This window comes from Eubalaena glacialis, chromosome 20, assembly GCF_028564815.1.
Source record: "Eubalaena glacialis isolate mEubGla1 chromosome 20, mEubGla1.1.hap2.+ XY, whole genome shotgun sequence".
NCBI classification, from domain to species: Eukaryota; Metazoa; Chordata; class Mammalia; order Artiodactyla; family Balaenidae; genus Eubalaena; species Eubalaena glacialis.
The window spans coordinates 30137141-30281319 of NC_083735.1; positions in this window are offsets into that span (position 1 = coordinate 30137141).

The window sequence follows — 144179 nt, forward strand, 5'->3', positions numbered from 1 at the left end:
AGGGCAAATACCAAAACCTAGAGTTTTAGAGATTCATGTGGCCTTGATGTGAATGGGAAATGGGAGGCCAGGCCTTGGCCTCCTGCAAGGTTGAGTAGCTAAACTCCATATAAAGCTACATTCTCATTTAAAGGGAAAACTGAAGAAAAATACAGCTTTCTTAGCAAAGGAAATCTACCTCTGTGGTGGCTTTATATATATTTCATATATAAAAATTACTCTTCCTTTAGAATTCATAACCTAGATCTGTTCTCACTGGAAGTCAGGAGCTGAATTCATACTACCCACATGTAAGGGAAACCTCAAGCTGAGAAACTGAGTTAAAGTGATCCTAGTTTGGTAGTGCCCTCAATCCAAACAGAAGCAAATACACACAGTCTGGAATAAAATTCCTCAATCTGGACCCCACAGATTATGTCCAAGTAAACAAGAGCTCAAGTAAAAAGTTATCAAACACAAGGAGAAACGAGCTGCCGTAAGGCAGCCTCAGCAGAAATGACAGATAACAAATGTATGCCCCCCCAACGAGTTTGATTATTGAGTTATCAGGGAGTAAATGTAATATAACTAATGATGCAATTTTTGAAGAAAAGAGAGACAATTGGGAAAATGAACAAAGTGAAAGAGTAGAATCAAAAATAACAAGGAGAATTTTTTAAATTAAAATTAAAAATGCAATCACTGAAATTAAAAGCTCAAAGGAAAGTTTTAACATCATGTTAGGCGCCTCTGAAGAATAAATTAATGAAATGAAAGAGAGCTGATGAATTATGCAGAACCTAGCACAGAGAGATAGGAGATGGAAAATATGAATGAAAGAGAGGTCAACAAACATGAAGGATGAAATTAGAAAGCATAGAGCATGTGTAATTAATGTTATAGAAACAGAAAATGGAAGAGAGACAATATTCAAAGAGATAATAACTAAGAATTTTCCAGAATTTGTGAAAGATATAAATCTGTACATAAAGGAAGTACAACTTTACAAAGCAGTATAAATAAAATAAAATGCATGCCTATACACCTTGTAGTGAAACTGCAGAACAGCAAAGACGATGAAAACATCTTTTTAAATATCCAAAAGAAAAGACTAATCACCAAAAATGGAAAGAAAGAAAAGAAAGAAAGAAAGAAAGGAAGGAAGGGAGGGAGGGAGGGAGGGAGGGAGGGAGAGAGGGAGAGAGAGAGAGAGGGAGAGAGAGAGAGAGAGAGAGAAAGAAAGAGAGAAAGAAAGAAAGAAAGAAAGAAAGAAAGAAAGAAAGAAAGAAAGAAAGAAAGAAAGAAAGAAAGAAAGAAAGAAAGAAAGAAAGAAAGAAAGAAAGAATTAGACCAGCAGCAGACTCCTCACTTGTGACAATGGAGGTCAGCATATAATGGAATAATATCTTCACTATGCTGGGAGAAAATAACTGTTAACCTTGGACAGTGTATCCAGAAAATTTGTATCTCAAGTTGCTTTCAGATAAAAAAAAAAAAAAAAAGAAGTATTTTTACTGCCAAGATATCCTCACTAAAGGACTTACTTTAAGAAGTAAAATAATCCTAGGGGAAAAGCCTGCAATGCAAAAAGGAATTGTGAGTAATGAAAATGATAGCATGTATATAAAGCTATACAAATAAAATAAAAGTAATAATTTTGTGTGCTTAAAAACAAGAACTAAAATATGTGGGCAATCCTGAAGAGGGTGGGTTTGATGGGAGATAAAGCATTCCAAGATTTTCGTTCTTGAGGGAAGTGGGGTTAAGATGCTAATATATTTTTGATTGTTAAGTGCACAAAATAAAATTTAAAGGCTAATCTTTAAATGAATATAGAGTGAGTAATTTCCAAAACTAGTAGAGGGAAAACAAAGTTAAGAACAAACAATCCAAAAGAAGGCAAGGAATAAAGAGGCGGTGGGGGAGGAAAATAGAAAAAGCGAAATTAATAGCACAAAATGACAAAGTAGAAGTTTAGATAGATAGATAAGTTAAAAATCAAATGAAGCTTAATATATATGCAATAAAATTAAACCCAAAGGCAAGGAGAATAATTAATATAAAATTCCAAATAATGATCACTCTTGGGGAATACCGAACATAACTACAGGAAAAGAGAACACAGAAGGGATTCAAGGGTATTGGTTGTGTTCTAATTCTTAAGTGGAATAAAGGGTATACAGATTTTGTTTCATTCTTTATACCTTATATAATATAACACCTTTATACCATGTGTGTGTGTTTATATAAATGAAGAACTTCATTAAAAGTTTTTAAAAAATGTAAAGGATCTACAGTGGCTCTGTATTGCTCCATTAAGAGTAAACTGATCAGCCTGGCATTTTTAAGCCCTTCCTCAGCTGGCTACAACCTCTCTCTCACTCCTGCCCAAAGTGGGTTTTTTCCTCTAGTGAGAGTTCCTCATTGCCCTCCTTCTATTCTTTACTGCCACTACCAGATAATTTACGTCTCCAAGACTTTGTTCATTCTGTCCTCCTCATCTTTCCTTCTATCTATGATGCAAACTCTACACTTCCTGGAAGAAAAAAAAAGAAATAAAGCATTTTCCCCTATATGAAGCCTTCTTAAGTTTATCCCAGGACACAGGGATCTCTCAATCATGTGAAATGGTTCCAGGATCAGTGAACTCCGTCTGCCACACGTTCTTGGTGTTCAGTGTGAGGGGAAGTCTTGTCTCTTAACTAGCCAGAGAACTCCTTGAGAGCAAAGACAGAGTCTGATGTTTCCTTTTATAACTCACTACCTCTTAGGGAGCACTGAACTCATAAAATGCACTCAGTCAACCTGCACTGAAGAAAGGATAGCATGGGATCAATTCTTAATTCTCATGGAACAGATTTTGTTTGAGAACCTGGAAAACTTTTCTGTCCTTGGTTCACTAGTCTTCCTGAGATCCAGTTGTAACCTGTCACACACCCCTTTTCTCCTTAAACCACTTTTATATTTAAACCTGTTCCATTTGGTTCCTGTTAGTTTTTAGCCTAACAGCCCTCATTCAGAAATGTGTGTCCAAGACTCAGGAAAACTCAGGTTCATCCCTCAACAAAAATTTCAAATTACCACACACCATCGACCTTCAAGATTGCCCATGAACAATAAATCTGTGAATGCCAAGGGAACACTGAATTAAATTAGGCACTCAAGGTCCTCAACTAGTTCTCTACATGATCAGAACACAAACCTAAGTCTCTTGACACTGATTCCAGGCTCTTCTCACTCTCCAACATGCTCATTGATGTTCTTGTAGAATTCACAAGTTCTTTTCTCTTCTGAAGCCTCATAAAGAGGTTCCTGATAAAATAGCAATTAACTAATACCTCTCCCAATAGATAGCTGAGAACTATCTATTGGGATGTTCATTCATTCATCCATTTATTCATTCCACAAACGTTTATTGAGTGCCTACTATGTGACAGGCATTGTCCTCAGCTGTAGGAACATTTGAGTTAAGGGAATCTTGACAATAAAGTAAGTACGTCCCATATGTTTATGTCAAATGTTGACACATGCTACGGAGAAGAATATAGACGGAAGGGTGTTAGCAGTGTCAGGAGGTCAGGGTGGAAATCTCAGGGCGGACAAAGAAAGTTTCCCTGAGAAGGGGACATTTAAACACCAGCACCCTGAGAATGGAAGCAGGAATAATGAAAGAATGAATGCAAAGTGAGTTGCCAGTAGCTCTTGGATAGCCTTCCAGATCTGATTCCTTGGTCTTTTCCTTGAACCAGGAAGATAATGAGGACAGAGTGCTGGCAAGGCTCTCCTCCAAGGCAAAGAAGTCACAGGGCTGGTGGGACCCGACATTAGCAAGCCGGGGTGGCAGCCAGCAAATCCTGCCTCTAAAGAAGTAAACTACAGACCAGGGCTTCCCATTTTCATAGCAGACCTTTAAATCCCTTTGATTCTTTCTCCCTCATATAGATATCACACACTGATACACACACATACGAGCACATGCCCACACATCAGTTCCTAACAATTCTAACAAGACACTTTTTACTGCTTTTGGAAGCTATGAGGAAAACTCTTAGGACTTCTGTGATCCCACCAGATTACTTAGGGGTCAATCTATCAAGGCCAAAGAACTTCATTGGGAGGTTGAGGGAAGAGCTATTTGAACACAACCAGTGTGAAATCCTACCACTAAAACACACAAACAAAAGCCATGCAGGATAGACCTATGCAATGAGCTCACAATTCCCAGAGATTAATCAGTTTCTGAAACTTAGCCAGGTCCCTCTGATGCCATTTAGGAAGACTTGAGACACTGATGTGACTGTGATATCCCACCTCTCACCCATCCTCCAAAGCAATGTGGGCTTCCTCCAGTATCTTCTATGGAAAGCATGGGTTTTGGAGTCAGATCTGTGTTCAAATCTCAGCTCTGTGTTTTATAGGAACTTGCTTTTTGGCTTAGTTTTCTTAACTTTTTTTTCTTCACTGTACAATCTTCTCTACCTACTCCATATTCCCAGGGAAAGATCTGGTTTTCTTGAGTATTTTATTCTGTTAGTCACTTCAGGAGACCTCCTAGGGGAATTCTGGAGTAACAGTGGATGGTCCCAAACTGTTTTCTAAGGGCTTTCTGTTTCTCTGTATCATACAGCCTTTTAAAACCCTGTTATCCCAAGAAATTCAGCTCTGGCTCAATGCATACCATGTTCAGCAAAACAGAAGTTTCAATCTTTCTGCTTCACTATCCTAGCTAATGACTTCCATCCTCAAGGCCATCCCAGGGTCTCAGATGGCTTTGGGGTTCTAGACATCACATCTGTGTCACAGGCCAGAAGGAGGAAAGGCAGAAGGACAAAAAGGGGACCCTCCAAGTGAGTCAGCTCTTTTCAAGGTGCCTTCTCAGAAGTCCCACAAATACCTCTGCTTACACCCCACTGACTAACACTTAGTCACAAGCCCACACATCACTGCAGGAGAGACAGCAATGTGCCTGGTTCAACATGAGAACCCCTTATTAAGGAGGAAGTGGAAAATAGATGCTTGGGTGGGCCACCAATGGTCTCTGCCGAAGTGCAGGATGCTACCATACTGGGGACATGGATGTGAGAGGTCACCCACATGTGGATCCCAGATTAAATGAGGATCTCATGCCTTTGCACTTTTGCACCTTTGCACCTGCCTGGAGGCTCTTCTGCCCTTTTTACATGACTCTCCCTTTCTTTGAGACCCAACTGATATGACACTTCGAGAAAAATCTTCCTTACCCACCAGCCACTGCCCCACCCCTCACTTTCTGTTTTTCCTATTGCAGTGCTTTTCACATCCCTTGTAATTCTGTCTTTACGGAGCTTGTCAGAGTAAGAACCAGAATAAGAACACATCCCTGTGCTATACTAAGTGCTAGTCATTTATTTATTCCTATTATTTCTCTCTTTTTTTCCCTTCATCTTTCTCACAGTCCATTTTCCGTATTTTTCTTTTTCCCATTCCCTTGCCTGTTCCTTGGCGCTGCCGGGGGCATTGAAGGAAGGTCATCACTGAGTTCCACTGATGTTCTATAAGGTCAAAGAGTATCCTGACTTTGAATCTATTATATTAAAGCTTCAAAGCCAGAAATGGATTGCTAATGGGCCTCAAAAGTCAATACAGCTCCCAAGCTGTCTTAGGAAATAGTTTATGCTCTAGAAGAATCTGGTCAAACTATGCCATTTCAATGCTCTTGATCCTAAGAAATGACAGAGTTCCCCTTATACAATACCAGGACGAAGAGTGCGGCAAAGTACCAAAAAAAAAAAAAAAAAAAGCTGCATCCTTTGCAGAGTGCATGTAGATTTCACATGAGTTGTGGGACTTCTCATGTCATATTGAGATAGTTTTTCTGAATGGGGCCTTCAAGGTCACACCCCCGAGAGATCATCAAGGAATGGGGAAGACTTCAGTCAGGAAACAGCAGCTGGGACACAGGCCTTCTGGGCTTCCATAAGCCCTTCTGGACCCAAAAGTCCCTGATTGTTTTCCTGGCTTTGCGTCTTGGAGGTGGCCTATGGCAGGGTGGGGGCAGGGCGGTAAGTTTGTGGATGAGCTTCCCAGGTGATGAGAGCGGGCTGCCAGCATCTCATGAAGAAAGGCCAAAAGGCATGAAGGAAAAATTCTAAGAGCAAAGCCTGAATCAACAAATGGCAAACCACTTCCTGCAAGGCAGATTACCAAATTTCCTATCAATTTCTACGTTTATCTTCCTTTTATTATACTCACTCCTTTCATAAGTCCTGCTTAAATGTTCCTTACTTATCTTTGTGGGCTTTACAGTATAAAGGGAGTGGTTTCAGGTCAATACTTGGCCCAGGGTGTAAAGTAACAGTAGTTGCTTCTTCCTCCTTCCCATCCCCCCAGGTCCAGGTAGTTGTTGAAATTATTATTGCTGAGGAGACAAGAAGTATTTACTTTTCCTAAGAAAGGTGATACTCTGTAGTATAAGAAAAATAAGACAAAATTGCCTGCCAAAGAAACAACTGGGGTACAATGGAAAACACCTAATATTTCGAGTCAGAAAACCTGGGTTTGGACCCCTGTCCTGCCACTTCTGGAGTGACCCAGAACCAGCTACTTAACCTTCCTGAGGCTCAGTTTCCTCAACTCTAAAAAAGGGAGATAATAAAATCCACTTCACAGTGATGTCATAAAGATTAAATGAGATTTTAAACTGTAAATACAAACAGCATGTCTTGTATTAGAGCAGGTGTCTACAAATGGTTTTTTTGAACCTGGCTCAGACCCTGGAAGAGCAAATATCAGAACAAAAACTCTTACCTTCCTTTCCTAAAGCTAATATTTCCCCCTCCTTCTAGAATATTCTCTTCTATCCACCCCACAAGTTAACCATATACCTCCTAAATACTTCAAGATGTTGACTGGATTTCACAAAACTACCATCAATGCAGTCATATTGAGTACCTGATACTAAAGCACTCTCCCAAGTATCTGGGGGGTACAGAGCCAACCAAATGAGATTTACTATATTCAAAAGCTACAATTTATTTGGGGAGACAAGACTAAACCACTGGGAAAGAGTCAGCAAACAATAACCCTCATTCCAAGGGTCGGGGAGCCGATGCGGGATTTCAGCCAAATTCCTGAGTATGTCTCTTCCATGTATATATTCAGGAACAGAGAGGAAAACTACAGGGGGTCCATGGGCCCTCTGAGCCCTCTGTAAGATGGATTTATGCGAAAACTTCCTTTATCACCTGATCACCAGAAGTTCCCACTTTGACAAATGGATCACAGTAGCATTCGGGGACCCAGTTACTAGTGTCAATTCAGAGCCAATTCAGTTTCTAGTAAGTCCCTGAAATGTCTGAAGATTTTCTTTCCCCGCAGTGCACAGTAAACTTAGTAAGTGGCCAAAGGCCCCTTTGGGGAAGGCTTGGAGGAATATTTACAGAATGTGGTTGCAGCAGGGTTGCACATAGCTGAGTATGTGTGCAGCCAGGTTGCACATCTTCAAGGGGGCCAGCCTCCCCATCAACCAAGGGGCTCGGGCTCTGTGATCTGGCTCATGTCTCAACACTAGGTAAGACACTAAGACTGTCCACTGTGTCCAGTCAAATTAAGTTCCTGGACATCAGATCTAGAGCGTTTTTGTTACATTGAGACAGTCGTATTTTAGTAGGCTTCCCATCTACTTCATTCCTAAGAACACAGTAATCAATTAGGCATGGCCGAAGAGCCCAGAAGGTCATTCTGTTTACCTCTTTGTCCCTCCTGCCCATTACAGTGGTTGTGTCTACCTTGTCTCTAGCAGTTAAAAGCTACTCCTTGGCCACTCGTTTTCCAGGATCTCCATGGAAACCAGACAGCACATCTAGTAGCTGCATCTCCTCATGTGTATAGAGGAAGCCATCATGATACTTTTCAAATATGTTGGTGCTCAAACCACTAATACGTTTCCCAACTTCTCTCCTTAATAAAGGGAAGAAATAAAGACAACGTCTAGGGTCTCTTGGGGGACAGAGTGGGAGTGGGGAGGAAGGGTCTGCAGTTCACATCTGATAAATCCATTCCCATATTCCTATCTCATCAAATACTTGGAGTCAATCTTCCACATGATGCTTCAACATCTCTGAATATAGGCCATTCAAAATTTCAGCCACCAATCAAGTAAACTGATTTTCAGAGCCACTTCTAACATTAGATCCATCATCTCTGGTAAGTGCACCTATATAATGAATTTGATTTGATCCAGTTTTATATTCCATTCTCCTTGTCCATCACATACATGTTCCACCCAGATTTATGCTGATATAAATTAGCAACATCTTGCATTTATTTTGGAGTATGAACTATTTTTTTCAGGTCAGACAGAGACAACAGAGATGGGGGCTGGGAGACTTGAGAAGAATAAGCATCTTTTGCAAGGCACCCGCTCTAGGTGAGGTTATGACCCAGTCTTAGAAATAAAGGGAAAGCTGATCTTGTTGGCCCTAGAAGAGCAGGCTGCTTCCTCTAACAAGGGAGGCTTAAAGAGACTTGGAAATTCAAATCTCAGTTTCAAACAAGTCAACCCAGGTAGAAACTTGGTGGATCCATGACTTCATCTTACATTATAATTCTACAGCCCACACAACTAAATTCCGAGTCTAATTTTCATCAAGATTCACCCTGTACACGGTAAGAGATTCTTCTAGGGTGTTTGTAAAAGCATGCTAGTTTTCTGAACATTTGAGCTGAGAGTTTAACTTTGTCACTGTCTATGTGTGAGTTCTCCAGTGCTCTTGGAAGCAGCTATTCCACATCCGGGTTCTTGTAGTTACCATTATCACCATATTAATCAAGCCTAGTAGCTACTTAATCCCCAAGGCACTGGTGCAGTAAGCGCTTTATCACAACCAGCCATAGGTGACAATTTTATCATATTACCACTGCATGCTATGGATGAGTAGTAACCCGTCTGCCATTGGCAAGGACTTCAGCATTGTGTTCAAGGCTAGGAAGAAAAACCAACCAGGCCCAGACATTTTTAAGGGTCCTGTGACCACTTCCATTACCAAATATCATACCAGCCAGTGTCCAATCAGGAAAATAGCCTACAGTAGTTATATCAACAGAAAGAAATTAATTGATCATGCAAGTACTGGAGGGCTGATAAAGGAAAAAGAAAACATTGATAATAACTGGAGGAAGCAGCTAACACAGCTAAGGCTGGAGAAGAGGAAAGAGGCTGAGGTTTTCAGAACTAGAAGCTTAAAGTAGGACCCCCAGGAAGCTGGGGCTCATGCTACTGAGAAGAGGGCATACTTGGATGCTGCTGGTTCCTCCTGCATTCGTAAGAGGAACTCAGACAGCTGGGACTTAGACCTCAGGTGAGGTTGGCTGCTGACCTTGCTCAGCTGCTGGTGGTACCTCTGCAGGGTCACAGTGAGGCTGCCTTCAAGGTAAGATGACCTTGCTGAGCTCTGCTGATAGTACAGAAGTAAATAAGAAAGTGGAAGTCCCTTCTTTCCTCCTGTCTCCCAATCTCCTTCCAGAATTCCCTACTGCGGAACTTAACAGGAACCCAGATGACAAAGGGGGAAGGTTGTTTGCAGAATCAAGTCCTAGCACTGGCATCACAGAGCAGAAACTACAACGGTGTCTTGGAAAGAAAAGGCAGCAGCTTAATAACCAGTACAAAAAGAGCTTACTAAAATGGAAGCAAGAAAAATAGAAAACCTGTATGTTCTGACAATTAAATAAATTTAAGCAGAAATCAAAAATCTTTCTACAAAGTAGCCTAAAAACCCAGATGGTCTCATCAGCAGGTTTAACCAATTAGTCAAGGAAAAAATAATTCCAATCATACACAACCTCTTCCTAACTCATTATATGAAGCTAGCATAACCTTTATATCAAACTCAACAAGATAACACACAAGAAAAATTATCCTTCTATTGCATTCATGCACATAGACGCAAACATTCTAAACAAAATACTAGTATAATGAATCAAGCAATATATTAAAAAGGATAACAAATCTTACCAAACTGGATTTATTCCAAGGATGCAAAGTTGATTAAATGTTAGAAAACCAATTAGTGTAATTCAACACATTAACATATTAAAGAAAACAACATTCAAACATCTCAATAGAGAAAAAAAGTACTTGATAAAATTTAATGTCCATTCATAAGGAATAGAAGTAATTTATTTAAAGAGTTTATCTATTTAAAAATATAAATAATATAATATAGTACTTAAGGGTTGGACTTTGAAAACTTTCCCTTTGAGATATGAACCAAATAAAAGATTCTTCCATAACCATTTTTTTTCAACATTGTACTAGAGGTGCCAGCCAATACAGTAAGGCAAAACATGGAAATAAAAGGGATATTGAATGGAAAAGAAGAAACTGTAGTGTCACTATATGCAGCTAATAATTGTGAACATAAAAAATCTAGAAGAATCTACAGATGAATTCTTAGAATTAATTTTAAAAAATTTTAATCCCTCTCTATATGATCAACATACAAAAATCAATCGTAGAAACCACTCTGAGATTAGACAGCCATTTGTATTGGACTAACACTCTCACAGATAATATTTATACAATATTTTTTTAAACCAACTACTTGAGGGTACTAGAGGGCAACCAAAAACAATCAGAAACTGATAGTCAAATTTTTTATATATATGTATGATTTTTTAAAGTTACTTTCCATTTACAGTTATTACAAAATATTGGCTCTATTCCCCATGTTGTACAGCACATCGCTGAGCCTATCTTATACCCAATAGTCTGTACCTCCCACTCCCCCACTCCTATCTTGCCCCTCCCTGCCTCCACTGGTAACCACTAGTTTGTTCTCTAAATCTGTGAGTCTGCTTAAAAGAGTCAAATCTTTTTTTTAATAAATTTACTTTATTTCATTTATTTTTGGCTGCATTGGGTCTTCGCTGCTGTGTGTGGGTTTTTCTCTATTTGCGGTGAGCGGTGGCTACTCTTCGTTGTGGTGCGCGGGCTTCTCATTGCGGTGGCTTCTCTTGTTGCACAGCACAGGCTCTAGGTGCACAGTAGTTGTGGCACCTGGGCTCAGTAGTTGTGGCTCGCGGGCTCTAGAGTGCAGGCTCAGTAGTTGTGGTGCACGGGCTTAGTTGCCCCGCGGTATGTGTGATCTTCCTGGACCAGGGCTCGAAACCCTGTCCCCTGCATTGGCAGGCGGATTCTTAACCACTGCGCCACCAGGAAAGCCCCAAAAGAGTCAAATCTTGAAGGAAGGGAACTCCCTTGGGTCTGTTTTTGCCCAAGGATACTCTATTGTCCACAATGCATGAGACATCTAGATGTCAAACAGAAAGCTTCTGACTTACTGGCTTCAGGAGTCAGGAAATGGACTTTCAGAGGAGCTGAATAGTAAGAGGAGAAATCTTGAAAAAGAAAAAGTAAGGTATAAGGAGATCCTACAAATCTACATATAATTCCACCCAAATCCTTGACCAACCCTTGAATGGCACATGTATGGGAGCAATTCTAAGGAAACCAATGGGAAACAATAGCTGTCAGGCTGAAAGAATGAGACAAGATTTCAACTCTTGCCTGCTCTGGGGGAAACAGTCTGGATTTTGAGCCCAGCCCAAGTAAACTACTTGCTAGGACAAAAATAAACATTCTTCAAAGGAAGATAACAGAATCCAAAGTCTTTACAATGTATCATCAACAAAGCCTAGTTTACAATTTTTTTTAAATTATTAGACAGGGTGGGGGTGGGGTGAGAATAAACAAACGAACAAAAAAATGTGACCTAGAGTCAAGGAAGAAAAATACTGTCTATATAAACCAATGTCTAGATGACCCAGATGTTAGCATTAGCAGACAAGAACTTAAAGGAACCATTATAAATATGTTCAAAGTCTTTAAGCAGCTAATGCCATAATGAAAAAAACCAGATAGAAATCTCAGTAGAGAAATAAAAACTATAGAAAAGAACCAAATGGAAAATTTTTAATTAAAAATTACAATATCAGAAATGAAAAGATGACTAGATAGCCTTAACAGCATACTGGAGACAGGAGAAGATAGGGTCAGTGAGCTTAGTGATAAATCGTTAGAAAGCATCCAATCTGAAGGGAAAAAAAGAAAATGTTTTTGAGAAAGGAACAGAACCTCAGTAACCTTCAGGACAATATCAAGACGTCTAATATACAAGTAATTAGTGTCCCAGAAGGCAAAGAGAGAAAGACTGGGGAAGAATAAATATTTAGAGATATACAGTCAAAAAATTTCCAAATTCACGTGAAAAACAAACCTGTACATCTAAAGAGGTCAGCAAATCCTAGGAAGGATAAATAGAGTGAAAAATTACACAGAGGTAAATTATAGTAAAAATGTTGAAAACTGGTGATAAATAGATAATCTTGAAAGTAATCAAAAGAAAATAATATATTACATACAGAGGGACTTCCCTGGTGGTCCAGTGGTAAACAATCCGCCTTACAATGCAGGAGACACAGGTTCGATCCTTGGTCGGGGAACTAAGATCCCACATGCCGCAGGGCAACTAAGCCTGCGCACCACAACTACTGAGCTCTCAGGCCTCAGCTAGAGAGGCTGCGTGCCATAAACTACAGAGCCCACGTGCTCTGTAGCCTGCACACCACAACTAGAGAGAAGCCCGCGTGCCACAATAAAGAGTCCGCGCACCGCAATGAAAGATCCCTCATGCCTCAGCAAAGATCCTGTGTGCTGCAACTAAGACCAGATGCAGCCAAAAAATAAAATAATAAAATAAATTTCATATATATGTGAGTGTGTATATATATATATATATATATATATATATATATATATATATATATATATGACATACAGAGAACTAACAATAGGACTTATGGCTGAGTTTCAAATAAAAAACACTGAAAGCCAGAAGACCATGGAAAGACATCTTTAAAGGGTCAAAATGAAAAAAAATTATCCCAGAATTCTATAACAAATGAAAATATATTTTTGAAAGTGATGATGATATACAGACATTTTTAGAACAACAACAACAAAAAACTGAAAAAGAATTAATCAGCAATGAACCTGAATTACAAAAATGCAAAAAGAAGTTCTTCAGATTGGAGGGAAATGATAACAGATGGAAATTTGGATTTACTGGAAAGAAAGAATAAAAAGCACCGAGTGGTTTACTGTGGGCAAATATAAAAGACCATATTTTGTTTCTCTCTTTCAATTTCTTTTGAAGGCATATAATTGTTTCAGAAAAATTATGACACTCTATTGTAAAATTCTTAACATATATAGATGTAATATATAAAACATCAAGAGCACAAAGGATTCAGGAGAGAGAGTTAGTAGACCTGTATTCTTGCAAGATCCTTAAATTTTATGTGAAGTGATAAAATATTAATTCTAAAGATACTCTGATAAGTTGAGGAGGCATTTTGTAATCCTTAGAGAAACCTCTAAAAAATAATGCAAATAGTATCTCTTAAGAATCCAAAAGAAATAAAGCTGGGGGAGGGAGTCAGGAAGAAAGGGAAGGAGGAAGGGAATAAGGGAGGGAGAGAGGGAGGGAAGAAGGAAGGAAGGAAGGAAGGGAAGAAGGGAGGAAGGAAGGGAGATTTGACTGATTTTCACAAAGGAAAGCAAAAAAGGAGAAAAAAAGGAAAGAAAAAGCAGAAGGGGTAAATAGAAAACAAGTGTCAAAATGGTAGATCTAAATCAAACTATATCAATAATTACATTACATGTTAATTGACTAAACACTCCAATTAAACAGCAGAGATTGTCAGACTGGATTTTAAAAGCAAGATCCTACTATCTACTGTGCATAAGAGATGTATTTTAAATCAAAAGACACAGATAGGTTGAAAGTAAGATGACAGAAAAAGATATACCATTGCAAACACTAATCATAAGGAAGCTGAAAAGGCTATATTAATAACAAACGAATGGATTTCAAGAGAAGAAGCATTACCAGAAATAGAGTGATTTTTCACAATGATTAAAAGATAAATTATCAGGAAGACATGACAATCATAAATCCCTATGCACTTAATACAGAATTTCAAGCTACATGAAGTGAAAACTGACAAAATAAAGAAAGAAGTAGACATAGTCATGATAATTGAAGGTTAATACCATTCCCTTACTGTAGAACAACTAAACAAAATAATAAAAATATGGAAAATCTGAACGACACTATCAACCATCTTCACCTAATTTTCATTTATAGAACACTCCACTCAATGACAGCATAATATTTCAAAGGCCACACAAAACATTCACCAAGATAGACTATATACAGGACCAAAAATCAAGGCTCAATACACTTCAAAAAATGATAGGGGTATCTATGCAGCATACTTTCATGTCTACCACAAGAATGTGAATACACTATCATTGGATTGTAACTTAATGCAATAATTTTTGACTATATGTATATGTATATATATACATACACACATACATATTTTAAAATATGTGTGTATTTTTTTAATTTATTTTTTATTTATGGCTGTGTTGGGTCTTCGTTTCTGTGCAAGGGCTTTCTCTAGTTGTGGCAAGCGGGGGCCACTCTTCATCGTGGTGCACGGGCCTCTCACCATCGCGGTTTCTCTTGTTGCGGAGCACAGGCTCCAGACGCACAGGCTCAGTAATTGTGGCTCACAGGCCCAGTTGCTCCACGGCATGTGGGATCTTCCCAGACCAGGGCTCGAACCCGTGTCCCCTGCATTGGCAGGCAGATTCTCAACCACTGCCCCACCAGGGAAGCACCAAAATGTGTGTATTTTATTTGATAAAGCAAACAGGGCAAAATGTAAACAATGGGGAATCTGGTTTAAAGATATATGGGAGTTCTTACAACTTGTCTGTAAGTTTGAAATTATAAAAACAATTTTTTGATACCATATATAAAATAGATAAACAACAAGGATTTACTGTATAGCACAGGGAACTATATTCAATATCTTGTAATAACTATAATGGAAAAGAATCAAAAAGAATAGAGATAGAGAACAAACATATGGACACCAAGGGGGAGGGTGGGATGAATTGGGAGACTGGGATTGACACATATACACTACTATGTATAAAATACATAACTAGTGAGAACCTGCTGTATAGCACAGGGAACTCTACTCAGTGCTCTGTGGTGACCTAAATGGGAAGGAAATCCAAAAAAGAGGGGGTATGTGTATACATATAGCTGATTCACTTTGCTATATAGCAGAAACTAACACAACATTGTAAAGCAACTACACCCCAATTTAAAAAAAAAAAACAGCTCAAACTATAACAAGCGGTGAATACAGGTGCATCATACATTGTTAGTGAATGTAGGTATGGACTCAATGGAGGGCAATCTGGCATTACCCATCAATAGCTGAAATCCCATTTCTAAGAATTTGTCCTAAATATACACATTTGTGTGATGCAAATGTTTGTGAACAAGAATGTGTTTTGAAACATGGCTCCTTAATGGTAAATACAACAAACAAAAAATTTTAAAAAAAACTGGAAATAACCTAAATGTTAGCCAAGAAAAGAGAAGTTAATATATAACTTTGATGATAGGTATAATGCAATCATTAAAAAGAATGAGAGTTTATACGCTTCCAAGAAATACTAATTGAAAAACATAATCAAGAAGAAAAAGAATATGAAAAAGAATATATATACATGTATAACTGAATCACTTTGCTGTACAGCAGAAATTAATACAACACTGTAAATCAACTATACTTCAACAAAAGATAAAAAAGAAAAAGAAAAAAGGAATATAGGTATATACATATATATGTATAACCAAATCACTTTGTTTTACACCTGAAACTAACATAATATCGTAAATCAACTATACCTCAATAAAAGTATTAATTAAAAATTAAGAAAAAATTTAGAAAGACCAAAATATTTGGGGGTATCCCTATGTTCCAGCAAACAGGAAATGAAATATTTTAAAAGATACAATTTACAACAAAATACCTAAAAATAAGTCTTTATGGGGAGAATTATAAAACTTTGTTAAAAGACATCAAAGAAGACCTAAATAAACAGAGTTATACAATATTCATTAACTATAAGACTCAATATTGTGAAGTTTTAAATACTCCCCAAAGTTTTTTGTGGATTTTTTGTTTGTTTGTTTGTGTGTGGGGGGGGGTGTTTTTGTTTTTGCTTTTTGTAGATTTGGTGCTATTGAAATAAAACCTCCAAGAGGATTTTTTTTTGAACTTGATAAGTTGATTCTAAAATTCATATGGAGATACAAAAGGCCAAGATTAAGCAAAATACTCTAGTAGAGGAATAAAAGGTAGGAGAACCAGCTCTACCAGACAGCAAGACATTATAAATCTATAGTAATTAAGATAATATAATAATGCTACAGAAGCGACCTCCATGTATATGGATGCTTGACCTAAGACAGAGGTGCCACTGCAGATCATTGGGCAGGATTTGTCAACAGATGATGTGACGTAAGTGCGTATCCATTTGGAAAAAGTTGAATTGGATCTCTAACTCACACCATACACGAAAACCAAATCAGGAGGGACTAAAGACCTAACTATGAAAAGCAAAACAAAAGAGATTTTCAAACAAGATATGGAACCATGGGTCCCAAACTATTCACAAAGGTGCCCTAGGACACTGCATCAAACTCACAGTGGTGCCATGGGATATTTACATTTTTGAGGGAAACACAGGTATACTTGACACTGTACAAATGACCAGCTCTGGACGGTTTCAACATTAGATCAAGCTACAGTCCCTTCAATGGCATCATATCTTTGCCAATCTGGGTTGTCAGCAGTTGCCGTAATTAAAAGCAAATGCTCCCTAAAAATCAATATGAAACAGGAAACCTTATTCCGAGGTTTGAGAAGTTGTGCAATGCCCAACAGGCTCACATATCCCCTTAGTAAGTGATTGCAATTATTTAAAAATGAAAAATACATTATTTTTTCTTTATATGTGTATTATCTTTTCAATTGACTACGAAGTAGCTAGAATATGAATGCTTGGTAAGTTGTTTGGACCTAACTACCTAATAAACGGAAGTGTTGGGTATTCTTTTGACTTAAGCATACCATGAGAAAATAACTGAGACATTAAAATGAACCATGAACTGAGAAAGTTCAGAACTTCTGATATAGAATAAAATGTGACCTCAGAGTAGAAAAGAATTTCTTAAGTGGGAGCCATAAAGCACTAATCATAAAGGAAATAAAACATAAATTCAAATTCCTTAATATTAAGGACTTCTATTCATCAAATGACACCATAAAGATACTGAAAAGGCAGGTCGCAGAGTGGGGGGAGATATAAATAATGAATAAACCTAACAAAAGACACTCTCCAGAATATATAAAAATTCCTACAAACCAATAAGATAAAGACAACTTTATAGAAAAATAGGCAAAAGGCTATTCACAAAATAGGAAATTCATATGGCAAACAAACTTATGAAAAAGTGTTCATTCTCACTACAAATCAGCAAAATACAAACTAATGCACAATGAGAAGTTAAAACTATAAAACCTCGAGAAGAAAACATAAGAAAAATCTTTGTGATTTCGGGTAGGCAAAAAAATATTTTAGATAGGGTACAAAAAGCTCAAACTATTAAAAAATTGATAAACTGGACTTCATCAAAATTAAAAGCTTCTCTCCAAAAGATACTCTTACGAAAATAAAATATTAGCCACGGACTGGGAGAAAGTATTTGCAAAACACATATCTGTTAAGAATCTGTCCAGAATATACAAAAAACACTTAACAACTCCTTTGTAAGAAAACAACTAAATTTTTTTAATAGGTAAAAGATTTAAACAGAAGCTTTACCAAAGTCAACATAGAAATGACCAATAAGCATGTTAAAAGATGCTCAACATCATTGACCACCATGGAAATATAAATTAAAATACAGTATCATCACACACACTAGAATAGCTCAGATTAAAAGGACAGAATATACCAAGTGTTGGCGAGGGTGGGAAGCAACCAGAACTCTCACAGACCCCCGGTATGTAAAGTGTATAATGGAAAAACCACTTTGCAAAACTCCTTGGTGGTTTCTTCTAAAGTCAAAATTACACCTACCCTACGACCCAGCAGTGCCACTCCTACATATTTGTCCAAGAGAAATAAAAGCCTACATCCACAAAAAGACTTGTACTAATACATCTCAAGAGCTTTATTCGTAATTGCCCAAAACCGGAAACATTCCAAATGCCCTTCAACAGGAGAATGGATCATTTGGGTTATATTCATACAACAGAATACTATGCAGCAGTAAAAAGGAACAAACTACTGATACATCCAACAGCACGATGCATCTCAAAAGCATTCTGCTAAGTAAAAGAAGCCAGACACAAAAAGAGTCTTTTCCGGATGATTCCATGTACTGAATATCTGGAAAAGGCAAACCTATAATGACAGAAACAGATGAGTGATGGGGTGGGTGATGGGGTAAAGAACTGACCACAGAGGTGCCTGAGGGAACTTTGGAGTGGTGGAAACGCTCTACGTCTTGGTTGTGAATACATGACGGTATACAGTTGTCAACAGTCATCCAACTGTACACTTCACAAGGAGGAACTTTATTGTATGTAGATTACACCTCAATAAATCTGATTTCTGAAATTTTAACAGAGGAAACGCACACCGCAAGCACAATGATCGATCCTTAAGCGACCAGATTGGCAAAATTTTAAGTCTGTCGATAGGAAATGCTGGCAAGGAGGAAGAGCTGTAGGCGCACGCACAGACGGGGTGCTCCGGAAGCTGCTCTGAGCTGGAGGCTGGTGTGGCAGGAGTTTATGAGGGACCAGCCTCTAACACAGGGCTGTGGAGCCCATCAGCCTGGCCACGCCTTTGGTCCCCACCCAATGGTCATCAGATCCGGGTGGTCCCGGGAGGGTGTGTTCTAGGGCAAGAACAGCTCTGTGTGGGGCTGACCCCAAAGTGGCCGAGCTGGGCAGAAAGAATTTCTGGAAGGGGGATGCCTGCAACCCACCTTTGAGTCCCCCACAGGAACAAGCATACCTCTTGATTGTGTTGTGACCTAAGATGATCATTTTGGACACTAGTTGGGTAAAGTTGGAGATGTGCCCGCCCTGTGATGCAGCATTCCACTTCTAGGTCAGTATCCCAGTGACACACATACCCGTGTGTCCTGAGATAAATGCCCATTGCTGCCCTGTTTGTTTGTCATGGCCCCAAACCAGACACAACTCAAAAGTCTGTCCTTGACAGAACAAACAAGTAAATTACAGCATATCCATATACTGGCATCATCAGTAAATGATTGTAGATCAATAAAACTATATCCATAGATACATATAAAATGTATATAACCTACATATCAAGAAAAATGAACAAGCTATGGCAACAAGATTCACATGGGTGAATCTCATCAACATAATGAAGGCGCAAAAGAGTACATACAGTCTGATTTCCTCCACGTCAAGATTTGAAGTTGGCAAAACTAAACCCTAGGGTTTGGGAATAAATGAATGAATGAATTATAATTCTATGACGAAAAGGGAGGAGATGGCTTTCACAGAAGTCAGGGTAGTTACTCCAGAGGGAGAGCGAGTTCTGATTAGGGCGGTAGCACCAGAGACAGTAACCCAAGTTTCAGCCATCTGGGGGTGTTCGCTTGATAATTATTACTCAAGCTGCATGTATGTGCGGGGTACTTCTCTGTTTACTTGCTCTATTTTGCAATAAAAACAAGGGGAAATGGCATACACATAATGGTCCACAGAACTGGGCAAGTTTGGCCTGAAAAAAAGAGAAGGCTTAAGGGTCATATAAAGGTCACCAAGGATCTAAAATGCTGTCCCACTGAGCCCAGAAATAAGTTCAGCCATTCCCTGGGCCCGTGCAATCCCGGACTGGGCATGAGTAATCTGGAACAGAGGGTGGACCAGGTGACATCAACTTCTCTTCCAGCTCTGAGGTCAAAGGTACGAAGAGCTAGGCCTTGGTAGGGAACTGGGAGGAGCCCAGGCTGCCCGAAGCCAGGAAGCCATTCCACATAAAGGAACAGAGGATGAATGAGCACATGTTTATTTTTAAAATAAATGTCAGTTAATGGACTCTCGCCATGTGAGCTGACTTAGTCTGCCATTTCTACTTGGGGAAACGCCTGCTTTTACACAGAGTGCAGTTTCCAGCTGAACCTGTTCTGCCTGTGTCCCCTCCAAGCTCTAGGTCCTGGGAGAGGCCCAACGCCTCCCTCCGAAGGTGAACAGCACTGGGGTTGCCCAAGGTGGTTCCAGCTGCCCTGAGCCCATCAGGGACCATGCAAGGCCTTGTCTTCTGAGCACTTCCCCATGCTGACCACCATCCAGGAAGATGCAGTGCAGGGAGACCCAGGCAAGGGATACCAATACCACTGCTGTAACAGGGAAGAACAAAGCTGACTCCATACTGGGTCTGTTTCTTTTACTTTAACCTTTGTGTTCTATTGCTTTTGCTACAAGAATGTTGCTAATAACCTGAAATATACAAGATAGCCCATTCTCAAGGCTCTGACCTTTAAAGGTGTAACACTTTTCCATTCATATAGAGATAAAAAGTTGCAGAACAGAGAATAACATTTGTCTTGCTGGAGGTTTACAGGAACTTCAGTGACCCAACCTACTCAGACAGCTGCAAGAACAAAGGATTCTGACCCCAAGAAGTCTGCAACAACCAACCACACCCCCTTCCCTTTTTGCATAAAAGAAGCCTGAATTCTAACTCGAGTAGGATGGTTCTTTGGGACACTAGTCCACCATCTTCTTGGTCTGCTGGCTTTCTGAATAAAGCCACTATTCCTTGCCCTAACGACTCATCTCTCCATTTATTGTCCTGTCGTGCAGCCAGCAGTACAAGCTTGGACTCGATAACACCACCACTCATCATGATGACCAGCACACTGTGTGTTTTGCCTGCATTTTCTCATTTAAATAATCAAGCTCTGTTATGCCTTCAACCCACACTGCCATATTCACCATGACTCAGAAGATGGACCCACCCACATTTCCCATAGCAATCAGGAGTGGTCTGGCAGAAAGTGAGCACACACCAGTTTGGACCATCCTTAGGGTGGGGGTGATATGGTCCTTATTCTGGACCAAGAGGAGCAGCCCACTGTCTCCCACTGCCACCTCCTCTCATTTCCTTGGCTGCCATCTGCTTCACTTGTCAATAATAACCTTCCCCGCTGCCCACCATATCATAACCAACGTTAAGGCAGCACCTCCTGGGGGTGAGATACAGAACTAGAAGCTTCTCATGCATAGTTCACTTATTCATCCTACCACTGTTTTACTGGTGAGCAAACCAAAGCTCAGAGTAGTGAAGTAACCTAGACAAGGTCACACAGCTAGTAAACAGCAGGCGAGAGTTCAAATGACCTTATAGCCCCAGTGCTTCACTATATACTGAGTTCCCCTCCAACCACCCACTCCTACTCCATACCCTTCCTATATGGGGAAACTGACTTCCCATGGCCTCCAGCAAAGGCCCACCCAACCTTCCAAGTCTAAGTTCTTATCTTGGCTATTAATTGTCATCACCCTCCCTGACTTCCTTAATAAAACCAAGAGCTGTTCTCCATCGTACCCTGGAAGAAATATTTCCTACCCATTAAAAAATGGAATTCACGCCTTCTCTCCCTACTCTTTTTCCTTCTTAGTTTTTGTGAAACCCTTGTTTGTGACAGAGTGTGGGTCTCTTTCCCACAAAGGTTCATTCTGTATCTGCACACTTGCTGAGGGAGTAACTGATGGAGCCGGTGGCTACGGGTGTTCTGTGGTCATCCTGGTCAAGAGTGGGCAAAACCCATGAAAACTCAACGAGTCCAGTGACTCATGGGCGAAAACTATTCAAGAGCTCAAAAGTACATGAGTTGACAGCTTCCTAGGAACCCACCAGGAGTGCCAAGAAAGGGTCATAGGTCAGTGGGCATGCTCACAGCACTACACGTCAAGCTCTCTTGGGTCTGGAACATAACCCCGCCCCTTCCCCGCCCCCCCAAGCCCAGGTTCACTTTCACAGAGATTGCCACCACCCCAGTCCGGCGTGACTCACTTGTCAGCGGATTTCTCTGCAGAAAGCTCTTAGCAGTTAATTTCTGGCTAATATATTATCCTTCAGCTGAGCCCTACAGAGCCATTAGCTAGGAGCCTGACACGACTGAGTGAAATATTGTCTAATTTATTATCTTATTACTCCTCTGGAACAGGATCAATTAATTACCCATTAAAGTATTTCAGCTGTGGAGATTTATGAGGGGCCCTCTGCATTTTAACAAATGATTAGTTATACATGTTTGTTTGCTTGAAGAGCAGAGACCAGCAAATGAATAGAGGCGATGGAAAAGGAGAGAGGAGGCGAGGGAGAGGGTGTAGCAAAGGCAGCTAATGGATCGCCCCTGACTCGGAGAAAATGGAGCAGTCAATGACAAGAGTTATCGACTCGTTCACTTGCGGTTTTGAGATAACCATATGTACAGGGGAAGGGGGGGGGCGCCGAAAAACCCTCACTCAACTGCTTTTTCCATTCAATAAATTCACTTCGGAATATATTGGATTGGGGTTTGATGGCTATTTCGTGTTTTGCAGAGTGCTGACACTGGTATGATTCAGTAATTATTGTTTCTTTTAAGTTATTGCTGTAATTTTGCTCTCTAAGATTCCAATCAATTTCTGCCTCTCAAGGGCACGCTTGAAGAGCGATATTTGAAAACAGCCCTCTGATAGATTGTGCGGCTAGACAGTGGCTGAGACAAATAGCCTAATCTGGCACAAATTAGCTTGGCTTCCACAGATAGTTTTATACAGCGATGTAAATTACATTGTCAAGCCAAGTCACTTTCCTGCTTAGAGTACAGCTAACAAGGAACCATGGAGACATTATCAGTGCTGCCGTGCACTCCCAGGGCTGCTGCAAAGCCATTTGTAAGGGGAAATAGAGAGAGAGAGAGAGAGAGAGAGAGGCTTTGGGTAACAAAAGCAAGGTGGTGGAGCAGAAGTGAGCCGGAACAAGGAGGCGTGGATGAAGCTCTGAGTTCTCTTGGTCAGGACTGAACTAATGGGACCACTGGAACGGGAGACTACCGAGTGTGCGATGGGCTGGTCCAATCATGGGAGAGATGCGGGAGGCTGGACAGGCTCTCTTCCGAGGACTGGAAGCAGGAGAGGCAGTGCTCTGCTGGGAAACAGGGGCAGAGAGGAGGCCACCTGAACCCCAGCCTCCTTCCTGCCTGGGGAGAGGGTCTATGCTGGCCTGTAAGCAGAGGAGGGGCTGGGAGACCGGCTGAGCTGAACTGAAGGGGAAGATGAGCTGAGTGAAGCTGGAGGAAAGTGTGCCGCGCTGACTAGAAGGCCAGGCTGCACTGGCCATCCTTGGGAAGTGTTGACCTGCTGGACCAGGCTCCGGGAAGGGGGGCTGGAGCCAGGGACCACTCAGTGGGCTCCACCCCCAGCATCCCATGGCCGGGGTGGGAGGGCTGGAGCCAGGGACCACTCAGCGGGGCTCCACCCCCAGCATCCCTCGGGAGGTGGGAGTTGGTCCAGCTGGGAAAGAAGCTCAGAGGTGCTCTTCCCGGGCCGGGCGTGGGAAGCGTCCCCATCCCTTGTCTGATGTGGAACTTCTCTGCCAGGCCCTCCGGACTGGCTCCCCGCGCCTTGGCCATCACAGGCCCCATGTTCCTCATCCCTACCCTTCACCCCAGATAGATTTGTCCCCTGCACCATCCTCAGCAGTCCATTCCTCCTTCCCCTTCTTTCTCTCATGCCTAGCGCCTGGATCTTCTTGTACCAGAGAGATCTCCACTTCTCTGTTCCTCTTCGCAACCTGCACCCACTCCAGGATCCACTCAGAGCCTGGCCGTCATTTGGCTTCTGCCAAGTTGGATTCCAAGTTCTCAGAGGCCTGGACCTGAGCACCTTGTGTGCTGGGATAGGAGCAGGTCTAGTCCCAGGGACCATAGAACCCAGTCTGGTATGTCCAGGGGAGAGAGGGTCAGTAGGGGGCTGGCCAGGGTCACGCCAGCGTCCAGAAAGACAGCGGTGAGTGTGGAAACATCCCATCCACACACCACGCTTGAGCCTCGGCCTGGATGGGCTGCAGAGGCCGCTGTTTCTTCCTGGCCCGAGTCCCCACACCAAAGGGATTGCTGGGTTTGGGTTTTGAGACTGTGCCATGTGGTCCTCCACCCCCAGTTCTAAGCCTGCACTGACATCACGGCCAAAGGCCAAAGACCATCCTTCCTTGTCAAATGACTGACAGACCTCTCTCATAGACAGTGATGAGGACACTTACCTGGAAGACTTCTCAGGGAAAAGAGCATCTTCACAACATGCTGGGCTCTTTGTCTGATCATGGCCCAAGAACATTTGCTGCTTTAAGGAAAGATTTGGCTTTGAGTTTAATTTAGTTTCACCTACCTATCCGGTTATCATCTAATATTTCTGCACTGCCCTTAGCCAGATGCTTTCCCATTACTGCTTAGAACTTACTTATTCCTCAGTGACTGCAGAGGGGGAGGTTAGTATTACTAACAGCTTGGTTTCTGTAGAAAAGGAGAGTCACATGCATAGGTGACAAATATACAGCCTAAGCAAGAATGATGTTGACTCGTCTCATCCAACTTGATAAAAATATTTTTGTCAAGCAGAAGGGCACATTTATTTATTTAACACTACCGTATGACAGATAACATAGATGAGATGCTTTGTGTAACCTGAGCTTTCTAAATGAATTAAGGTAATGTTGTAAAACTAAACCCCAAAATGTATGATAGCCCCAACACAATAGAAGTCTGTTTCTCACTTAGACTAAGTCTAGGATGGCCTCCCTATTGTGTGGGGTCCTGCTCCTCCAAGCAGTGATTGAGGGGCCCAGCATCCTTCCGTCTTGTGGCTCCACCACCTTCAATACATGGCTTCTAACTCCCTGTGCTCTTCTGCATCAGGTCTGAAAGGGAAAAAACATGGAAGTTTATCCATGGGAGGTCTTCTTATGGGCCAGTTCTGGAAGCATATTGCAGGGCTTCTGCACACATCGAATGGATGAGAACCAATCAGAGATGCACTCCAGATGCAACCGCTTGGTCCTAGCTGGACAGCTATTTACCATTTTATGCCCTTCATTCCTTCCTGAAGATTCACTTTTCCATCTGGTCTTATTTCCTTTCAATCTAAAGAACTTCCTTAAGCATTTGGTATAGTGTGGGTCGGCAGGTGATGAACTCACCTAATTCTCATTTAGCTAAAAATGCCTTTGTTTTGCTTTCATTCTTGGAAGGTATTTCCACTGAATATAAATTTGTGTGGACAGGATTTTGTTGGGTTTTTTAACCACTCTAAAGATGATCTTCCATTATTTTCTTGCCTTCACCAAGTCACTGTCTCCCTGTATATAATGAGTCCTCTTTCTCTATCTGCTTTCAAGATTTTCTCTTAATCCTTTGGTTTTTCATAATTTGACTATGATGGGCCAAGTCATGGTTTTCTTCATATTTATCCTGTTTGGGGTTTGCTGAGATTCTTGAATGTATCAATGTGCCTTTCATTGAATTTGGAATATATTTGCTCATTATTGTTTCAAATATTTCTTCTGCACTGTTCTCTCTCTTCTTTTGAAACTCTAATCAAAAATATATTAGATATTTTGATGTCTCACAGGTACCTGAAGTTCCACTCTTTTGGTTTGTTTTTTCCTCTCTGTTCTTAAGATTGAATAATTTATATTGATCTGTCTTCAAATTCACTGACTCTCTCTCGATCTCCATTCTGTTTTTAAGTCTATTCCATGAATTTGACTTCAGATATTTTACTTTTTACTTCTATTTGTTCCTTTTTAAATTTTCTAAATTTTTCCACTGATATTTTATATTTTTTCATTTATTTCAAGCATATTTTCTCTCAGGTAATGAGTATAGTTATAATAACTACTTTAAAATCTTTATCTACTAATTCCAACATTTGGGTCAAGTAGATGTCTGTCTTCATTGATGGCATTTTTCTCTTGAAAATAGGCCACATTTTTATAGCTCTTTCTGTGCTTAGTAGTTTCAGATTATATTCTGGATATTGTGAATGTCCTGTTGTGGGTACTCTGAATTTTGTTACACTCTGCTGAAGAGTGGTAAGTTGCTATTATTGTTGTTGCTATAATAACGATTAAGGCAATAAAATTGCTTGGACTCAAATCGCAAATTCTATCTCTTGGGTGGCAGCTCAAATCTCAGTTCAGTTCTGCTATTTTTAGCTGAGCTGCTTGGATTCTACCCCATGCATGCTTGACCCAGAGATCTGAGTGGAGTTTATATTTAGCAGCTGTGGTTGCCCAAAACTCTGTCATCTAGTTCTTTAGGCCATAAAGACTTCAGGTTTTCTGTAGGTGCTTTAGTTGCGCCCTGTGACGCTGACTGCAACCAACGGCCATAATAAATGGGAGGCTTATCCCATACTATTCCCTCCTTCCAAGTGTCAATTGTGCCTTCAGGAGGCTGGTTTCATTGTTGTTGTTTTGTTTTGTTTTGTTTTTTGTCCAGGGTTTATGGCTATTGTCCGTTTGTAGAAGGTTAGTCTGATAGAAGCCTACTTGGCCATACCAGAGGTAGAACTCTCCCAATGTATTTTGAGAGGAAAAAAAAGCCAGCTGTTTCAATAAAGCCATCCCTCATAGTTCCTTGTACTGCATTTCACAGAACTTCCCCAAACTTTCAAAGGTGAAACAGGAGTGTTTGTGGTGGGGATGAGGAAGGAACAGAATTCAACTATAAATGCAGACATTACTGGATCTTTAATATGTCAACAAGCATTTATTGGGCATCCACCATCTGCCAAACAGGGAATTTCAACCAGGGCTCTTAATGGTTAGTATATGTCAAAGTTCTTCCAACTCTGATTAATGTGAACATATTATAGGGTTATTCTGATCACCTGAGGTGTAATTAATAATAATAGACACTATTTTGAGTACCAAATTTATGCCACGCACTGGCTCTAATTTTACAAGGATTCATGGTTTTGGCATCTCTATTTTACATGAGCAGTGCTACGAAGTGGAAAAATAATCAGGTGTTAGATAGGCCTGGGTTTGAATGTTCACTTTGACACTGGCTAAATGACCACATCCCAGTGCAAACTGCCTAATGTCTATGAGCCTCAGTTAACTTACCCTTAAACTGAGCATTCAAAGTTTTCATAATGATAAGAAATACCTGGCTCATAGTAGCTACTATTCTTTTTACAGAGGAGAAACTTAAGATCAGAAAGTTTCAATAACTTGCTCACCATCAGAAAGTTATTTTGCCACCTAATAAGTGTCATCACTGGGTTTTAACATCATGTCTCTTTACTTTCTTTGAAGTTGGCTGCTTTATCTCCACAATAACCACCAATTATTGAGTACCTATTATGTCCAAGAACTATCCTAGGTATTTTACATACCTAGAGATAACCCTAAAACTAATCAAACGATAATAAAAGACCCTCAGATCAGGCAAATGCTTCCCCTTATGGAATCATCAGAATTATAGGTCTTGAAGATAGTTCTTACTAGCCAAGAGTTAAGGTCTTCCCTTGGGAAAAGCACCTCCCCCTGATGGAGCTGCTGTCCATCCCAAAATGTCAGAGAAAGACACACCAGCTGTTCTCCTAGAGCACAGGTTCTGTAAATAGCTACCTGGTACCCACTTGATCGAAGAATACATTTTTTTAATTGAAGTATAGTTGATTTACAATGTCCTGTGAGTTCCTGGTGTACAGCAAAGTGACTCAATTATACATACATATACAATTCTTTTTTTATATTCTTTTCCATTATGATTTATCAATCCAAGAATACATTTAGATGGCTCAGAGGGGTGGGGGAGAGAATGGAACCTGGACAGAGGAATATTTAAAGCTCCCTCAAGCCAATGACAGAGCCAACAGCCCTCTGGTCCCTCTTGTGCCTAGGAGAGTCAAGCTGGGTATTATTCATACATTTTATATCTTGCATTTCAATCAAATTCTGAGCTACAATAAAATTTCCTTTTTCAAGCCTGTCATTAGTGGGTTTAAGATTAGTGAGGAGTATATACAGACCTCCCACACCCACATAGTTATTCAAAGTGATCGTTGAATTCACTTAAAAGCAATTATCTAGTCTCTCAGCCAGACTCCACTTTTCTCCTGTACAGCATAACATGTTCTATTGTTCCTATTTATTACCCCATAATTTTTGACCTACATGTTGGTGTTAAATCTTAGCCACATTGCCAGACCTACTGGTATATCTACTCATGCATTTGTCTGTTCAACAAATAATTACCAAATGCCTGCTTATGTCAGACAAAGAAATTAGAGATATGCATAGCTGTGTTTCATGATCTCCATCACAGCCTGATACAGCAGACAGGGCCCCGGCTCTGCAGTCAGGTATCTGGACTCAAGCTCTGCCTCCTTTATTTTCTAAATGGAAGACCCTAGTTAAATCATTTAACTTCACAGAATCTCAGTTTGCACACCTGTAAAGTGGGGACAATTTACCTGACATCTCTAACTAACAGGGTCTTGCAAGGTTCAAATGAAGTTACGTAAACAAAAGCATTAAAATTATAAAATAGTATCTAAATGTAAGCTAATACTATTATAATTAAATATTCTGTATCATTTATATTTATTGCTATTTGTTTCCTTCACTTTACATTCCTAATAATTTTCATAGGCAGAAGCTGCTGTTGCCATTATTGCAATAGGTAAGCAGGACATCCTTACACAAAGGCTTTGCATAGAGGAGTAGTGGGTGAAGGGGTAAAGGAATTATTTGAAGATAGCATGTTTTTGACGAATACTTTCATTAGTTTTACTCATCCAATAAAGGTAGCCCAGCCTTCTTGGAGCTTACAACATAATCACAAACCCAGATACTAGCCATTTAATTATTGGTTTGGTTAGTGTTAGGAAAGAAGAATTACAAGGTGCCATAGGAGCCCAGAACAAGGAGAGGGCCCGAGCAGAAAGGAGGAAGGCCCCACTGAGAAAATCATCCCCAAACTGAGCTCCATGGAGAAATTGTTAGCCAAGCATGGAAGGAAGCAGGAGGAGTGCTCCAACAAAGAGAGTAGTACGTTAGAAAGACCAGAATCAAGGGATAGCATAGCTAATTTCAGGAACTGAAATAAATCCCATATTTCAGAACTGGAGAGAACCAAGACCAGAGAAGCATGAGATCAGCCTGGTGACACTGGCAGAGGTCATATCACGCTTGATCTCTTAGAGCACATTACAAATTAGGGTTCATGAAAAGCTACTGAAGGATTTTCAGCGGGAGTAATATTATCATATTTCCATTTTCATATGTAACGTTGACATGGAATGGGAAATAGATCTGAAGACCAGCTAAGAGCCTATCGCAATGGTCCAAGAAAGAGATCATGGTCTGTTGCATTAAGCCGGTGGCAATGGGATAAACAGAAGTGTCTGGATCTAAAATATTTAAGAGACAGAAAGGACTAGAGTTAAAGATTAGATGTGTGGCAACGAGAGAAGGGGGAAGTCAAGAATGATTCCTGGTTTCTGGTTGGAGCAACTGGGTCGGACAATGATACCTTCCGAGAGAGGAAATTGCAGAAGGAGCAGGTGTGAGGGGAAGATGACAAGGTGACTTTTGGGGATGTTAGGTTTGAGGTCTCTGTGGCAGACATTGCTATTTGTCCTCCCAATAGTTACTCGGGTGGTTGGGGGTGAGGGAGGTGAAGGTGCAAAGAAGCTTGATCATGCCTCGGGTCATGTTAATTGATTTGCTTCATTTCTTATCATTCTATGGTGGGTGGATGTAGCACCACATTCCTTAGCTTAGCTTGCGAGGAGGCATGGCCACGTGGGTTGGGTGTGTCAGTGCCATGTACAATCACTGTCTCACTTTCTGAAAAGGAAGCTGGTTGCCCTCTGCTTCCTTTTCCCCCTTCCTGCCTGCTGGGTCACAGTGCTTTTGAGACATTGTCACCCTGTGGAAGAGGACAGTTACCCTAGACGGTGAAGTCACAGGATAGAAAGACAACTAAGTCAACATCATGGAACCACCTGCCCTCCCTGGAATGGCCGGAAACTCTGGATTATGATGTGAAAGAGAAATAAATTTCAGTCTTACTTGAGCCACTGGATTGTGTATTCTGTTTGTTACAGCCGTGTAGCCGAGTGGAGCTGTCTGGTAGAAAGTTGGATAGAGTCTCAGAAGAGCTGGAGAGTCCTCAGAACATAAAAGTCTATTGAAGCTGTGGCAAAGAGAGAAAACAGGGTGAGAAAGCAGAGACTTGGTCAAAACTCTAAGGACCCCAACAGGAGGGTCAGGTACCAAAACCCAAGCTGATAAAGCAACCAGAAAGGTGAGCAGCCCCCAGGAGATTGTGATGTTCCAGAGGGAGTGTGGGCAATGCTGGGGCGGGTGGGGGGAAGCACTCAAGGTAAGCATCTGTTTGACTTAGTGTCTTGGAGCTCAATGGTGACCTTGGGAAGAAGCTTCAAGGGCATGGAGGAGCGCAGAAGCCATGCCCAAGCGGACTGAAAGGCAACGGAAATGATGAGTATACATACCATGGACATTCAGAAAGTTGTGGCTAGAAAGAGAAAGAAAGAGGTAGCCAATCTAGAGATGATGGCAGAGGCAGCATTTTTTAAGATGGAAGAGATTTGGACATGCGTAAATGCTAAAGGTAAAGGAAAGCATGAATGTAAGTCATGGTTCTACATCACAAGAAAGTGAGAAATGATGGGATGAGCTGGAGAATGTGGCAGAACTGAAGGCAGAGAAAAGGACAAAAATGTGGCTTCTATTTTAACAGAAGGGAAAGATTTGATGCGACCACACAGGTGTTCCACTAATCTGAGTCCAGGTTCACAATCCCTTTTTATCATCCCATTAGACAAGCCAGTCACCAGATCAGTCAAGTGTGACTAATAAGAGTTTTTGAAGAAACTTTTATAATAATGATCTAAATTTTGCAGAGTTTTGAAGCCACCCTAATTAGTGGATGCTGGATGTTGAAAGTGTCTACATTTTATTATACGTATTAGTATGCATATACAAAAGATAGGCAAATCCCTATTAGAAAGTTAGAATAAAAGCCCCTTGAAGGCAGGTAGTTTATACAATTTTTGTTTGAATCCTCAGTCCTTAATGGGTGTTCAGTGACTGTTTCAGGATTCAGTTAAGTTCAAATTAGACTTTACAAAAGAATTATTTTTCTTTACCAAAGGATTCACCACTAGGTACCTGCAAATAGCCAGTAAGTCTGGTGTATTCAAATTTTGAATAGAAACTTGCATGGAAATGTTGCCTCTAAATACCTTTATCATTTTGAGTTATTATTACTGCAGACTCTAGCCACTCCAGTATTTTAGGGACATATCTATTAAGCAAAATCAAGAACCCAAATGCTCACAAATCAGTGAGAAGAGGTATAGCCAATGGAGTGAGGGAGGAAATACCAAGGACCCTAACCTGACTGACCAGTTGGATAAACTTTGTCCCTGGGCCTCAGGTCATATTAATAGACTTAATTTCTTATGATTCTATCGTGGGTTGACAAAGTCCAGGGCCTACCTATTTATCTTGCCCCCGAGGTCAGTTTCTCTTTGAGGCCAAGAAGTGATTACGGGAAGGAAATATGCAGCTCGACACCCTCTGGCGCCAGTTTTTACTAGAGCTCTCAAACTCCCCCTACCATGTCCTTGGTTTCTGAATTGTTAGTCTATTCACCCTGTCTGCCCCCTGTCAGAAGATGTAAGTGGGACACATTGACAGTTCCTGGCGAGCTGTGTTTCCCTCTTCTGGGTCACTGCAGGTAACCCTCGAGAACATAGTTTGGATGATTTGGTTGATGAGAACCCCAGCCTTGGCTTTATCTGCCTTCAGGAACAGACTAGACAAGTGATGGGGAACCTAGAAACATCGAACTCTAGAGAGAGATGATCCAGTCCAATCTCTTCAATTTGTAGAGGAGGCTGTGACCTAAGTTGGGAAAGCAATTTGCCTGAGGTCATGGTTAGCAGCGGGGCAGACACTGGGGTAACTTCTCCTGGCTCCTGGTCCCAGGTTCCCCTGAGCAACCTCCAAGTTGACACATTTGGTCTTCAAACATTTGGTCCCAGCCATTTCTCTCTTTTTGACACAGGTCAGAGAGGAAAAGAAGGTACACATCTCTGCCCACATGCTTTAATTTTTCCTAAGGTAAAAATTCGTTTGGGAGAGGACCTGCCCCTGAATGACATATACTTTGCATTTTTCCATCCTGTTGTTTTATACAAAAGCCTCCAGGAGGTCATGAAGACTTGAAAACTCACCCTAATTTAGCATCTTTATACCATCCGGAAAAAAAATCATTCCCTGGGGACCTCCCTGGCGGTCAAAGTGGTTAAGACTCTGCGCTTCCAATGCAGGGGGCATGGGTTCGAGCCCTGGTCGGGGAACTAAGATCCCACATGCCATGTGGTACAGCCAAAAAATAAATAAATTTAAAAAATAAAAACAATCGTTCCCCAGTAGCTAATCTTGCCTGGGCCCTCTATTCCATTTTGCAAATTCGTCTTCTCATAGCAAGGCATCTAGGCCTTCCTTCAATGTCTGCTCAGTCCACCGACCTTGAAGACAGCCAGGGAGCCAAGTTAATCCTTCAAGAAAGAATCACACCTGAGGGACCCCTTTAATGTCTTCCAGGCATTTGCACACCTATATTTATATGTGCATACATACGCACACACAGGAAAACACACACACACACGTGGCAGCCAAGCGAGCCAAAAAGAAAATTTAAGAAAAGGGCCACGCAGGAGAGAAGAAAATGCCCCTTTATAGCTGCAGGCCGCCTCCAGCAAAAGCATTCCTAAAGACGATCGGTTAAATATATTGCTGCCATTACACTCTACAAGAAACACATTCCATAAAAACGAAGGTGCTGTAAATTATACAAATATGATGCTAACAAGCCAGGAAACGCGCCGCTAATGAGGTCAGCGACAGAACTCCCGCAGCGCCGCAAATCACGTGCCAATCCTGCACGGGAGGCCCTAGAACCGCATCGGGTCAGCATTTTCTGAGCGCATTTGTAACCTGCTGTTTGGTATATGGTTACACAGGTAGATAAGAAGCCTCCACTTCTCCCCCCTACATTCTCCCCACCAAGTCACCAGACAGGCGCGCTCTGCGTTAATGTACCTGACTATTACAGCCTATTGTTCCCCTGCTCAGAGGAGAGAATTAGTCACTCAGATGTGTAAATATTGGTTGCCATTTTGAAGCACTGCAAGCTCTGTGTTTCTATCAGGCCTGTTCCTGGAGGAATTATGCATGCTGTTGGCACCGGGTTTTGTACACACTGTATTTGTTAAAGCTCTAAAAATCAAATAAACATGTTCTCGGCTCCTGAATTATTAGTTCATTCACCATCTTTCCCCGTTGTGGGGGGAAGCAATAAACACGCCGAAATGTGGCATTTAGGAACTGCGACACGATTTCTGCTTGGCATTTACAAGTTGGAGAACAACCCGTAACAGCCATCCCCGTGCCTTTGTCACACGGCCTTCAGCTCAGAGAGCCCAGGTGTCTTTGTGATGGATCCTGACCTCTGGGCGATCCAGACCTTCCCCTGGGGTCGGTGGGCAGCCTCCACTTCTGGACACATGTCAGACGCGGGGCCTGGTGCCCTCAGAGTTCCAGAGCTGAGGGCAGAGTCGAGGGAAACCCACACTACACAAATTCGGAGGCCAGAGCCACATCTGGTAAGAGCAATCCAACTTCCCCCTCTGAACGTTCCCAACTCTCTGTCTAGTTCCTGCTCTGCACCAGGATTACTACAACCGACCCCAAGATGGAGTTTGGGAGCATTGCTCAGAACGGTTCACCCCGTATGATCCCGCAACCCAGCAGCCATTTGGAAGAGGAGAGAGGGCCGCCAATTTTATGGACCAAGCCCATAGTTTCTTTTTTTTTTTTTTTTTAATGTCTAAACAATAGTGCTTTATTGGTAAAAGGTTAGTTTCAATGGATACAACATTGCTGTGTAAAATAAGTTTTCAAAATACATTTTTATAGGTAAAGCTTATCTCTTAGTAAAAGAGCAATTATCTATTAGCAAAAGTATTTAGATTTGGGCGGCAAAACAAAAGGGAATTTAAAAGTTTAACAGTGTAGGTCCAGCCCCCCGGCCCCCCAACCATAATCATTAGGTGGCAGCTAGCACTAAGTAGTAGTTTTACTATATAGAAGCCCATAGTTTCTGGACACATTTTTTTCCATTCCAGAATCCAGGGCAATTAAGGTTTAAAACCATTGAGGGTGGGTGAAGAGAAAAGTGAGAAGTTCAATGTGAGATGCATGAAAGAATGTAAGTGAACATTTAGCGGATAAATATGATCACAAAAATATCTCCTACATCCCCCAGCGTTAAGCAAAGTATTTATGGTTCAGATTCCGCTCAGAGCCAACAGCGGGGGTGGAAGGTAGTTTTGTTCTGAACCGCCTGGCCTAGCCCTAGTCTCAGACACCTGTTTATACTCCATCGCGAAGGTTTTATTGAGCCTGTTCTCCCCGGTCTAGGGGCCCTGCTGTGGATCTATTTGTATACACATATCATAGGTTTTGGAAATAACTTCAGCACATAAATGCCATTATTTCCAACAGAGTTGGTGTAAACCATATTTACTACTCAAACGCTCGGCTCAAAATCGAGCTGCAAGGAAACAGTAGCAGCAGCGGTAACGACAACAACAAAGAAATCCGTGACAGCTACAAACCACAACCACAAATCAAACAAATTCACAAAGAGGCCTTGAGGTGAGAAGCACAAAGCAGAGGCAAGATGGCAGGCTGGGCAGCGCTCAGCGCATTCAGAAGAAAATGGAATTAAAATCAAAGTAACTCTCTGCTCTAAATTAAATACAGAATACATGTGGGGTGCATACAGGGATGTAAAGAGAGGGGAAGGTACAGAGGGAGAGGACACAGTCAGAAGCACTAGTTTTTCTCACTACCATAAAAATCTCAATAGTCTGTGTGATCATAGACATGGGAATCTCAGGGTCTGTACAGGGAGCTCCAGAGCTGTTACTGACACTCAACAGTCACCTAATATCCAGCATTGTCCAAACAAGAGGAAACATCTTATGGGCAGCATCGCCACAAGTCAAGACTCTCCCTTCCCTTGGAGGTGGGAATGGTCTTGCAATCAAGAGAGAGAAAGCCAGCAAACTATTATATATAAGAGGGATAAACAACAAGGTCCTACTGTAGAGCACAGGGAACTATATTCAATATCCTGTGATAAACCGGAATGGGAAAGAATATAAAAAAGAATGTACATATGTATGTATAACCGAGTCACTTTGCTGTACAGCAGAAATTAACACAACACTGTAAATCAACTGTACTTCAATTTAAAAAAAAAGAAAAAGCCATCACACCAGAGCCACACCCACACCCCATGTGGGAACTTTCATTCATTCTTTTTCTGGTTTTTTGGGATTTTTTTTGTATTTAGTATATTTGATTTACAATATTATATTAGTTTCACTGTACAACACAGAGGTTCAATCTTTTTATAGATTACACTCCACTGAAAGTTATTACAATAAAATGGCTATATTTCCCTGTGCTGTACAATATATCCTTATTGTTTATTTTAGTCATAGTAGTTTGTATCTCTTAACTCCATACTCCTAGTAACACAACATTGTAAATCAACTAAACTTCAATTAAAAAAAAAAAGAAAGATCACACCAGAGCCACACCCACACCCCATGTGGGAACTTGGATTCATTCTTTTTTTTTTTTGACAAGCATTTACTAAGCACCTACTATGTGTCTGGCTCTGGAAAAGATAGAAATATAGGTAAGACATTATCATCTAATTGGGGAATAAAAATGTTAAATAAGAAAATGATGGTTATACAGGAAAATGACAATAGCTTTTCAGAAAAAAAAAAAGTCTAAAAAGAGAAGCATATGATTGATGACCAAGGGAGAGGGTAATAAGAGCTTTAGGTACAGACCAAGTCCCAAATGAAGACAGAGCACTACAGGCTGGGGTGCTCCAGGAAGGGCTTCAAGGAGGAGGTGGGCTTTGAAGGCAGACAGGACAGAGCTGGGCAGAGCAGAGAGAAGCAGAATCGATGCAGAACAATTGTGTGTGGTAAAGACCAGGAGGTGGGAACAAACTGGGCGTGTCTGGGGAGCCTAAAGTGACCATTCTGATCACTATGCAGATTTGTACAGGAGACTAGAGGCGGGTAATGTTGGAAAGGTTGATTGTTTCTGTTGAGTGGCAACCGCACTAATGTTAAAGATTTGGTCATGGTTGAAAATGATCTGTAATGGACACAAGGCAGCCTTCAATAGAAGGAAAACCCATGTTCATACATTCTACATAAATTTGCATCTCGGGAGAGTGAGGCGATGCAGGAGTAGATGCATAGCTGTGTGGGGAAGAGGGGGATGCAGCCCGTGTGTGTGCTCTCCAACCCATGTGCACTGGGGTCTTTTACGCCCCCTCCCTCCTGGAAAGCCCTGGACCAGCGTAGTGTACTTACAAACAGCCCTGCCACCTCTAAGGCAAATGTTCCTGTTTGGGGCAGGTGGGGGGAGAGTGGGCGAGAGAGACAGGGATATGATTTCTCCAGACCAGCAGAAGGTACTTGAACTCTGTGGGAAGGTCAGTTGTTTGGAATGGGGATGAGTTCAGAATTGCCATAACCCAAAGCAGACAAAGTGTGAAATATGCATTTTTCTCTTTCATTTTACACCATTTTTACCAGACCTCTGTGTCGATGCAGCTAGCAAGAGCCCTTGGCTGGAGCCCTGCAGGGTTGGCAGATTTATTACGGAATTCGAAAAAAAAATGAAAACAGTTCAGCTGTCTGACCAGGTAGAAAGGATTATCTCTACTTGAAAGAAACCACACCAAAAAAAAAAAAAAAAAAAAAGACTTGCGCTGACGGAGAGAAGAATTCTGCCCAAAGCGGTGTGCCCTGCTGCAGCCCAAATTGCTGCTAATTCTTAAAATGGTTCTTAATCCTGTCTCCAGCTGGGCTACGAGAGCCCAGCTGTCTCTCTCATGAGCATCAGGCCAGCTCTCTTTGTGGCAAACCCTCTCAAGTCCTGTCCCATCATCTCGAAATTGCCAGCCCGAAGCAGACTGGTGATTCTTGCCCCGGCCAAGGAGGGCCTGGGCCCGGGCCTGGAAAGCAGCCCCCCGCCCACAGGGGGCACCTGTAGGACCTGGGTCTCCAGCAGCCAATCGCCACCAGAGCTCCAGGCTCCCAGAGAAGCACCCCGTGGAGAACACTTGTACTTGGACCTTCCCCACCCAGGGCCCAGCCCAGGACTAGCCCAGCCTGGAGTCAAATACTTAACCCCATCTTCACAAATAATAAGGCCGTCAGGGAACCGAAAATGGGGCGTCGGGATTTACAAAACGCTCACACCATCTCGTTTGGCCGATTTTCCATTGTAACAGATTTTACTGGCCTCTTACCACATGCCAGGCACCGTGCAGGGCGCTGCGTATACGAAGATGGGGCCCTCGGGATGACCCTCACACCCCAACAGGCTGCCTCCTCTGGCCCCCACTCAGGGAAGTATTCATCTGCCCATTGGAAAGTTGAGGAAACTGGGACTCAAGGAAATTAAGCCCAAGGCCACAGAGCCAGCAAAGGAAAAATCCATACCTGGGAACTGTTCATCAGAAGCCGCAGCCTGCAGGCTCCATACCCCCTTGGGGGGTCTCTGGGAGCCTGTGTCTCCTATAAACACACGTGCCTATCAGTTATCTTCTCCAGTAAGCTGTGTTGCTTTTTTGCCTTTATCAAAGGCCATAAAAATGGCCTGAAGATCTCCTTCAGGTCAACCAGCCCCCTGCTCCCCAATACCTGGACCTTCAGTCTTATTCCCAGCTCCTTGACACGCGCCTTGGCCATGGAGAGCTGGTTGGCTCTTCCTACCTCTTTCTACCCCCAACCCTTGCCTGCGCCTAGAAACCGAGATCCGCAAGTCCGGGGCTGGAGCTTCTTGGCCAGGCCCACTGGAATGCAGGAGGCACACCCTCCCCTGGTCTCCCATCAGTGCAGCCCCCAGCCTCACCTCTCCTGCAGGGTCCTGCCCTCCGGCCTGACCTCCCCTCTGGGCCTCGTCCTACCCGCCCCCTCCCCTCACTCCAGCCCACATAGAAGTGCGGGATTAGTGTTTGCAAAGTGCCGTGATGGGGAGAAGAGCCAAACGCTTCCCATCCAGAGGAAGAAAACAATTTTAATTGAAAAATGAAATCACAGATTACATGCAAATCTTTGTTGGCAAACTTCAATTACCGCCAAATTAAATGCATAGCTAAGCTAAGCATCTTTGGGACACTCCATTTAATGTTTTCCCGGGGTATGTCCGCAGTGTTCAGAGGCAGCCTGATAGGTGTCCTGCAGAAGGAGCCCCCGGGAAGGATTCAGGGGATTTGGGCTCTAGCTGCCTGGGGCCCCCATCTACCGGCCTTACTTGTTTGGGAAGCAGTCAGGTAGGGCAGGAAGAGAGAGGCGTTCTGACCGGTTTTACCATTCAGCTTCCTGCCTTTCAAAAAATCAGGCAAAGGAAATATTAGAAAATATTCTAGTAGCAACGATATTAAAAATTACCCCCCCCCAAATTACCTCATCTTTCCCTATTAATTTATAAATGAGGACACTGAGACTCAGAGCATCCCTTGATCAAGCTGACACTGGACACAGGTTACTTCAGGCCCAGGACAGGATTTTGGTCCCAGATGGCCTAGCTAACCCTAAGGAGCAGAGTCCCCTCTGCTGGGGGCGGGGGATGAGAGGCCCGCTTCCACGCTGCTGTGTATTGTTTCATTCTCATCGTCTACTTCGTGTTGGTGGCTGTGTCGGGGACTTTGCCTGCTGCCACATTCCATCTTGTACACTCAATACGCATGTGCCAGGCACCGTGCTAGGCACTGGACTCCAAAACCAGAAAGCCAAACTCTCCCGCGTTCCTCACCCGCAGGATCACATTCTGTCTCCCAGTGAGAGCGGGCCCTGCCACCACCGTGCCTGAGATGGGTTATAAAGCAGTCTCTGCAACAGGACTGTAAGCGCCTAAAGGAAAGAACGGCGATCATTAATCTGTGCATCTACCTCCAGGTCACCTGGCTTGAGAAACTCCCTTATTGTATATTAATGGAAGGAATCCATATTTGAAAGAAGCCACTAATATCACAGCAGTTTTGCTCAGAGAAACTGGGGATAGCCATGGGATGTTTACCCTGAATTAGGAGGAGATGCTTCTAGGTGTCTTTCACCCAAGCGACATTGTGTTTCTTATCACAAAGAGATGTCAGTTAAGCCAGAGTCACACCCATTGCAGCACCTGCCTGGCCCTGGGGCACCCCTGCTCTTGCCTGGGCTCAGACGCCAGGGCCTTCTGAACACGTGGTCGGGGGGACAGGTAGAGAGCCCCGGGAGGAGGTGACTCTGGGGCCTGTCCCCAGAGTGGGGACGGTTCTGTGAGTTGCAACCGCCAGCGTAACCAGGGCCGCCAATCTGAGTCTGATGAGAAAAGCCAGGAAGAGTGTGACAGGCCCAGGCTTGGTGGGGAGGAAGTCCCCCCTCCACAGGGCCTGGGGCCCCAGCGAGGGGGGCTCTCTCTCCGACTCCGCCTCTGCAGAGCATGTGGGTTCTGGCCTTATCTGCCAGATGGCTCCCGGAGGGGATGATTTATTAGGTGCAGAAAGCTCGCTGATAAATTTTACTGCAAGTCCCCGGCAGAAGAGTGGGGGTACAACAGCCCAGCGCAGGCAGCTCTAATGGAAAGTGCCGTCACCAAAGAGCAAAGCATTATTTATGACTGTCTGTAATGCCGTTTGGGGGAAATTCATCATCGCCTCCCTGCTCCGTGCACACGGGGCCAGCAGCTGGGGGAGGGGGAGCGCAGGACAGGTGGGGAGCAGCTAGAGCTTCCCTGGGAATCTGCCAGTGGAAAGCAAGGCCATATTTCCCCTGGGTGACCCAGCTCCCCTCGCCAAGCACTGACCTACCAGTCCCCTCACTGTCCCTCCCCTCCTCTAGCCCCACCCCCTCCCCCCCTCCTCCCCCCACCAAAGCAGAGAGGAGAGAAGAAGAAGAGCATTTTCTTGTTCTCCGTGTGGACGGCAGATCCTTACCCGTCTGCACGGTTGAGGGCAGTCCCTTCCAGAAGCAGAGGTCTAGACCAAATGAGCACTCTGGTCCCCATCAAGCTCAGAGCAAGAAAAGAGATATTCTCCCATTTTGCAAAACTGCTCGAGAAATCAGGCTTAGACAGGACGGTGACCCAGCTGTGGTCCCTCGGCAGTCAGGGTCAAGGAGCTCAGAGGCTGGAGTCTCTGGCGACCCCCATGTACTTTCCTCATGACACGCAGCATGGCCCTGTGGTCGAGTCTCTCTGCCCAGCTGTCCTGTGCACGCAGCTGGATGGAGACATTTGGAGTCACCCTCTCCGAGCCCGGCCCCCTCCCACCATGTCAACAAGGGAGGCCCCCATCACTGTCTTTCCTTTCAGTATATATAGAACATGGTACCCATGGATTACTAGCTGCCTTATATTTGAATTCTTTATGTCTAAGTCTGTCTCTGTGATCGAATCAAATGCTCCTTGAGGGCAGGGCCTGTATCCTATCCATTTTTATATTCAGCTCAGCCGTAAGCAGAGCCCCTGGCACATAGTAGCTTTGATAAATGCTTGATAAAAAAAATGACCCTGGCAGACTTCAGATCTACTGGGGTCTCATGTATTCTTACATGTCTGTCACCAGGCTGGTATTCATAGCATTTCAACTTAGCTGGTCCCCGCCTGCGCGTCCGTCAGGGAGGCATCATGGAAAGAGCACTGGATTAGGAGTCAGGAGGGATGGGTTCTAGCGGGCAGCGATCCCAAACATTCTTTGCGTATGTAACATGGGCCAAGTCAGATTTCACCATTAGTGCAACGATGAAACCGGGCAGCTCAGCTTCCTTCTGTACGCCTTGGTGTGCTGGGGAAGAAAGGGACAATAAAGTCTAACACACAGGACATCTATGAGAACGTGAGAATGATGAGCAGCGGGAGATCTGAGTTCTAGGAAGGGAGGAAACATCTTGTATCAGATGGTTCTCTCTGCCAAGAACTATGCTCAGGTGCTTTGCATGTGTTATCTCGTTTACATACCTTCACACAAGCTCTGTGGGGTCAGTTTTATTATGACACTCACAGTATAAATTTGAAAACATGGTGCCAAGTCCTTCACTACCTGGCTAGGTGTGCTTGAGTGGAGTCATTTTTCCTCCTGGGGCCCTTGATCTCATCCAGGAAATAAAAGAGTTGGACTAGAAATTCAATAGGGTCCCATCAGCTTCATATCCCTGTGAATAACATAGGCACACTGTCACCCTAGCAGCCGAGGTGGTTCTAAGCCCATTGGAGGGGCGGGATGTGAATGGGTGATCAGTATTTTCAGGAACAAGAAATTACGCATGAAGGGGGCTACTTAAGTTTTTGCTTGAAGATCTGGGATTTCAATTCACCCCCAACAGGAAATATTGAAGAATATGGCACTGGAACCCACTTGGACTGTCTCAAGAGGAGAGAAGAGTCTGGCAACTTCAGGCCCAGGAAGGAGCAGGCCAAAGAGGTCAGGGGGCCAGGAGAAGACCCCAAAGACTGGTCCCCAGCATTGTGCACCCTCTGCCCATCCTGGACCGGTGAGGACAGTCTTGATGACACCCCTGTCAAGGCCCCATCCATCTCTTTGTCAGCTACATGGCTGACACTTTCTCCAGAATCATGACGTTTTAGATGGAGAAGAGAGCTTTATGGGCTGTAGTCCAACAGATTTGCATGGAAACTGAGGACCACTGGGGGAAAAAAATGACCTGCCCAAGGTAACAGAGCCACCTGGAAAGAAAATCTCTTGACCACTGATCCATGCCCTGGATGATGGGTCAGTCTACTTAGCATCGGGCGTGTCCTCTCCACGTGCACTTCCCAGAATACACCCTACATAAGGTGCACCCACTGGTGGTCCTTTTATTTTTTTAAAATAACAATGGTAAAGAATAGCCTTTTAACTTTTCATAAATATGAATTTGGAGCATAAGAACAATCCTAATACAGTTCAACAAATTTTATTCATACTAAAAGAGGTAAATTAAAGAACTAGAACTCAACTTGATGACTTCTGATCAAACCAATGAGAATACCAGTGTTTAACAGACCACTATTACTGGGTTTAGTAAGAAGGGCCCTTCTCAGTTCCGACCTGAGGTTTGGGCTCTTGGTTTGTGTTTCAGCATCGCACAGAACAGGATATTTCTTGGAAACAGCAGGTGGAGTGTCGTAAATAAGAATAAAAAACTTGGAGTTAGACAGCCTTAGGGTCAAGACTCACATCCAAATCCTGCGTTACTCAAGGCAAGTTGTTTAACTTTTCTGAGCCTCAGATTTCTCTTTTGGGGACAATAATAACTTCCTCATAGGATTATTTTAAGGACTACATTCAAAAATGTGTGTATAGTCCTAATGAAGAGTCCAGTACAGAATAGATGGACAATATATGACATCTGTTATTTTGATGCTAACGTTCAGAAAGTCAAGTAGAATCAAACACTGACCCCTTAACTAGAAATTTCAAGGTGATCTGTCTTCTTGGTCAATATAAACTACTTTCTTCTCTCCCAATTTCTCTTAAAACCAAGCCTGAATGATAATATGGATGCATGATAATTCAAATATATCTCAAAAATTGATCTCCATAAAGCATGACCCATGCTCATCCAAATGACCAACCCCTTTGGAAACTGAGACTTCATTTCCATTTTCCAAATGACTATTGTTTTCAGCACCTGGGATGCCATGGAATTTAAGGTAGCTCAGCCATGGAAAATGAATATGGTATTTTTTGTCAACCACCTAATGACATAGACAAGGGCAAAAATTCCTATCATTTAAGTCTCCAGCTCTCAAACATAGCTTTGTGGGATGGTCTCAGGTGTCCTGCAGAAGAATTATTTAAAGTGTTTGGTAGACAAGCTGATTTCCAGGCTCCAAGACCAGAAATTCTAATTTAGTCTGAAAGGAGGCCCAGGAATCTGCATTATAAATAAGCAAGAGATTCAGATATACATCCAGGTTGAGAACCATTGACCTCAGTCAAGGGTTATTTTTCTATGTATATCTTACTATACTTTCTCACCTATCTTCTGTCTCTTTGAATTTAATATTTACACCATTACATTACAGGGAAATTGGGAGAAAAGACAGAAAATATCTTTATCCTGATCTCATAGCCCCATCAGCAACTTCCATTTATATTTTGGGATTCTTACTACACTAGATGCTGTAAAAATTTCTCCCTGCTTTCAGACAGTTCTTGGGTTCCATAAAAATGCACTTAGAATTTAAGGTAACAGTAAAGTTTTAATACTTTAAAACAGAAAAAGGCAAATAAGATTCATCTGGTGCAGTACAACCAGCTGATTGGCAGGGGTGGCCTGGAACACCAGGGCACTCTTAGGAGAAGCCCTGCTCAGGGAGAAGGTGTGCCGGGTTTGATTAGTGATGTCTGGCATGGGTACAGCCATCGAAAAGTCAGAAAGAGCTACTTCCTCCAGCTCCACTTCAAAGTATATTACTGCCAGAGGAGGAAGAGTATTCAAAATTGATTAAAGGGTGATGTTTACATTTAAAGTTTCCATTCATACTTCAGTTGAGAGCTTGTTTTCCATTCTTGTTTTTTTGGGTTTTTTTCCCTAACTAAATTAAAGGTGCATCCAGGAATCTGTGTGCTCATGGTCCAGATAAAGTAGGAAGCCATCTGAATTAAGAACAGAAAATTCTAAGAGGCACTAGACCCCGTGGAAGCATATACACCAAGCAGCAGTTCCTTTCCCCCACTCCCAAATGGGGACGCTGGTTTTGTAGCGTCTCCCTGTGTGTGTGTCCTCAAGGATGGACTGCAAAGTGAATAAAAGAATCGCTCCTGGCATTCCCTTTCCCATCACCCTGCCTTCCCTAGAACTATTCCTTCTATCCTAAATGCCCTTCCCCACCCTCTACTGGGTTTTTACTGTAACCCGACCAATCATTTAAGGTCCAAATCAAGACCTACCTCCCAACAAAAGACTTGACACTCCCAGTTGTAATTATTTTTCCATAATATTTGGTGACTTTACGAAAGCACTTCTGGCCAGCTGTTTGTTATCCTCGATAATCGTGCAGTTTGTATACCCCTCACCCAAGCAGTGAGCCTCTGGGGAGTAGAGACAGAATCATATTCACCGAGAGAGCCTCACAGCACCCAGTGTCATGAGCTGCCCTTGTAAGTATCATTGAATTAAACAGAAAAGGCAGCTGGGCTTTGTTTTGTTTTATAAACCCAAGAAAGAAAATAAGGTATGGGGTGAGTCATGCCAGGGAAAGTCTCCTGTGTGTTTCACACTCTTCCCCGGTGCATTTGTGTGCAGGGAAGCTTGCGTGAGAAAATGCCCTACCTGTTCCTCCTCTAAGATTCTTCCCTGCTTCTTCAGATGATGCCGAAGGAGCGCTAGCCTTGGGCAGCCCCTAAGTGAGGTTCTGTTGAGAGACAGGACCAGCAGGGATTAGCACAGCAGCTAATGACAGACTTTCAGGGGACATTGCCTGCCTGGAGGTGTGGCCAACAGAGTGGCAGGGGCGCTGCGCCGTGCATCCACCCTCAGCAGCCCTCCCAAGCCCCGAGGACCCCCCGCGGCTGGGCCTCTGTGCGTGGGGACGCTTGCTGCCTCAGTCCCGGCCCAGCACTCCTCTCTTCCCCCCACTACCAAGCCGGCAGATGGGGAGGAGGGAGGCCAGGCTTTACCAACAAGCCGGGGCTGAGTCTGAGGCAGCAGCAGCCTTCTTAGAGCCCGAGCTTGCTAACCAGCCTTCCAAAGGTCATTAGTTTCCTCCTGGCCTATGTGCCCACAGCAAATCACCCGGGTTCCTTGACAACGACCCTGGGGCGAACCAGTGGGGCTTCCCATGGCACAGACGATGGAAGGGACAAAGCTCACACTCATCATTTGGCTCCTTCCCTAAAAATCACTTCTTGTAAAATTCTAGAATTATGACCCTCATCAGTGACTTCATGATCCTGTTATTCCAAGCTCTTCATTTTACAGATCAGGACACTGAGACCCAGCAATGCCAAGAGATCTGCTCAAGGGCCTCCATCTGGTCAGCGGCGGAGGGGGATGAAGCCCAGGCTGGCTGCCCTCCATTCCAGCTCTTTCCTAACACAGCCTCAAAATACACTAATTACTGATTACTAGCTTTCACTCAACGTAGGTAAGAAAACACATGATTTCTGACAAGGCACTGATTCAAATGATAAACCTATCCAAATGTTGTTCTCTATTTTTCCCTTTTAATTCTCAAAATCATACTGAGCAGTTTAGATTTTTCCAGGAGAGAAAATTAAACGAAGAAGTGGAATCGACATCTCTCTCACCCCTGTGCCCCCTCCATCATGCTAAGCACGTCTGTATAGGTTATCCTATAGAATCCTCACAAAAATCCAGAAAGGAGACATTAATACCCCTTCATTTATAAATGAGGACGTGAAGTTAAGGGATTGGCCCAAGAAGCAAAGCTCATCAATCAATGGCAGAACCAGGATGAATCAGGTCTCCTGGTCCCCACACCAGTGTCTTTCCACTGTTCCACGGTGTCACTCTCAGGATGTGGGGCTCTTGGGGACCTCCATAGACACTGTCCCATATACCAAAGGAGGGCTAAGGCAAGTCAGGGCCAGGCGGTCATGGCCATTCCCAAGAGTCCTGCCCCCACTCCTCCAGAGCCCCCCGCAATGAGTACCCTCTGTCCCACCCTGAGCCGGGTCCTCCGAGCTATCCGGTCTTCTCAGGTCTACATCCAGGTGGCTGTAACCTGTCCTGGAGCAATCTCCCTCTGCTCCAGGTTGAAGCACAGGACACAGTCAGCCCTCCGCGGTTGGTTGAATCCATGGAACCGTGGCTATGGAGGGCCGACTGTGCTCCTCCACTTTACATGAGGGACTTGAGCGTCCACGGATTTTGGTATCTGCGGAGGGTCCTGGAACCAATCCCCCGTTGTTACCGGGACAACTGTATACAGAAGATGGGGCAGAGCGCTTCCTCCTGGCCACACCCCAAAGAGGGGTTTCCACACAGAGAGGTTTGTGCTCAGTGTTTAGCTCTCATGTGGTCCCCTCCCTTCCCGACAAGGATGCTATGAGGACAAATGAGGTAATATACCTGAAGTGTTTTGAGAGCTCTCTAAATGCGACATAAATATTACAAAGGAGCCGCTGATGCTGATAACAGTAATAACAGTGGTGATGACGGGACTACATCCACGGTCATAATTTAAGGGAATGTTTAAAATGAGAAAACCCAACCAAAATCAATCCACTGAACTTTATTTAGAAGAGAGGCTGCTAATAAAAATATTATGGGAATGTGAACTCTTGGGAAATAATGATGATTCTCTCCTATTACAAGGCTCATCAGATCCACTTCCAAAGTACAGCTCAGTTATTTGTGGGCTCTTTGCCACTTGGGATAATGAGACAGAGGGAGAGAGAGAGGAAGGAGAGGAGGAGGAGGAGGAGGAAGAGGAAAAAGAAGATGAAGAAGAAGAAGAAGAAGAAGAAGAGGGACTTCCCTGGTGGCGCAGTGGTTAAGAATCCGCCTGTCAATGCAGGGGACACAGGTTTGAGCCCTGGTCGGGGAACTAAGATCCCACATGCTGCAGAGCAACTAAGCCCATGAGCCGCAGCTACTGCGCCCATGTGGCACAACTACTGAAGCCCGCACACCTAGAGCCTGTGCTCGGCAACAAGAGAAGCCACCGCAGTGAGAAGCCCGTACACGGCAACAAAGAGTAGCCCCCACTCGGTGCAACTAGAGAAAGCCTGCGCACAGCAACGAAGACCCAACACAGCCTAATTAATTAATTAATTAATTTTTTAAAAAAGAAGATGAAGAAGAGAAGAGGAGGAGGAGGAGGGAGGGAAGGGAAGGAAGAAGGGAAGGGGAGGGGGAGGGGAGGGGAGGGGGAGGGGAGGGGAGGGGAGGGGGAGGGGGAGGGGAGGGGAGGGGAGGGGGAGGGGAGGGGAGGGGAGGGGGAGGGGAGGGGAGGGGAGGGGAGGGGAGGGGGAGGGGAGAAGAAAAACAGAAGAAAAGAAGAAGCTATCTGCACTGTATGCCGGAGCCCTGGGTCTGGGAGATACAACCAGCCTGTATTTCTAGACCCATCGCCAGCTCTTTCCCTGTACCAAGGGCGTTGGCACTGGTGAAGCATATGTCTGTGATTTTCTTCCTTCTTGTCTTCATCCCTCGCTCCTCTCAGTAGCTGCTGCAGAGCTTGCACTTAGAGTCTTTCATAGTGGGGCAGTAATGGGCTGCCGTCTTTCTCAAAGCTGGGTAAGGTCATTCTCCAAAGATAAATCCACCCAAGGGTGAGAGCCCAACACGGACTATCCGCGGAGCCCCCACTGCGGCGGCTCACAGAGGGCTTCCCTTACGGTAGGGAGTCTGAGCCCTATTTGCTCTGATGACCCTGGTTAGGGAAGTAGGGGTGGGGAGAGTAAAACCTCAGACTAGGGGAAACAACGGAGCTAGGAAGACGCGTATTAAGTGAACCAAGCTCCAAGGAATATGGGGCAATGCGGACCTGTCGAAGGTAGGACAGAATCCCACTGCAGAGCCGAGCAGGGATCGGATCCCCATCATTCCGTTCTTCAGCTCTGTCAATGCAGTAGTAGAGCAGCCGCGGCTACTCTTGTGCCATTTCACGGGTGGAATGTTCAAAGCCCCCTAACCACGAGCATCATCGAGGAAAAAATGCTAATAGCATTTTGAAACTCACTGAGACTCCTTAATTCTGAGTTTTTTGGAAACTACTTTTATCGATTCTCAGAAAGCAAAATGATCTGGCCACTGACAGTGACAGGCCGCCACCCACCCTTCTAATTCAGTGTCCAAAACACAGGATTTAGCATGGACGTGTTGCTGCCTTTAATTGAAATAGCTAAGAGGGACTTCCCTGGTGGTCCAGTGGTTAAGAATCTGTCTTGCAATGCAGGGGACGCTGGTTTGATCCCCGGTCAGGGAACTAGATCCCACACACATGCCGCAACTAAGAGTTCACATGCCACAACTAAGGAGCCCGCTGACACAACTAAGGCCCGGCTCAACTTAATAAATAAATATTTTTTTTAAAAAAAGAAAGAAAGAAACAATTTGGACTTTCCTGGACTCACCACGCCCACTGACTTGAGAATTCGACACCCACCTGAGACATGACCCCATCATATCTCTGGATTTCATTGTCATTTATAAACCACCTCGTACTGAAAACCTAAGTGTGGGACCCCTCCTTCCCCACCACTGCCCGATACCCTCCCCTCCAAAATGGAGCTAAGAAAATCACGTGGGGGCCTCTCAACTCATCTTCTGAAACAGAAGCAGTAGAAGTCATTTAAAATATTTATCATCTAATCTACAGTCATACCTGCAGATCGGATAATTACAGCCTTGAGATACAAACGCTCTCTCTGCAAGGCAGGTTTGCAACATTGCTGTCTGGCCCCTTTCTCACTGAAAGAATTTTTCACCCCTTCTGACTGAAGTGACCCAGATTCATGCTTTTTAACCCTCTCCCCCAAATGCCATCACCCACAGGTCCAGGAGACATTTCAGGGCTCCAGAAGCTTTGATTTCTAGGTGGCAAATCTATCAGTTTTCAGACAAAAGGCAAGTCAATCCCACATCCTCCATTATCCTCTGTTGGGACTGTCTATCCCTCAGTCTTCCCCTCTGCCAAATGGGTCACCTGGCAGGAATGGCCTCCACGATGAGAGCCAGGGAAGAAATCAAAGAAATGACCGAATGCCAAAGGTGAAGATGTATGCTGGTGATGGTTAAACAGAGGGGACAGACTGAGACTCAGAGACGGGGAAGGCACTCAGCCAAGTCACAGAGCTGTTGGGAAAGAATGCGGACCCCACCCCCTCACCCCATCTTCTGAGGCTCAGGGAATGCCGTTCTCCCGTCTACTCATCGCGCCCCAACCTGGGGCTGAGATTCCAGAGCAGGTGAAGCATTATCCCTGGTGGGGAGAGGGGTGGCCTCCTTGCTCCATGGCCAGGGGACCTCCAGCCACCTGAAATCCCTGCCCCCCGTGTCCTCCCCCCAGGCCCCCTGTGTAGGTAACGGCTTCCATTCAGCATGTGTGTAACTCAGAGCCACATGACACTGAAATGCTAAGTGAAGAGCAATTAACTTTTGCTTCTGAAAACCCACTTTAGCTTTCCATAACTCTTTGGGGGCCATTTCAACTAAGCCAAACCTCCCACACATTCTCCCTCAGCAATAAATTACCTTCCTGGCTTTAATTAGCTGCCGAAGTACAAAACGGGGCTGGGTGCTGACGTGGCTGCTTTCCCCACGGGTCCCATTCTGTCACACAGACTCCAGAAGACAGCAGCTGCCGGGAGGGCTGGGCTGCCTTGGTGGGGACGTGGCCGGCAGTGGACGCCTCACCTGCCCACAGGGCGCGAGAAGGTGGCGCAGAAGCTGGGCTGGGGCTGAATACCACAGGAGATAAAACTAGGTGGAAGGGCCGCTTGGCTCCTTGGTGATGTGCCCCCTCTTCTTCCTCTCATCAGTCTTTTCCTCCTCCAAGCTGCCCCCAGAGCTCGCGTATACACACACACACACACACACACACACACACACTAGCCCCCAGGTATCCAGTATCTTTATCACTCTTATCATTCTTATCATTCTAAGGGAGAAATTACTGACAGAGCTTAATATATAAGCCCTCCCTGGAGAATCTGCTGCATAATTGTGAGCTAAGCTTGAGTCTGAATGAATAAATCTCTAAGGATGTGATTTTAGTCACATCTGTGGGCTGGAAACGGTATTGGCTGGGAAAGAAAGAAGTCAAAATCACCCTCAGCATCCCCGCCATCATTCTGAGCCTGAGATTAAGATCTGAGGTCCTGCTTCTAACTAGAGGTGTGACCCTCAGCAAGTCCCTTCCTTCTCTGGTCCAGTTGCCCTGGAGAGCTGTGATGGGTGAACCTGGGACCCCTTAGACCCTGCCGTACTATGATTCTGACACTCATATGGCGGGGGCGGGGAGTAAGTGGAGAAGACACATTCTATCCCAGACCTCAGTACATGCTTGCTTTTGCTCACCCCTCCTGCTTTTTCTAGAGTCTACCATCTGGACCAGAGGGAAGCTTCTGCCGGGGCCTGATTGCCCCCGACCCCGGGCGGAGCCAGGGCCCCCAGGCTGCACCCACACACTCCATCCCTGGGAGCTGTCCCCCTGCCCAGGGAGGGCCCTGGGAAAGGACTAAAGCCCCTTTCCTCGCTCCGTGGAACACACTTGTGCTAATGGCTGCTTCTCCCCTAGGCCTCCACCCCACCTCCTCTGACAAGCATCACTTTCCCAAGCCCAATTACGGGCTGCCTTCTTCTGCCCTTCCTTTCTTGGGGGAAAAAATTTGAAATAAGAAGTCCAAACACAAAGCCCACAGCCAGGCCCCCGCTTGTCGGAGGAGGTGACAGGCGGCCGGCCACAACCTGACTCTGATGAAGGGTGTGAGCTCAGAGCCCAGCCAGGGACTCTCAGCCTGGTTTCCCTCGCGCACCCCCAATTAACAGGCAGCCCATCGGACGCGGGAGGAGGCCGGCAGGCAGGTACCCGGCCTGTCACAGCCTCCAGACAGGCTACCCCAGCCCTGCCTGCTGGCCTGTCACACACCCCAGGAGCTGGGAGGTGAGCAGTGCCCGCAGCCCAGCGAGAGCACAGCCCCCCTGCATCCCGCCACGGGGGTGGCCTGGGGCCAGAGGTGAACCTAAGTCCACCTTCCTCATCCCTGATCACCTACGTCAGTGATGCCCGGAAGGGATTAGTAACGGAGGAAGCACCCCCCCCAAGTTGGCCCAGGAGACACCTGAGTGTTGGTCATTTGGGAATCATAGGAAATGGGCACAGTGAAGACTGACCATCCTCTCGGAGCCAAACCACCACTGAGTTCCCTGGCCTGACCAACTACACACCCACGGCCTCGCCTTTGCCTCTGTGAAAAGAGCTCTAGGCTGACATTCCCAGCGTGCCTCACAGTTTCAGCCCCTGCCCCAAGCGATCCCGGATAAGGAGATGTCCGGTTTCAGCTCCCACAGGTAAGGCCCCGGACCTCCTCCTGCTGGCTTGGCCTCACTCGGGCACAGGCACCAAACTCGCATGGCCAGGCCACCTGCAGACACCCGAGCCCTCTGGGACTGAGAGCATCTTCATAACTACTACCTGTTCCATGATCTGAGTTAGAAATCCTTGCTCTGGTCAGTTACCCTGGCGAACCCCCAGCCCCTCTGAGCTTAACTTTACCTGCCTGAACAGCTGAGTGGTGCTGGCTTTCAGACCTCCCATGGGTGGAGGAAACCACCCATCCATGTCCTTCCTAAAGCAAGGGTGCCTTCTGCACAGACAGTGATGTGAATCGTGGCCCTGGAGTGGGGCAGCGTGGCGGCCCTGACTCTTCCCTGCCCCCCACGCCCGGGCAGGAAGTCAGTACTCCTGCGCGGCCACTGTTGACTTGGTACCCGCAGGAGCCATCTCTGCCCTTTATCTTCTCCTTACTTGTGTGTCTTAGTCCTTTCAGGCAGCTATGACAGAGTACCACAGACTGGGTGGTACTCTCTAACAGAAACTTTTCACCGTCTTGGAGTCTGGGAAGTCCAAGGTCAAGGTGCTGGCAGATTCGGTGTCTGGTGAGGGCCCGCTTCCTGGTTCATAGACCACTGTCATCTCACTGTATCCTCACATGGCAGAAGGGGTCTCTTTTTTTTTTTTTTTTTTGTAAATAAACATTTTATTTTTGAATCATTTTAGATTTACAGAAAAGTTGAAAGATAGTACAGATAGTGTCTGCACCCAGTTTCCCCGACTGTTAACATCTTACCTTACCATGCTACATTTGTCAAAATGAAGAAACCAATGTTGGTACTTTACTGTTAACTAAGCCCAGATATTATTCATCAGTTTTTCCATTAATGTCCATTTTCTGTTCCAGGATTCCATCCAGGACTCCACATTGCATACGGTCGTCATGGCTCCTCAGTCTCATCTTTTTCTTTTTTGAGCATTTCCTTACTTCTGCTACAAGGTGCTGCAGGCTTATCTTGTAGTTTTCCTGCCCCAGCCCTAGAATCAGTCTGTCAACAGTATTTAGTGCTCTCTTTTAGGCTATCATGGGATGAGGCAAAAATTCTTACTATATGTCATCTTAGTTTCATATGGAAACTCGGAAAAATAAAAGATAAACCTCAAATTTATTTAGTTCCCAAAAGATGTGTTGTTGTTTTTTTAAGTTTAGATTTTGAGATTTTTTTCATTCCAACTCAAGTTCCCGAAGATAAAAAGCTCCTAGGATACATAGTATAGCAAACCAGTCCCCAGAAGGGATCTCTTTTATAAGGGCACTAATCTTAATCATGAGGGTTCTGCCCTCATGTCCTAATCACCTCCCAAAGGCCCCACCTCCTAATCCCATCATCCTGGGGGTTAAGATTTCAACATATGAATTTTGAGGGGACACAAACATTTGGTCCAGAGGCATCTGTCTAGAGAGAAGCCTACTCTCCCTGGCACAGATTTGTGACTTTGGCCATATCCAAAGGAGGCTGAGAGGAGCACGTGTGCCCATCCCGCAAATGAGCAAATCATTTGGGAGGCCTCAAAGTCAATGTGAGGTGGGGAGGAGAGAAAGCGGACCCCACTGGTGAAGGATGGGGTAAGGATACAGAATGATAAATGAGGCTAGGTGCAAAGACTCCTAAAGGGCCAGGACTATATCTTATTGGTCTTCCTAGTCCTAGTGTTGAGGGTAGTGACCAGCCATGGTGAGCACTCAGTAAACATTCGCTAAATGAAGGAGAGACAGGAATCAAGTTCTACAGTGGCTCTCCCAGCTTCTCACCACTGGAAAGACTAAGTCTATATTCATAATGCCCTTTTTAGGCATCCGTTCAACGACCAGAACCCCTATGGGACCCCGTGAGGAAAGAAGAAAACAGAGAAGAAAGATGCTACAGAAGGAGAGAACAAGAATAAAGAATGGCGGGAACACACTTGGACAAGGCAAGTCTCCTCTCCACCTCATACCAGGGACTCTCACATTTAAGCAATGTTAAGCAGCTCTAGGACACCATCATATATTTCCAATTTTGCAAATGGTACTAGAAGGGAGGAAGAGAAGGAAGAAGAGAGAAATAAACTGTTCCAAACTGGTCGCTAAGCTAGAGAAGAACTTACCATTATATAAACTTTTATTTGAATGTGGCAACATCCCCCCTTGTAGAGGGGAATATAAAGTGATGGAGATGGAGATAAATAGGAACGAAATGCCAGCTCCTATCCATGGCAAGGAGGAACATATATCAAATTCATTCATTATGATCCAATTTGTGCTTGCACTGTGAAGGATAACCACTTGCCATCAAAGAGATGCCCTTCCCTTATTAAAGCCATTGAGACTCTCAGGAAGTGCTCAAGGGTTTGAAATTCTGTATTTGAATTTCACACATGCTTTTTACTACTGGGACCAAAACTCAATCAACACTTGATAGCGCTCACACCGGCATTCAAGCCACAGGGGTCTTCACTGCTTCACGACAGACCTACAGATAGGACCTGGTTAGGAAATTTGCTAATTTGTTCTCCTCTGGATCGGTGTGTGTGTGTGTGTGTAACACATACATAATCCTATATCTTTTTTTTAATAGTGTTGAGGTAGGAATAAAAGTACCCTAGCCAATTTAAAGAAGGGAACAATTAACCTCATCTCTCTCCAATGTTCTGGGCCCAGCTGCCCAGGAGTGGAAATCATGTCCTCACTTTCATCTCAAAGCCAAACCAACATAAACATGTTGCTAAGAGACCAGGCTTCTCTTTCAACTCTGGACCCAGGCCTGTGGGCCATGCCCAGACATGGGCTGGGTTAGAAGCCAGAGCTCAGAGGTTATTACTCTTTTCTTTAGAAGCTCTTCAGCAGGACTTTGATTCTGATTTGCCCTTTCTGTTACTGTCCCTTGCCCTCGGATCCAGGCTGAATCAGAGAAAGTCACTGGATTTCCTCACTCGGCACACTAAGTGCTGAGTAAAAGCGCATTGAATGGTGTTGACGCCGTAGGATGGAACACAATAGACTGGAACAGATGGAATATAGTTTGGAAAACCCTCCTGCCATCCAAAGAAACCTTTCCTTTCCTGAAGCTCCCCCACTGCCCGCAAAGGGGTTTCCACAATGTATAGCATGCTGTAGCGTAGTTTATTGTTTGTAGCATATATAGCATAACATACTATAGCATATAGCATGGTCTATAGCATACTAATCTATAGCCTACTTGACTGAAGGCCAAGAAATATCTATCTCCCTGAAATGGAAATTTTCACGTGCAGCCAATGATAATAATAGCGAATCCTCTCACAACCTAAGGGGGTGCTAATGTTATGTCCATTTTATATACGAGGAAATCTGGCCCAAAGAATTGAAGTAAGTTGCTCAAGACCATACAGCTAGTAGAGGCAAGGAAGGAACTAGGACTCAGCCCTCTGTGATTAAACTAGGCACAGGCAGGCAGGAGGCTCCAACCTCTGCATGGAAGATGATAAGTTTGGCACGTCTTCTCAATCCCCGAGGACCCAGGAGCGACATGAATGCAACCCCACTTTCCTGAATTACTGACAGAGGAATTTCCTCCCTGTGATTTCTCTTGCTCTGGTGTCAAGCATCTGAGCTGCCCTTGTAACTCCCTCACAATGAGGCAAGGGCAACTTTAACCGCATTTAACAGAAGGGAAGGCTGAGGCACGGAGAGATGTGATGCAGTGAGATCACAACTCCAGTCATCCGACTCCACACCCCAGGGCACAGCCCTGCTGCCTCCCCTCCCCAACCGGGGCCAGCCAGTTCTGGGGCATGATTGACAGCCCTCCACTTCACGGATCCAGCTTTTCAGATAGAGTTCTTGACACCAGATGCCTTTGGAGTGGCCAGGCAGTGTGGGGAGGGAATAAAGCACAAGGCCCTTTCCAAAAATAGAGAGAGGAAAGTCCAAAACAGTAGGTGGAAAGTCACAGGGAGAGCAAAGTAGTGGCCCTCCCAGTACCAGCCCAATGGGAGGAGGGGTCTGCCCACTGCACATCCAGGGAGGCCACTTGGGGGCCACAGCATCCGCTCCTGAGTGCAAATTACCAACACATCTTCCCAAACAGCATCCAGATCCCTTCCTACCAGCTTCACAAGCATGTCCCAAAGACAATGTCTAAAAGGGCTTTCTGGGCCCAGACTGGTTTTTGGTTTGTTTTTTCTCCCTTCCTCCAATTTCCACTGATGCTCCTTTCTGAAATTCACTAAATAGGAAAAAGTAGAAGCATCATTTGGGTCTCCTAATGGATGTGGATTCTAAAAAGTGTTCTGCCTCCACAGGGTCTCTTCCTGGTATACATCGTCCCCGGTCACAACTGTCGCTCACCTCCACCCCAAATGTCTAACTCCACTGGGCTCAGGGCTTGTGAGAGTACAAAGAAGGAGAAAACAAAGGCTCTGCCCTGCAGAGACCTGTAGTCTACCAGGTAAGCGTGTTAATGCCGCCACTACAGAGAGACAATTAACAACCGTGCCTTGGTTTCCCCCTGAGTCCTTTGGCAAATCACTCCACCTCTCTCATTAGGGCGGGATGGCAGGTGTTGACCACGCTTGTGGGGGACAATGACAGCATGCTTTGAACACCTCTTCTGTGCCAGACCTCGGACAAGAAGCTCAACAAATCCTCATGATGTCGGGACTTCCCTGGCGGTCCAGTGGTTAAGACCTTGCCTTTCAGGGCAGAGAGTGTGGGTTCCATCCCCGGTTGGGGAGTTCAGATGTCACATGCCTCACGGCCAAAAACCATAAAAAACAGGAGCAATATTGTAACAAATTCAATAAAGACTTTAAAATCAAAAAAAAAATTCTTAAAAAAAAATACTTATGACGTCCCTAACTCCATTCTTCAAGAGAGGTCATGTTATCTCCAAGAGGAAATCATGGCTCAGATCATGTCAAGCAAACTTGCCACAATCCCCCAGCCAGTGAAAGCAGAAATGGAATTCCAATCAAACACCCCAGAATGGGATGGACTCACCCCTGAGTAGTAGAGAGGAGAGTTGAATCACAATAATAATTGACTAAACCGTCAGGACCAATTTCCACAGTATTTACTGAACACATGAAAAAAAAAAAAAAAGCAATGTTTAGATTGATGTTGTGAATGGGACAACCACTTCGGAGAGCAATGTGTCAATATCGATCAAAACTGTAAATGCATGAATCCTGCAGGCCAGAAATTTCATTTATATATAAATTTCATTTATATGAATTTATATGAATTTCTCCAACTACACAAGGATGCTCACAAAAGCACTGTTTGTAATAGGAAAAAGCTGGAATCAACCTAAGTGTCCATCCATTGGTAATAGGTTAAATAAACTGGTTCATCCATAAAATGAAATATTAATACCAAGCATGCATTAAAAAGAATGAGGCAGGACTGTGGATACTAACATGAAGGCATGTCCATAAAACGTTCTTCAGTGTAAAAGCAAGTTGCAGAATTATATGTATAGTATGATCTTGCTTATGCTTAAAAGCATTTTACATATAACACACGCATACATATGAGCATATCCATGCTTAGAACGTCTGGAAGACACACACAGAACTATTAACAGTAGCTCCTGGTAAAGAGGGGGTGGGGAAAGGGAGACTTCTGAATTATTTGGTTTGCTTTTACAGACCCTGTCTTAGAGTTTTTAATAACACTTATGCAGGTGACTGAGTTACACCTGTTGGAGAGAAATCCTCCAGAGGAAGTACTGAGAACAGGAAACCAAAATCTTCAACATAGACCTGCCTTCCAGGAGCCAAGGGTCTCAGGATTTGAGGTCCTCTGTAGGAGCCTGTGACTGCCTGGGTAACTCACATTGCTCCCTTACCTGGTCCTTTCTCTAAGAGCTGAGGCACCTGAGGAAAAGTCGATGATGGTGGACTCTGAAATCAGCACACTTAGATCCAAATCTGGCTTCAGGACATTGTAGAGAGGAGGGGGGGTGTCCCAGTCTCTCTTTGAGCCCAAGTTTCCTCATCTATAAAATGGGGGCAGGGCTAAAAACAAACCCCCGCCCCACCACATAGGCTTATTCATTAGAGCAAAGAATGTCATATCACGTTTTAAAGACCAGGTTGGAAACTGAAAAAAGGAAAAGAAGTCATTGACTGGTACATTCCATGGAGGAGGCTGAGTCATCAGAGAAGATGGCCCCATCCCAACACTGACCCCACCCACTCCCCTTCTGCATTGATGTGACAATGAGATGAAAACCACCCCGGGCTCACGGACTCTGCAGAGAGCATCACCCAGCCCTCTGATTCCAAACGCAAGGGCTGGCGGCCTGGGGCTGTGCAGACGTGGAAAATGACCTCAGTGCAAAGTGCTCGCCAGCAATGAGTCTTCTGCGTCAGCCTCGAAATCCCCAAGTAAATGTCGGTTCATTGGTTTGTTGATTAAAATCACTGATGGCGTATCTGATGGCTGCTGCCCAGGGACCCAGGGAGCTGAAACAGCAGTGAAACGACCCAGGAAGCCTTCAACCGTGAGCCTCCTGTGATTCCTAAACTTGGTTCTTCACTCACACCCTCTGCCTTCCTTTCCTCTCCCTCCTCTGACCACTGCTTCCCTGTCCCCACCACGAGTCAACCCTCCCTCCATCGACAGAAGTTCACTCCTTTAAGAGCGCCGCTGGGCCGGAGGAAATAAGCATTAACTTAATGGGCTGATATAATTACATTAAATCATGAGGATAAGAATATAAACTTTGGAAAGAGAAAACTTGAGTTTGAATTCTAACTCCACTGCTTATTAGCTGAGTCATCTTGGATAACCCAACATCAGCTCCCCAGTCAGTTGGGTGGGTCATAAAACAATTCACACAGTTCAAAGATGGGCAGGGGAAGCTGCTATGCAAACGAAGGTCACAAATGCAGGTGGGTATCATTCAACTGCCAAACAGGTAAAGTTGCCACGTGTTAGGTAGTGTGGTCCTCTCAACAAGCAAGAGGATGTCAAGGGAAGAGAAATGAAGTACCAGGAGGCTAAGCCATTGCCCCAACGTCACTCACCTGGCTAAGGGGACTCCTGACGTGAAGTTTCCTGGCACTGAGGCCAGTGTCCTCCCCGCGCTGTGGGTGACGTGAGCGGGTTATGTTGGGGGGGGGGGTTCTGCTGTCTGGCTCAGGGAACAGGCCAGCCAGAGTGCGTGGGTCTCATCAACCCCGCCACCATCCCATTTAGCTTCTCTCAGGAAAAAGCAATGGGGTAGGAGCCCCAGAAGTACCTGAGGCTGGAAAGCAAAGCTGAGTCAGAGGAAAAACATGATAAGAGGGAGAACAGCTGAGAAGGAGGGGCGTTCCAAGAGCCTGCAAGGGGAACCGTCAAATGCCTGCCCCACCAAGAGGCCTTTTAAACCAGTAAAGCTGAAGTCACGTTCAACTCCTTAGAAAATTTCCAAATCCTCCTGAGATACTCAACCAATTTCTCAATTTCTTAACACTTGCTGAACGCCTGCTATAGAAAAGGCACAGGGCTGGGCTTCGCAGGAGCTGGGGCAATGGGCTGAGGAGTCCTTACCACCTGCTGTGTGTCGTTCATTCTCTAGGACGGTGTTTGCTTGTGAGGAAGGTGTACTTCCTCATACTGGGAAGAGAAAATGCAATTGCATAAAAATATAATTAAACCCAAGGTAGGAGGGTCTGAGATCCTGGCAGGGGGTGGGCGGTGGAAGGGCAGAATGCCAGCAGGATGAGCTTTAGGCATCCAAAGAGAGAGAGAGAAAGTTCCACAGGCTCTCAGAGCTGAAGACATAGCCCTTCCTTCTGTGCGGGCTTTGAGGGAAGAAGAATTCTCCATCTAGTAGTTATGGCAGCTTGGAGTCAAAGTCCAACTGGGGTAGTGCCTCAATTTGGTGTGCCATCATCTGGATTTTAATTACATAACAGAATATAATAGAAAACATCCGCTTGCATGAGAAGTCATAAAGGTAAGTAAACACACAGAAGCACGTGCACACACACACATACACATGTGTGTGTACTGGGCCACACCTGAAAATTTCTTACTGAGGGTTGTGGTCCAAAAAGCTTGCAAAACACTGAACTGGGATTAAGAGAGAGATGGCCCCAGAGAACTGGTACCTCATTTGGAAGGAAAGGAGTGAGCAAAGAGGGCCCCCTGACCTCGCAGCCCCCCTCGATGGAGCCAGACCCACCTCCCTGACGGCAGAACGCCCCCCCCCACCACTGCATCCTCCTCCCAACCTAAACGCTTCCTCCTCTCCAAGTCGGCCCTGACTAGCCCATGACACTGACCGGTCACCCCTGCTTCCCTGACCTCACACAGCTCCTAGGACTCTGCACCAAGTGGACCAATTCTTTAAGTGTTTCGTGGGTGAGGCTACACAGAAAGTACTGGAGCCCTGAAGTAGCTGTGTGACTTTGGCAAACCAATTAGCCTCTCTGAGCCTGCGATTCTTCATCCGATGGAGATAAATGGGAACGGAATGCATATATCTCTTGTCTCTTTGATAATACTGTAAACATCTCTCATCTTCTACTGATTTTGTGAATCCCCCCCTTCATGGTGTTGTAAACACTGCTGGTCATGTGGTAGATACTTAGTATTATTATCTAACTTGGAAATTGCTGAGTAAAAAGAAGAAGAAATTAACACACACCAACACCACCACCGCCTGCACCTGTGACAGCAGCACCAGCCAACACACCAGGCACAGAAGCCAGCAGAGCCGGTTCATGGGCATCAACTTGCATGTCCGCACAACCCCCAACCTCTCCCGAGTCAGAAAGGCCCGTGTAGGTTTGATGCTCTGCTCATCGCCATCTTGAAATTCTTCATGATTGTTGAACAAGGAGCCACAGTTTTCATTTGGCTCCGGGCCGCCTACATTATGCAGCCAGTCTTGACCACCCCTACAAAGACACACTGACAAAGGCATTTTTGGAATGAGTTGACGTCTTTCAAATTCTCTCTTCTGGGAGTTATCACAAGTGGTGTTGGCCTGTATAGCAGGTATGGAGAGATCTCTCATCTGGCCGAGGCCAGACTCCCTGACCAGGGAGTTGGGGACACTAGTTGGAGTTAACAGGGCTTTGGTGCCACTGCAAACACTCCCCGGGGCTGCAAGCACAGAACCCTTTCTAACCCCAGAGTCAGGCCATCCTGGGAGATGAACACTTAACCAGTCTGCCCACAAAACAAATCGAGGAGGAAGGCCAAGGTTGTCCACATTGTTCCTCTTTCTCCCTACAAAGAGGGGCTCGCGCAACCCACTATGAGCAAAATTTCAACTGCAAAGCTTAAGGGTGTTTTTTTAAAAAAGGCTGAATCTCCTTCCGTCCCTTGCCCTCCAGAAGAGCCACACACAGATGGCCAACTAAGACTGATGGAGATAAAGGGCTCTAAGAGCTCACATTTGGCAGAAAGGCCTGCAGCAAAGGCCTTGAAAGGAGGTGGAACTTCAGCTGTCATTGGGGGTGAGTGGGGAGAAACCAGTATTTCAGGAAAGGGACAGCGTCAGTCAAGACACCAAAGGGACAACTGTGCCTAGTCTACGGGGAACACCAAGGAGAGTGGCCACTGGGGCAGAAGGAGGTGTCTGGTGGTGAGCTGCAGGAAATGGGGCCAGATTCCTGGGGCAGGGCCAGCTGGGGAGGGCTTTCGTGCCAGCCAAGGTGGCTAGACTTGACCTCTTGGGTAATGAGAAAGCAGAATGACCCCGTGCCTGGTTCTGAAAGGAAAGAAGCCAGGAAGAATCAAAGGGCAAGACGGAGCTCCTGGGAGGAAGGCCACCTGCCCGAGGAAGCATCCTCCTGCCCGATGTATGCGTTGCGCCTGGTTCACCCTTGCTGCCTGGAGCCTGGCCGAGAGCCAGCCACACACACCCCAGGAGGAGGGAGCCTCAGGCAGAGAGGCCCCAGCTCCGCCCGCAAGACATCCTCTCCCCACCCTGGCCTCAGCGTCTCTGCCTTTCTCTGGGATTCCAGCCGTCCTGCTGGGGAGGCTTGGCCCACTGTGGCCAGATTAGTCCCATCTGCCCTGGCACTGGTTCTCGTCGGTTTCTGTCTGCATGCGTATGGTACATCACAGTCTGCAAAGTACTTGTCACAAAGATTGTCTCATTGAATCCTCAAGAGCCCTGGGTGGCTGGCCAGGGACATGAGACTCAGGAATGCAGGGATCGAACCCACAAGAATCCTATTCTGAATGTATGTGCCTTCCTCAAGCCCAGCACAAAAGGAGTCATGGTGACAACTTCCCTGGGTGTGTATGCCCTCATCTGTGAAATGGGCATAATAATGATACCCACCCCATAGGATGAAATACACACAAAGCTCTTAGACTGATGTCTGACCCACAGAGGCACGCACTCAGTAGATGCTAGTTCCCATCATCCTCAGCATCCTTGTCATCATTAATGCTATAAATATGGTTACACAAGGGCGGGGCTAGTGACAACACACAAGCTGCATTTTATAGGAAGCAAACGAAACATGTCTCCTGATCCAACAACACAGGGTTCCTCATTAAAAACACCTTGACCCTGGGGCAATGGAAAATGTAGGAAAGGAAGTATTTTTGATGGTTAACACTTTCAAATGTCCCACAGCCTAACTGTGAGAAAGTCCCTCTCCAGCCCACATAATACTCAGCCCTGCTACCATCTTCATCTGTATGCTAAGAATAAAAGGAAAAATAAAGGTGTTTTCTCATGCTGCTACTGAAAGTAAAAATTAAAAATGCAGAGGTTACAGATCTGAGCTGGGAAGAACTTTGAGATAAATTAGCTCAATCCTCTTGTTTTAAAAATGCAGAATCTGAAGCCTGGATGGGAAAGTGACTCAAGTCAAATGAGATGGATGAAGAGGAGCGGAATTAGGACCTGACCAGGCTTTGCTGCCTCCAGACCTGCACCTTTTTGTTTGGGGTTGTTGCTGCCATTGTTGTTTTGGGTTTTTTTATTTTGTTTTTCCTACACTTCCTTAATATTTCTCTATCTTTCTGTTTTACAAAGATATTTCAGTGAGGTTTTTTTTTTTAATCTGCAGATCAGAAAGACAGAAACTTAGAACGAGGTTGTGAGAATGTCAAGAGTGTTGAAGAAAACACATGTGCTTTTTATTCCTTTTCCTCTTAAATGGGCGCCCTTGGTAAGCTCCCAGATCGGCTGCCCCTCGAGAATCTGTTGACTTAAATGTGTAGGGCTGAAGGCTGGAGGTGTGATGCGGTCTGCAGCCTGTGACGGTGAGTGGAGGCCACAGGGTGACCAGCAGACCACGTCAGAAAGCCACTCTCTCAGGACATCCCTTCAAGGTCTCTCCTGGGAGGAGCGGGTCCCTGCTCTCCAGTGAGAGGTGGGGGATTTTTGCCTCCAAGCCCAGCTGGCCCATCAGTCTTTAAATTTCTCTTCTTGAAAATATGAACCAGCTTTCCTTGGGGAAGGCCAGAGAACATGAGCGTTATGGTCAGAAAGACCTTGGCTCTGCTACTCTCCCTCTGTCCCTGTCACACACACACACACACACACACACACACATCCATGCGCTAACTGGACGTTATCTTACAGTCGCTTCCCTATATTCCAAAGTCCACGCTCTAGGGTAGAGCCGACCAGGCTCTCCTTGAGCCCGGCCTCCTTTCCCTACCCCTCTCCTCACTCTTAATGCTCCAGTGACACTAAAACACTTGTAGTTGCCCAAAGACATCACACTGTCTGATGCCTTTGTGCTTTTGCCCCTCCTGCCCCACCCCAGCCCCCCAACTAGCATCTCCTCTTCCAGTTCTTGGTCATCCTTCAAAGTCCTTCTCAGCCATCACGTCTACAGAAAGAATTCCCTTTCCCTCCTTCTCTGCCTGGAAAACTTCCGCTTACCCTTGAAGACCGAACTGAAGTGCCCGTCCTCTTGGAGGATGATTCTCGTCCAGCCACAGCACTTTCTACGTTCCTCTGTTACAGCCCTGGGGACCAAGTCCTTCAAATCAAAGCTGGGGACACAACATATCATGAGCACAAATGTACTCGTGGAAAGACAATGAGATGGAATATTTGAAAGTGGCATCATCCTTAGAAATCCCAAGCCCTGGGGTCACCATCATCAGAGTACTGCCCATATTCCATCAAAGTATTTCCTCATGTCTGTCTCCTCCAACAGTGAGCTTTGACATGATATTGGTCTCTGGATGCCCAGCACCTACCACAGAACCCAGCATGTCTGACTGACAGATGGACTGATTGGACTGGCTTACACCTTGCCACCATTGCTAGTGGGTGCAGAGCAGAGTGGTCCCAATCATAGTGGAATGAATTTAAAAAGAAAGAGGAGGAGGAAAAGGATGGAAGAAAAACAGGAAGGAAAGAGATCCCACCTTCTCCTTTCTCCCTTTACTTCATCCCAGGAGAATGTGGTCCTTCAGACTTTCATGTATGCTATGAAAACCTGTTCTACATACTTCACAGGATAGAAAAACCAATACAGTAAAGCATTGTGCCACATAAGGAGCTGAAAGCACACTGTTGGTGGGAATGTAAAGTGGTGCAGCCACTATGGAAAACAGTGTTGAGGTGGTTCAAAAAACTAAAAATAGAACTACCATATGATCCAGCAATCCCACTTCTGGGTGTTTACCCAAAGAATACAAAAACACTAATTTGATAAGATATATGCACTCTTGTATTCATTGCAGCATTAATTACAATAGCCAAGACATGGAAATGATGACCTAAGTGCCTATCAACAGATGAATGGATAAAGAAGATGTGGTACACACACACACACACACACACACACACACACACACACACACACAATGGAATACTACTCAGCCATAAAAAAGATGAAAGCTTGCCATCTGCAACAGCCTGGGTAGATCTTGAGGGTATTATGCTAAGTGAAATAAGTCGGACAGAGAAAGACAAATACTATATGATTTCACTCATACGTGGACTATTAAATAAATAAATAAACAAACAAATGCAAAAACGTAGACACAGAGAACAGATCAGTGGTTACTTGAGGGAAAGGGGGTTGGGGAGGGCAAAATATGTGAAAGGGGTCAACTGCACGGTAAGGGCTGGAAACTAAACTTTTGGTGGTGAGCACAGTGTAATGCATTCAGAAGTCAAAGTCGAATGTTGTACACGTGAAACTTACATAATGTGATAAATCAACGTCACCTCAATTTTTTTTAAAAAAGAGCCGTATGCAAATGATGTGGAATGCCATTAGCACATCACAGCTGCCATGTCTTGGCCATGGTGCACATCACCTTGATAATCAGAACTGAAAGGGTGAAGGGGGTGTGAAGAGGGCAAACCCCCAGGGGGCCATCAGACCCCTTCTGGCTTCAAGACCCCAGGAACCCCAGCGACCTCTTTGACCCTGACATCCCCCTATCCCACCACCTCCAGTACCCCCCTTACAAGTTTGAAAAGTCCTGAAAAACCTTCTACTGAGCCTCCTTTTAATTAAGCACACACACAAAAAGAACCACCCTTGGGTTTTGTCTGTTGTACTTTTGTTCTCGGGTCTGTTTGTACTTATTCAGAAATTACATAATTAAAAAAATAATATTAAGTAAATGTGCACATCAGCCTGCCAAGCTGCCTGGGCCAAGCTTCACTTGGGAACCCCAGTGACAGCTCCTTTATTTCTCTTACTTGTTTTTAAGCACAAAATATGTCACACCTGGAAGTAATTAGCATAATTTTTACTAATTTATAGCTAATTACACAATTACTTTTCTATGAAAGGTTCTGGAAAGACACTTGAAGTGAGTTTCACCAAATCCAGTGGCGAGAAATTGCTTGAAAACATTCTGTTAGCTTCAAACATTTAGGAGGAGGGAAGGGGGGACACCCCATAAAGTAATTCTTTCCTATTTCAGAGTGTTCAAATATGACAGGGATGTAATTTCTCCAGGAATTTGCAAAGCAGAATGTCTAAATGTCTCTGCTAATCCAACCCAACCAAAAGCGGCTCTAAAAAAGAGCCCCCCAGAAGAGTATAGTCGAGAGTACCTAAGACAGAATCTAGAAGGCACTGCTTTATGACAATTGGTTCCATGATGGAGCTGAAATGTGATGGCTCTTCCTCCAGGAGAAAACCAACCATGTGACAGAATGACGCCTGGCTGGTACCCTGCTCAGCTCCTGAGAAATTGTGACTTCAAGAGGCCGGTGATGGATTCAAGCCTTGGGAGCTACTTGACACTCCAAGTCAAGCTCCAGGATGCCAGGACCTGAGTGTGCCATGTTGTCTAAATGGTGCCAAAAGAAACAAAAACATTCTCTAATTCAATTCATTCAACAAACATGTTTTAAGTCCCTACTCAGTGCCCTGTATTCAATGAGAAGACTTATAAAAGGAAAAATTCCTGCTTTCCCTAGTTGGACTGAGAAGGAAAAAACAGGCCAATCAACCAACAAGTGTGCAAGGACCACTGCTTCAGGCGGAGGGAGGGGTAGAGAAGAAGAATGGGAAGCAGTCCTCACCCACAGGAGGCTGACAGTCTGGAGACCAGAGCTGCACACAGGAAGCACGTGGCCCAGCCTGGCATCTGTCCTGGGCCAAGCAGTGCCCAGTTGGGTGGCCTCGGGCTGCCAGTGATGCCGAAATGGTAAGATGAGGGATGGCACGTGGAAGATGACAGCTAAGAGGAGACGGCGGGGTCCCAACCCTGCCTGCCATGCCGGGGTGGGAGCCACATTGATTTGGCAGAAGTGAGAGCATTCTGACATGTCAGGGCCACACAAAAGGATGCTGCGGAGCCGGCAGGGTGATGATGGGTGAGGCTTCCCAAATGGCCTCACAGGAGAGGAGGTGAAGGAGCCAGGAGCACCATTAAACCTAGAGACCAGCCACCAGGCCCCCAGGAAGGCCCCTGGTGCGCTGAGTTCTGGCCTGTGTGTGTCCCAGGGCTGCATATTTGGTGACCGTCAACAGAAGGGAAGACTTGCCACGCCATCAGGGCATGTAGGAGAGGTTGACGGGGGGGGGGGGGGTCAGCCGAATGGGCTGGGAGGGCAGAAAGGCGATTGATAAGAGCATGCATTCCCTGCAGGCATCCTTGGGGCGTAAAACATCTAAGATATGACAAAGGCTAAACAGATACACTGTATATCTGTGGGATTAAGAGCTCATGTTGGGGGTGATCAGAAAAAACTGTCTAAAAACTGGGTGGAGATGGGGCAGGGAGAGGTCAAAGTCGAGACACGCGGGCTCAAGGTGTAAGTTCCCACAGGGCGGGGCCTCGTCTTCCGAGGGATCCTGCCATCATCTCCCCATCTCCTTGAGGTTAATCACTGCTTCCCCCCATCGACACGGGTACCTCAACTTGCCTGTGCTGCGGCACGTGTCCCTGCATGAGGATTTATTGGTTTGCAGGTCGGCCTCGCCCGCTAGCTTGTGAGTTTTCCGAGGACGGAGGCGGAATTATGCCCCGGGCAACTCCTGCACCCGTCACCACGCAGCAGGCGCTGGGCGAACACGAGTAAAGCTGAGCTGGACTGTTCTGTGATCTGAGGTCTCGCTTCAAGGACCCCAGTGGAGGTGGGAGTGAGGCTCTTGGAAAGTGTCCAGGGTCTGCCAGGCTCACCTCAAGGCTGCTGAGAGATTTTAGCAAAGGAATGTCGTCCACCTCCTGCAGGAGACGGATGTTAATGGTTCACACTTGGCATATTTCTCTGAACTTTTTCAAATTACTTTCACAGCCACGGTCCTCTGACCCTTACGCAAACCCTGGGAGGCAGGTAGAGGAAGTCATTAACGGCCACGCTGTGCAGGTTCCCTCATTCACTCAACAGGTACACCCGTGCACGGGTGGCCTTGGATCCCAGGTGTTCTAGCACCGGGAAGACAGAGGCCAACAGGCTGGCAAAGGTCCTGCCGTCACCTGGCTTACATTCTCCAGACAGGACCCAAATAAATAACAAGTTGGTTACCGCTCTGATCAGAGCTAAGAAGGAAAACAAAAAGCAGAGTAAGGACTGAGAGACACAGTCTACTGTGCTCCAGGAAACCTCCCCAAGGAGAGGACAGGCGTGATGCGACCTTCCAGATGAGTATGAGCCGGTCGGGTTAGAGCTACGGAGAGAAACCGAGACCCCAGAGAGGGGCAGGTCTGCAGCGCCTGGCTGCCCAGACCTAGCTTTTTATAAACAGATCCCATTGTGAATCCCCTGACCTCCCATTTTCTAAGTAGACACCCGGATCACAGGAAAGGCAAATTCACGCACGTACGCCTGCACACACACACACACACACGCACACACGCGCGCGCACACACACACACACACACACACACAATCTGTTAGCTCCTAAGGAAGCACCAGACAGGCAGGCAGGCAGGCAGACCACATACCCAGAGCATCTTAAGGACAGCAGGAGGAGGGGCGGCCCAGCCGGGAATCTGATCCCCTTTAGGCCTGGGAGGCGCCCCTCGGAGGAGCGCACGTCCCCTTCCCAGCATGACACCGCCACATCCCCACCCTAAACAGAGTTTATGATTCAACAGGGCATGATGAAACTGTTTTGAGAGTTCAAAGTCAGCGGGCGGTTTCCTTAGAAGCTTTGGACAATCTGTGGGAAGGTTCTGAATATGCACAGGCCAGCAGCTCTCACTAGCACCCAAGCAAGAGCCTCTGTTTTCCTTTTTCCTCTTGCCCTGCCACAGAAACTCGGATATTCCTTCTTTCCTCTAAACATCGACACCCCTGGCGACTCAGCAGTTGGCATTCTCCCCTCCGCTCAACAGATGCTCTGGATCCCTCTGCCTTCGAAATTCTCCTTGACCCTGGAAATAGAAAACTTCCCTCAATGGTCCAGCACCGCTTAACCTCACGCATCCAGACACCGTGAGCCTGATACGAGCAAATTCAAAAGATGGTCAAGGGAAGTCTCCACGCCACCTGCCTGTACAGTGAGTAAGGGGCAGGCTTACTAGGTGCCTTGGAAAGTTCTGGGTCTTTTACATACATGTTCCCTACTCCTCACTACAAACCTATGGGCAAACTATTACGACTCCTCACGTTACATGTAAGGAAACAGAGACTGACAGTTTCTGTATCGGGGAAGCTCACGCAGCTACTAAGTAGCAGAGCTATGATTCAAACCCTAGTCCGTCTGACTGGAAATCTGGCATCTTTGCATGACAGGGTGATGCTTCTGGTTTTTCTCAGCCTCCGTGCCTCAAGGCACCAGCTGTGGAAAGGAACGCTTCCAACCGTAGTGCATCCTGCCCTCCCCAGCTGACGCACAAGGGCAAGGTGAAGGTCTCCGAGAGCTGCAGCAGGGCTGCAGGGCCTGGAGGTAGGCAGGAGCGTCTCACTTGGCATAGGAAAGGCTATCTGTGGCCAGGGCTTCTGTGCTGGACCACTGGTGACCAGCGCTGGGGCCGGAAGCTTCATCCACCCAGCTGATGGTCAGGATTCGCTAAGGAGAGCCTTCCCTTCCTGATTTTAGAGCGGGGGACCCCGAGACTGGGGCATCTCAGCTGGTAGGATGACTCACGTCAGAAAACTACCTGGTTTGAGGTCCCATCCTGATCAAGATGAGAAAAACCCCGTTATGAGGGCGAAGGAGACTTTTTCCTCTCCGTGACCTTAACTTCACCGGAATGAGTTTCCCATGTGCAAGAAAGTTGGTTTCTGGGGTTGACCGATCTTTCGTATGACACTGTTCATCACATAGTAAAAGGCACCATGATTTGAAATCCTGAAACCAGGGTCCTAGGCCTGGCCTTGCTCTGACTGTGATAAACTGACGGTGATATTTTGGACAACTTATTTCTCCTCTCTGGGCCTCGATTTCTCCATCTGACAGATGAGAGGATGGGGATTATGATCATTTGGGGCCTCCAGGTCTGGAATTCTATCCTTGCAGGGGCTGCCCTGGGACAGCGTTTCCCTCCAAAACATACATTGTCATCGGTTATCAGAGGGGAGGGAGGTGGCACCAGGAAGACAGAAACAAAGGTGCAGCGAGAGGGACAGAGACAGATCAGAGGAGGGAAGCTACCTAGCCAGAGAAAGAAAGAACAGTCTGGGAGTGTGGAGAGAACCTTAGAGCCCCTGATGTAAGCAGACTCTTGCCAGTATTCCTGGAAACAAATAGTGACAGATCGCTAACATGTTACAGTGAAAATTACCAACATGATGAGACTTTTGCACCATAACCGGCACCTCTTGTTATCCCATTAACAAAACTGATGAGACCAAGTTGCTAATAGGAGAGAACGTTCATGTTGTATTATATCACTCCTGAGCTGCACGGAGCACGCGACCAAAGGGCAAATGGAAAGGAGCGTCGAAATCTCCCAAGAGCCAATTTACCTTGGACAGATTTGGGGGAGGCCCTGGGATATGCCCCCCTCTTCCATCACATTTAGAAATACCCACATAGGCCACCAGGGTCTCTACCACCACCGCTCCAGATGTCTGTCCCCACTGCTGAGCTGGGCTGGGAAGGGCTGTCCGTCATTAGGGAGAACAGGAGCCAGCGACCTTTACTGAGTATACAGGGTTCGCTGGCACAGCTGGGGCAGGGTGGGAAGAACAGGAGGACGGTGGTGTGTCTCAGCTTGTACAGGCTCCAGCTCACCTCCACCTGCTCCTACAACAAGCCAACCAGCAGACTCACCACTATTTAGACTGTTACCACCCCCATCTGGCCCCTGCTTCCTACAGCCGGGCCAGAGAGAGCCCCGATTCCTAATTCCATTGTCACAGAAACTGTCAGCTGAGCCCTGGGAGGTGTAAGAAACAGGACACATCTGGTTCTTGGAAGTCTCTGCCTAGACATTTGAAGAGGATCTTTCCTCTTTGGGCCGGGCAAGGATTTCCTGCTCAAACCCAACAGCCATCAGAGAGGCCCAGATGAAGCATTCACTTTACCCTCACTCCTCTCCAAAGAAAAACTCTCCAGTTACCCCACCGCTTCACGTCTGAGTTGTTTTTTTTTTTTTTTTTCAACTGGAATAAACACTGGCTACCCCACGCTTCCTACCACCACCCCAGAAAGTAGGGCCCAGCCGTGGCTGCCCCCCAAACACACCAAGAAGTCCCTCAGAAAAGTAACTGGCCAAGGATTATTCTGAGTAATTGAATGGCAAGGGCTTTTGTATACCAAACAGGGACTTGTCTTTGTCAAAAATTCTTTACAAAGTACCCAAGTGCTGGGTGTCAGACAGGACAAGTTTTTTAATCATGTTAAAATGATTTATTTAAACGTCAAGCCATGTCACCCCACTTCCTTTCATTTTTCAAACTGTTTGTGTTTTTTCTGGATGATAAATTTATCTTCAGACAGCCTCAATATGACTAATTAACTTTGAAATATAAGAACCAGATGTGTGAGTTGGAGAGCTTTCTGAACTAACGCCAGACGGGCTGGTGAGGTGCTTTTTTTTTTTTCCTTCTTCTCCCCTGCCTTTCCCCGCCTCCTCATCTTTCCCCCCAGCCCGCGTTCTCTCTCCCTGCTGCCGGCCCTGAAATTACCAAGCAGAGACGCGTTGACTACAGAGGATCACAGGACTCCCGCAAGCAACGAGCACCCACCGCTTTTTCTCTGTTCTCCACTCATTAGCCCCTCAGGACCCCACGCTCGCCCTTTGAAAGTGACCCCAGCCCACCTCCCTGGGATGGGCCGAGCTGCCCTGGGAGGAGGGGCTGGGAAGACTCCCCCCCCATCCCACCCGTCCCCACTGTAATGATCTATCTGATGTGGAGCGGGGAGCTGCCAGAATGCATTTGCCACATGAAAGGAAGTCACCCTGCACTATGACACATAGTGATTTCTTTTAAAGAGTTTTCCCCTGTGAAGTGCTCCTCAGATCTGCCTCTTCCCTGTTCCCTTTTGATGAGGGAACCGGCGCACAGCACTGGAGAAAAGAGGGCTGGGGTGGAGGCTGGTGATTAAGTCTTTCAACTCTGTAAACTGAAGAGCTTCTCGGTAATGGCCCATTTGGGGCTTGGAAGCCACAGATGTATGTGTGTGTGTGTTCCACTCTCAGGGACAGGATGACAGCTCAAAATAATTGGGCGATAGCGAACCTAAAGGTTCATTTTTCCAGGAGTCACGTGGCTGAGTTAAAGGGCCCGGAGTGAATGGCATGAGCTGGGTGCCTCGGTTTCCCCACGTAGCTACGGGAGCCTGTCCCACCCCCATCTCTCCCCCAGAAGCAGGTTGTGAGGATGTGAGATCCTAGACGCGAGAGTGTTTTGAGTGCTTTGAAAGACAGGCTATACATCCTACGGGATTATTAGGATAACTACCCCTGTTATTATATCATCACGACTGTGATCATTATCGTGCCGCTTAATGTCTGAGATTTTTCACCTGGGATAATCTCAGTTCCTCAGCACGCCAGGCACCAACCAGAAAAGATAAACGGTGGGCTCAATTCTTATCCTTTTCAGCAAGAATACCGACCGGACACCTTCCTGGGCCCAGCGAGAGGAAAATCCCCCACCTGATGCCTCGGACTCCACGCTGCTGACAGAGAAGGACTCGGTCACTGACAAACACCTGTGCTGTTGAGGGGACAGAGGGCCAAGTGGAAGTCCCCTTCCCTTCACTAGAGAGCAAGGCAGGTGAGAGGCCGGGAAGGGTCCTCGGGGCTCCCTGCCGGCCTCCCCTTACCTGGCCTGTCTCTCTTTAAAAAGCCTGGCTCCCTGCTCTGAACACAGGACAGGGATGCATCAAGCAGGTCGGCCTCTCAAAAATATCACGAGCTGGGGCAGGTCCCCTTGGGTGCCCATGCTTCCTCTTCCCCGATCCTGGCCCCCACAGAATACTTCCTTGCTTTCAGCAGTGTTGTCACCTCATCCCCAGTAAGGAGGAGTCTCCTCCCTCAAAGAGGTATTTGCATTGGAGCAGGAGTTTCTGGGAACTCACGAAGGAAAAAGGCCTTCAATAATTCAACAGGCAAAGAAATGAGGAGGAGGGGGAAGAAGGCAGGGGATGGGGCGGGAGAGAGCACACTTCACACTTCTCAAATCAAGTCGTGCCTGGCCCGAGGCTGAGACAGCACAGTTCAGAGGCAGACGAGGGACCAGAAAGGATGGGGCTGGATGGGAGAGCGACACTGAGGAGGTCAGCCTGTCAGTTCCCCAACCCCCTGCTTGGGAGTAAGAGGAGACCCAGTTATCCGGCGTGGGTCTCAAAGCTGCCCTATGTCTCTGAAGACATCAGTGTCAAGCCCACCTGAACCTCTTGGTGAATGGGAGAGAGAGGTGGTAGGAATACTGAGCCCTGCAGCTTTCTTGGGTGTTTTCCGACATCCCGGGGCAGACACACGGACCAACAGATGGGCAGACAGTGCAATCGTCCAGTAAGAGCTTCCCCCACCAGAATTATATTTCCACTGCAGCAGCACGAGCCCTGCATTCTTGGAAACCAAAAGACCTGGATTCACTCTCCTTCCCCACACTGGCACCCCTGACCTTCACCTCAAGAGGGCACCTTCTCAGAGCCCTGAATGTCCCGTCCACCGGACTCCCTGGCTGAGTTCTTTCTACAGCACTCCTACCCACTGCCCCAGGGGAAAAATATTCAGATAAGTTTCTGACTATTAATGACATTTCCCTCTGTGTCAAACTAAGATAATGATGGAGGTGACCAGAGTGTGGGATCTTTGATTAAGTGATCGGGACCAGGTCAGTCTGGGAAGCCAGCAGACTGGGAAAGGGAGGCCCTGGGTCCCCTGGGGCTGTGCCGGGGTTGTCCCCTCCTGTAGTTCCCACCTGAGACCTTCCCCTCCCTCCTGCTGCATTCTCTCCCCAATGGAACTCGAATCTTGGTTGATGAGCCGGGAGGCTGCCCTGAGTTCCGGCCAGGGGAGCCCACCCCGGAACACCCCTCCATCGCCCCGGACCCAGCCAGCATTCTTGGAAACCAAAAGACCTGGATTCACTCTCCTTCCCCACACCGGCACCTCTGGCCTTCTCCCACTAAGTGAACATAACAAGCAGAGAAACTTGACACTGTAATAGACAGGAGCCATGATTCGGGGGCTGTCAGCCTTGATGTCTCAGAGACCCGGGATTGGACGGCCCATCCACTGTCCAGCCCGAGATAGTCAATAAAGTAAAGCCTCAGGATCAAGAAGCTGCCATGGCCCCATTCCTTCCTCAGCTCGCGCTGGAGTTCTTTAAAGCCTGCCTCACCGCTGTCTCCCTCTCCAGAAAGCCTTTCATGCTGCCTCGCCAGACTGACATTTTGACAAGTTGCCACGAGTGACATCTGATTTGTACAAATTTCAAGACTAATAAATCTACCTGTCAAAGCGGAAACTTTAAAAGGAGCTAAGCCCAGCGGGTATAGTTTAACAGAATTCAAGCTGATGAAACTGTAGGATGGAGAAATTATATCTGTCACAATCCACCCACATTAGTTCTGCAGAAATGTTGGCAACTGAAACAAACGTCTTTCACGGGCATTACCGGAAAAAAAAATTTTTTATTAAAAATACATTTTTTAATCAAAAAAAGGAGATTGTTAATACCCCGAGTAACAAGTAACAGTTCTATTTGTAAACTAACAAATTTTATGTATTTAGTTTAATTTTGTTGCAGATGTGAGAGGTGGGTTTCCTCCTGCCTCTTAAGCTGTGTGTCCCTGGAATCTGGACTTTCCATTCAAGCTGGGGCCCATCAATCACATGGCTCCCGGCTGCCTGCCTCTGGGGTGGATGGGGGCGGGTGCTCGAGCAGCACTGAGGCTGACGCCCCGCCCGGAGCCCTGCATCCTGGCCCGGCCGCGGTCTCCTCCATCCCCGGGCGCTGAATCACTTCCTCCACTACCCTCCGGCCTTGACCTGGAGCCTGTGGCCTGGCCCTCCATTCCTGGCTTTGCTGTGGGATTTTGATTTTCTAGAATGTGAATGCTGTGGGGTAGGGAGAGGGGGAACAAGGCCAGAAAAACTTATAAGTCTGGCTAACTTTTTATTTTTATCTTATCTTTCCTTCCTGTCTCTGACAAGTCCACTTTTGCTCTGAATCATCATGTCAGAAATGGGGAAGCCAGAATTCTCCCCTGAGAGGAAGAAACTCCGGGGAGGCAGGAGGGAGGCCTGATCAGTATTCCCACACACCTAGGAAATCCAAGGACGGTAATGAGTCTGAAAGAGAACCCCTCGCCGTGTTCTCTGCCCTTCCCCGTACCTCCCGCACCCCCAAAGCCAGAATGGCTCCTAGCTCCAAGAGGTGGCCTCCACCTGCCCTGAGGAGTGAGCTGGTTTCTGTTTGAAGGCAGCCTCAACAAGCCAGATCCTCTACATAATCGTTGTTATTACGACTGCCTTTCCTCCTGGGAGTTCAAAATGGGCTCTCATTTGCCCTCTCACTCATATGGTTAAGAAGCAAGTAGGCAGGACAGAGAGGACCTTTGTTCTCACGTTCAGCTAGAGGCAGCGGGGCTGAGGTCACCCAGCACTTCAGGGTAGGGCCAGGCTCCAGCTCAAAGACCACGTGGTCTGTCCCCTCTCTCCGCACATGGGCCGCTTCCGCCCTCCAATTCCGGAGCCTCTGCCTCATATTCCCTTGGCTGGAACGATATCTAGAAGTGCACACCTTCTTTTCTATGTCTTGGCCCATGCTGGGAGCTGGCTATGCGAGAGTAGTGATAGTAAGGGTAATAATGCTACAGCTGGTGTCAGGGGGTCTGTGTCAGGACTAAAGTGGGTGAGGGTGGAGGGCACGTGACAGTCAGGGAGGCTCCCAGAGACCCGGAGTAGCTCTTTCAGGTCAGGCAACGCAATGCCAATCTGTCCGCCGTGATCTGGTCCTACCCAGTTCAATACTTTCCACTGTTCATTGGATGTTTGTTAAGCAGATTCCACGTACAACGCTCAGCTCCTCGCCACGTGCGCTATGGAGACGTGCCAAACATGATCCTGTCCCAAAGGAGTTTACAGTCCACATGGGGTAATGTAAACAGGAGGACACAGAACAAAACAGATCCTGATCAAGAACAAGGTGAGTTCAAGTACAAGCCTGGGGAGTGAAGAGGCTCTAAACCAAGCCTGGCCTCTGAGTGGCTGTGGGACCTTGGGAAGAACGTCCCCTCTGTAATGAGATGGTGACCAGATGATCTGAGGGCCCCTGCATTTGCTGTGGGTTTTTGAGAAGAGGCAAGATTATATATGTGAAAGCTCTTTGTAAGTGGTAACCACTTATGCAATGGCCGATTGTCATTGTCAACGTGCACAGGGGCGAACAGACCTATCTTCGCTGGAGGTCAGGCTAAGATCCGGCACCCACACAGCTGATGAAGAGGTAAATGAACAAACTGATGCAAAGACAGGTTGGGTGGGGCTCTGAGGAAGGACGGAATTCAGTCGTGCTCTGCCTCCACTCTGCCAACAGCACCCACCCACAGCCTGACCTGCAGCTCCCAGCCTCTCACCACGCCAAGGCCCAGGGCCCCAGTTAGAAGCGGGGGGGGGAGGGGGGGGTGTGAGAGCAGCAAGACCAGAGAGAAACACCAATATTGCTTTTTCCAGGCAGGGTTGTGGCAAAGCCCATACACGACAACAGCTCTTCTTGGACGTGGGTGACCCCAAAACGTAATTAGAAATCTTGGGGTAGGACCCCAGGTCACAGAGCCACTGTCTCCCAGTGTCTCCCACCGTCCCACCTGGGGAAGGGCCAAGGTCACCACGCTTTCAAGGCACAGAATTCTGAGAGGCGTGCAGGTGAGTCAGGCTTCACAGGTAGGCGTCTGGGGGAAAGAGGGACGGGGGAAAACTCTGCTAGAATTTGCTAAGTGGCCCGTGTGTTGATTACACCAAAGACCTAATGCTCCTGGAACATTAGGATTCATTATCAGCATGAATCAGCCCCCGACCTATTTGATTCATATATTTGCCTTTAATCAAAGAAACCCTTGCGAGATGGTTATTGGGCAACCAAAACATGGAGAGGTTTGCTGTCTTGTGTGCAATCACACAGCCAGCCAGTTGCAGATTTAGAAACTGCTGGGTTGAGCTTTCCTCTGAGATCGTTGCTTTGTTTCCCTTTTCCCTCAGCAAGATGGTCCCTCCAGGGAAAGACTCAACCGTGCCAAATGTGACTAATAAAAAAAAATTGTTTGAAGGGTTTTTTCTAGAATAAACATTTCACTTTATATTTTATTGGATTAGCGTTTGCTAACTTCCAGAGTTTCGCCTAGCAAATTGGAGACCGTTTCCCTTATGTAACGAGCTTCCCCATGTTTGGACAAGGTGAGTCAAGTCTTAGAAAGGCAGCAGGCACATTGCAGGCCATAGAGAGCAGCCCAGAGCAGGCCTGGACGGAGGGCGAGGCCCAGGCTGGGAGCTGCAAGCCCAAGGGCCCTCCTTCCCCTGCCAACAGAGGCGGGCGCGGGGCTTTGCCCCCGGACGCAGTCAGGCCCTGCTTCTGTAGCCACTGCCTCCTGTCCGGGGTCCATCACCCCCACGGCAAGAGGAACATCAGTCTGAAGCATGGGGCCGTCTCCTTCTACCACCTCTAGGCAGCATTGTGGGTTTCACAACTAAGGAGAAAAGAAAAAGCAAAAGAAATCTTGAACTGTTTTTCAAATGTTCTGGGTCTTGGCAAACCCCAAAATGCCTTTTGCCAAATGCTTTTTCCCTTAATTTTTAAACCTCGGGTGTATTTCCAGAACAATCCAATCCATCTGCTTCTGATTCATTTACACTTAACTCATTAGGAGGCTCTTGCGTAAGGAGCAGTCTGACGTCCCCAAGAGTCCTGGGTGAGGGATTCTTCTCCCCTCTTTGAATCAGAGGGAGGCGTCTTGCCAGCTGGGTATGGAGCACAAACCCAGAAAAATGGAAAGCCTGGCTTGAAACCCCATGTCTCTGGGCGGAGAATAGGTTCCCATCATTCATCCCGCTCTGCTCTTCCCATCAGATTATCACCATTATTGCTGTTATTGTCATTCAGGATACAGCAAATGGCCACATATTATTGTGAAAGGGTTTGCATTGTATTCCAATATGTGCCATTCTTCATTCATACACTCTAGACTCATCTGCTCAGACATTAAACAAACACTCCCAACCAATTGTGAACCACCAGTGGGGCCCTGGGTGGGGTATGCGATAGAGGACTTACATCTAAGCACCAATCCCATCCCAGCTTGCCTTCTGCAAAGGCTTTGAGCTCTACCAGGAATCCCAGGAGAGGAGATGTGAGCAGAGAGCAGCTTCCAGGGCAGAAAGCAAAGTTGGAAAAAAATAAGGATGGTCCAGAGCGACACACAAGAGAAAGAAACGGCTGGTTTCCAGGGGTATGAGTGACTGGCCAGTCTAAGCCACAGCTCCTGCTGCATCACAAAAATCACCCAACTTTACTAGAAAAGAGGCTTTTTTCTCCTACCTTCTATTCTTCATTATCAGCATTCTCACTACTGCCTTTCTTCAACAAAATTAATTTTTAAATGTATGGAGTGCCTTCTCTAGGCTCAGCCCTGGCCTGTGCTGGGAGCCACAGGGGATAGAGGAGGAAGTGAAATGGCCTTCCCTGGAGGATTTACAGCCCATCTGGGGAAACTGTCCATTTCTCATGAGTGTGTATTATTAGCTTCCGGCCAAATAAGCAAGGCACTGGGAGAGTACAAAAGGTGTCCACCAAAGAGAGATCTCATGAGCTCAACTGGTCAGGAGGTGGCTTTCAAAAGAGCCAGGCTGGAAGATGAGTGCTTGGCTAGGAGGAGAGGAAGAGGTATATAGTAAGTCCCCTACATACGGACGAGTTCAGTTCCAAGAGTGCGGTCCTAAGTCCAATTTGTTCATAAGTCCAGCAAAGTTAGCCTAGGTACCCAACTAACACGATCGGCTATATACCGATGCTTTTACTCTTGCTTTAGGACATCCTGGGCTTAAAATAAAGATACTGTATACTGTACTCTATACAGTACTGTACAGTAAAGTACACAAAAGCACAACCACTTGTAGAGGATGCATGCATGTGACAATGTACTCCAGACACGTGAACTAACTTACGTGATTGAATATGCGAACACACGTTCACATCTTTGAAATTTTGCAACTTGAAATTTCGTATGTAGGGAACTTGCTATATGCCTGGAGGAGGAAACAGGAATGAAGGCTCATTGACGGGAAAGATCCTAGCATGCTTATGAGACAATAAAAGCAACCATATTGAGAAACAGAGGCAAATAAATGGAAAAGTAGGGAGTAGGTGATTCAGCTAAGAAGTCTGGATTGAATAGCAAAAGGCGAGAGTGAGTCACTGGAGGGTTCTGAGCAGGAAAGGAAGCTGGAGAGAGCAGTGGTTTTGGGGAACAATCTGGTGTTAATGTACCAGGTCGACTGACGTGGAGAAAGGCTGAAGGCAGGAAGCCAGCAGGAATCTGTTGCCATATGTTGGACATGTCACGACAGTGACCTAGAATAGGGTAGTGGCCATGAGAAAAGAAAAGAAAGAACGAATATTATGAAGAGAGAATCAACTGGACTTGATGACTCTGTGGCCAGAGGACCCTAAAGAATGGGGAAGAGTTAAGATAACACAAAAACCCAGGAGCTGATCAAGTGAGGAAGAACATTTTCAACTACAGATGACGTTTATGAAGCATTTAGCCTGTGCCAGACATTGAATACTTTGCATGAATTATCTCCCAGTCCTTACCATCGTTATCCCTGCTTTACTGATGAGCAACCGGGGCTAGAAGGGTTTATTGATTTTCCCAAATTCATGCAGAGAAAGGGTGGGGACGCTAGCATTTAACCACATTAATCTGCCGCCTCGGCTCCTGGTGTCTTCCTAAACCAACCCGCCATCCTCTTTTCCTCTTCTCCTCACTGACTCTCACACACCCCATGCTCACTCACACACCTTAATCCTCTGCTTACCTAAATCCAGATCAGGCCTCAACTCCTTCCAGAAACTTCAGTCACCCCTGGAGCTTTCATGGACCTTCTTTCTTTACCACCTCCTATCGATGTATAGGCGGGACCACAGATCTGATCATCTAATTCCACACCTTTCTCTACTGACTTCGTTCCTATGCTCACATATTTCCTGGCTTTGGAGCCTGGCCCTGGAGCTGAGTCTGAACCCCAGCTTTGCCTCTTCACAAGTTATATAGCCCTGGGCAAGCTACTCAACCTCTGAGTCTATTTCCTTAGCTGTCAGCTGGCGATAAAGGGTTATTGTCAGGATTATACAAGAGCATGCCAGGCACTTAAAAGGCACTCGATGAACGATATCTATCAGTAGTACCACTGTTATTCCCATTCATAGCCCCATGACGGGCATCACTATGTCCAAAGCTCCATGAATATTCTTCCACTTGATTCTGGATCATTTCAACAGCTATATACGACATTTCGGTATTCACTACAGACCTTCCTCGACTTACGATGGGGTTACATCCCAATCAACCCATTGTCAGTTGAAAATACCATAAATCGAAAATGTATTTAATCCACCTAACCCACCAAACATCATGAGTTAGCCTAGCCTACCTTAAACAGAACACTTCCATTAGCCTGGACAAAAGCATCTAACACAAAGCCTATTTTAGAATAAAGTGTTGGATATCTCGTGTCATTGATTGACTATTGTACTGAAAGTGAAAAACATTATGGTCATCTGGGTGCAGAATGGTTGTATGTGTGTTGGCTGTTTACCCCCGAGATGGCGTGGCTGTCACAGCCCAGTATCGCAAGAAAGGATACAGGATATTGTTAGGCAGGGGAAAGATCAAAATTCAAAATTTGAAGTACGGTTTCTACTAAATATGTATCACTATGTACCGTCATAAAGTCCAAAAATCATAAATCGAACCCTCGTCTGTCGGGGACTGTTGATACTTAGAGTCTTAAAATTATGACATTTATTTCACCACATTTAAAACCAGTGTACAGGGTGAGGGATCCTGTCACGACACGCTGCAGACAAGGCAGCTCCAAACCAGGGTCAGGAATTCTAGCAGGAGGCCAGGCAACCACAGCACAGAGTAAGACGTGCTTAGCCTCCCCTTGGGAAGAGGAGCCACCTTATCCTCCCAACATGGGGATATGGGACTCGCCCTGCTGAGCTCGGCTGGTCCCAGCAGGATCAGGGCCCTGCCCAAAACTCTGCCCTCTCGCCCCACGGGTCCCGGCCCAAGTCTGCTCCATGAGAACAAGTGTGGAAAGAGGCAGGGAAGCAGGTAGAGAGTTGGAGGTTTGGCCGCATTGGACTTCAATGACCCATCTCCTCCTCTGAGTCCTACCATGTCCTCCTGCTTTCCTTTCCGTCACTTGGAAGGCCAGTGTCCAGGGCCCCTTGACAGCTCAGAGCCTCCCCATCAGGTCTCCCCAGTTTCCTCCTCTTCTCCTCCCACAGCCTCAGCAGACTCAGCTCCCACCGGCTGCCCCGAGACTGTGACAATCCCCAGTGAGTATTAATGCCTGATGTCTTATTAAACACTCAGGGAGGTAGGGCACAGCCTTACCCCCTCCTCCCCACAAATGACCAATGGGGAAAAGAGGTGAAGAGATGAATTTTTTTGTTGGCAGGGGCAGAGGGGTTGGTATTTTGGTGGCAGGTATTGAAAGCAAACACCTTACCTTTGATTCTATTTGATTCTCTCTTTTCTTCCTTTCTTTCTTTCTTCCTTCCTTTCTCTTTTTTCTTTCTTCCTTCCTTTCTTCCCTTCTTTCTTTCTTTCTGCCTTTCTTTCTTCCTTTCTTCCTTCTTTCTTTCCTTTCTTTCTTTTTTCATTCTTTCATTTATACTTACATACGTACATACATACACACCCATAGTCTGACAAAATGCAACGAGAGGCTTCTGCACGGGGCAAACATGGAGATGGAGATTTATTTTAGGACCAAGGTCTCTAGGAGTGAAGAGCTGGGGCAGGTAGCAGAGGGGCTACAAGGAGCATATTCGGGACATGTGGCTTAGAAGTGTTCCTGCAGCTGGTGTGGTGCCTTGGACCCTTGGGAGCAAGTCCCAGGTTCAGCTTAGCCTGGGCATCCGTTCATGATCCCCATCCAGCGGTGACCCCAGCAGGCCTGGCTGCCGGGAGGGGGACAGCGCAGGAAGAGGAAAACACGAGGGCCACACTTCCCAAGGCTCTGCAGGGCGAGGCCACCCAGAGGGAAGGGAGAGGGGACCCTGGAGAGGTGGCCTGGGGCCCTGTCTTCCCCCAAGCAGGGGACAGGGTGGGAGACGCCTTAGTCCCCCGCCGCGCCCTGACCCGAGTGTTGGAGCTGCTCTCGGAGGGGAGCTAACTGACTGATGGATCTGCCTCCATCCAAGTGTCACCTGCTGTGGGGACAATAGGGCAGGTTCTTAAGCTCTGCAAATTGCCTCTCAAACCTGGGCCCTGGCAGTTTCCTTTCTTCTTCTTTTTAATAGGGCTTTAAGGCCAAAAATACACACTCTGTCTCACACGCACGTACACAAAGGGAGGGTGGCAGGAGGAGCCGAACCCCACATTGTGGCTCAGGCTTTAAAAATGCACAGGCGGTGCTTGGGGAAGTGTCACAGCTTGGCTGGGAGCACGGTGGCACTGGCAGGCAGGGGGACGCAGAGAACGGGAACCGAATTTAGGACTGACTGGAAGGTCGACAGGAAAGGAAAGCCAACGCATGGCATCTATGCATAGAAACGGGAAGCGCTGCCGAGCATCTTCACGGCAGCCACGGTCGCCTCTGGGCGTGAAGACCTGGCCCGCGGTCAAAGCCCTGCCCGCCGGACACACGCACGCCAGGCGCCTTCCTTCTCCCAACCTTGGCTTCTGCTGATGCCGACCTCCGGAGATGCTCTGCTACCCTCTCTCCCCGCCACGGCACCACCAACCACACACACAAGACCTGTCCAGTCTCCCAGGCTGGCTTTGGTCTCCATCCACATTCAGACACCTTTCTGTCTGACCATCCTATCACCTAACCATCTCCCACGCCCCAGAACTTTCAACGATTTGACCCAAGTCTGATTAAGCCTTTGTTCTTAAAATGCCCTCCTATTGTTTCCTAGCGGTGCGAGCAGGTCTTGTTTCTCTCGCTAGGAACGACGTGACCTCCAAGCTCAGGCTCAGTGACATCCGCCTCTCCCGTCTTCTCCCGGCCCCCCCCCCCCGCCGTGGTGGCCGTCACGTGATTAGGGACAGCCTGTAAGCACACAAACGCAAGGGTCGGCTCAATTTTCACTGTCCACCAAGCATTTGCATGACTGGGGACAGTCCGGGCCCTGCAAACACCCACAGGCCCCTCTTCCGTTCCTCTCGTGAGCAAATGAACTTTTCCGTGCATTTTTTTTTTTTCTGCCCAAAGCTGTTTTGCCAAGGGGGCCCTTCTTTTCCAGTTTGGTTACATTGAAACCTCTTTGCCTGCTGCCTAATCACATCCAGTGGTCCAGTGTTGTCATGTTATATCAAAAGACTGCGAATGCTTTATACTCCAAAAACCACAGCACATGGGGGATTAGACCAGAAGAATTTAACTTACTTCACAGTGTGATATAGTCTGTTTAGGGAGATTACAGCTGTTTACCCCAGAAGTAAATATCTCTGAGCTCTGACTAGGCTGGAGGAGGGGAGGGCTTGTCTGGTAATTTCATCATCTTGCAGGAAGAAAAAGGAGAGAAGAAAAGGGAGAATAAAAGATGAGAGGTGATAATCTCTGAAGTCGAGATCACTCTTGTGTTACAGCACATGCCAGAAATAAAAGATAACCGCGCTCGCAGTCGCGCTGAGAGATGGCCGGCTCAGACACGGGGGCCGCCTGCCCGCTGCTTCGGAGACGGGGAGCGTCAGGGGGCAGACTAAGGGGGACCCAGAGATAACTGCTCCAGGCAGAAAAAAATGGGTGAGGGGGGAGGTTCCAGGAAGAGAGATGGGCAACACAGAAAAGCTGTCCTGTCTTCTCTCTTCCAGAACAAATATATCCTTAGACTCCAATCATTTTACACCCAGAGCAAGACTCTAAACCATCAAATGGAGGGATTCTCAACTGTGGGCGAGATGGCAGGAGGGAAGGAAGAGCCTATCACCCAGAAAGGGGATGGTGGAAGAGAGGAATGTGCAGTTTGCAAAACACGCTTTATGATCTACTTCAAATTTTTTAAGAATAATAATAATTGCTTTTGTAAGGTAAGTTGCATCAAGTAACGCTCGACAAAATGATGTCATGGGAAAAGCATGGGCTTCTGACATCAAGATGTGTTTGGTGGTTCCTCAGCTTACTACCTGGATGGCTTAGGAAATGACTTCACCTCTCTGAGCCTCTATGTCCTCATCTGTAAAATAGGGTCTCGCCTGACCTGACTACTTAACACAGCTGTTGTGAGAACAAATGCCATCATGTAAACTAAATGCTTGGTATTTGGAAGACACCCAGTTATTGTTTGTTTCTCCACCATCATTTCTGAGTCCTTAAAATTATAGGATATCAAAGAGATATGTGTCCTGGGTCATCGAGTGCTCACCTCATGCAAACTGAGGGCCACTTCCTCCCCATCACCGTGCCTCATGGAGGACAGTGGTGGCCAAGAGCCTGCTGCCCAGCTCTGAGCCAGATGACTTGCGGGGAGCCCTGGCTCTTCCCCTGACTGTGTACATATGGTTCAGGCAACTCACTTCCAGCCTCTGGAAGCCTTCATTTCACCCGGTCAAAAAAAAAGAATGTTAGGCCATATTAATCCTAGTACTTCTTAAAATTCTTTCAGCAAATGGTTTTGGCGCTGGCAGCCTGGAGTGGTTCCCAAAGGGAGTAAGGAGAGCATCAGGGAACTCAGAACGGGGGGTTCTGAAGAACAACAGAGGACGCTGGGGATATTCAACCAGGAAAAGAGAAGCTGGGGGTGGGGTCACTACAGTCCTCCCAGGCCGACGGCCCCTTCTCCTCCAATTACATTAGTAACAATGACTTAACTTTCACTGGGTCACTCAGGATGTCCGCCCCTCTGTAATTAACCCCCAGTGTTTTTAGAATCCCTAGGGGTGCCTCATGCATGCCCAAGACACACACAGTTTTCTTGTCACCCACCTCGTGGTTCCCCTTGGCCCACTCCAAGCCCTCTGCCAGGACACTGACCCCCCCGCCTCTTGCCGGGCACTGCTGTCCCTGCCACCGCAGAGGTGCTGGAGGCCCCCAAGCCAAGCGTCTGCGGGGTTCCACCACGTGGTGGAGGAGAGAGCCGTTCTCCCCATCGTGGGTTTTACTCTCAAGACCAGTCCCAAAGCTAGTTCCCAGGTGACCACCACGTATTAGTTTAAAGCAGCTCTTTCCATCTCTATATGCTCTCCATAAGTTGCCGAAAGAAGTCCAGTGGGAGCTGAGTTGCACCCAGAGTCGGCTGTGAGCAGTACCCCAGGCCATGCTCAGAATTTCTCCTGCCCTGCTGCAATCAAAGCTTGGTTACCAGGCCACCGTTTGTGCTCAGTTCCTTCTTCCTCCAAAACGAGCTCCTTCCTAGGAGGTTCCACAGTCTCTCTTGCAAATAGAGTTTGAACAGATCCACCCCGCAGTTCACCAGGCCTGCTCAGACATGCCTGACCAGCCTGGGCTCAGGCTGCAACTCCCTGTAGGCTCCCTGAGGGCCAGCCTGCCACGTGGGAGAGGCACTGTGCTGGTGCCTCCCAGCCTCAGGAAGACCAGCAGGTGGAAGCTGCAAGGAGACAGAATTGTTTTCCTTGTATGTTGAGCCCAAAATTGAATGCATGTGCCCGTAGGTGGAATGAAATGTCTCAGGTGGCCATGAGTGTCCTGTATCATGCACTGTTTAAGTCAGATGGTTCCCTAAAAGGGATGTCGTTTAAAGATTCCCCAAGTGTCAGACATCGCCCTGGAAATCTGTGCATCTATCATCTTTCATGGCGCAGTGCTTACTGGGAAACACCTCCTGAATTGCCACAGAAAAAAGATCCCAGGCTTAGCAACTGGCTTCATTGTCCAGGGAGAATAACCACCCTGGATTCCTCTACAGAATCTAGTTTTCACGATTCAGACCCTCATGTTTGCAGATGGAAGTGTGTTGTACAGTAGCCAGGACCTTCTGCAACTTGCAAGGATACTGCCAAGTGATTGAGCCCAAGGAAGACCTCCTGGGTATCATCACACTTTGGGGGATCAAGTTTTCCCAGGAGAAGAGATAACCCAGGGAGTACATTAGCACCCCACAAATGTACTAGGAGGGGCATGCAGCAGAGGCACGTTCATATTTTCAGCTTAAGGTAGTAAAAATGAACGCTGAGTAGGAGTCAAATGACTGGAGAATGAGCCACAGCTGCTGCCCATGCAAACTGGGACTTCAGGCAAGTCATGGAAACTCTGAGCCTCCATTTGCTCAACTGTAAAATGGGCCTAATAACAGGCACATCATAAGGCTGATGTGAGGAATTAAAATAGTTATGTAGAGTACATGGTGAGCTGCAACAGGCATTCTAGAACTGAGTTCTCCTTAGTGTCTTATTCGGCTCTCTATGTAATAGGGAAGAACAAATGGGACTCCATATTGGATCTGTTTCTTTTACTTTAACCTTTGTGTTCTATTGCTTTTGCTACAAGAATGTTGTCTATTGCCTGAAATATACAGGATAGCTCATTCTCAAGGCTCTGACCTTTAAAGGTATAACACTTGTCCATTCATAGATAAAAAGTTGCAGAACAGAGAATAACCTTTGTCTTGTTGGAGGTTTACAGGAACATCAGTGACCTGACCTATGTGGACAGCTGCAAGAACAAAGGATTCTGACACCAAGAAGTTTGGGACAACCAACCACTCCCCTCCCCTTTTAGTATCAAAGAAACCTGAATTCTATCTCGGGTAAGATGGTTCTTTGGGACACTAGTCCATCACCTTGGTCTGCTGGCTTTCCGAATAAAGTCACCATTCCTTGCCCTAACGACTCATCTCTCAGTTTATTGGCCTGTCGTGCAGCAAGCACTACGAGCTTAGACTCGGTAATGTCTACCCCCACTGCCTGCATCCCCACCTGATAACGCCACACCAGGGGTCAACAAATGTCCATTGAATGAACTGATGCTTCTCCAGAGCAGAAACATCTCCAGAAGGCAATCAACAGTTAAAAGTTCTAGGAAAGCTAAATCTGCCTTTAACTTAGGCAAGATCCACAGTGCAGGCAGAGCGGGCTACCAGGCCGATTCAGAGGCAGGGACCCCCGCTGTCTGGAGGCATCCAATCCCAGGAGCCTTGGTGGCCGGTAGAGCGAACTCTCGAGAATTCATGCTCCAGAATGAAGTCTCCCCACAGAATGTGGGCAGTAGAGAGTGGCAGAGCCACACCAAGGGGCAGATACTTCCCTGAACACCCACCTCGCTTAGGAGCCCTGGAACCAGCCCTACACACAGCATCTCAGCACGCACGGTTCAAGCTCAGCACCACATCCCCAGTCACCGTGTGCGTGCACATCTGGGGCACTCACACATGACAGCAAACGTGAAAGCCGCTCACGCCAAGGGTTTATGGAAAACCGTGTGCCCTCCCTAGACCTCCCGATCCTGTACGCTACCGTGTGGTGACCCTTCACTCACTGGATGGGCACCAGACAAGCACCAATTCACTCATTCATTTGACAAGCATTGCCGGAGCCCCTAATCCGTAACAGGCACTGTCACAGGGTGGGGAGGTGGGAGTGGTGGCTGAGGAGGGGACGACAGCTAGAGTAGGACACAGCATCCACCAAAATTTGCCCTGCCTCAGGGAGTATTCACGTCTATCCAGGAGACAGACGTTCCGTCATAGCCAAACAAATAAATGCGTAAGTGCAAACTGCGATCTTTGCTGTGAAGGAAAAGTAAAGGGCCTCTAAGGGGCCACTGTCAGAAAAGGCTTCTCTGAGGAAGCGACATGGAACTCAGCCTTCAGGCTGAAGAGTAGAGTCAAGCTCTTCAGAACAGTAGGAACAGCGTTTATGAGGCAGGAACGTGACTGAGAGAGTCCAAGAGTTGCCGTAAGGGTGAGTGGAAAAAACAGTGATGGAGTGGACCAGAGGTCTCTGTTACAGATTTTGTCTATCTTATCCTAAATGCAGAGGATCATCAGTAAAGGATCTTCAGCGAAGACTGGTAAGATCAGATTTGGGCCTTTAAAAAGATCATCCCCAGAGAAGGAAGCGGAAAGGACTCAAGAGAGGAGCAGTTAAAAAGCTATTTTGGGGGTCAGGCGGGAAGGGGGTACAGTGGTGATCGGCACAAAAGTGGGGTGGCAGAGCAGAGAGACTAGCCAATGCTGATTCTGTTTGAGCTGCCACCTCCAGGAAAAGGTCAAAGAGCAAGAGGAAAACAACCCTGTGTGCTCAAGGAAAATTATGAGAATCCATTTAAAGCAATCCTAAAGTCTTAGAGTCTGAAGACATGTAATTAGAGTGCAAAGATAGATCTTCAGCCCAGATCATTCACAGAGCCTCAGGCTACTACTTAAAGAAAAAAGAATAGAAGGAAACACACCAGTATGTTAACAGCGGTTATCTCGGATTACGGCTGCTTTTTCCTTCCATCTTTGTGGGTTTCTGTTTTCCAAGTTTTCTATGATCATGTATGTGTTTCTCCTGGAATTAGGGAAAAAATCCATAGATTAATTGAAAAAATAATAATGTCTTCTCAATTCCTGGGTGTGTCTCCGGAAAACAATTAAGGGTGTCTGCTGGGATTTCATCTTCCCAGAGGGATGGTTATCCTTCCTACGTAATAAAGAGGGAGAGGCATTCAGAAGTGACTACCAAATTCTCACTGCCAGAAAGTCCCAGATCCTTAGGACAAACACACACACACAAGTGATTGCTTCCTTCAACTGCCCCGGTAAAACGTACAGCTCCCTTCCGCAGCTGACCCTGTACCATCACCTCCCGGCCGCACCCTCCCAGAGGGGCTACCCTCGAAGCTGACAACTCCCCGAACTACTGCCAACTGGACCAGAGATGGAAGTGGGACTCAAGTTATGCCAAATGGATTTTCTCTCTCAGGAATTTGGAACTGAGGCAATGAGACTCAGTGAAGAAAGATGATGGTACTTGGACAAAACTACGGTCCTCTAGCATCAGGGCAAAGTTGATACAAGTGTTCCTGTAGCATCAGGGCAAAGTTGATACAAGTGTTCCTGTAGCATCAGGGCACAGCGGATACAAGTCAAAGCCGTGAAGAAGTAAAAACTGAGACACTCCTGGAGGAAACCCCTAAGAGGGGCAGGAACAGAAACAGAGGCAGATCAGAGACTGCACGGCTCCTTGGAAGGTGGAAGAAGGAAGCCGCTCCCATCTGCTGCCCACCTCATTCCCCAGATGGCCTGTCTCCTCTTAGCTGTCTGAAAGATGGACCGTTGTGTTCCTTCAATAGATCCTGTTTACTTGAATTTGTCTGAGGGGTTTCTCTTCCTTATAAGACCAAAGGGCTTCAACTAACAAACTCTCCTCCTATTCAGCCAGCAGCCCAACTTCTCGTTGTTTACAAGCAGATTATCCATCCTGCTGATTATCAAGCCTCTGCCCAGGCCTAAGTCACTGTGATCTGGGGAAGGCCATGGGCTAGGGTCTCTCCCCTCCAACTAGGCCCCACCACCCAACCAGGTCAGGCCAGGCTCCTACTCCAAGCCGGGTCAGCATCTCCACTCTCCAAAGCTCAACAAACCAAGAGAGGGCTGCAGCTCCCCTCAAAGGCCATCCTGCGTCTCCACCAAGAAGAAGTCAGTGCCCTGTGGTCTCAAGAACTTCCTCAAGGCAGAGGCTTTGCCCCTTGGGGAGAAGCCCCTCCCCTCCATAGGAGGGCCGAGGGCCCAGCAGCCACCGCCTTAAACCAGAGGAGGGAGGGAGTTTGACAGCTCCAAGGTAAAGCCTCTTTTTATTAAGACAACACAGCAAACTTTTTTTAACCGCAACTGACATCACTCTAATAAATCAGCATCATGTCTTGTGGGATAGAAAAAGCCAAAACACTGTCACATTTGATTTTGCTGGCTACTCTCGCCTAGAGAACAAACCATGTGTTTTTAATCAACAACACTTTGTTTTGCATTTCTCAGACCCCAATACTCTTTAAATAGCTGCTTTTACCAGAGGGCTATTTTAAACCCAGGGCCAGCTTCTTTGCAGAGGACATTAAGAAACAGAACACCACGTTACCAGTTCCCCGGGCTTATCCAAGCACTTTCTCTGCTGGGATGATTATGTATTAGGAGGTTCTCTCTGTCTGTTTCAGAGGGGGCTTTCCTTGTCCCTCTTTGGGAATTGAATTACATGTCTTCCCAGAAAGTTGGAGGGGTTTTTTTTTTTGGTTTCTCTAACAGGCAGCGCAACTGGGTTATGGGAAAACGGCAAATTCCCAGCCAAAGGAAACAGAGAAAGTCACATCTGGGACGAGGATTCCAGAGGAGTGAAACAGGAGGTGGCAGAGGTGGGGGACTGTTTGAGGGGAGAGGAGCAATGAAATAAGATTTCTGGAATGGCACCTGTCAATTTCTGATGCAAAGAGGCCCCGGGCTTCTTGGAGGCTGATGGGCTCGGACAAACCAACTGAAGCCTGCAAGGGATTCATCCTTTGGATCTTGGGGAATGGGTAGCACCTCAAGGCAAGAATAAGCTGTGTGCAGGAACCTTGCACTAAAAGGGGCTGCTTCCCTGACTGCCCGGTCAACACACCAGGATCTCAGCAGTGATTGGCAGCTGGGCTCATTGTGTCCTGACGTAGGTCTGCAACAACACCTGGCTTTGGAAAGAGGATAGAAGGGGGCTGAGAGAGAAGACCTTAACCTTCAACTAGAGAAACACTCTACACTGTTTGCGGAACAGTTAACTGAAGCCCAGTGGAACAATTCAACCAAAAATACAGACATGGCTTCCGTGTGGTTCTGGTGTCAACCACTATCCCTCAGCTGTCCGGTAAAATTCTTTTCCGTGAGCGACTAGTGAAATCTTCCAACACGGGTCAGCTCAGGGCTTTCTTCTTCCCTGGAGGTCCTAATTGTTCATGCTCTGCTGGTCAGATGATGCGTGCCACCCAGGGTGGCCCCATGCTGATGCACCCAGACCCAGGCCCTTGCACATCACACTCGTCCCTGCCTGGGTCTGAGCCGACAGTCTAACTACAAAGAACTCACTCTCAGTTGTTCAAAGTTCACTCTTTCGTGGAGAGTCTTCATCAACTATACACTCTGGTTATTCCTTTTTCTATGTATTATTCCATAAAATCACGGAATGTGTAAGCATGATACTAACCCATGGAAAACCTACTCTGTCGATATGCTCTGCAAAATCGCCTGCCTCCACACTCCCCAAACACCTGCAACTGTGTTGGGGAAGGCAGTAGTTTATAAACACACCTGTCATTGGGAGGGGTGTGGTCTTCCAGGCTGAATGCTGTCTGGAAGACCCTCTCCCATGACTCAGAAGCCTTCATTCCATGGTCAATTCTGTCTCCTTCTCAGAGATGAGCCAGCATGAGTAGCTATTGACTTGTAGCCTCACTGGGATTTGCTGTTATCGTGGTCACCTCTGGGGATTTCATTTGGCCGCGTAGGAGTCTTGGGGCTGATTATTTACAAGTCCAGGTTAGGGATTACTTTCCAGTTAAGTATTACAAAGAGGTATTTAACTCATGGCCTGGAACCTTAATGTTCTATGGCAAATGTTTTCATTCATTTGGATGTCTTCACAGAATAAACCAAGAAACCTGAAAAGATAGTCAAATATTGGAAAACATCTTCTGGTTGCTATTTATTTGGGGATTCAAGACCACATTCAGAAGGAGGGGTGTGTGTGGTATGTGTCTGTGTGTGTGTGTGTGTGTGTGTGGTGGGGAGAACTGAAGAGTCCACGGTTGGTACCTGACAAGAACACCCTCTAGTAAGCCTCCGGAGTTGCCTCACAGATTTCTTCCTATGTTCACCTCCACCTGCTTCCCACATCTGCCATCCCTGGCCATGGCCAGGTGCACAGAGCTGTCAGGATTAGGAAGGGATAGAGTCTTGCTACCCAAAGTGTGATCCATGCACGGCATTGGCACGCTTATTAGCAATGCCCAAGTTCCCCTGCCCCGCATGGATGGACTCCGAATCTACATTTTAATAAGATCCCCCAGGAGATCTATATGAACATTAAATCTGAGAAGCACTGGTATTTCTTAAGCCTGGCTACACATTAGAACCACCTGGATTTTGATACTAAGGTTTAACTGTAGACCAATTAAAGCAGAATTTCTAGAGGTGGGGTCCAGGCTTTGGAATTGTAACCATCCCATGTAAGTTCAGTGTACAGCCTGGGTAGAGACTACTGGTCCACAGGGTAATCCCACGTCCCTCAGGGCTCACGCCAGAGCCGCCATTTGAGCCACGCCTGAGCTCCAAGCACCATGCAGCCGGCCTGTCCATGGTAGTGATACCACACGTCTGAGGACCAGAGACAAGCAGGGAAGAACAGCCGTGAAGTTCCAGGAAGCGCAGGCCCAAGGAACACATCGTTCCTCTCCCAAACAAGCCAAGCAGGCTGCGGTGGGAGAGCAGACTGGAGAGCGCGGCCACCGCACAGCAGAGACCCACAGATCACACTGGCCATGACCTCCCTGGGAAGGCAGGTGCAGCAGCCCCCAGATCAGGAGCGCCCCCCCCACCCGGAGGGAGCCCCCAGCAGCTCCTGTCTCGGTGCATCCAGAAAAGCCAGGCCAGCCCGGTGAAGGATTTCAGCCCGATTTAATGGGACCTTTGCGAACAAAACGTGCTTATTAGTAAATAATAATTACAGGAGAGCAGGTGCCCCGGGGGGAGGAGGTAACATGGGATCCCATTTTCTAATGCCCTCCATGAATAAACCCTGTTTGAAATGAAAACATCCCCACTGTCAACACGAGTGTTTTAAAGGGGTTTCTGTAATAGAAGCGGTAACTCTAATGCCGACTGTTCACGGAAGGCTTGCTCATTTACAGGGAGCTCTCACAGATACTAATGCTTTTAAGCCTCAAAACAAGCCTGGGAGGCAAGTATTTTTCCTTATCCCATTTTATAGATGAGGAAACAAGCCCCAGATATTAGACAGGGCAGGCCCAAGGTCACTCAGCTCGTGACCGCATCAGGGAGAGCTGGGCCTTGGGATGCAAGGTGGGTACCCAGTGCCCTGCCCCACGGCTGCCTTCCAAAGTGCACTAATGTCATCTAGTCAAAACTCTAATCCCACCAGAAAACTTGCCCTCCTTCACTTCTGGAATTCCCTTTGCTGCTGGCCACCAGAGCCTTTGGGGCCCTACCTATGTGCTGTGTGCCAGCTGACCTCTAGGGAGACATGTTTGTGGTACCCAGGTGGGGCCCCCTCTGAGACTTAAGGCAGCGATGAGCAGGGGTTTGCCAGCCAACAGGAGAGCGGGGGCAGGTAAAACTCAAAGAGTTTACACATAGGCGCACGTGCGCACACACACACACACACGCACACATACACACACACAGTTTTTCAACAGTAGTACACATTCAGAGTCATGTTTCCAGTCACCCCAAAATTCTGGGTGGAAGTCGTGAGCCAAAGAAATCGTGAACACTTTAAATATGGCGACCAAGTCATAAACGTCATCACCAACTTGCAGAAGATTAAGGAATCTGGGAACAGATTAGCCTGGTGTAGACAGTGACTTACGGAGACGTGTCGGAGAGAGTCAGAGAAGCCAACGACTTCAAATCCTGTAACGTTTCTTAATCGAGTGACACTATTATTTGAAATTGGCAGAACACCAATGGATTTAGTCCAAAGACATAATATATGCCTTTTTTTTTTTTTCTGGTTTTCTTTTTTAAGGGCATTAGGGTTTTAGTTCTTTTTCCTTTCTTCTTGAGGGTTTTTTTTTTTTTTTTTGGCAATATATCTCTTTCTTTTCTCAAATCCGTTTCCATCCGACATACAGAAAATGGAGACATTCCAGGGAGTCCTACACCTCCCTTCTCCTTGCATCCCTAGAAGAGCAGGCTCCTTGGTTAAACTAGCCGGCTCTGCGAGCCACAAGCAAGAGCACACAATTTTGTGCAAGTGGTTCAGCTATTCCCTTGCAGGGAGAGAGGGTGTGGGAGCCCTCACCACAGAATCACCCCCGAGATTATGGGGGACCTTCCCCTTCAAAGGTCCCCTCCATCCCCCTCCCTCTCACGGGTTCCACTCACAAGGCTGCACAGCCCCAGGCGTCCCTCTGTATTTCCTCCCAGCCTCCCCGGGCCTCAGCCCCACTCCCAGGGCGGCCCTCCCTTCCCGGGGAGGCCCCAGAGAGGCCGTCCAAGGCCCTGGGAGACTCTCGTTCCTGCACCTCCCCTCCCACGGGCCCTGAGAAACCCTGGAGAAACCCCGGAGATCAAAGGCTCAGCAGCAGACCAGGTGTCCAGCCTCGTTCACAGGCCACGATTAATCAAACTCCTGACTCACAAGGAGATCAAACCCGGCCCCCTGCCAGCTGTTGGTTAAAGCTGGCCTTCAAGTTGCCCTCATTAAATTTCCTCTCCCTCTCTCCCTGCTGACTCTGCCCCGTGACCATCTCTCTCTCTCGGATCTTTCTCTCAGCGCCCATTTCCTCTCCCTCCTCCCTCCTTCCACTGGCCTATCAGTTTCTGATCTCCTCCGTCCCCACCCCCCTGCCTCCCCAGCTCCCCGACACCCCAATTGCTCTGTTCTCTTGGTCCGATTCCTTCAAAAATCCGCAGTCCCCAGACTCCCTCGCCTGGACACTCTCTCCTGGACCCTACTGCTCGGCCCCTGAAAGTTCCAAGAGGAAGTCATCAGGGGCGTCTGCTGGGGGGTCGGAGAGCGGGTTTCCCCTGTTCTCAAGGCCAAGGATGAGTTCATCCATGCAGAACTGAATTCTCACCTGCCCCTCTTTGCAGCAGACACAGGCCTGTCCAGCACCACAGGCACAGACACACACACACACACACAGACACATACAGATACATGTACACACACATACAGACACACACAGAGACACATACAGATATAAACACATACATACACACACACATACATACACATACATGCACATACACATACATACACACACATACATACACACACAGACATGTGTACACACAGACACAGAGAAACCGACACACACACATACACATACACACACATGCACACACATACACACTCACATACACACACACACAGACACATACATACACAGAGATACACACACAGACACATACAGATACACGTACACACACAGACAGACACACAGAGACACATACACACACACACATACATACACATACATGCACATGCACATACATACTCACACACACATACACACATACACACACAGACATGTGTACACACAGACACAGAGAAACCGACACACACACATACAGACACATACACAGAGACATACACACACACAGACATACACATACTTACACATACACATATATACATACTCATACACAGACATAAACACATGCGCATACACACATGCACGCATACATACACACATACATACATACCTACATAGGTACACATACCCAGCTGGCCAGTCCCCACCTTAGCACGGTCCTCGACTGTCTCAGCCCTGAACAGGAAGCAGCAAGTACCCACTAGAAGTTGGAACACAGGCAGCGGGCCTTCGTTTTCCTCCCAGCTCTGCCCAGAATGGGGAAATTTTGAATCCTGACTTCTCCCCGGCTGATGTGTTGAGAATATTCACTCCAGTTGTCTGAGGTTTGTTTTTATACACTTTTTCCTACAACAAACACTGACAAAAAAAAAAAGCGAATCCAGGCTGCAGAGCACTGTCCTCTCTTTTCTCCATCTCCCTACATACGTCTATGTATTTTTTAACTTGTTTTCCATTTCAGTGGTTCTTCAAGCGCACAGGCGTGAGAAAACACAGATGGATCGGAGCAGGCCCTGTCGGAGCCGTGCGCGGGAGGCTTCGCACCGCGCTGGAGATTTTTAGAAGTCTTGGAAGACCTCAGGATGCAGAGAGGTTTTTTTTGGTTTGGGGTGGTTTTTTTTCCCTTTCCTCCTTATAGACTTGGAATGTTCGCCTCGCTTCCTCTCCCAGTTCTATTCCTCTAGCCCTACATCACCTGCTGTGGCTGGGAACGCAGGGGCCCTTGGCCTCGGTGAGTGGGTCGCTGTGGCTGCCCCGGGCTTGACCCCTCTACCTGCCCATGTTTCCCCAGCTGTGGTGAGGCGAGCCCAGGGGAGGAGAGGCCATCCATCACCCGGGCGGCAGCGGAGGCCTGAACGAGGGCGAGAGGGGTCAGGGCTTGCCCACTTGGGCAGCTCGGAGCGGGGCAGAGGCATTACAAATTGTTGAGATATCAGGGCCGGCCTTGATTGATGGTGCAGAACGAGGGGCAAGATGCTGGCACTGGGGCCCAGCCTGCGCTCCGGTCCTCCCGGCTTCCTCCCAGCCCACCCCCGGCGGCCCCTCTTCCCCAGCTTGCTTTCTCCTGCCTGCTCACAGCCCATCAGTCAAGCCGTGCCCCGAAGCTGACCTTTGGCAGAGAACAGCCAGCCTCAGAGAACCATTTCTCGCTGAAAAACCTCACCAAGGAATTTTATTAATGCTGGCAGGCCAGCAGTCACCGTGTGCCACCACCGCTTCCTGTCACCGCCGCCTACCTCCGCGCCCCTGAGTTTCATTAGCTTTGAGCCAGAACAGAAAGGGCCGGGTGTGACCAGATTGCTTGAGCCGCTCCTATTTCTCTCTCTCGGCCCCAAACCCACTTCTGCCGCAGGTAGAGCCGCTGGTCTGAGTCACCTGTGGACGTGTGGGATGCCTGTCTCATCTGAGACTCATCGGTTTCCACAGCCCCACCTTCACCTCCACGCAGTCTGGCCTGAGTGATGGGCGTTTCAGGAAAGGCACTGAGGCCTCCTCTAGGAGAAGAGCAAGCATCAACTGAAAAGTCCAGCTGGATGGAGAGGAGACGTGCTCTGGGCTCGGGCCGGGGATGGACGCACCGTCAGGCAGTTGCTAGCTGCCTGGGGGACCTGACCATCTCCTCAGGGCCCCTCTCAGGAGACCACACAGGTTGCCAGTGGTGCCACTGCAGCAGCACAATAGAGCGGAGAGTGGGGACATGTTGGGGCAAACGGTGATGGAAGATGTTTGATAGAATTACTATTAGGCCTCGAGTTAATGAATCACAACTGCAAGAAATCATGATAATCCAGCAGGCATTTGTGACAGATTAGCTTCAAAGCTGCCATAAAAGTGCCATAATGCTTACCTAACGGCATGATTAATTCTCCCAGTACATAATGGCTTTATGGAGGAACCAGGCAACAACAGAGGCTTGACAGAAAGCCACGCCAGGATCCCCGGGGCGCCGGGGGCACCCGCACCCTGCCTGGGCCCCGTGGCTTCCACTCTACCGGGAAGCAGCTGCCCCACTGGATTGCCGGTAGACAGGCAGCTGCTCAGGCTAGCCCCGAGCCGCCTCGGGACGGGGACAAGGAACAGTCCCCTGGACTCCCGCCAGGGCTTTGCCCCTCCCCCGGTGGCTGTCCGGGGAGACCGGGAAGTCACATCACCCCAGCTCCCAAGATAGGCAACCCCTGTGACCAGCGCTGGTGCCTGGAGAGCCCCATCCTGGTCCCCTGCTCAAAGGGTCAGAGATCCGGAAAGAGTACTCAACTAGGGAATTCGCCATGACTGTCCTCACCCACTGTGTGACCTGGACAGTCACTTCACCTCTCTGGGCTCAGGCAGTCAGGCTCCGAGCCTGCATCCTTAACCACTAGACTGCCTTCCTATAATGGCATCTAAGAATTATGAATCGCTAACTTGTCTTTCAGGCATGATGCAAATCTCATATGTATTATTTCATTTGCTGCTGCCAACAACCCTATGAGATAGGTACCAATATGTTCACTTCACAGATAGGGAAACTGAGGCTTGGAGAGGTAAGGTAACTCCACAGTTAACCTAGCAGTAAATGTGGAACCAGGCAACAGTCCCCAATTCCTTGCTTCTCTATCAGCCATCTTTGGCCCTAACACCAGCAATTTCACCTCAAGGGAAAAGCAGCTTGTGAGACACTGAACATCATCTTTTACAATGTTCAGCTCTGCTCGATTGCCCGCCCGCTGCCCGCCCCGCCTCCCGGGGCAGTGGAGAATCTGAACCGAAAGACAGCCAATCTGGACGCCTCGTCTCCTGTTTACCCCGACTCTAGGATCCTGTTCTGATAGTGTTACCTTGGGCACAAAACCACTCCAGGTTTCTGTTTCAGCTTCTCTTTTGGACCAAGGGAATAGTAATGTAACAGAAGAACAAGCCTGACTCCATATTGGATCTATTCCTTTAGCTCTAAACCTTGTGCTCTTTTGCCTGTGCTGAGTCATGCTAGCTCTGCACTTTTTATAAAAGAACGTTGCCTATAGCCTGAAATATACAGGGTAGCCCATTCTCAAGGCTCTGACCTTTAAAGGTACAGTGTAACACTTTTCCATTCATATAGAGATTAAAAGTTGCAGGCCAGACAATAACCTTTGTCTTGTTGGAGGTTTACAGGAACACTGTGACCAGACCTACCCGGACAGCTGCAAGAACAAAAGATTCCTGCACCAAAAAGTTTGTAACAACCAGCCACACCCCCTTCCCTTTTATTTTTTTTTACTGGAGTATAATTGCTTTACAATGTTGTGTTCGTTTCTGCTGTACTACCCAAAGCAATCTACAGATTCAATGCAATCCCTATCAAGCTACCAATGGCATTCTTCACAGAATTAGAACAAAAAATTTTACAATGTGTATGGAAACACAAAAGACCCCGAATAGCCAAAGCAATCTTGAGAAAGAAAAATGGAGCTGGAGGAATCAGGCTCCCCATCTTCAAACTATACTACAAAGCTATAGCAATCAAGAGAGTATGGTACTGGCACAAAAACAGAAATACAGATCAATGGTACAGGATAGAAAGCCTAGAGATAAACCCACGCACATATGGTCACCTAATGTATCACAAAGGAGGCAAGAACATACAATGGAGAAAAGACAGCCTCTTCAATAAGTGCTGCTGGGAAAACTGGACAGCTACATGTAAAAGAATGAAATTAGAACACTCCCTAACACCATACACAAAAATAAACTCAAAATGGATTGAAGACCTAAATATAAGACCGGACACTGTAAGACTCTTAGAGGAAAACACAGGAAAAACACTCTTTGACATAAACCACAGCAAGATCTTTTTTGACCCACCTCCTAGAGTAAGGAAAATAAAACAAAAGTAAACAAATGGGACCCCTTCCCTTTTAGTATAAAAGAAACCTGAATTCTAACTCGGGTGAGATGGTTCTTTGGGAGACTAGTCCGCATCTTCCCAGTCGGCTGGCTTTCCAAATAAAGTCACTATTCCTTGCCCAACAACTTGTGTCTCAATTTATTGGCCTGCCATGTGGTGAGCAGTACGAGCTTGGACTCAGAAACTGTAGCAATAATAGTAATAATAGGTTGCCCACCTCACAGCAAGAATGTCTTGACCCCGTAGGGCTCAGCTCTACATTTTCACGACTCCCACTAGGGCCAGGGCTGCTCCTGAGCACAGACTCCGCTCCAGAGCCTCGCTCTGTGTTCTGCCCGTCTTCCCATAAATATGGAGGCAATTAGCAGGAGGCCCAGGTCCAACAGGAATTCACAGAGCCATGTTCATCTTTGTAATGTTGAAGAAACCTCCCAGGAGGCCTGAGTCACTGCCGTGGCAGGCCAGCTGTTTCCGGTCTGATTAACTAGGGCTCCATGAGAGGCACCCAGCCCTGCCTCCCAGCCCACACCGCTCTGGGATTCCCACCAAGTGGGGACCCCCCCCCCTCAGACTGCCACAGATACACTTGCAAAAAAGTAGACTTGGTCCTCTCCTGCCAAAGCATCAACAGGCTACAATCTTCCCCGAGGTCAATGTACCTCTTAAACTCCAAAATCAAATGGCAACCATCACTCAATCAACAAATACAGTGGACCCTTGAACAACAGGGGTTTGTACTGCGTGGGTCCACTTACACACGTATTTTTTTCAGTAGTAAATACTACAGTGCCGCGTGACCTGTGCTTGGTTGAATCCGCAGATACGGAACCGCGAAAATGAAGGAACCACGGACATGGCGGGCTGACTATAAGATATACGTGGATTTTCAACTGTGCAGAGGGTCGGTGCCCTAAACTAGGAGTTGTCCAAGGGTCAACTATATTTGTTTTTACAGGCACTATGGGAAAGGCCAAGAAGACTCATTTCATCCCTTTGCAGCCCTGAATCCCAAAATGGACATGAGGCTTGAAGATGTGTATCGCCAGCATTGGGTGGTTTTTCTGACAGTGACTTCATGATGGCCCTCCACGATGGCCCATGCATCTCGTAGCTGACAGCCTAATGGGTGTCAAGTGGACCCCATCACTTTAGTTATAAAGTCACCAAATCTCAGGGCTGGAAGAGACGGCAATGATTGTTTATCCCGGCCCCCCTCCCCAAATCTACCCCCATCTGCTATTGACTCCTCTTGAGTCAAATATATAGTTCTTATTTCAACACGCTGAGCCCAATGAAAGCCCAATAAATATTTATTGATGGTGGTGCCTGTGATGAATTAACAGCCAAAGCTATAAAATGAAAGTTTCACACAAGCAGAGACCCTGGCGAGAAAAGAAACTGCTATGTAAAGTTTGACATTTTTCAATATGACAAGTATTCACACACTCACACTCACACACACGGGGTGTTAGACAGAAGACCACTGCTCTCTACCAAGCCTACCCAGAAAACCCCACTGGAAAACAGGAAGTATCCCTCTTATAGAATGTTCATGCCTTTGTGGCAGGCGTGTTCAGCTTCTCAGAGGCCAATCAGCCCAGCCCGTCACCATGTGCTGGGCCCTGGACCCAGAGCCTCTCTTTGTCTCCTTGTCAGATCCAAGAGCCAATGCAATTCCGATCCTAGCGAAACAAAATGGCGCCACTGAGTGCTCCATCGAGCATCCCAGATCAGCTAAAGTAAGTGCAGTGACGTATACATTTCTACGGATGCTAAAAATTTAAGGAAAATGATCCAGGGCAGGAGAGGCAGCTTAAATGGGAATTTTTGACAAGACAGTGTGTGTCTAGAAGGAAATGCCATGGAGTGTGGCCATAAAGATGTCAAGAACTTTGAGGCCTGGTGGATGGAGACCACTCATCATGCAGCCCCCATCCACCCACCCAACGTGTCCATATGCATGAACACACTGACTGTAGGTCTATGAGCCTCACGTGGTTCCGTCCGAGAACCAACGGTAGAGCACACGTTTTCCCCCATCTGGCCTGCCTGGGTCCCCTCTAACTGCAGCTCCGAGGCACCAAAGCTCCCTGTCACCCACTCAATCTTCATCCGTTTGACTCTGAACTCAAGTTCCAGGGGCTTCGCAAACCAAGCCACACAGCTACCTGGAGCGCAGTCAGAAAGGGACTCTGCCGTTCCTGAAACCAAACAAGAGAGAATCGTGTACAAGCCGATAAAGCACGGGGGCTAAAGAAAACCTCAGCCAGCTGGAAAGGAGGAAAACACAGACGACCTTGAAGAAACAAAATCCAGTTTGTGCTGAATTTATAAAGTGAGACTGTGCGTGTCACTCCCTTCCTCTGAGCCTGGTCTGTGCACCGAGATTCTCTCACACTGGAGGAAGCTGGCTCTAGTGTAGCATGTGGCAGGGCCTGGGGATGGGGACGGAGAAGGAGAAGTAGGAAGGGAAAGGGCGTGAAAACCGAAGATCCCCGAAGAAAGCTGTAGAGGGAAGAGGGTCGGAGCTGCAGGGCAGGCTGCCCTGCCTCTTCTGGTCCTCCCGGACCCCATGCTCTTCTTCGTCTTCCAGCTCTTGCTCCTTGTCCTGTCTCCGGGAATCCCCTTATTTGGACCCGCTGCTGGTGTTGACCAGGCAGCCTGGAGAAGAAGACAGAGAGGGAACCTGTTGATGACCAGCGTTTAGCAGCATCGCCCAGTGCCAGGCCCTCTGCTAGGGAACGTCCTCCCATGGGAAGATCACAGTACGTCCATGGACAGAAGGAACACCCACAGTCCAGCTGGCAATGCCCGCTGGCCCCTTCCCAGCCTGGGCCTGTCTTCCCCAGCTGCTGAATATTGTCTCCTAATTCTGCTCTAGGTTTTGGTGTTTGTTCCTGCCCAGATGGGGTGTCTGATCTTGCCATGGCCGGTGTTTTCTGAAAAAGGGGACCTGGTACACTTTTATAGGAACCCAGTGGCTCCCTGGGGCCAGGCTCTAATGCTGTCCAGATGCAGGAAGACAGAAGGGCCATTCAAAAACAACCGAAATATCAACACACTTTGAAAGTGGTCTGTTAGCACTTGTCATAAGCACAATAAACAAAACAATGAAACCATCAGAAAGGACCGTGAGACAGTCAGGCTTTAGGAACTTGGCTTTGATGACTTAGAAAAGCAAAGAGAGGGGGCAGAACCCGTTCCCACTTGGGCCGAGGTTTGTTTGTTCTGCTTATCTGAAGTTAGCGCAGGAACGAACGATCCTCACTGTGATGAAAGGACCTAGAAGTTTCTCCCTTGCAACTGGACTCTTTGCGGACGGGAGCTGCCTTCCACAAGCGGTCAGTTTCTGCTCTCGGTCCATAAAACACCCATCTGTACGACACCGCGCCCATCTGCGGAAAAACCCTTGTCCCGTCTGAGTTAGCTCAGCAAACAAGTGAGCTTAGCCAACGACATCATTTGCTGGGTCTTCCCCAGGTGAGCTCCAGGAAATGAGACCTCGGCTGGTGGGGACAACGTCGCAGATCCTCAAGAGTCAGGTCCCCAACCCCAGGGGAGTCAGAGCCAGGACCGAGGGAGGAAGAGGCTGAGAGAGAAATGTCAACCGTCCACCTGGCCCACTCCAGCCTTCCAGTCTGAGTTGTGGAGCTGGGGCCTGGGCTGTCTCCGGGTGAAATGAGGCCGCCTGCTTACCAGTTACACAAGGTTGTTTCCCACTGTCTCTGCGGCTCAGGCTTTACTTAATTCCCAAAGTGGGCGCCGGCCAACATCTATCAAATTACCTGCCAGTGATTTAAGTGAGCTTAGTTCGTTTGGGTGCAGTCCTGCATTTTGACTGTTAGTCAAGCAAAATAGGGGATTAGCCAAAGGGGGGAGGGGGAGGGATCCAACAAGCCCATCTACGGTGGGAGAGGGGGGTTATAGAAGCAAATGAGACCCGACGGCAGGAGTAAAAACCTGGGGGTCCCGAGACGCAGGCGCTGGTCCCCTGCTCAGCTGTTGTGACCCCAAATCCATCTCTTGTGACCTCCTCTCCCCGTACATACCTCCAGTCGGCCAGTCTGCTAAGCCCTGTGGGCAGATGAATCAGAAGATTCGATGCTGCTCTCCCCTCCTAACTGGGAAAGCAAAAAATAAAAAAACAAAAACAGATGTCAGAACAAAGGAACAAAACATACATACGGCAGGAACGCTCCCATTTCTACTCCAGACCTAAGGCCTGAAGTCTATTCTGCCATAATCCTCCTCCTCCCAAGTCAAAACGCCCCAAGTGTCTGCTGTTTTAGTCTGAATCTGGTTGTCTCTCTGGAACGGAGAATGAAGCCACAATGATCAGTAAGAATTCACTGAACACCTTCAATGTGCCCAGTCAGTCCCTTCAACAACTTCAAACATCTTATCAGGTGGGAATAATCTTGGAACCGAAGTCTCAACTTCTCCAGCTGCCTTGCAGCCTAGGGAGGATGCTGTCCTTAGCATCGAAGGCCCACCCCAGTTCCGTTCCTAAGGCCTCCCAGCCAGGTGGGGACAGAAACCCAAGAGCCAGGAGGCTTGAGCCACCTTTCCTTTGATCAGCCTCCCGTGGCATAGAGGAAAGGACAAGGAGTTTTGGAGTCAGAGAAACCTGTGACTCAAGTCCCACCTTTAGCACTCCTAGCTGCCAGCCTGTGAGTAGTGACATAATTCCTAGAACTTTGTAAGGACCAGAAGAGCTCATGCTTAGCAAAGACCAATGCACAGCCCAACACAGAGTATGTGCAATAAATATTAGCTGCTTTATGCTCATCTCTGCCCACATACAGCTGTCAACCCATAGACAAGTATTTGTTAGAAGCCAGTTAAGCGCCCAACACAATGGGAGTTCAAAGGATACAGATAAGAAGCCAAGGTTGCTGCCTTGGGGGAGTTCCCAGGATGATGGAGAAGATGAGCAGACCATTTAACAGAAAGAGAAATGGCTTCGATACAGAAACAGGGTCCTGTTATGATAGGGAGGCAATATGGTCCTTCCCAGGCTTAGACTCATCCTGCTTGGGATGCTACTTACTGGTAAAATGACCCTGGACCAAGCACTTAACCCCTCTAAGTCTTGGTTTCCTCACCTGGAAAATGAAGAAAATCATCTATCTCATAGGGCTGTTGTCAGGATTAAATTAAATTAAATTTAATTTAATTTAATTTAAATATGTCCCTTATCAGTTGTGTAATCTCACATGTAAAATGTGGATAATTGACCTAACTCATAGGGATGTTCTGAGGGTTAAATTTGTTAGTACATGTAAAGCATTTAAAATAGGGTAATGTCGTTTTTCTCGCTGTTATTACCCTCAAGAATGTAAGTTCCCTGAGGGGAGGATTTTGGTCTGTTTTATGCATTGATGCATTCCCAATAGAACAGGACCTGGTACATATTGCATAAATATTAGTTGATTCAATGCTACAGGAGAACCAAGCAGAGGGGCAGATTCCACTCCAGGAAGGCTCCCTGGAGGATGCGATACAGAATGGTGAATAGGAGTCAGCCATCCTGAGAAGGAAGGTGGGGAAGGGAACGCCTGCAGAGCAACTAGCACAGGGGGGTACCAGGCGTGAAAGAGCATGGGGTGAACAGGAAATGCCAAGCAATCTAGCATTTGCAGAATAAAAACGACAGGAAGAGGCAGGAGATGAGGCTCTCTCTCCCAGATCTTCCAGTGATTGATCTTAGTGGAGCCAAATATACCCGGAAAACATATCCAAGAGAAACGTGAGTACTTGAAAAAGACAGCTCCCATCAGCCCCTCCCGAGGCCTCCAAGTCCCTGGGCCAGATCCAAGAGAGCCCCAGAAAGAGCAAATGCCCTGGGGAAGGTCCCTTCACATGGGACCCTAACCCATCTGTCTGCAAGATTTCCAGCTCACTTGGAGAAGCAGGCGACCATGCCTGTGAACTCTGACCCCATCCATCCCAGCAGGGCCTGGGGAAGAATTTACATCTTCAAAGGTCCTGGTAAATGTTAGCCAACAGCCTCTCCCCACCCCCCAATCCTCCCTCCTCCCCCTCTGGGCCACTAGGGGTCAGGGACCAGGGTCACACCTGGCCAGGCCCAGCCCAGGCCCAGATCAGTCTGGCATCTCATCCACAGACCATCCTGCTGCCCCCTCCCCCGTACCCCTCTCCCTTCCCACACACACTTGGGCCCAGGGCTAGGGGAGGTGCAGGGCCACAGAGAGAGGGCCCCTATAAGGAAGGCCCAGGACATCTTCCAAGGGGCCTTTAGGAAATGAGGGCTTGGGCCAGCCACCCTGGAAGGAGCCCTGGGTTCCGCATTAGGGGAGGGGGCAGGACAGGCCTGTAGATGGGGGTCAGCTCCAGGGACTGCCATCAAGCAGGTTTCAGCGACCTCTCCCTGACCCCCAGAGTCCCGCTGATCTGCTCGAGGCAGGGAGGCCTGTTAACTTTTACCAGACTCCTTTGACATGGAGCTCTAATAAGAACCCGGGAGGGAGGTTCACGCAAGTGTCAGAGGCTCAGCGCAGACTCCCACAGCCTCACCACCCCGCTCCCCTGCCCTGCAGCAGCTCCCAGGCCCAGAGCAGCAGAGGGGCGCCAAGGCCCGGGGGGAGGGCAGGGGGTGGGCCGCTTCCACACTGGCCCTTCACATGCCCCTGCATCGTGACACGATGGCCTCAGCTCACAGCCTGAACTGACCATCTGACAGATGATGGTCTAAAAGTTTCCCCAAAGAGTCAGGGCCTTGCCACACAGAGCGACGACTGGAACCCGGGCCTCGGGAGCTCTGTTGAGCTGGACCACTTTGGGGATGGCTGCCCAGCCGGTGCTGACCAAATGGACCAGGAATGAAGGGGGGCAGCACCCCCAGGCTGAGCCTCCCTGCCCTTCCCCCCGCTCACCTCTGCTCCAAGCCAAGGTCCCCTGCAGCTCCCACCCAAAGGGAAAGGAGACTAAGTAAGGGGCAGAGGCTGGATGGCCTCCTTGGCTCCACAGTAATGAGCTGCCTGGCTTGAGAACCACTTAACCTTCCTGTGCCTCGGTTTCCCCACTTGTAAAACAGAGCGGGGACGAGGTCTCTAAGATAACCTCCCCATTCTGCATCCTCTGATTCCAAGTTTTCCATCCGCCTCCAGTTTCTTCCCCCCTCCCCCCGCCCCTCCCGCCCTGCCACCAATCCTCCTCAAAAGCCCTGCTAGATTCTTCTGGTTTTACCACAGACTTTATAGCCAGAGGGATGCATCTAGCCTAAGCCTTTTACTTAAAAAATGAGATTGCTGGAATGCAGACAGATGATAATTCATCTGAGTGACCTGCAGTAAGACCCCTAGAGGCACAGCCAGGCCTGGAATTTAGGTCTCCCTGGACCTTGTCCTTTATGCTGGGCCAGCTGAAGGCTCCAGATCCCCCGGGGAACACCACCTCCTCAGAGGGAACAGGCCGGAGTTTTTACCGGGCATCCGAGACCACCTGCCCACAGCCTGCCCACCGGCCAGTACTCTTAACTGCCCCCTGATGACCACCCTGCTTTTCAGTCAACTTACCCTCTTCCCAGCAAATCCCAGGATCAGGCCTGGCCCAGCCTCTGCTCCTGAAGGCCCCATCCTACGACCCGCCAAGTCCACCCTCTCCCCAGAGCTTTCTGCCCCCAGGACCCTGCCCTCCCTCCCTGACCTCCCACAGGCCACGTGTCTGAGTCACACCTGCCCACATAGCTCCTCATCCCACTCTTGAAGGCATCACCAGCTCCCTGCCGTGGCCAGTGGACCACTCTGTCTGGGAGCCACCCATGGATCCCGGCAGCCTGGGGTTGAATCCTGGCCCACCTCTCACTGGCCACATGGGCAAGTCACTTCCTGTGCCTCAGTCTCTTCATACGAAAAGTGGGTATAAAAGGAGCTCCGACCTCAGCCAGCCATGGTTAGGATGCCCTCTAACACATGCACGTACTTAAAACCACGCCTGCATGCATACACAGACAGACCTCGGGGATTCTGTGGGTTCCATGCCAGCGCAATAAAGCAAATATCCCAATAAAGTGAGTCACAAATTTTTGGTTTCCCAGTGCATATAAAAGTCGTGATTACACTGTACTGTAGTCTGTTAAGTGTCAATAGCATTATGTCTAAGAAAACAATGCACATCCCTTAATTTTAAAATACTTGATTCCTAAAAAATGCTACCCATCCTCTGAGCCTTTAGCGAGTCACAGTGGCAACATCAAAGATCACTCAAATATAATAATGACGAAAAAGTTTGAAATATTGCGAGAATTACCAAAATGTGACACCAAGACACGAAGTGAGGCAATGCCATTGGAAAAATGGCACCAATAGACTCGCTTGATGCAGGGTTGCCACAAACCTTCAAATTGTAAAAAAACACAGTATCTGCAAAGCACAATAAAATGAAATGCAACCAAATGAGGTCGGCCTGTGTATATATATTTACTATGTATAATTACGTAATATATATTATGTTTCATGTATATATTTTTCCCAGCTGTAAGTTTCTCTGAATGCAAGTATAATACTGGGTTTCTTGGTAACTTCTAGAACTGTGGCGATGTGGGTCAAGGAGGCTTTCGGAAATGGATGGGTAGGTATGTAAATGGATGGCTAGTCTTGAAGGTGACTCAACATCAGGATGAGCTCACTTGTTCTTGGAATGCCCTTTATCGGCACAGCTCCAGAACCCAGGAACAGACATTTTCTCCCCCAAACCATGAAGATTCCCCTTCAAATTCTAAATGCCACTTCCTATCTCCTGCCACCAGCAGAGTTCCTTAAATTCTCTTGGTTCACCCACTCTGCTTCCCGCTCACCTCTACAGACAAAGGGCTCGCGGGTGATTGATGGTGACAGTGACCTGCCACTGACCCTTCCAACCTGGGCTTGCTGCCGCCCATGAGGCCCTCTGCAGCCTGCACGGCTTTTGAAATGCAGACCTGACGGGGCTGCTGGTTTTCTTCCCCTTGTGAAGTGGAATCTTTGAAGTGGACCCCACTGGGTTCTGTCCAAACACCTGGGCCCCCAAATCACCATCTCCAACAGCCTGCCCTGTAGACTGCCTTTGCAGGTTCAGGGCGTGAAGCTAGACAGACCTGGGTTCAAATCCCGACTCTGCCACTTTCATGCTTTTTGTTCTCCCAGGCTCCGAATCTCAGATCCCTTATTGTGAAGACAGAAGATAAGGCATAGCCCAGGGAGCTGATGGAAGGACAGCTTGAGGTAACATATAAGGCTTTTGGCCCAAGGCTGGCCTGTTGTAATTACTCAGTGAGTGATGACCATGGGGAGGAGGAGAATTATATGAATGTGAAAGTAGAGGACTGGACATGAGGACAAACGTGACTCTGTTCTGTCCTCCTTCTTCTTCGTATAATATAAACAACCTCCTTGGTCTCCATCCCTGGAATGGTCACACACACACACACAGGCCACATTCTATCCACGGCTTTTTACTTAAACTTCTCCCTGCCCAGAACTCCTTGGGCTGCTCTCTGGGACAACCTAACCCCGTGGACCTGTCTCCTTGCTCCTTCCCTTGGTCATCCAGGGATCTGCTGGCTGAGCTCACGTCTTGCACAGCCGAGTCACCCGAGACTTGCTGTCCTCACAAAAGAATCTGTTTCCATTACACCACTGAGCATGTCCCATATCACCATTTTCAAACCATTTATTTATTCATTGTCTTGAGTTTATTTGCCTAGTCCTCAAAAAATATTTGGCAGGAGTGACTTCCTGTTACTGAATTTGGGCACCCGGCCGAAAGGTATCAAACAGCCTGGACTTTGAGATGAGGCTGGGCTGGGTCGACCACCACTTTGAAACAACCAGAAGACCAAACGAAGCCTCAGCTGGACCCGTGCCCTGTGATTTTCTACAGATTTCAGTGCGAGGGGATCCATGAATGGCAGTTATTGGAGAGATGAAGCTGACGAAAGCCACAGGGCCAGTGACGGCCCTGGGAGCACAAGAAAGAGGGTCAGAAATGCACCAGGGTCATAGATGCAAACTATTACATTTAGAGTGGATAAACAACAAGGTCCTACTTTATAGCCCAGGGAACTATACTCAATATCCTGTGATAAACCCTAATGGAAAAGGATATGAAAAAAGAATGTCTGTATGTGTATAACTGAGTCCCTTTGCTGTACAGCAGAGATTGGCATAAGATTATAAATCAACTATACTTCAGTAAAAATAAATAAATAAATAACTAAATAAAATAGTTTTTTTTTTAAAAAGTAGAAGGAATGATGGAAATTTTTTAAAATCAAAAAAAGAAAAAAAAAAAGAAATGCACCAGGATCAGAAATGCACCATCATCACAGCTCCCTTGAGGCTACTCACGGGTGTAAAACTTGAAGTGGAAAAGTAGAATAGGTGCTTGCATTTGACAGGGAAGCAGGTTTGACTTACGTCAAAGTCCAGCTCCACAAGCCTGAAGACTCGCTCTCTCTCTCTCTCTCAGATCCTCCTTCATGGGGCCTTAATGATATCCAAAAACAGACTTCCTATACTTTTTTAAATTTTTTTATTTTTTTATTGAAGTGTAGTTGATTTACAATGTTGTGTTAGTTTCAGGTGTACAGCAAAGGGATTCAGTTATACATATACATATATATATATCTCTCTTCTTTTTCAGATTCTTTTCCATTGTAGGTTATTACAAGATATTGAATATAGTTCCCTGTGCTATACAGTGGGACCTTGTTATATATCTATTTTATATATAGTAGTTTGTATCTGCTAATCCCAAACTCCTAATTTATCCCTTCCCTCCCCTTTCCCCTTTTGTAACCACAAGTTTCTTTTCTATGTCTGTGAGTCTGTTCATTTGCATCGGTTTTTTTTTTAGATTTCACATATAAGTGATATCATATGATATTTGTCTTTCTATGTCTGATTTATTTCACTTCATATGATCATCTCTAGGTCCATTCATGTTGCTGCAAATGGCATTATTTCACTCTTTCTTATGGCTGAGTAATATCCTATACTCTTCATTGTAAGGGAATGCACTGGGGCAGATGAGAGCCCAGGAAAATAGAAAGCTGTAAGTCTGGAATAAGATCACCCTGTTTAAAGAATGTCAGTAAACACCTCTGAAAAAGAGCCTTCCCTGGAAAGGCAGTGGGGAAGGAAGAGATTTTTCCAGGCCCCAATTCCAGGGAGCTCCTGGGACAAAGAGATTTCCCTGAAGGACGTCCATGTGAATGGTCTCCTCCCTCTGTTCTTATACCCCCAGGGTGTTCAGAGCAGTGGGCAGTGGGGACCTGATTGGGAAGGGGTGTGCCTTGGGGGTGAGGAGTTTTAACAACTGAAACATAGAGACAGAGGAGCCTCAAAAGGACTCATCTATCCCCCCTTGAACGAAATGAACTGAGAGAAGAAGAAAGAAAGGAGGTCGGGGGAGCTTACCAAGTGGAATGAGTCGCTGAGTTAAATTACAGGGGCCTGGGAGGGATGATTAACTACCCTCATGGTTTTCTGCTTCACAGCCATATTTCAGCCCAAACCTGGGGCTTCTCGGTTACACAGCCCAGCGCAGGCCGACCATTTTTTCCATTGACTGAAAACACATTCTGACTGAAAACAAACTTTGGATCCCCGAGGCTTGGCAGCCCTGGGTCCTTCTCCATATTTAATCAACGGGAAGCTAAACACTTTCAGTCTGTGATGGCTCATTTGGACGGGGTCTCGGGGCTTTTGCTTGGTGCCAGATATAATAACTCTCTGCTCTCTTTTCTAAGGCCTATTTTATAATTTTGCTGTTTTTCAATGTCAAGCCCATCTTTTGAAGAATTTTTATTGGATTTCCTGCTAGACTTCAACGAGGATTTTTCTTGCTTTGGCAGAAATATCAAGCAGAACAGGGGAAAAACTCAATCATCATCTTGGAAAGTCGTGATGGTGTGTTGAGAGGGGTTGGTGGGGGAAGGCCTTTGTCTGTTTGCACGCAAACAGGTTTCTAGAAGGTTGGAGCCCCGGTTGCCAGCTTTGGGGGTGGAGGGGCCTCTGACTTCTGATTCGTGGGCTGGAAATTGACAGGCAAGGTGGATTGATGTGGGAAGAGAGGGGAAGTTGGGACAGGGGAAGGGGAAGAGAGGCATGAGTGCATCAGACAGGCTAAGAGGGGGGTGGGTGGGTTTCCAACTGATGTCCCTGGTGAGGCCTGGTCCCACCATACACACCCGTTCACGAGGGCTGCCGGGATGCAGAGGAATGGGACGCAACGCCCACTCAGGGGGCAGCAGGCAGACTCTTAACCAACAGCGTGACTCCTCGGAACAGCTAAAAGCCCAAGATGAGCAGGAAGGCTCCATCCAGAGGGTCCTGTTCTACCAGCCTCAGCCATGGGCTCTGCACCGGCTCCAGGCAAGGTTCAGATCTTTAGTTTTTCCTCCTAGCAGCTTGCCAATGAGTGACAGCTTTTGTTTGCTCATATTTTCCTCTCTTCCCAGAGTCAACTTTCAGAATATACCAGGATGCTCCCTCTTACTCCTGGACTTTCTTTTAATTTCTTTTTTTTTTTTTTTTTTGGCAGGGGTGGGAAAGGGGGAGTCTCTGGAGAGTATTAACCAGAGAACAGAAGTGGTTCTTTGTCCCAGAATGAAAGCGGGAGAGAGAGAACACTTTGCTTCTTTCCTTTTAGGTTGTGTTTCTTCTGTTTGAGTTTTTGACTTTTTATGATGACATGTTAAGTAAACCGAACATCACGCCCCCTCGGCCACTTCACATCTACCGCGCTTGGCTTCACAATTTACAGAATGTTTTCACACGTCTCATCTTTTTATTCCCACCACAGGGCAGTGGCCACTGTAGGGGTGAGCAACCCAGACTCACACGAGCCACGTGATTTGCCCCAGTCTTATGGGTAGTAAGTAGCCAAACCAAGCCAAGCACTTTTTTCTTCTTTGCTACAAAATGTATATGCTGCAGGGGGTGGGGAGGTGTGGGGCTGGCCCCCTTCAAAATGACATCTCCCTGCGCTGGGCAGGGTCCTCAGTGTAAATTTCCTGCAACAGAGGACATTGAGTGTTAAGACGTCACAGCAGTTTTTACCATATCCACAAATTATGGAACAATTTCTCTTCAGGCCAGACTATAAGACCAGGCTCCCAGGGCATCTGAGCCATGCCTCATTCCTTTCATTGTCAGTAGGAAAAAAGGACACAAAAAGATCAGGTAAACAAAAGAACTTAGGGAATACCCACTCCGGGCCCAGCACTGGGCTCGAAAATGGAGGCAGTCAGTGCAAGAAAAAGATACTGTCCTTGTGTTTGAGGAGTTTACAGTCCAGATGAGAAGATAATTATAAACAGAATATTATAACTGCCAAGGACCTTAGAGATCATCCATCTAAACCCCTCATTTTCCAGTAAGGAGATGGGACAGTTCAGAGAAACGGTGAATCAACAGGGGTAAAAATAAAACAGTATTTTTTTTGAAAATTTCTTAAAAGCAAACTGTATTTCCCAGGCAATAGCTGTTTTTTAAAATTGATTTTTATTGGAGTATAGTTGATTCACAATATTGTGTTAGTTTCAGGTGAACAGCTAAGCGAATCAGTTATACATACACATATATCCATTCTTTCTTAGATTCTTTTCCCATATAGGTCATTACAGAATATTGAGTACCGTTCCCTGTGCTATACAGTACATCTTTGTTGTTTATTTTATTTATAGTAATGTGTTTATGTCAATCCTCCCTCCACCTTTCCCCCTTGGTAATCATAAGTTTGTTTTCTACATCTGTGACTCTATTTCTGTTTTGTAAATAAGTTCATTTGGGCCATTTTTTAAGATTCCACATATAAGTGATATCACATATTTGTCTTTCTCTGTCTGAATTAATTCACTCAGTATGACTCTCTAGGTCCATCCATGTCACTGCAAATGGCATTATTTCATTCTTTTTTATGGCTGAGTAATATTCCACTGTGTGTGTGTGTGTGTGTGTGTGTGTGTGTGTATACACCACATCTTCTTTATCCATTCCTCCGTTGATGGACATTTAGGTTGCTTATTTAATTTCATGCTGCAGAGTGCAGTGGCCACTGCATGCTGGTCAGAGAAAGTAAAGTGGTCGGAGACATGCACTAGGAGAAAATAAAACTTGATCTCAACCTGAAAGCAAGTGTAGAACAGATGGATGGACGGGAAGAGAAGGACCACAGAAACCAAAGAGAAAAGGTAAACTTGAGCCTGGTGTGTTCCCGAGACCGTGAGGGGCAAGAGTTTAGACATGGGGAGAAGGGAGGGGAATCAAGGCTGAACACTGGCTGAAGCCACAGAGGATCTCAAGCAGTCGGTGAGAAAGTGCACACATAGCCAGGGAGAGTCACATGAAGGTCAGGGCTTCGACCCCAGCTGACCAGTAATTTTCTAAACTTTATACCCACACCTAATGACCCATCTAAATGTATCCCACAGATGGCTGTGATCCCAACCGGTGCTCAACTTTGAGTCTGGACAGACTCACAACTGCTGCAGGGTCCACTTGCCCCTCAGCCTGTCCTGCCGGGAGGGTGAGGACATCACCCCTCCTCGTTCCTGCAGCCACCCCTTCAGTGCAAGTTCCCAGCCCCCAGCCCCATCTGCTAGGTCCCAGGCCAGGGCTGGTCCGCGAGGCTAAAAAGGCAAAGAATAAAGAGACAACGAAGAGGGAGCCCATCTCGGGACAGAAAGAACTCCTAGCTGAGGATGGGAAATTAGAGAGAAAAGCTCTCTCCCCAAGACGTCAGAGAAACGCCAAGAAAACCTGGAACAGAATTCTCTCCACAGCGCGGGGTGGGGGGGGGGGCCTGAGGGCAAGAAAGCTGGAAAGGGGCCGCCCCTGTGACCTGAGCATCTCCACCCACCTTTGTTCCTTTTTATGCCTCACTTTACCCATTTGAGCCTAAAAACAAGAATGCCAGCCTTCTTCCTTCTTAACAGAGACTGAGATGAGGACAAGGCAAAAGGCGAAGACCCAGAACGCTTGCGGGCATGGCTGCCGTTACAGCTAATACTAATAATGACACAATGATGTCATTGTCACTCTGCCTCCAAACACAGAGACTGTCTGCCCTCGCAAACAAGCCCTTTGTGCCTCCCGTAGCCCCCATGTGAAGGGGAGCACATCCTCCTGGGGATTCCCTCAGCACCCCACCTTCCATCTTCCTGTCCTAAAGAAGCGTCCCCACTACCCTGAACTCAAGGCTCCGTGTTCCTAAAGCCCCAAAACACCTCCACCTGACTGTCTTCCCTCCGGGGAGAAGCATCAGCCCCATCTACCCTCATTTTCCGCTCAAGGACACCAGGAGTGAAACTTGCCCACCTAGCCCGTTGACAACCTCTCCCGGGGAGACCGTCCTCCACCCATTCATCAGTTCTGATCCATCCTGGGAAATTCAGACTCCACAGTCAAGTCCTCGCCTTTTGATTGTGAATACAGTAAGTCCCCTACATCCGAACGAGTTCAGTTCCGAGAGCGCGTTCGTTAAGTCCAACAAAGTTAGCCTAGGTACCCACCTAACATGATAGGCTATATACCACTGCTTTTACACTTGCTTCCGGACATCCTGGGCTTGAAATAAAGGTACTGTACTACTGTACTCTATACAGCACTGTATAGTAAAATACACAAAATCACAACCATTTATAGAGGATGCACGCACGTGACAATGTACGCCAGACAGGTGAACTAACACGTGATTGGACATGCGACCTCACGTTTGCATCTTTGAAAGTTCGCAACTTGAAGGTTCGTATGTCGGAGACTTGCTGTAACTGCCCAGGTCGGGCCATTCCCAAACCCTATCCCCACAGCCCTGAAACGTACACACCACGCCCCAGGGATGTGCCACTCCACTAGGTAGGGCTCTTGCCAGGTCTGAGAGCTGAGTGCCCAGGACCCTCACCTCTCCAGCCCTGTCCCACGCTGGCCTGCTCTTCCATGCTCCTTGAGGTTGCCCCTGAGTCTCCCAGAGCTGCCCCCTTGCCTCTTTGAGTTCACAGTCTTCCTTTGTTCCTTCCCCTGGCCCCCATCTTCACCTCCCTCCTTTGCTGTTTGAGATTAAGAAGCATGCCATGGTCGTCCATAAATTACACAGCAAGAGTAGATGACAAAAACAAAATGTAATTCAGATTAAGGTCACCCTCCAGCTGAAATGATAGTTTTTAAACTAAACAGCAATGTTGCCCATCCACCTTGCTGGCAACTGGGCCCCTTCTTAGTCGTCTTTCTTGGGGGTGACTTAGGACCCACCTAGGCCTTCGGAGAAGATTCTCCCATCATTTCCTCCCCATCTCTCTGGATCAAGCTGCTGGGCTTGGCGCAGATGACAAATTCCCCAAGTAATCCCTCAAAAGATTGGAGAAATGCTCCAAATGCTCCATTAAATTTATTTTCCATGCTTTAAGAGACCCAAAACTATGTCCAATAAATAAGTGTTCCCTGTGATTTACTGAAATGCTCCTCTGATTTAAAGTTATAGGGGAAAAAATATGGAGCCCCTGGGAGCCCAGGACCAGCCGTGCAAGTGAGACCAGATGTGAGATTTCTGCCCAGGGAGTGGGGGGAGGAGGGGGGGAAAAACAGCCCGACTGATGGAGGTTTGAAAGTGACAATGTCTGAACCCCAGTTCTCGGCTTTAACATAAAAGGTCCCCAGTTGAGCATTCTTTCTTACAAAATTTATTGTGGTTGTAGTTAGAGGGGGAACCATCAAAAGAGTAATTCTGGCCCTTGTTTTGCAGAGCTCTTTTGATAAATATGATACTTAGAAATATGCCTCCCACTAGACAGAAAAGCCATATAGTTAAAATGAAGTAATCTGTCAGTAAACTCACTAGAATCAAAGCCAAAATGAAACCTGTAACAGGAGAAGGGGAAAAAAACTCCACTTAGAAACGCTTGAGTCAAGCAGGGGAGAAGGTGGAGATTAAGAATTGTCCTTCATTCAGATATTTTTATCTACAGAGTTAAAAGCAGAGATTTATTTTTAAAGGGGGCTATTTATGTTCCAATCTTCACCAGATGGGCCTGTGTTTCTGCCTCTCTTGTGCAGGCCAGGCTCAGTAAAAACAGCTTCTCTTGTGAGCTGAAACTTACCCAGAGGAAGGAGGAATAAAAACTTTGGGAAGCGAATGTAACCTTTGGAGCTGCTTGGTAAATATTGGATGTGTTTCCTGCAGAGGCCCAGGTGAGCCAAAACCAAGAAACAAACAGGAAGGAGGGGAAACAGCCAGTGTTCAGACTAAACCATATATGAATATATATTATACACATACTGCACGTGTGTGTGCGCACACACATGTGCTGATTCCCAAAGGGCCAGAAAGCTTAGGCTACGAAACGTCCCAGTGGGGATACGACATCAACGGTTGTCCCAAATAGCCCTATCTTTGGAATCCTCTCCTCCATCTAATAAATCACCTGTTTGAAAAATGCCTTTTTCATGGTTAGGGATGAAAATTATAGGGGGTAATTCCCCTGGTGAAATTACCCCCAAATTGTTTCTTACTCTTCCTTCCTCTGTACCTGGAACCGAAAGAAACTCAACCCCATGTCCTGCAGGCTCTCAGGCGAGCTGCTTTGGAATCTCAGGCTTCCCAAGCCTTCCAGAGCAACCAGGCCAGCACAGGAAAAAGCTCTCCTCACTGCTCAGGGCGCTGAGCTGGTCAGCTTCCCCAGAGCCTCACCCCGGGAAAAGCCTCCTTTGTTGTGTCTGCTTCCCCATCTCTGTCCCCAGAACAATGCCTGATACAGCCATCCCAAGAGTATCAGAAGTCTCCATCACTTCCCTGCCGTGATAGGAGGCAGGAAGACCTCCCTGCTGTCGGTCTTGCGTTCCACATCTACCCAAACTGTAGGACAAAAAGATTAAGACCCAAGGTGTATATATATATATACACATACAGCCTCGGACAAATTACAATATTCACATTCTCCCATTCCCTCCCTCCACGAGTACTTGTACTACAGTGAAATGTGCCTAAAATGGACCTGGGGAAGGAGAGGAGAGAGCAGAAGCGTCCTGGAAGGGATCTTAGACATCTGATGACTTCACATCACACCCTGGCTCTGCCATCAGGCATCTGTGCGACCTGAGCCCAGTGGCTTCTCCTCCCAGAAATCTGGCTCTTTACCTCTTTGGTGAAGGGTTGAACCACACGACCTGCCATCCTCAGACTCCCAGGGGCAGCTCCTTTCTCATGGCCCCAAAGGCGCCCTTCCTCCGCGGCACCCGTGCCGGTCCGGGCAGAGCTGGAGGGTGTGGGGTATGAGAAACACCTGTGTTTACACTGTACAATCTGCAGTTTACTGCCATAAAATCATTTAATACAGTTATAATTTTTTTGGCAAAGTGTTGTGTTTATGGTGAAGCAAGACAGAGAGGGAATGATTGACTACAACTGATTAAAACGATAAATCAAAAACAAAGGAGGGAGTTCGCAGGGAGCCCAAAGCCACAGGCAAATCCAATTTAAGTCTCCAGTTCTGGGCCTTTGTGGGAACAATTCTGTCTGATGCGGAGCCAGCCCTGGAGGTACGGGCCCGGGGCTCGGGGTGGGCAGGATGGAGGCACAGACTCAACAGGGTAGAAAAATAAGGAAATGGTTTTACGAGAAGTAGTTTTACAAGAACTGGTTTCCTTGGGCCTCCATCTTCAAAAAGGATTTGGAGGGAGGACCTGGGAATAAAGGGCTGTGTGTGCATGTGCGTGTGCGTCTGTGTGTGTGTGTGGGTGGGTGTGCATGTGTGTGTCTGTGTGTATCTAGGTAGAATAATTTCAGCCAGAACTAGAAGGATTTTCCAGAATCAGAACCATCCCTCAAAGACAGTACCTGAAACCCCACCACCAGCAAGGATGACATGAGACTGCAAACACTCTGACCTTGCAAACATGACATCCTTCGGCAACTGAGGGCCCGCTCCATGCTGGGCACCGTGCCAGGGCAGAAAAGGGACAAGGGATTGTTCATTCAACACACGCTGACCGAGTGTCTACTCTGGTCCAACTGCTGCCCTAGGCTCCGGGGAACACAGAGTAGGAAAGAATCCTGACCCCATGGAGCGTCTGTTCTCGTGACACGGACACACACCACGTTCAGAAGACCCATAGGCACCCAGTTCTTTATGCTCCAGTGTGATAAATGCTGTAATCCAAGTATATTCAAGGGGTCAGGAACACTGAGGAGGTTACTTCTGAGCTGGATCTTGAAGAATGAGAAAAGTCATCCTTTCCTGGCCGGAAGATAACGGTGCTCTGGAGGGTTCACTGCACCGGCAAAGGCAGAGAGTTCTGGAAGGGCCTGCTGAAGGTGGGAGAGAATTTCAAGGTCTAGGAAGGGATGGGTACTGAGCCGATGGTCTGGTTGTCAGCTAGGAACTTAGTCACTTAACGGCGCTCTGAGAGCAATTCTTCAAAGAATAATCAGAGGTCAGAGCCGGGAAGGGGAAAGAGTCACAAAACTGGGAGGCTGTGAAGGAGCGCATTAGATGGAGTCAAGACTAACCTCACTTGGGAGCTTCCCTGGTATTGCAGTGGTTAAGAATCCGTCTGCCAATGCAGAGGACACGGGTTCGAGCCCTGGTCTGGGAAGATCCCACATGCTGCAGAGCAACTAAGCCCGTGTGCCACAACTGCTGAGTCTGCGCTCTAGAGTCCATGAGCCACAACTACTGAGCCCATGTGCCACAACTGCTGAAGCCCACGCGCCTAGAGCCCGTGCTCCGCATCAAGAGAAGCCTCCTCAATGAGAAGCCCGCGCACCACAACGAAGAGAGTAGCCCCTGCTCGCCGCAACTAGAGAGAGCCCGCGCGCAGCAATGAAGACACAATGCAGCCAAAATTAAATAAATAAAATAAATAAATTAAAAAAAAAAAAAGACTAACCTCACTTATCTCCCAGGTTTGCTTAGGGTGGTGTGGCAGAGATGACTACTGACCCCCAAGGCTCATGACCCCCTTGACACAGTGTGGCGTTGTTTCTGGGGATCTGCTGCCCCGTCTACAATTTTCAACTCCACGCCCACCCCCCACCCTGTGCAACTACATCAGTTCATGGGACTCTCCTCACCAACGAACGTGAGCCAAAGGGCTGTGTCAGGTTCAGGCCCAGGTGGTTAGGTCTCCCGTGCGCTCCCTGGATGGAGACCCCTCCACGGAGACCGTGGCTACCAGGTGGTGACGATGGTGCCAACCATCCTCAAGGGCTCAGAGGAACCAACCAACCAACCAACCAGAAACAGCTTCATCGGGTTTTTCATTAGTGATGAAAGCGCTGTTTTTGTGTTAAGCCACCAAGGTGTTGGCATTGATTGTTATAGCAGTTAGTCCAGCCTGATACAGGTAACCCGGTTCCAGGTGAAGACTCAGTATTTAGACATCCTTACCATAAGCCAGGTTCCCCAGGAAACAGTCTGAGACAGAGCACTGTGTACAAAGTTAACTGATTTATTTCCCACTGTCTGTAGTATGTGTGTCTTACCAATGCCTCCATATACTTGCCATTGCTTGTTAATCCCCAGTAAGATTATCAAAATGGCATTAATAGAGTGTACCACTATGTCATTCTATGGAATGTCTAGATGGCCTAGGTCCCCTCAGGCTTTGTTATGACAGAGGGCAGAAGAGTTAATGTAGCCCTAGGCCAAGACATAAATGTATACTGTTGTCCATCTCATATGAATGTGAAGTGCTTTGATCTCCCTGATAGGTATGGAAAAAATGCATTCACCAGATCAGTGGCCTGTACCTGAGGCCATACTAATCCGTCTAGCACAGATACTACAACTGACAAAACAATTGCAATCAGGGCTCCCGCTTGGCTGAGTTTGTGCTAGTTCACTGTCATCCCCCAAGATCATCTGGTTTTTGTAGAGTCTAAATTAGTGGGTTAAATGAGAATATGATCTGGGCAATCATCTGGGCATCCTTTAGTTCTTTAAGAACGGCACTGATTTATGACATTTCCTCCTTTCAGGATGCAATATTGGTTTTTATTTACTATTTTGGCCAGGAGGTGGGGGAAGATTCAGAAGCCACTCCTATTCCAATATCTCTTACCCCACATGCTAAGGAGCCAATGTGGTCCTGCCAACTACGAAGTCTATTCCAGTTATACATTCAGGGATCAGGGAAGTGACCACTGGGTGGGTCAGAGGACCCAATGGACCCACTGTGAGTCAGACTTAGCCAGAGCGACCATACTGATGCTTCAGTTTCCTGGGAGTCAACACAGATACTGTGTCCAAAAGTCCTTGATAAGTCTGCATATTCCCTCTTCCCCAGGGAATGGTTACCAAAGTAAATGTACATTTGGGGAAGGACAAAAGAAATCATTATATATTGGCTGTGGCATTACAGGGTCCTCTCCTCTGGAGACCTGATCTCTCCCTTAGTTGATAGGTCCCAGGTCTAAACACTGGCTTAGGTCCAGAAACTAGGCAAGGAATCACACCTGTTTACCGGGGGTAGCCACCCTCAGCTTCCTGAGAATCAATTTCTCTTGGTTGTATAGCGTGAGTGATTCCCATGTTCGCTGCCCATCTGCTTGCCCCGAGGGATGATATTCTATTAACTAGGTTCATGGTTCTCTGCAGGTCAGGCCCCCCAACCACCACTCTGTCCCTGCTCCCCCGATAACTGTGCCTACCTTGCTTCTGACGACCGTAACAAGTAATGCATAATTTAAAGAACTTCTGTCAGAATTACATGAGATAAAATGGAGGTTGTCATATGCTAACCCAATGAAATAAGGTACAGAGGAAGAACTAGCTCTTGTAGACAAAACAACAGTTTTAAGATCTAGCTTTGCACTTGGCACTTAATGAGACCTTGTAACCAACCCTCTTTAACTCACACTTTCCGTAACTTTAAAGTAGTGTAGAATTGCAATTGTAATAACAATAACCATGTGAGTTGGGGTGGTAATAATAATAATGATAATAATAATAATAATAATAGTAATAATTTCCTTTCAAAAGAAAAAGGAACCACATCCTCCAAAAACTTCAGTTTTATTCTTGATTCTGGAGGCTTTTCTCCTTGAAGTTCTCTCCCATGGAGTTTGCTGGGTCAACAAAGTTCTGGTCACGATAGCTACAGATAATATTTTCAAATTTCAAAGTTCTGAACCAAACCCTATGGCAGCCTTTTAAATCATCCAGTGAAGAATCATTCACCCTGAGCCACCAAGGAGTGGTTTGACTTCTTGTCTCCAGAAGGCATCAAAAAGATGGTGAAGGGCTTCCCTGGTGGTGCAGTGGTTGAGAATCTGCCTGCCAATGCAGGGGACACGGGTTCGAGCCCTGGTCTGGGAAGATCCCACATGCCGCGGAGCAACTAGGCCCGTGAGCCACAGCTACTGAGCCTGCGCGTCTGGAGCCTGTGCTCCGCAACAAGAGAGGCCGCGATAGTGAGAGGCCCGCGCACCGCGATGAAGAGTGGCCCCCGCTCGCCGCAACTAGAGAAAGCCCTGGCACAGAAACGAAGACCCAACGCAGCCATAAATAAATAAATAAATAAATAAAATTAAAATTAAAAAAAAAAAGAGGAAGTTGCATTTGTTGAGTATCTTTCATGTAACAGCACCATACCTGGCCCTTTAAATATGCTATTTCAGTTAAACCACACAACTCTATAAGGAAGACATTACCTTCTGGAGGAAGAAAAAAAACCAAGGCTCAGAGTGGTTAATGAGTTGTCCAAGGTAACACAGCTAGTAAGAGGAAGCGCCTACATTGAGTGAAGTTCTGTCTTAGTCTGAAGCCCACGCTCTGTCTTCAAGCAAAATTCCCCCAAGGACACACACTCCGCAGAAATGCTACTCCTGCCTGGGCTCCTGGAAGGCCACCCTGGGCCACCTGCGATGAACTGCTGTCTGCAGCAGCTAAGTTGCCTCTTTCAGTTTCATTTTTGCTTTAAAAGCAATGTTTCTCATTTGTTACCCAATTATATTTGCAGTCCAAAAAGGTTGAGAGCTCCACCAAAGCCCCAAATAGTCCCTAATGTAAAGTGTAACAGCCAACGTTTTTCTCATATTACAGACTACAACACTTAGGCACTTGGAACTTGAGGAATCCTAGAATGTTTTTGCAGATAAAAGAAGAGTTTGTTTCTTTAAGAAACATAACTTTTTATTTTGATTTCGACAATTTCCACACATCCTTTCCTCCATCCTTAAACAAGGGTGATAAATTATAATCATTGATTAATGTTTACTTTACAGTAATGACTCCCAGGGTTCCTGACCTGAATGATCCCAGGCTGTTGTGCTTTTGGAGTTCCTGTATCAGCTTTTTATGGTTTTTTTTTTCTCCTGCCTGAATGCTGGTCATCTCTCCCTGCTCTTGGTGTGATCTGTCTATATCAGCCTTTACTTTGCTGTTTCTAAATATGATAGGCTTGGAAACAAATAACCAAGCTTCTTGGAGATGTGTGTTCAAGAAATCTATGAAACTTTCGTGCATTTATTCATTCAACAGTCATTTATCAAGCACTTCTTATGGGCACTTATATGTTGGGAATATGGTAGGAAACAAAATAAGCAAAAATCCCTTCCTTTGGGAGCTTGACATTCTATCGGGACCAAAGAAAACAGTGGCATTTTTCTAAACGTGCAAAGGCCATTTTTGCTCACTGCCTAGTCCCTTACTGTGTCCACATGGGTGGAAACTCACAGCCATGTTCCCCACAAAGGAGTCTTACTGTCCAAGTACACAAGTTCCTCAGGGCTCTTAGGAGCACAAAGCTAAAGGAGAACTGTTAGTTCTAGAATTCCAACACATTGTGGATTAAACTTGCTTTTGTGGGCCGGTCTGGGCACCTCACCACCATCCGTACCTCTGTTTCTATAGGGAAATATATTCCAAGTCCAGGCAGCGGACTTCCTGATGAACTTTTGGAACAGAACTCACTTGTAAGTTTAGGACTGCCTGTACTTGTCTATAAATGCTCCAAATAACAAGGGCATATCTGACTGAAGGGTTAGAAATGAGCGTATCTGGATGCCACCCAGCACCACCATTAAAGAACGTGGATGCCTCGGGCAAGTCCCTGAATCTCTCTGAACTTTAGTTCAGTCTCTTATATATTGGGTTTCATGAAGATTTTATTAAATAGGGGTTCTGCTGCTAAAAGCAAAAGTCTGAAAAGCACTTTCTAAAAGAACCAATACATATTTCTCCAATGAATGAATAAATAAGTGAATGAGATGAATGAATGAGAAAACGTCACTTCCATTCCTAACACACCTGGAGTCGTGTCCAAAAGGAAGAACGTTTCATCGAGAAGTGTTTTCTCTTTTTCCCCTTTCCATGGCGGCTTCTGACCCAAAGTCCAACCACTTGGGAAGGGAATAGAATGATTGTCCTCACTCCTGGGGACCCCAACTGAGAATCCGGGCCTCGGCAGGACCCCAATCGCTTACAGAAGCCCATCGGGTCAATTATTAGGGCTGGGAATGGTTGGAAATCGCCAAGCTGCATGCATTGTCTGGTGAAGAGGAAGAAATTGAGGTACTTGAGGAGAAAATCAAACCCAAGAACTAGCTTCACAAGTAACCATTCACCCCTTCCCCAGGGCAGGACCCGTTTCATTCCAGACGTGCCTTCTCCTGGCTGCCAGGAAGGGCAGGACTGGTGCCAGGCAAGCCTTGCTGGGAAGTAGCTGGCCTGTGTATTTTTAAGCCACGCTGCTGGATCTCAAGGTCACATTGACGTCTTGGGATGGTCTTTCTCCCACCTCCCTCCTCTTCAGGCCCCCCACCCTTCACCCTACCCTCTGTTCTCCAAAGAAGGATGGCTTTGGGGAAAGGCAAACACCAGGTCTTCCTTCGTGTAGACAACATTAATGGGAAACTCAGAGAAGAAAGTCCAGGGGACCTGGGGAGCTGTCACCACATGCACGAGCAGGGAAGATTTATGTCAAGGACCAGGATGTGGACATACCAATGAATTATCCTTTTGTGCCAAGGTAAATTGGATAGGGAAAATGTGTGTCACAGAGGCAGAGCCTGGGCTTTGCTGCAATCCTTCTGGCACCTGGGGAAGCGGTCCTCCCTTCCATTCCCGTAACAGCAAAACTATCTGGAGCCAACGATTCTTCCAGGCTCTCCTGCACAAGAATAACTAGCGTTCACTGAGTACTTTTTAAGGCCTGCATCTTACTTGCATTAACTCATGTAACCCTCCCAAACTCTAGGAGGTCAGCACTGTGACCCTCTCCACTTCAGAGTTGAGTAAACTGAGGGACAAAGAGGTTAACTTGTCCAAGGTCACAGAGCTAGGAAGTGGCTAAGCCAAAGCATGAACCTAAATGATCTGACTCCAGATCAGCCTCTTCCCCACTAAACCACACCAACGGTAGCCACAGAAAGTGCATAGAAATCCTTGAAGTGATACAGCCCCTCTCTCCTTAGAGAAAGACACTTGTCCACAAAGACGTTACATGAGTTAATGCAACTAAGATGCACGCCTTAATATTCATATAAATATTACCATATTTATCTATGGTAAACACCATAGGTAGTTTTAGAAGGTCCCAGAGAATCTAGAACTTCTTCAGTCTCATTCTCCACATTCTCTGCTCACTCCCCAGACAGTCTTCCGTATCAGATTGAATGTCTCCTGAATAACGTAGATGCCCCAGCTCACCCCCACTCCCCCTCCTCCCCCTGCCCCCAAGCTGTACCTGATTCCTACTCATCAGTTCGATCTCAGAGGGAAAGTAACTTCTTTAGGAAACCATCCCTGACCAACGCGCACGCACACACAGGTGTCGTCCCTCCCTAGATCTACCTATAGCCTCCTCTACTCCCCCCATCAAAGTGCCTCAGACTGTGATGTAGTGGCCTGTTCACCCCACACCGCCACCCTCCTCTATACTCTCTAAGGCTGACTGTGAAGACATAGATCCCAGCACGTATTTCAGTCGTTCTTTGTGGAACGAAAAAGGAAAGACGTTAGAATAAGCATCAGAAGACAAGGCTCAGGCCCCAGATTTGACTCTAACGAGCTGTGTTCTGTGGACAAGTCCCTCCCCTTCCTGGGCCTCGGTTTCTGCATCTGAGAAACGGGAATTGGACCTCGTGGCCTCTAACATTCCTTCCAGCAGTGACATCCTACAAACCGATTGACCCAACTCTCTAACTGGACCTGTGGCGTGGCTGGGTTTAGAGATGGAGGTCCTTTTCCAGCGTTTCCACTGCCTCCTGGACTCTGTGGGTGACCCCACTCCTGGGACCAACTGGGTGGTGGGGGTTGAACGCCCGTGCCCTTCCAAGTTAACGTCCAAGGCCAGGCCCCCGTAGGAAGTGTGTTCTTTTTTTTTTTTTTTTTTTAATTAATTAATTCATTTATTTATATTTGGCTGTGTTGGGTCTTCGTTTCTGTGCGAGGGCTTTCTCTAGTTGCGGCAAGTGGGGGCCACTCTTCATGGCGGTGCGCGGGCCTCTCACTGTCGCAGCCTCTCCTGTTGCGGAGCACAGGCTCCAGACGCGCAGGCTCAGCAATTGTGGCTCACGGGCCCAGTTGCTCCGCGGCATGTGGGATCTTCCCAGACCAGGGCTCGAACCCGTGTCCCCTGCATTAGCAGGCAGATCCTCAACCACTGCGCCACCAGGGAAGCCCCGGAAGTGTGTTCTTTGTTCTTTCTTTTTAACAGCTTTATTGAGATGTAATTCACATACCATACAGTCACCCATTTAAAGTATAAAATTCAATGGTTTTTAATATATTCAGATATGTGCCACCATCACACAGTCAATTTTAGAACATTTTCATCATCTCGAGAAGAAACTTTATATCCTTTAACTATCACCCTAAAGAGGATTCTTACAAGTGTACTTTCTCTCTCTCTCTCTCCCCATCCCATTTATTGGTTTTGACTTGTACATTACAGGTGGAGGGAAAGACAGATCAGGAGAAGAAATGCAGCTCTTCCTATAAATCTCACCCATCTTTTTGATAACCCTTGTCCCTCATTTACTTTCTCTTCAAGATTGGGGTCTCCCCTCGGAGCAAGGACATCTGTGTTCCTCCACACAACTCAAAGAAGATTTTTTTTCAGGAGCTAGTTTCTTCAAAGAGCTGTTCCCTTTGCACAAAACGTTTTGAGAAGAAAACGTTTTGAGAAGAAAAAAGCTCTTGAATATTTCACACCGGGTGCTACACGGGTTTTAGGATGGGGCAGAGTGTGTGTTGGGGGAAGAAGTGATCCGGTCTGGGAAGGGAGCTGGAGGGTCAACTCCTGTGTCCCCGAGGGAGGCCCTCCAGCACCGCTGCCTAGGAAAAGACCTGACGTCTTCCATCACTGGAGGCCCAGCAATGAGGAGATGCCCGGGCGGCCATGAGCTTTGGAATCTCAGACAGACGTGTGGGATTCGCTTGTGTGTTAACATAGGGCTGCTGTCCACCTCTCAGGCTCACCTCTCCACGGTGCCTAACGTCATACGTGCAGGCAGACCTCAGAGACATCATGGGTTCAGTTCCAGACCCTCACCATTAAACGAGTATCAAATAAAGCGAGTCACCCGAATTTTTTAGCTCCCCAGTGCATATAAACGTTATGTTTACACTATACTGTAGTCTATTAAGGTGCAATAACATTCTGTCTAAAAAAACAATGCACAAGAAGGAGAATACTGGCTGTACAGGAAGATAGAGACAGTGGGGCTTTCTCATCAGAGCAGGAGGTCGAAATATCAAAAGGGGAAAAGCTGGGATAAATCCTGTGTTGTTGGATTGGAACTGGAGATAACCATGGGAACTCATGGCTTGAAACATATATCGAGTTACAGGAATAAATGTAAATGCATGGTTTGGGTGGGGAAAAATGCACATACCTTAATTAAAAATTACTTTATTGCTAAAACATGCCACCTATCCTCTGAGCCTTCAGTGAGTCGTAGTAGTAACATCAAAGATCACTGATCACAGATCCCCATGACAAATATAATAATAATGAGAAAGTATGAAATATTGTGAGAATTACCAAAATGTGACATCGAGACACGACATGAGCCAATGCCGTTGGAAAAACGGCACCGATAGACTCGTTTGATACAGGGTTACTGCAAACCTTCAGTTTGTAAAAACACAGTATCTGCGAAGCACAATAAAGTGTAGTAAAATGAAGTCTGCCTGTGTTCATTGCTTCCACTGGATGGGGAATCACTCTTCCTTTGCTTGACATAGACCACCCCCCAGTCATGGCCCAGAGGCTTCTAGGAATGGAGCCTTTACGATGTCTTGGTCATGACATTGTATGTTCCCATTTTTTCCTGATCACTTGGTATAAGAAGCATGGAGACTACTGGGCTTTTCTGGGTCCATCGTGCTTTACATGTACAACCCAATAAGATGGGGTCCCCAGGAACACAGTGTGTACCCTGCACGCCCGGGACCCGTGCAGACCCGCGCTGTTGTGTGTTCACGTGGGTTCATTTGAGGGCATCAGCTCCCAGATCTCGGGGAAGGTATGAGGTCTAGAGGGGATGGCAGGGTTGCCCAAAGGAACTGGGGGTGGGGAGGATGAGATGGAGAGGGACACAAGGAGAACGGGAACAGGGAGGGCAGGAAAGAGAGGAAGGGTGCCAGATGTGAGGCGGGCTGAGTGTGAGTCTCGGGAGAGGCAGGGTTCATGGCGATCTTTTGCCAGGAGCTGACTCCAGCCGCAGGTGTCAAAGGGTTCTCAGTAACAAATGTACTTCCTACTGCGGCTCAGAGCTTTGGAGCTCAACTGATGTAGGGGAAAGGAAAGAGACAACGAGTGGGCGTCGGGGAAAAGCCGGGGAGAATTTAATTACAGGGCCGACTGGCCCCCTGGTCGCTGTGATGTGGCCAGCATCCCACGGAGAAGGCTCCGGTCCTCCCGCCCGCGTATGCCTCCCCAGGAACGGGCGGCCCGCTGGCTACCCGCGACGGGACTGGGTCTACAGGAGTCTGTGAAACGTTAGTCTGTCACAGGGTTGTACTTTCCCCTGTTTTTTCCTTTTCCCACTCCTTCTCCGAAACAGGGCCGGTGCCTCCACGCCACCATTACACATATTGGTTCTGACAGCTCAAATTAATATGTCAGATGCTGTGATCCTCGCTGGCGACAGGCCTTTTGACCCTATCGGCGCAACCTGCCTCCCTGATTGAAAATCTCTGCGCCTCACATTGATTCCGAGTATTATAAACATCCTGCAGCCACGATCCAAGGAAGCTACCGGTGAAAAACCTGGGAGAGCTTAATTTGCCCTCCCCTGTTCCAGTTGCTCCAAGCAGTGGGGCAGGACTAGCAAAGGGGTTAAAAGGAAGGCCTTAGACTGGGCAACCCTGTAGGCTGAGCATCTCAGAGACCTTCCACCAGCTAAGCTATGCCCCTGCTTGCCCTGCCTGCATCCTAAGATGCAGTTAGAATAATCCAATGAGATGGAACCTGACTAGGCATCAGAAGTCCTGGGTTGTCCAGCTGTGTGACCTTGGAAAAGTTCCTTAACCTCTCTGAGCCTTGGTTTTCTCTTTATAAAATGAAGATAGGGGCTTCCCTGGTGGCGCAGTGGTTAAGAATCTGCCTGCCAATGCAAGGGACATAGTTTCGAGCCCTGGCCAAGGAAGATCCCACATGCCACGGAGCAACTAAGCCCGTGCGCCACAACTACTGAGCCTGAGCTCTAGAGCCCGCAAGCTACAACTACTGAGCCCACGTGCCACAACTACTGAAGCCTGCGCTCCTGGAGCCCATGCTCCGCAGCAAGAGAAGCCACGACAATGAGAAGCCCGCGCACTGCAACAAAGAGTAGCCCCCGCTCACCACAGCTAGAGAAAGCCCGCACGCAGCAACAAAGACCCAACACAGCCAAAAATAAATAAATAAATAAATTTATTTTTTTTAAAAAATGAAGATAGTAATAATCACTCGCTTAACTCAGTAGGACTGTCATAAGGATGGCATGAGGTGATGCATTCTGAAGCACTGATGGAATGCAGGGAATTGTGACTATTTTTATAATACACTGGGGAGATGGAGGAAACAACATTGGCAAAATGTTGATAACTGCAGATGCTGGGAGATGAGTACATGGGGACTCACCATGCTCTTCTCGCTAATCTTGTGTATATTTGAAATTTTCCAAACTAAATTTCTTTAAACAAAATGCATTGAGCCATAAAGTATATACGTTTTAGAAGTATGTGTGTGTGAGCGTGCACATGAAGTATGTGTGTGTGTATGCACGCACGCACGCGCCCACATGCAGAGAGGAGAAATCACTTCCCAGTGAACCCTTCCCATCTCACATGTTTAGGGATCCCCAGAACTGTGCATTGAAACAGAGTCTTAACCAAAACATGGGGATGAATTTGGATCAACATGAAAAGATGCTTGTGATACACTGTTGGTTTTTAAAATAGATTATCAAGCATCCAGGGAAGGGCCCGTTTCCTGAAAAGGGATCATCAGTGGACAGGGCAGAGCTCTCTGCACAGGGGTTCCCCGGCTGTGAAGAATCTTCCACCCAGAGCCCATCCCACTTTCTCCACGTGTGCCCAGCTCACACTTAGCATTCGGGATGATAGATCATCATTTACCTGCCGGCTCCTGCAGCCCTCGGAGGGCTGGGCTTCAGTGTGTGGTGGGGACCTCAGTCCCAGGCACCCAGCACAGCACGTAGCACGTCGTCGATTGCACTGCTCACCGCTGCTCTGCTGAGGCCTCCCTCCCGCTTCCAGAACCTTCTGTCCTGCAGCGGCTTTCCCTGCAATGCAGCCCCTCAGGCCCAGCCACCCACAGGCTGTCAGCCCCATCACAGGAGGCCAGCATCTCTACTAAGCTTTCTCAGAGGCTTGGGAGGGTTTCAGGACCCGTTTTTGCCAAGCACGCACACGTGACGCTGACAGACAGCCCAGCCTGCCCGCCATCAGCCGGACGGGTCCTTTACTTGTCAGCCCCTCCGGACAGGTTCCGAGAGCAGCAGGCCCAGACAAATAGCCCCCTGACAATGGCTGCTGTATTTTCCTCCCCACGTTGACGATGCCACGAAAGGAACACAGAACTTCCTCCAAACTTCTCCAGGAATTCAGGACAACTCTCGGGGTCCTCCGAGCACCCTGCAGAGAGGTCACTCTCTCCATCCCATGGCTGCCCCCACCAAGCCGTGCTTGGGAGGGAGAGCGGGTGGGCAGGAGAGGAGGGGAGAGGGAAGCCTGTGCCTCCAGGTGAACCAAGAGACACCAACCATGGGCAGACCCACAGGAGAACCACAAAGTCCATCTTAAAGCACAGGGGAAGTTCTCACCAACCTCAGTTCCTCCTGGCGGAGGCCGACAATCAAGAATGTCATGGGGGGAGGGAGCAGAAAAAGAAAGAATGTCATGGCTCAGCATCCTAGCAGACACTCCCTCCCACTGGTCACCTCCCCAGGGCCCTGGACAAGTAATGAACACAGGCTCCTCCCCCATCTTTCCCCACCCCTCCACTTCCCAAGTTGTCACAGACTAAAATGCTTTCCAGCTGGTCCCCTTGACTGTGAGTGAAACTACTCACTCACTGCAAGTTGTCTCCAAATAGACAATGACATAGATACAGCATTTGTTTTCAAAGTCCATCTGTCTAGAGCTGGCTCTGCAGCCCTTCCCATCATGTCTGGTCCCAGGTATGTTGAGTCTACAGAAACCTGTGACCTTGGGCTCAGATCCTGGATCTCTCGCTTACCAGCTGTGTGACCTGGTTAAGTTAGTTCATCTTTCTTTCTGTGCCTCGTTGTTCTCACCTGTAAAATGGGGACAATAATTATACTTACCGCATAGGGATGTTCAGGGGATGAGCTGAGTTTGTATCTGTAAAGTGCTTAGCACACTGACACATAGTACATGCTCTGTGTTAGCTACCACCATCATCATCACCATAATCATCATCATCACCATCATTATCATCATCACCACCATCATCATCACCATCACCATCATCACCATAAGCATCATCATCACCATCATTATCATCATCACCACCATCATCATCACCATCACCATCATCACCATAAGCATCATCATCACCTTCATTATCACCACCATCATCATCATCACAATCATTATCATCATCACCATAATCATTATCATCACCATCATTATCATCATCCCTATTACTGTTTATTAGGAACCCTTGTTTCTGGCTTCCTAAAAATTCACCTGTTTCTTCTCTCCTTCCCCACCTCTTTACTTACCAAGAAGTCTGTTTTCAAAGTCCAAATCATTTCTCAAAACTAAAATATGATTTTTCTCTCTCAAGCTCTCCTCCTTCCTACAGGCCAGACTCATTTGTTCATGGTGTTTTATGATCCTCAAAACATTGGAATTTCTCCTGCAAAAGCAACAAAGTAGCCTTTGTTCATCCATAACTTTGTTAATAACTGCTGCCAGTTTACAGAGCTCTTTTATTTACATTCTGCCATTAATCCTTTATGGAGGCCTGGAAATGGTAAGTTGGTCACCCAGGGTCCTTTCCTTTCCCAATTACAGCTTGTAAATGGCAGAGCTGCAGCTGGACTCCTGGCCTATCTGACCCCAAGTTCAGTGTTTTCCAAACCTTACCTGCCTCCAGGGAGACCCAGGTGTCTACACACCTGAGAATAAACACTGGCCACTGGGGAGAAGTCACTTCTCGGCCAACCCTTTTTCTCACACATCCAGGGGTCTCTGGAACTGCCCATGAGAACAAAGTCTTAACTTAAACAGCGTGATGGAGATGAATTTGGGTCAACATGGAAAGGAGATGTTTGTGGTATGTTGTCGATCTTAAAAATAGGTTACAAAACATTATGTACAACAGGGTTTCATTTTGCAAAAATACACACACCAACCCACAAAGAAAAGAAACTGAGAGTACCTATACATTTGGTGTTGACCATGGTAGAAATAATACAGTTTCTAATTCTTTTGTTTTGTCTGTATTTTCTAATTTTTCCATGAAACGCACTATTGTGTTTGTAATTTAGAAAAATTAAGACTCCGGGGGAAATTGATACAGATGCACAAATGCTTTACTGTCTGCGCAAGGGATGCTGCAGCTTTGGAGCTTTCTCCTTAATGAGGAGAATCAGACTCATAGGAGGAATCTGGCCTCTACTCAAGGCCTCTGCACGAGACCCAGATGCCACACATGACGGCTGCCCCCATGTTTCCAGGAGAGCCTTCGTTCCTCCTGAAGACAGAGTGAGACCAGGGATGGGCACCAACATCCTGGGTGGGGAGAGAAACAGCCACCACCTTCGTCACCACCCCTAACATGGGCAAAGCACTTACACGATTTCTCATTAAACCTACACCCCAGCCTGGGAGGTAAGTCGGGCAAGCGTTATTATCTCTATGCCACGGATGAGGAAATTGAGACCCACAGAAGTGAAGGAATTTGCAGAAGATCCTGCAAATGGGAAGGATTGGGAGGCTATGGATGAAGCCCAGGTTTCCTGGCACTAAGTTTGCATCACTCACAATGGGTCCTGTTGTCACATACAATGGTCCAGGCTATTCTGCCAGGGATTTGAGAAGCCACAGAAGCCCTTCTGTTACCCCAAACCCTCTCCCTCCCTGGGAACTTCCAACCCCCTACTTGGTCTCAGAACTTCCTGGCTGGACCCACTCCCAGCCAGGTGGCTGCAGAAGAGACCAGGTGTATTAACTAGCTAGGGCTGCCATTATGGCACACCATAGATGGGTGGATGGCTTATACAACACGAATGTGTTGTCACACAGTTCTGGAAGCTAGAAGTCCAAGATCAAGTGTGGGAAGGGTTGGTTTCTTCTGAAGCCTCTCTCTCTTTGGCTTGTCTTCTCCCTGTGTCTTCACACGGTCTTCCCTCTGTACCTACGTCCAAATTTCCTCTTCTTGTAAGGTCACCAGTCATATTGGATTGGAACCCACCTTAATGACCTCATTTTAATGACCTCTTTAAAGACCCCCTGTCTCCAAATAGAGTCACATTCTGAGGTACCCGGGGTTAGGACTTCAACATATGAATTTGAGAGTGGACCCAATTCATCCCATAATACCAAGTAAAGTCCCTCTAACCTGGAAGAGTTCCCCAAACCTCACCGGTGGCACTTCAGCAAAGACTGATGACCATTGATGCTAGTAACCCCTTGAGTCCCAAGGGGGATGAATTGCCAAGAGACAACAGTGCAGAAAACTGGAGTGACAAGTCCTAGGATTGGGGACCGGGGGTGCAACACAAGGGAGCCTGGAAGATGGGTACTGAGAGGGCAGGTCCCCTGCAGGCTGGCGTGAAATGAGGAGGCTGGACCAGGGTCTCTGATGGCCCATGAATCCATGTAAACTTTTGTCCCATTGGCGAGTGGGCAGGTATATCATAAAACATCTTTGCCTATAAAGGAGGATTATGATAGGACAATTGCTTTCCTAGAAAGAAAAAAACTAGAATGTTCTGGAACTTTGGGCAAGTCACTTCCTTATCAGTAAGAGAGGGAGATTAGAGTATAGGGTACCTAACTTCCCATCCAGCTTGAATGCTTTCAGATTCTAAAATGATGATTCTTTTTTTTTTTTGAAGTTTTAATTTTTTAAATTTTTTATTGAAGTATAGTTGGTTGACAATGTTGTGTTAATTACTGCTGTACAGCAAAGTGATTAAGTTATACATATATATACATTCTTTTTTTAAAATATTTTTTCCATTATGGTTTGTCATAGCACATTGAATATAGTTCTCTGTGCTATACAGTAGGACCCTGTTGTTTATCCATTCTATATATAATAGTTTGCATCTGCTAATCCCAAACTCCCACTCCATCCCTCCACCCCACCCCCCACCCCCCTCCCCCTTGGTGACCACCAGTCTGTTCTAAGACAATGATTCCTCTTCATTATTTCTCTGGAAGTGATAAAATTTTTTCTGCAACCAGCACATAGTAGGTACTCAGATAAATTCAGCTTCCTTCCTCCATCTTCCCCCTTTCATTCCCACAGCTGTTCCCAGTTCCCAGTTCCTCCTCCTGGGTTAAATAACAGAAGAGAAAGAAAGTAGAAAGAGCAGTAAAAGCCCCAACAATTTACATCCAAAAAGGCAAATCTAAGTGGAAAAGAGAAAAATATTCACGTGCGCTGACACGGCTGAGATGCCTGTCAATTTCCAGAGAACCTGGGTGACTCTTCTGAGTCAGGCAGCCGCAAGTATAACCAGAAAGTAAACGTGTTACTGACCCTGAGGCCCTAGCAAGCACTTCCCTTTCTCATCACTCCCAGGGTGAAGGCTCTGCTCCATCATTAGACCTGACAAAGCTCTGCCACTCAGCCCACAGGGGCTGGGCAGAGATCAGGGGCCCAATTCCAGTCTCTCCTCCCCAAGTGCTGCCATCACCAGGGTGCTTCCATCTCTGCTCAGATGGCACATTCCCCAACCTGGACCCTCACTTCCTTGACTCCATTGCATCCACTCTTCTTTAGCTACTCTTTCTAAGACACCATCCTGAAGTCATAAATGCACAGCCCATCATCCTTACCATGATCCTTCCCAAAGCCTCTGGATCTCTGACCCCCCCCAGGATTGTCACTCCATAGACGCACACATGCTACTTTCTCCCTTATTCTCCCTCTGTCTTCACTGTCTTCTTTCTCCAGCCCATATTCCATGGGCCATCATTTCAACCTCTCTTGCCAATGTGCATAACTGGTTAACCCGACATGCTTCACTGGGACATCTTGGCCCTTATCCAATGTCCTCGCATCGTCCACACCCGGCCAAACCCCCAACCAGAGAACCCAACTGTCCAACCCCACTGTAGCTACATTGGGATCACCAAGCACAGACAGAGGAAATCCTACAGGGTTATGACTGGCTTTCCATATTGCCCTTCAGACAAAATCGAAAATCCTCACCGTGGTCTACAAGGCCTTGTACAATTTGCCACCTACCTCTCCAGCCACACCTCTTTAATCCATTCAACAGATAATTATTAAGCACCTACTCAATGCGCTTACAGGGCACTGTGGCCCTCCCCCTTTGCACCCTATCTCCAGCGAGGATAAACTTCTTTCAGTTCCTGAAATGTGATCCTTGTCACCCAGGCTTATCTCTGCTTAGAAGACTCTGCCATCTCCTTCCCCTGACTGACATCCTCTCGTTCCCTCTGCAGGTCTCAGCTTCAGTGTGGCTTCCCTGAGCAGCTCTGTCAACCTCTTAAGCTAGATTTGGTGGCTCTGCCAATGGGCACACGATAGCACCTGTCCATTTCTCATGATGGCACTTTTTGATAAGATATATTTAATTACATGATCTGAATTGCTCACTCATATATATATATATGCATATATGGCACACCCACACACATATATATAACACATATATATACACACATATATATGTATATATATAGAGAGAGAGCAGGTTTTAATGAATAGCTACAGAAATGAAGACTTTGCTGTGAAATCTCTATGCACACATCTTGGGTCACCCCATGTGTCACGGGGGTTGGCTCACCAGATCTAAGCAGGCAGCTCTCCAGTTTTTAACTCTGGTGTGCCCCTTCCTCTGTAGCCTTTACAAACCAAGGGGGGACCACTTCTCTATCCCCCAAAAGAAGTCCAAAATCTTTCAAGGCCCATCTGAGAAGGGTGTCGAGAAACTCCACTCCCACCCCGCTTGGCTCCCTGTTGGGTTTGGATGGTAGGGACCCCCAAGGACAAGAGGCCAGAGGATGGCATCTCTACTTAGACCTTCTCCTTGCTAGAAGGTTAAAGCTCAAGAGAAGCCCCCTGGAGCCCCCGCTGTCTCACCTCCATCTCTCTCCCACTCTCCCTGCCCATGAACTCCTGCTCAACAGTCTGGCCTCCACAAGGAGTGGAGGGCTCTCTCAGTCCCCCACCTCTACTCATGCTTGAGCCCCCATCCCACCATGTTGCCATGGCAAAATGCTAGGCTAAGGATCAGGAGGCCAGAGGGGGCTAAGTGCCAGCTTGGGATCAGTTGTTAGGTTTGGGGTAAGTCACTTAGCTCCTCTGAGTTCTCTTCTCATGTATGAAAATGGAGATGGTCATCCCTACCTCACCCTGCTGTGTTTTGGGGAAAATGGAGTAAGAGCTGCAAGACTCTTGTGAAGTTTTCTGTAGACATTTGACAGCACGACCTATATTCCTCGCCATCCTCCCCAGCCCTGTTCCTTTATGAAGTCTCTCCAATGACCATGGCCCATCCGCTTCCCTAATTATCACTGTTGTTTAGGGAATTTTTCTTATATATTGAGATTGGAAAGATATAAGTAAATGTCTCAAATGGAAAAAAATAGAGTAAAAATATTTAATTATATGTTATATGTTCCGACAACTAGTGATAACAATGGTACCTACCTTATAAATCATTACTGTAACGATTAAATGAATCCGTATGTTATGTATATGAATATGAATGTATAACTATGAATATGAATGTATAAATATGAATGTGCATATGAATTAAACGTATTGATATAAGCACTTAAAATAATGCTGGGCACATGGTAAGCCTAAGGAGTATTAGCTATTTTCATCATCACCATCATCATTATATGCTGATACCCCAGAGATTGGTGACAGAGGTTGCCTCTGGGAAGAGGGAAAACAGTACTTAGGGGACAGGGAAGGCAGCTATTTTCCTTTTCTATGCACAGTTCTTTTTAACTTTTAAACCACTTGGATGTATATTACCTATTAAAATGAACTGGTTCTAGAGAATTCCCTGACGGTCCAGTGGTAAGACACCGTGCTTCCGCGGCAGGGGGCACAGGTTCGATCCCTGGTCAGGGAACTAAGGTCCTGCAAGCCACACGGAGCGGCCAAAATAAATAAATAAAATAAAATAAAAATGCACTGGTTCTAAATTTTTTTGAAATTGAAACCAATGGTATAGCCAGCGTGCACAGAGCCCTGAGTCGGTGACAGTCATTTGGTTCCTGGTCATCTGCAGCCTGGCTCTGTCACTGGATCCCCATTCTCCATCACAACCATGTTGGCGATGTTTCCTGCTGAGCTACTGATGGGGGATGGTGCTAAGTCACCAAATCATGTAACCTTCATGTCAACATTGGGAGCTGGGGAATATCGCCGTCTCCATTTTAGAGGTGAGGAAATTGAGGAGCCCAAAAAACAAGAAACTAACCCACGATTCTACAGACAGTAAGAGGCAGAGCAAGGATCCCACTAGGTGCGTGTGCCTCCTCAAGCTACACTCTGGACCATCTGTCATCACGTCCCAACCCCACCTGCCCGCACTCACTCCCAGCCAGCCAGTTTGTGCATGGCCTGGCCCCTCAAAATAGGTCAGCGTTCTAGAGAAAAGAGCCTGTGTCATCTTTATTTATATTTTCAGTGCCTTTCCCTCCTTCCTCCTCCAAAATAATAATTAGAGCTTTCCTAGCCCTGGGCAAGAATGGGTACTTGTTAAATATTTGCTGAATTGAATTAATAAAACTTGGCAAAAACACGGTCCCTTCCAGGCCCCCCCATCTTCATCATCACTGTCATCATCACAGGTAACTATTTCAAGAGGTGTCTATGCTGTGCTAAGACCTGGAAGCGATCCATAGGTCTATAAATTCTGGAAAGACCTTCTAGATGATACTTCAGGGAAGGGAGGAGGGCTAGGAATTTCCTGAGCACCTCTGGAAATGTTCTCAGAGCTGCCTTTTCTCCCTTCCTATCCCCCCCACACCCACGTACATGCACATGACGGATCCTCAGCTCAGATAAGGTGTTTCAGCCATCAGTCTATCACAGGGGGGGCCAGGGCTTTATTGAGCAATTACAGCACTGCTGTTGCACTGCAATTATCGTCTCCAGGAGGAAAGGACTTAACCGGCCTATCTCCCTCACCTCCAGGCTCTGGCTGGGATACCTGTCAGACACCTGTCAGCTCCAGAGCCTACAGGGCCAGCGGGTTGCCTTTCAGATCTGACATCGCCGAGGCCTTGCTACGTGGGGCTGGCCCTGGGGCCAGGCAAGGTACTTCCACTCAGATGGCGGGGAGATGGGTGGCTCTCAGAAGACCCTCCCGCCAAAAGAGCATTCTCCTTCACCACCTGGATCCTGGGAAGGAGGGGCCCTCCCTGAAGCCCCAGGGGAGTCAGAGCCAGTCTGTCCCCGACAGGACCACACACAGACGGCAAGGCCACAGGTCTCATCGTGCACTTGGGGGGTGGGGGGAGGCTAGTAGTCCCGTCCTGGCCCTTCTTTATCCTCCATTCTCCTCTGTGCTCAGGACCGACCGGGCAGCTGGTCAACCTCAGCAAACCCTCAGATGACCGTGGAACAAGGAACTGAGGGCAGCGTGCAATGCTACTCGCCATCCCAGCTCGGGCTGCACTTGCCCAGACTCAGGGTTGCAATCTCCTTCTCCCTGCAGAGATAGCATCTGTTCTCCTGGCTTCAGGCACCATCTATCTCCTCTAGGCTGAGGCCCTGCATGGCCATCTCTGCCTTTGCCCCAGGCTCCAGGCCCCTTCTCTAAAGCCAGCAAGGACATTCGCATGTGGCTGCCTTGCTTCCCTGTAAGCTACATGCCTAAAATGAGAGGGATTCTGGTGTTCTTCTGCGCCTCTCTCTCTCTCTCTCTCATCATTTCTAAATCTTCTCTGTCCCTTTGCATTTCCAACCACCAAAAGTCACAGCAATCACTTTATCAATGTTAGACCTCATCACATTCTACCAAAGTTTCAAGGTGACCTACAGAAAGGGCATCGCTGCTCCCTTCAAGGGCAAAGGCAGGAAGGGCAGCACGTTTGCCGGGGGAGTCCCCCCTCCCCCTGCCTATGGCCCTGACTCTAGACTTGAGCTCTGTGGGGTTGATGGTGTCTCTTTTCCTCACCACCCTGCACACAGGACAGTGCCTGGCACACAGGAGGGGCTTAGAAGCTCTCCCTGCACCAGGCACTTGGAACTTCAACAGTTCTTAACACGTCTGCTTCTAGTGTTTTCCAACTATGGGAAAGACAGCAGAAACAAAACGAAGGGGCAGCGTGTTTAGGGACCACCTCCACTCTGTCTTGCTTCTTTCCATTTTTAAACCTGTCTGACTCCACCCATCTACCCGACCTTACTCCCTGACAGGTCCTGACAAACATGCTCTGAACTCCGGACACATAGATCCAAGCCAGAGCAGTGTAATTGAGGAAGCAGTGCCCAGCCCTGGCTGCCCTGCAGAGTAAGTAACTAAGATGATTTCAGGGGGTGAGAATCACAAGTCTCTGCCTCAAAAAGCATTGCCTCTCTTCTCACCAGTACTAGAAACTCTGTTGACAGGGAACAAAGCCCAGCTCTGTCTGTTTAATGGGGAATGAGGCTTCAAAAGCAAACACATCTGACTGAGCTAAATATTGAGTCAAATTCATACTAGGGTGTAAATGACTGCCAGAAGATCTTTCCCTGAGAGAGAATTGATGAGGATACCTGAAGAGAGGGGTGAAATCTCCTGTTAGTGGGAGAGAAGGAGCACCCAGAATCATGGCCGTTAAGGGGCTTTTCCCAGTGAGAAAGTACTGGACTGGGGGTCAGCGACACGAATTCTAGTCCCACCACTGCTGACTTCAGGAATGTCGTTCCACCTCTTTGAGCCTCACCTTACAAATCTATAAAATGGGATAATTAAACTAGCCGCTCCCTAAGGTCCCTTCAAGATCTGACAAACTGTGATTCAACCATTTCAGTTTGGCCCCCAGCCTATTTGTTTCTGTATTCTTAACCCAGCACTGTACACAGAGCCACTGTTTGTCGTGAATGTGCCTGAAGATCCCCATTGTTCAGACCATGAGTTAAACAATGCCTCCCAAGTTGATTTAGAAACCAAGGTCATCACAGCCTTGAAGAACCATAAAGAGAAACAGAAGACTGATCCTGATAGGCTTACAATCCTTTGGAATAACAGGAGCTGAGGCTCAATTAGACATGAAATAAAACTCTGTGACGGCGCATATGAAATTACAATAATCCACCAGATTTGCAGGGTGATTTGCTATTAACCATCCTCTTTCATCCGTTTTCTGATTTGGTCCTCTCTGAAGCCGTGTGAAGTAGACAGGGCAAGAACTGTCACCCCTATTTTACAGATTTAGAAACTGAGTCTCCGGCTGAGGAATTGCAGCAAGTGAGGGGCAGCCAGGACTCAAGTTCAGATCAACTGATTCCTCTCCTTCAATCCCCCCACCACCCCACTGCTACCTCCAGATCCAGAAGCAAGCTAGGAAAAGGCAGAGGGAGATAAACTCCGGAGAGAAACCCAAGTAATCTGCAAAAGCAACGGATGCTAAAGAACCCCCATTAGCTGGAGCCAGAAACCACCCCAACACCTCCTGCTTTTCTCTGCTGCCTGCCTGCAGCCGCCAGGGCTGGGACACCTCCCTGTCTCCACAGACCCCGTCTGTTGGCTGCAGCCAGTAGCAGGGTGATGGGCTCCCATAATCTGCTTTCCCATGAGCTCTGCCTAGCCAAGGCCAGGTTCACTCTGGGATAATTGCAAAGCAGCAGACTCCTGCTTGTGACTAATCAAGCAAGTAGGACAGAGGTAAGAACAAACTCAACCAGGAAAGGAGGTGAGGGAGAGAGAGAGAGAGAGAGAGAGAGAAAGAAAAATAAAGAGAGAGAAAGAAAGCAAGCCGCTTTAATAATAGGGCAATTGCCCTCTTTAGGATTACAATCTGCCAGCATTTCACTAAACTTTATGACACATGATGACAAGTTAATAGGCCAATACCTCACTGTGTGCGTTAAACAGATGCCCCGGCCTCCTTGTGCAGGGACGTAACCCCTACGGCCAAAAAAAATCCAGCCAGGTGCGGGGGAAGAGGCCAAGAAGCTGGGGAAACTGGTTATTTCTGTTGTCAAAATGGCCCTGGCAATAAATCACCATTAATAATATGGCCATCTATCAAAGAAGAGCTCTGGCTGCCAAGGCCTTTGAAGTGGCAGCACCTATACTCTCCCACCTATAAAAGGTATCTTTGTGCGTCTGTCACGCTGGGAGCCAACGAGAGTGAGACTCCGAGGAGTTCAGACCTTCCCCACACCCCTCACAGCAGCCAACCCACCACGCTCCCCACCTGGCACGCCTGCAGGCCGGCCTGTCTCCACTCACTCGGCCCCAGGCTGCCAGGCCTCCAGCCGCCAGCAGACCTGCGAGACAGGGGTGTGGAGTGCAGGGAGGGGCTTCCAGCCTCCTCGGTGACTGAGGAGTGACACCAGCCACCATCCCCTCAGCACTAACCCCCAGGAAGGCAAGCCTGGGTGGGTCTGAGGGCGAGACAGTGTCTCCAAGGGACGGACCCTGTCATCAGAGCCACTGGGGAACCTCCTCAGGGCGCCTGCCCAGACATAACTGGATGAGGCTCTGAATGGGGAGAGTGGTCATGGGCTCTGCATCTTCAACGCAAGCCCCTCGAGGAGATTTTCAAGCACACAAAAGTCTGTAATGGCTGCACCAATTTACATTCCCACCAACAGCGTACTTGGGTTCCCTTTTCTCCACATCTTTACCAACATTTGTTATTTATGGTCTTTTTGACAACAGCAGCCTCTATGGAAAACAGTAGGGAGGTTCCTCAAAAAGCTAAAAATAGAACTACCATATGACCCAGCAATTCCACCCCTGGGTATATATCCAAAGAAAATGAGAACACAAATTCAAAAAGATACATGCACCCCAATGTTCATAGCAGCACTATTTACAATAGCCAAGACATGGAAGCAACCCAAGTGTCCATCACCAGATGAATGGATAAAAAAGATGTGGTATATATACACAGTGGAATACTACTCAGCCATAAAAAAGAATGAAATTCTGCCATTTGCAACCATGTGGATGGACCTGGAGGATATTTTGCTTAGTGAATTAAGTCAGATAAAGACAAATATGTATATAATATCCCTTATATGTGGAACCTAAAAAATAAAATAAACATACGAATATAACAAAACAGAAACAGACTCACAGATCTAGAGAATGAACGAGTGGTTACCAGTGAGGAGAGGGGTGGAGGGAGGGGCAATGTAGGGGCAGGGAATAAGAGGTACAAACTACTACATATAAAATAAATAAGCTACAAGACTGTATTGCAAGGGACAGGAATATAGTCAATATTTTATGGTAACTTTTAAAAGAGTCTAATCTATAAAAATATTGAATCACTATGTTGTACACCAGAAACTAATATAATATTGGAAATCAACTATGCTGCAATTTTAAAAAACCACACACACAAAAGTCTGAGAAGCAGCGCTGGCCCCTGGTCCCGTCCAGGAATCTGGGCGCCAGGGAGGGGCAGCCGTTGCTTCTCCTGAGGCCTCAGGAGCGGGGCTGGGTGCAAGCCAAGTTAGTCAGCTCTGGCTGCCGTAACCCGGAACCACAGACGGAGCGGCCTCAACAACTGAAGTGTATTTTCTCACAGTTCCGGGGGCAAGAAGTCCAGCATCCCAGGGTCAGCAGGGTTGTTTCTGAGGTCTCTCTCCTTGGCTTGTAGACGGCCGTCTTCTTCCTGTGTCTTCCCATGGTCTTCCCTGTGTGCCTGTCTGTGTCCAAATGTCCTCCTCTTATTAGGGCCCACCATAATGACCTTGTTTTAACTTAATGGCCTCTTAAGACCCCCATCTCTAAATACAGTTGCATTCTGAGGCACTGGAGGTTAGGACTTCAACATATGAATTTGGGGGACACAATCCAGACCTTAACAGAGCCCTAAAGCTCAGCCAAGGGGTGAGCCCCCGAGATGGAACAAAGGCCCTAAAAGCCACCCAGGTCGCTGGCAACATCTGCAACTGGGATACATCTGAGTTAATAGAACCCAGCCGTCTCATCCACTTCACCTTGCAGGGGATTTGTCCCTAGGTGTCGACAGACCCTGCGTGCCTGCGTCCTATCCAAGAGGGCAAGGTCCTCCTTGGTTCTGCCTCCCAGAGTGAGATGTTTTCAATGTGACCTGGACCAAGATTCCAAGGTATCTCTAAAAGGGGACACCTACTGAGCACATAGCAGGTCCCCAGCGCTGCTCCGAGGACCGATATGGTTTCATCCGTACGATTACCTATGAGGAAAGTACATCAGGAAACTGCGAGAGAATTTGCCCAAGGTCAGCAGTGATCGAGAGCCCAGCCTGGCCTGGAACCCAAGTCTCTGCGGCTCCTGATCCCCTGTCTCCGTCCCCTTTGCTTCTCGGCCTCCTCTTTACACGCGCAGACGCCGAACGGTCAACGCTGGAGCTGCTGCCACCGTCGCCTTTGAGAGCCTGCCGAGCGGCTAGGAGTTAAGGACTCGCCTTTAACATTTTATAGGGGATTTAAAGCTACTTTTATCTGTGGGGCATCTTCCCGAAATCGTGGCCATAGACGTTTACGTGTTTTATACAAGCACATCTATGGTTTATCGACAGCAACACTTGTGTGCATTTGTCTTGTAAACTGGCTCAGGCTTGAGTCCCTGGAAGCCAGGCCAGACCCCAGGGTTCCCGGGCTGATGGCTTTCCTTCTGTCACTAGTCGCTTCCCCTCTCTGGCCTCAGTTTCCTCGGGGGCGGGGGGTAAATGAAAGGCTCAAGCTAAGTTGTTTCTACAACCTCTTGCTTCCCTAGCACTTGGGATTCTTAGGGAAACCCTGAAGAGGAAAGAAAATGGTGAGTTTTGCCTGAACAGTCCTGTGCCCTTTCCAGGAGAGCTAAAATCTCAGCCCCAAAGCCGCCAGTGTCCTGAGGCAAACAGAGGACCGCTGAGGCCTCCTACACATCCAGACAGAAAGTTCCACACCCACCACCACTGTCCAGGGAGGGGGCACCAGCCCCTCACCATCCGACGGTTTCTGAGATCCTCCAGTTTCATTTCATTTTCTCCTCCAGCCTCAAATTCCTCGTGGGTGTCAGTCACACAGCCCCTGAGGTGCCTGCAAAACCCACAGGCACTGCCTCCACGAATGCCAGAGAAGGGTGAGGAGGGGTTCCCTCGACCATTCTCGATGTTTCGAATCCTGACGGATGGTTCCTGCAGCCTTGATGTTCTGCTCCTGACGGGGAGCTAGGCGCTGGTTTCGCGGTCTGGTTTCCTGAGGAGCCCGAGCTGTGGGCTGTGAGGAAGCTCTTCATCCTCCTGGGCCTGGGCCTCTTCTATAAAATGAGGGGTTTGGGTCTAAGGGCTCTGTCTCCCCCTCCCCCCAGCTGCCCACTGTGAAGGCGCCCACAAAGCATCTCACAACCACACAGGTGAAGGCACACAGCACCCCTCGTGCGCACTCACACACACACACACAGGGGGGTCCCTCCCGCCCCCCTCCCGCTTGCCCCCCTCTCACAGGCCCTGCTTTCTCTCCCCCGCCAAACAAGCCCGTCTCCAGAAGCAGCTCCCAGGAAAGGACGGCCCAGCGGGGGCTCCGAGAGGACAGCTTCTTGGCAGAGACGGGAGTGGGCGGAGTGGATCGAATTTTTTCCTTTGAGGCCCAAAGGGCTGTCAACCCTCTTCAGCTGCCCCGGGGGCCTGACAGCCACCAAAATTTACGACCTGGACAGCTTTGATCCAGGCCTCTGATAAACATCAGGAACAGCTAGGCTCTAAGCCCCGGAGAAAGAGAGCCCCTGGGAGGCGGTGCCTGGGGCAAGTGGAGCCTTGAAGTCCCCCCTTGCTATCTGGGGAGAGGGCACAGCGACCTGGGCCTCAAACCACCAGTGACACTGTTCAGAGGGATGGGAAGTTGCCATCAAAACTAAACCGGGAAGAGGCAACACTCTGGCCCAGGCCCCTGAAATTCCCTCACACTTGCTCACTTGTTCTTCCAAACACGTTGCCCACGTTTCTCTAAACAGAGACCAGAGACAGCGCCAGATGAGACAGGAGCTGAGAAAGGCACGTTCACCCAGCAGGCCCC